Source organism: Aplidium turbinatum, chromosome 1, assembly GCF_918807975.1.
Source record: "Aplidium turbinatum chromosome 1, kaAplTurb1.1, whole genome shotgun sequence".
Lineage (NCBI taxonomy): Eukaryota > Metazoa > Chordata > Ascidiacea > Aplousobranchia > Polyclinidae > Aplidium > Aplidium turbinatum.
The window spans coordinates 57,651,137-57,772,911 of record NC_137472.1 but is presented as its reverse complement, the minus strand read 5'-3'; the positions used below and the strand labels follow the sequence as shown (position 1 = coordinate 57,772,911).

The following is a 121,775-nucleotide window of genomic DNA, read 5'->3' as shown; positions in this document are numbered from 1 at the left end:
GAAGTACGTCTCGAAACACCATCCTCACTTCACCGTCAGTCGCAAACGTACTCGAACTATAAAAGTACGAACACTGCAAAGGCATTAGATTAGTGGGAGTTGATCTAAGAAATGGGGCTATTATGTTTGTACCTCAGTTGTAGGCTACACTGGTAATGTGAGTGACAAAGAAATATGTCAGAGGAGTGGATGTTTCACCTTTTGAAGCAGAAAATAGCTGCTAATGCACTGCACTTCAATGATGCTGTTATGGCCGAAAAAGGGTTTCTTATAGAAAAAGATTTAGCCTACATGGTATTGGTCTACATTTGAATATCTCTCCTTTCCTAGGTAGGCCTCAAATGAGTGAAGACGATGTGTTGAATACACGAAAGTATTGCACGCCATCGCATTTATGTAGAGAGTGGGCCATAAAAAAAATTCGTCAATTTTACATCTTCGACAGGAAAATACCAGTGACTATGCTTGGCATCACCAATGAAGTGTGGTTGGTTTGTTGCATATGTTATGCAGAATGAAAAGAAAATGTTGCAAGACAAAGTAGGCTACCACTAACGTGATCCATAATTCCCGGTCAAAATGCACACGCTCCACAATGGCCGTCCTAAATTGCCTTTCCTACTCTGTTAGCCAACATTATGATTAAAACGAACAAGAACTGAAGTGTACCGATAACCTACAACAATTCATAAACACAAAAAATTTACTTTCACCTGCCAGCGACCTCACGCTTGCTTGCAAAAACAAAAAACGCCTTCATAAACCGTAGAAAACAAGCGATTCTTAACCCTCAGACTCCGCGTAACTCAAACGTCACGCTCTGGTGATTTTGAATGTGCAAAAGGTCCATTGAGTGGTTGAAAAAGCCGCCTTCACCGCGGCGAAAGCCATCAATAAATTATGCAAGTTTTCAAACATGGCTGATTTTGTTTACTTATTATATTTTAATCATCATCATCAACATTATGTTTTGTTTTATTTCCGACCATGGTTTGGTTAGTTTTGATATTTGACTCTTCGTTCTGACAAGGCATCTTCATGGGAGTTCCCGTATTTGTAGAGGCGTTAAAGAACCTGAAGCAGGGCCGATTACAGAGACTGAAAGAGTGAACTTCTCGATTGTTGAAGTGTTGTTGCCGGGAAATTATATATCCACCAGGTGCCGCTGAATGGAGAGCAGTTCTGAAATGCATTAGCCTACTCCAGCGCACGTCCCGAGAGCCGAACCAGGGCAGCTTGACCATGAGTCGGGCGTTTCTGAGCTAACGGGTGGTCAAAGAGGACTTGATTCCTAGCAACTGCCTTGTTTGAAAAGTTTCCAAAAGTCTCAGTCTCGGACAACCAATTCAAAAAACAATATAGGCTACTTTGCCATAAGGCATAACATAGCTGGAGTCTGGAAAAATGTAAAGGCCACAAAACGCAAACATAAAAGCGTGCACGAGAGAAATGATTTGCTAAACACAAGGATTTTGGTAAGCTTATGCGGTTAAAACATCATTTGGTTGATTGATTTATTTAATCTTTATCCTCGGACTGGGAATTAAAGCTTCTTGCAGATCTTAATCCTAGCAATTTCGCACTCTTTTTTTTTTGTTTGTTTGTTTATCTTTATCCTGCATTGCGGGAAAGCGGACTTGAGCGCTATGCATCGGTGTACGCCTTCCGACATACACCTGACCCACGCTGCAGCCGACGGCAACGTCTGTTTCCGGTTGTCTACTCTACTTATGACTTAAATTTGGTACTACCCATTACTCGAAATCGATCACTAGGTAGAGGCAATTATCGTAAAGTTTCTTGCCCAGAGAAACAACAGCAAGTGCGGGTGGCTGGAGTCGAACATGCAGGCTCTCGACTGCGAGCCCAACGCGCTAACCACTCGGCCACGGCTGCCGACAGACAGAAGGCCTCGGAACGGTTTTTGACTGGATGAACAGGATTATGAAAAAGGGCACTTTTTTTGCTGAAAGACCAATTTTTTTAAGTTTTAACATTAGATAGCCTATAGCGATAGACCTATTGCTTATTCATCAGCTCATCATCGAGTAATGATAGGCTACAAGTGTCCGGTATACAAAAAACAATGGCACGGAAGGGCGTCATGCTATGTGATAATGATGTAGGCTAACCTATTGTGATAGCTTACAGAATTTTGTGTCGTGAATATTATTTTGAGCCTGAAATAAAAGATTATAATTAGGCTAAAAGCGAATAGGTGAAATTGTTATATCGTATTCGCCGCTTGATCTTAATGTTTCTTCGTTCCAGAAGCTCAACTTACCTCACTTCAGCTTCCAGTGTTAAGTGATGATATATGTAGTCATTAAATAGATAACAAAGTGTATTTTAATCTTTAATGGTCTAAATCAGTGTTTCTCAAACTATTTTGGCCCAACGCCCCCTTTACAAACTGGCGAAGTTTTACCGCCTCCCAACAAAACGATTAATTTCGAAAAGCTAATATATATTTGCGAGCATGAAAACAGTATGCTTGTAGTAGTGGTTACGTCATAATGGAATGGAACTCACCAGATTTTGTGATATACTGAAAAATTACTGAATTTAAATTTTAAATAGATAGCGTTTGTAAACAAAACGGTTGGTCAATCAAATACGACGATGGTGTAAGAGAAATTGTTGGCTATCGTGCGAGCATGTAGAGTAGATTATCCAGACAATGATGCGACGAAATCGTTACGCTGGTCGGTAGATGGCTTAAACCAGAATGCCCCTTAACATGGCCACCTGGAAATGCGGCCTGATTTATTACATTTTGCAGATTTTGATTACCGCTAATGCTAGTGTTTGACAGACATTTGTTAAATTGTTTTTACTTTTTGCTGTCTCTTAATGATATAAAAGCTCTTTGTTGCCTTAGGGAAGCAGAAGCAAATGAGCAAAAATAAGTTGAAAAACGCGCAATCAGACTGTTATTGAAACATTAACAGTCTGACTAAAATCTTCGAAATCAAATTGTCTCTGTTTTTCATGTGATGATGTTAAAACTTATTGTGTCATTCGGGGAAAACAGTAAAGAAGGAGAAAAAATATAAGTTAATTAAAAAAAAAACTTCATTTTAAAGCAGTCGTCCAAAGTTGGCAAAATCTGGAAATTTCTTCAAAATGTGACAAATCTGGCCGTATCTTTAGGCAGCCATGCCCCTAATAATCAAAACGCCCCCCCTTAAGCCGAGATAATCATACCGCCTCCCCTGTAAAATCAAAACGCCTCTCGGGGGCGGTACCGCCCCCGTTGAGAACCACTGGTCTAAATCTTTGGAAAAATAATTTGTCCATTGGTCTATTGAAATTTAAGTTTATTTGTAGTGTAGGCTAACCTGCAGCCTACTAGCAACATGCAAGGGAAAACCCGACCTGTGCATTACATTGGTAAAATCAAATGCTGCAGTGAAGATGGAAAAATTGAGGCCAACTTTGTAAGAAAAGTGCCTGGAAAGTCCGAGGAAAAGTTGTTTTTTGTCCTTAAAGCAGACGATGAGTGTGCTTTTCTTAAAGAGGATGTCGTTAAAGCTTCCTCACACGACCACTTGGAGAAACTTTCTGCCGTCAGCAGAAATTCCGGTTTCCATGCTCTCTTGATCAGTGGCATATGGAATAAGTTTAGATCTGACAGACAACGGAAATTGATTAATAGAATTCACATTTGGAGGTTTATTTAATCAGGGTTGTGTATTAATTCATCGTTTTATTTTCTGTTCTGCAGCTCAATTAACACGATCTGCTAGTACTACATTGATTCAACGTCTGTTGACATTTAATCAACGAAAAAGTGGCAGATTTGTCGGCTGGAAAGTGGGCAATTTCACAGTCGAACAGTCACAACAAAATAAATTTATCCTTTCACATGTTGTTCTTTCTTCCTGGTAGCAGCTATGTATAAACTGCTACCCAACCTGTCTTCTTTCTAATTTTCGACTCAAGTTCCACACGCGTTGAGTGAAGATTACATATTGCCAACAAGAGACTGGATCAATTGTGAAGTGGAATAGTCACTGCACACTCTAATACGTCCGTCCGATAGATTTATCACATCGTAAACGGCCGAACCACGTTTTTGCCAAGCAGCGAAAATACGAGTTAGTGAATGGAGAAACAATAATGAGATTGTCGCTCAAGCATGACAGTGCATCGCAATGATGACGTCACCATTGTGTCACAGTCCATGTTACAATTCGGGACAAATAGCTGGGCAATAATTTCGTGAACACATGTATTACATAACATTTTATATGTAGGCTACCATCGCTACAGCTTTTGTTATTGAACTTAAACGAGTGGCTCAACTTACCTCACACCCCGGCTCAACTTACCACGTGGGGTAGGTAAGTTGAACCAAAATGACGTAATATTTAAAACATGCTTTTTTTCAATATTCTTATGAGTTTTGAAAAAAAATTTTTTGTTAAATTAAGGCCAAAGCATCAACCATTATGCTGCCACTTTCACGTTTATTGTAAACCACGCGGTTTTCTTAGTAGAAGCGTTTAAGTAAAAAGTGGCTCAACTTACCTCATCCTCCCCTACAGCTATAAGCTTTATGTGTAGCAGTATGGAACCGGGATATCAATTTTCAGTGGCTGAGCGGACAAAAATCATTGAACATTACTTTTCGACAATATCTGTAATCTTGACCCAGAAACATTTTCGTCATGACTTTCCTGGAAGGAAAACACCGTCTCGGAATACTATCAAACGCTTGTTGGAGAAGTTCAGAGACACTGGCAGTGTGACTAACAACAATAAGAACCATAGTGGTCCACCTTCCACCGCAAGAACCCCCGAAAAAGTTCACGGTGTTCGAACTCGTGTGGAGAAGTCTCCACGGAAATTCACCAGAAGACTTTCTCAGGCAGTGGGGATTTCAAGATCTTCTGTCAATAGAATTATTCATGCTGACTTGCAACTTTTCCCATACAAAATTCAGCTTCTTCAGACTCAAAGTCAAGCCAACAAGGATGAACGATTTGAATTTGGTCAGAAAATCAGTGAACGGATTGAGAACAATCCCGGTCTTTTGGATGTGCTTCTCTTTAGCGACGAGGCCCACTTCCATTTGAGTGGCCATGTGAACAAACAAAATATGAGATTTTGGGCAGAAGCACAGCCTCATGCGCATGTGCAAGCACCCTTGAGTGTAACAAAAGTCACAGTTTGGTGTGCAATAGGACGTAATGGTATTTTTGGTCCCTACTTTTTTGAGGACGACGAGGGATGCCAGGTGACTGTTAACACTGAACGTTACATCAAATTGCTCAGACGACAATTCATTTCAACAGTAAGGAGGAGAAGGGGGACCGACTTGAATACAGCTGTATTCCAGCAAGACGGTGCCCCACCGCATTGTTCCAATCGTACCCTTGAGTATCTGCATCAGTACTTTCCTGGGGATCGATTGATTTCAAGGAGAACCAACAACCCCTAGCCGCCATATTCGCCTGATCTTAACCCTTCTGACTACTTCCTCTGGGGATATCTGAAGGATAGAGTCTATCAGGACAATCCTGATACCATTGACAGACTGAAGGAAAACATTAGAAGAGAAATTAGAAGAATTCCAAGGGACGTGTTAGGGAGAGTAGGCCTAATGGACAATTTCAATGTGAGAGTGGCAGCGATGATTCAGCAGCGAAGAGCATGGATCGAACATATTATCAAATATTGAAATAACTCAGAAACCTGTTCGTTTTTTCAAAAGTGCTTTTGAGGGCAAAAACTTATAGCTATGACCCATCTCCGGCTGAAAGGATTTTGAAAAATCTTCAGATTTGTAGAAATTACGAACAAACGAAATGTGTCACATTTTTGTGGACCACCTTGTAAATTTATAGGCTACTTAACATTGTTGCTGCGAACACTTTATTTTTGTATAAAACCTGTAAATAGTCCTTGTTATGATAGTCCCTTACGTAATTACAATATGTGTGTGTGTATTAGTTTGTTTTTGTGATGTTGTTGGGTTCAGTCGTGTTCTCATTGCTTTAAGAATTGGCGCTCCAGTTGTTTCAGGAACGAGGAGGCGACTGATTCTTAACTAATTCATCTACTTGTTTTAATGTATCAGGTTTGGTGGCCGTGCTTAACTATATTTATCAATGCATATACCGCAATATTAGATTCTTTTATGCACGTCTTAGACCATTATGGTTTTGCCACCTTTTCCTTTTGTTGGTTTTGTTACTGTATTTCTTTTTCACAATATCATTTATTTTGCATTCTGACAAAGAAAAATAAAATTGATTGAAATTGATTGATTGATTGATAAAGGGAAAATAAAAAAAAGAAAATGCTACAAACAAAAACAAATAAACAACGTATATTTAGGTTGCAGCTTTATATTAGCCCACATAGTTTTAGCTGATATTTTTAAGATTTGTAGGCCTATGTAGCCTACAGTTGCTATGAAGATCGGCCATGGTGCGTTATCAAGAGTGCTGATGGTCGTGAGGCGAATACGTCTTGATGCGTTTAGCTCATAGCAAAGAAGAGCAACGCAGGCAAAGAAAACCCCACAAAGAAATCTTACCACGGCCAACGCCATTTCAAGCGCAACGCACCAGGTCTTGCACGACTCACAAAATAGATACGGTAGGCTATAACTTGACTACACGAAAACAATGACAATAACAAATAAAACAAACTAGCAAAAACAACGTCATCATCTTCCGGAAATTCAATTATACCCAGGGAAGTTATGTCTTGAAGACACGTATGCTTGAAGATATCAAACGTGCTTTGATATAAAGTTGCGTCGATAAAGCGATAATTTTAGACCCCAGTCAGCTAAACTCGTCACCTCCACACTGATCAGCAGTCTATCTATCACCACTCACACTTTTGCTATGACAAAGATTATAACAAATTAATATTGATTAGAAAAGAAAAAAGAGTAAAATTTTTTGTAGCGGTCGCAAAATTCTATTGATTTTTGATAAAATTCATAGAAAAACATCAAATCAACATAGCCTATAGGCTAGATTACCGTACTAATTTTTGATGCTGTGTGTCAACATATAAGCAGGGCCGGATTAACCATTAGGCAGGGTTGGTAGTCGTTAGTCAAAAAGCAATGACTATTTCACTATTTGATAGTGCCCAAAAAAGCAATGACTTTCCGCTATCGATACTTAAAAAAAGCGCAATGAATAGCAATTACTAAAAATTGACTGGTCAAAAAAAGCCCAAAAACAAGAAACCTGCAAACTCAAAAAAAGGTACCAAAACTCGAAAAAAAACATTCCCAAACTTGTGGGAAAACCGCAAGGTTTGCAACACTGTTAACGGCTCTCACTGGCATGGTTTTTCTGAACCGCGTTGCCGAAAAATTTTCCTTAATTCTTTAAGGTTTGAAAACCGGAAGGGGACTAGGTCGGATAGTAATCCGAAAATCAAATCTCGTAAATTCGTTTTGACGACAAAGTAAGTGAACAACAAAAAATGATTCAGCAGTTCTCCTAAATATCGATTAGTGAAAAGCGAATAATGATTTCGTTGCTTGCATAAAAAAGCAGTGAATAACGCGCATTCGATATTTATTTTTAAAAGGAATGGGTATAAGCATTCGATATTCAGAAAGCAACGAACAACGCTATCGAATAGTGACAACTAGTCGTTACTTCCAACCCTGCCATTAGGCTAATAAGGCTATAGCCTTAGGCTCTGGAAAAACTCGGCCCTCAATTTCTTCTAAGGTTAAATTTTTGTAAGACTGATAGTGATACAGATCCAGCACCAGTAGCTACAGTTTTTGCTTAAAAACGAATGACCGAATTGAGTCAATACATATGAAGAGCCCATTTCCAAAACCACGTAGGCGCCACTTTTACCGAAATTGAGTTCAGAGCAAAAGTTTTTTTTTCGGAAAGTTGCGAGGCGCTTGAAATTCCAGTGTATTTTTTTTAATTCTTTTGTGCCAGAAAAGATTAAAAACTGTGTTTTTTTCGCAATCGACCATTGCTCTACTTGAGGTTATTAGGCTATATCGTTTAAGCTTTCAGACGTTGCAAAAGGCTTTAACTATAGGAAAGCATTCGATATTTTTCAACAAGTTCTTGTACGTTGCTTTGTGCAGACTAAAGTTACCTAGTAACCTAACCACACTATGGTACAAACGCAAAATTATGTAGAATCCTATGCAAAATATAGATTTATCAGTATCGTTTTAAATGGCATTGAAAAAAATTAGTGTCGGCTATTTTGTTTGAAAGTCTTTCCAGCAACAGGTGCACGCATTGACAAACTTAATTGTAAAAAATATGCAGCACCAACCATCTCACTGAAATTGACTTAAATCTTCTTCGTTTGAACCTTGTTCTTCGCCACTTCAAGGGTCGAGGGGCTCTGCCTTTTACCACCCTTGGGCAGTGGCGGCGACGCGGTCTAGATGTTTGGGCAGGTGTCGAGCAGCCATTGAATTGATTCGTCATCCAATTCACGCAGACCACGCACACCATTTGGCGCATGGTAGATGGCGCAGTTACAGATGGTGTGGTCTACGGTTTGTTCCTCCATGCCACACTCACAGATCGCGGATGGAGCCATCCCCCATTTGTGCATGTTGAAGCGAAATAGTCCGACGCCAGTACGCAGGCGGTTGAGCCGCACCCAGGCCTTCCTTGGCAAATGCATTCCGGTTGGATGGTGGCTGGTATCGGAGATGAAACTTTGGAGTCTTGAGGAGTTCTTCTTCCACTCCGAGCTCCATTGGTGATCCGCCCACGTAGCCGCACTGATGGATTGGTCTTCAGCACTTTTCATCAGGAGTTGTGCGGCACGTACAAATGGGTGTCTCGATTTCAGTCGCAAGGGTTTCTCGTTTACAGACTCGTAGAGACTTGAGTAGACTTAAATAAGTCGGCAGCAGTGGCCGAGGTCGGAAGCAGTGGCGAGTGGTTAGCGCGTTGAGCTCGCAGTCGAGAGCCTGCATGTTCGACTCCAGCCACCCGCACTTGCTGTTGTTTCTCTGGGCAAGAAACTTTACGATAATTGCCTCTATCCAGTGATCGATTTCGAGTATTAGTACCAAGTTTAAGTCATAAGTAAAGTAGACAACCGGAAACAGACATTGCAGTCGGCTGCAGCGTGGGTCAGGTGTATGTCGGAAGGCGTACACCGATGCATAGCGCTCAAGTCCGCTTTCCCGCAATGCAGGATAAAGATAAGAAAACAAAACAAGTCCATAAAATATTGCAATAAATTCAACCGGTGAAAGTGCGAAAACGTAGATTATTCTCATTATTTTTTCTCCTACGGTATTGTCTAGCTAAGGTTGATAGAAAATGGAAATAACAATCGGAGGAAATGTAATAAAAAGCATAATAACATCGCAAAAATCGTTTTTCGTTTCCGAAGTTTACGTTGGAACAGCAAAACTAAACATAACTAGATGTCGGCACTCGGCATGAATCAAACTTGGTTAAATTTTGCATTAAATATGCTTTTGTTGAATACTTTTAAAGGGGGTCGCGACGGTCGCGAGACTAGCATTGATTGCTCTGAGGAGGTCGCGGTGAGAAAAAGGTTGAAAACCCCTGATTTAAAGTGGCATTAGGTAGAGCATTACCATAGGTAGATTACCTACTATCCACTTCTTTCTTTCCAAAATATTTTCCATCTGCTTCAAATTTAACACAAAAATTGCGTTTGTTTCTAAAACCAATTACGCGCCATCACTAACCATTTTTCTGTTATGTTTATGTTATTTTGCAGTAAATAATTTGAATTTTTCATGTATTAATGACGAAAAATAAACTGATGATTGATTGAATGTATTCTTATTACTGTTTGTAGCTTGGTTTGCAAAATTAGGCCCTTCTCTAGTAGACAGCCTTAGGCCTACAGTAGGCTACCCTTTATCCGGCCTTGCATATAAGCTCATAATATGATTTCGTCGATATCAACAATCGTCATAAGTGCCTCGCGAGTTCAGCAAATTTTCTAAGTGCGTCGTTTCGAAACTTATGAAACAATTTATTCCATTATTGGAGAAGCAATATATCAATATTTCAAATAATAAAATTTTAAGGGTCCGCGACCACTTCGAAAGTACAAAAGGGATCCACCGAAACAAAAAGGTTGAGAATCATGCTGTATGCGAAACTACCTGGAATAACCTATCAATGCTTTGTCAGCCAGAGGATAAAGATTCAAAACCAAACCAACCAAACCACTCGCTAACCAACTGAGCTATGGGGGCGGACTACGTCAAGTGGTTATTCTTATAGAGGTTTGAAGCTTCTTTGTTCCAGAAGCCAATTGCTAACAAACTGGTATATTCTTGTAGCCTATAACTTTTCATCAACTCCGAAAAACCAGAACAGAAATTGAAAGACAATAGTGTCTTCTTCATTACTTGATTTTTTATCTTGGTAGCCTAATTTTGAAATGACCACTTTTTATCACAAAATAAATTAAACAATATCACACCAAATCAGAAGAATCGGTTTATTTAAAATTTTAAATACATGTAACATGTTATGTTAATAACATGTATTTAAATAAACCGGTTCTTCTGATTTGAAGTGATATTGTTTACTTTATTTAAAATGTTTTGTCACACCGTGCATCCCATTGGATCATCAGTTGAATTATAGGAAAATTTGATAAAAAGTTTAGGAACGAAGTTTTGCCCCGATAGCTCAATTGGTTAGCGCGTCACTTCTGGAACGAAGAAACTTCAAGATCAATAGCGGCGCTGGTTCGACTCTCGGGGTGTGCGCTTGAGCAACGCACGTTAAGGACTGCTCTCCATTCAGCGGCATCTAATGGATGGAATAATTCCCCGGCAACAAGACTTCAACAATTGGAAACTTGACTCTGTCAATCTCGGTGACCGGGCCTGCGTCAGTGGTTCAAAGCCTCTACAAGTATGCGAAACTGCCAGGATTAAGCTCTGCAAGAAGCTTTCCCAGTCCGAGGATAAAGATTCAAATTTGCGTTTGGTAGGTTTCACAAGAAGTCGCTCATGCGTAACGAGTGCTTACGACAGCGGAATCAAAATTCTAAATGAATGAACACAGAGAAGGTTTGGAGCTGCTCTGTTGAATCAATTTGTTTTCTTTTTTTTGTACAACAAAATTCATGAAGGTTGTAACTAGCAATACTTGTCTTCAATGTAATTTCGAATCTAGACTAGACTGTTTATACGTGGTTCTTTGTTTGAAACCTGTTTTGATTAATTTGATTTTTATTCTCGGTTTGGGAAATCTTCTTTATGCCCGGTCACCGAGATTGACCGAGTGAAGTTTTTCGATTGTTGCTTGTTGTTGTTTCCAGGGTAATATTCCATCCATTTGATGCCACTGAATAGAGAGCAGTCCTGAAATGCAACTAGGGCCGCTTGATCTTGAGTTAGGCATATAACCACTGAGCCAATGGAGCGGCTACTTATGTTCAGTTAAAGTTTGTCAATGGAGCTAATACTGCCATTAGCCACTATAACAGAATATGGTACTTTTTGTTTTATAGCATGACTGATTGACTAGCCTATAACAATTTATAGACCGACAGATGTACACTATCAACATTCAACAACTTCAAATAAACACAATTAAAACTTGTCATTTTTCACAATTATACTCATACACAGAACCATTGAGACTGAGGATAATCTGGGCTAGTAGACTACTAATGAGATCCTCAGGTCCCCCAAACCAAGATACTTCTAAGAAAAACACTCCTAACCAAAGAATATGTATGGTAGGCTAGTTGTTTTTTGAAGTTCATGGGCCCTTGGAAAAATTATGGCCCCCTAAAATCATCCTGGGTCTAAAGATACCCTGTGTTTGAGCTACTGATACAATAAAATATATATTTTTTAATTAATGATCTTTTAGCGATTAAAAAGCTTGTTTGCTTAGGCCTATCCAATCCAGCTGAAATTAATCAGATTTGTCTGAAGTTTAGAATTTGATACAGTTTTCATCTTTTGTCACTATTATCAGTGTAGACTGAAACTACACGCATTTTCTACAAATGATATTTTTTAGGTACCGTAACGGAGGGTACTGCTATTTTGCATTCATCAAATTCTGGCATTTGCATAACAGCTAATGTTTAGCATTTTATAATTTTAGATGGACTGAGAGAAATGAGTTTGGGTGAATACTTTCACTGATTGACAGTTGTTTCAAGCTTTACCATGTCAAAGGTTGCAGCTTTCTGTATAATTGTGGCAGTGGTAAAGCTTGTAGATGGATATGCACAGCTTGGTGAAACAATGAACTGCGCTGATGGAGATTGCTCAGGTATGGATGGCAATGATAAAACAGTTCAGATTATATACAGTTCAGTAGGCTAGCCCACAATAATTTCTTCAAAAGTAAATCTGAAGAATATATTCACAATCAGCAATGAAGAATTTTAAAATTAGTTAAGAATATATTAATAGAATATATTAACTTTAGGACCGCTACACTGGATTAGCAGTTGCAACCTTAAATGGTGTTCACAATCAGCAATGAAGAATTTTAAAATTAGTTAAGAACACCATTTAAGGTTGCAACTGCTAATCCAGTGTAGCGGTCCTAAAGTTATTGCAGTCCAGAAGTGACTAGGGTTGACAAATATTTCACTATTATTATTTTTTTTAAATAATGAAATTTATAATCCCTCAAAAAGTCAGCAACAAATTTAAGCATTGATTAGTTTTAACTGAAAAATTACACTGGTCTACATGATTTAGAAGTTTCAAATTTTGCAGAAATATTTAGGACTTCTTAAAAATTTATCTATTATCAGAGGTGGGCACCCGCTACTTTTAAAGTAGCGCGCTACCCGCTACCGCTACTTGGACCAAAATAGAGCACCCTACCGCTACCAATTTACAAAAGTAGCACGTTACCGCTACTTCTTCCGCTACTTTTGTCTAAAATGACACTAGGAAACGCTCTTCAAGTCCCTAGTGACGCAAAAATGACCTTGAAAACGAATGTTATCATTTGTTTACACTGTTATTTTAAAGTCGTTATAGAGAACACATTCTAAGGGAATTTATTGTTACGCATCTTTCAAAAACACGAGCATTTCAAAATGAGAGTCACTTAGTCCTGCCTGCTTTGGCTTAACCACATCTTTTCTAACAGAAAAAAATCTCTCCACCGCAGCACTGGAAGGAATGGGGGTGTTGTATTTAATGAACAGATGTTTTAACTCGGTATTCGAAAAGCTCAAGGACTTGCTCCTGTCCGTAAAAAAGGCGTCCACAATTGCTGTTTCCTTCTGCACCGACGTTTCACGGGATGTAGCCAACACACCAAAAAATTCATCCTCGGAATCGTGACTGGTGTTGGTGTCACTCTTCTCGGTATCAACCTGGCTTGATGACTCCCGTAACAGTCGAATTACATCTGTCTTGACTTTTTCTCGCAGTGCGTCAGCATCCTCCATGGAAACGTAGTGCAGAAATTGTAGCCACGACGTCTTGAAAGAGGGGTGAAGACATGATGCCATATCGCATTTCATGTCGTTGAAGCACTTGTTGAATCGTTTCTTCATCCCTTCAAGTACTTTTACTCTCAACTCCTCACAGGTCACAAGGTCACTGATCTCGGTCAACTTCTTTGGGCAAATTGTAATGGTTGGAAGCAAGACTCCGTAATACGCCTTGGACTCGCCCTGGAGAATGTCTAAAGCCTGGCAGATAGGCTTCATCACACGGAGATATTCGCCGAAGAAGTTGACGTCAGCTAGAAATAAATGAGCTGTTTAGAAATAAGATAAACTTTGTTGTAACTTCTAAGTTGTAGCCTAAGCAAAACGAATCACACAAAATTGCCCTGTAATGATTTCTTTTAACAAAAACCATGGTGTAAGAAAATTTTATCAGCAACAAATTTCTTAGCTAACCATTTGTCAACAGTTTTACTTTAACCAATACGATAAAAAACTTTATTTTTGGACATCTTAGCATAGGTGATGACTGATGAGGTATTGAGGTAATGCTCACTCACGCTCACTGCATGTAGTCTATATTCTATATAAACCATATACAACTTTACTTCGGCTATTATTAAAATGAACATTATCGATTTCATACCTTGATCGCAGGATCGCAGCTCCACACCAGAAAACAAGATTTCCAAAAGACCGAAACTTTGGAACCAAACCGATTAGTATGTAGGCTATATAATATAGCTGCTTGACCACTCCAGTGTTGCAAAAAAAACGAATATTTGTTCACTTTAAATTAAAAAGTAGCGGGTAGCGGGAGTGCGACTGAAAAAAAGTAGCGCATCTCCCGCTACCGCTACTTTGGAAAAAAAATAGCGCCGCTACTGCAGCCGCTACTCCAACTAAAAAGTAGCGCCGCTACCGCTACTTTTGCCAAAAAAGTAGCGGCGCTACAAAAATAGCGCGCTACTGCCCACCTCTGTCTATTATTGAGGTCAGTATTGAAGACTGCCATGATTCAAACATTCTAAGTGATGCCTTGTGTTAAACATTTTTTTATACACAACAATGATTTTTGTCACAAGGTTTTGTTTTAACTTTGTTGAAGGTGCTGCAACCATTAAATCTGGCAACCTTTGTTTGGTCACTTCTGGTCCGGCAGTAACTTCTGGACTGCTTATATGCTTTTTGAAAGTTACGGTAACTGCTGACAGTTAACCCAGATTAGGCCTATTAACAGTTTGCATCATTTCATGTTTAAAATTAACAGTTGTAGCCAAATTATTTTACTTATTCTTTATCTATTTCATATCAAAGTTATCTGTATTATGATGTTTATCTCTATTATACTGACTAGTGACTATGGAGTGTATAAATTTGTAAATAGCTAATATTTTTAAAACAAACATAATCCATACTTTTTTTTATAGATGTCACATATATATAATATATGTGAAAGTGCTTGGAGAAGTAGACAAATGCAGAATAACAAAGAGAAGGTAGCTTCTATTCAGGTTATAACTGATTTGAATGACATAGAAAAGGAAAGTTTAGTTATGATGATCAGCACGAGTGTTATTGCAATCCACATCCATGTTATATGAATATGAGTGTATCATCATTGTTAGCTGGATAGGTTCCAATCATGCAAAAAATTTTGATAATGTCTCTATGGTACTCTTTCAGCATTACTTATTTGTGCGACCGTCTCACAAATAAGTAATGCTGAAAGAGTACCATAGAGAGTAGAGACATTATCAAAATTTTGCATGATTGGAAGTTGGAACCTATACCAGTCAGGTAGTAACATCTTCTGTTTACCATAGCCAGCTAGCGACATAGGTCTAAATTAAATGACATAAAAAAAGCAATGCAAGACAACATGTAAAGGTTAATAAATATAATAATCAGTGATTTTTTATACTTGTTATCATACTAAATTACACCTTTCTTCTTGTTGGTGCATGCAACGGAGCGACATAGTTCAATTTACCATCATAAAAACTAGCAATCTTGTTACAGAAACTGTATCAGAGGGAAAAACGAAACTTACTTATCAGCCAAGTGATAGGAAGTTTCTTAACTTCAAGAAGGGGGACGTTGTGCTGGTGAAAGGAAAGAAGGCGGGGTTGAAAACTGATTTATGGGGAGGGCAGGTAATAATTATTTGCAACACAAATTTGCAGTAGGCCTAGCTAATTTTGTTTATTTAACTTTTGTTGTATATTATATATGCTATATTCATGTCTTCAAAAGTAATGCCTTGTAAGGCGCAATGACATGCTGACACAGTGTGGTTTTGTATTTTGAACGACTTAATTATTTAAAATTTGCAAATTAATTTTTGTTTGGAGCTTTTAGTTTGATTTTTTTTTTCTTTTAAAGACCAAATCGTATTTCTATGTTAATTCCTGATTCATAAGGTTAACACTTCTTCTATTCCTATTATATTTTCAAATAAATTTTGAAGAATTTTATTTGTATTGTCTTGACAATGAATAATTCTTATATATATGTATTTTTGCATTCAATCTTTTTCAAACTATGCTGTTCACCTTAATTTAAAATCTTAATCGCTCACCAACATCATAATATCATGCTAATCTTGAGCTTTTGTTTGAATTATTAACTTTTTCCTTTTTTTGAAACGATTTCTATGATTTTTCTGTGTTGTGGTTTGAGCATATTCTGGCACTCATGACAGAAGATGCTGTTTAGTTATTAAAATTTGGTCTTAGGTTTTAGGAAGTGAGCGTTTTGGATTCTTCCCAAGTGCGTTTATCAAAGAATATATGATATTACATCAAAAACCAGCAGTACTTGTAAACATAAAGGTGATGTAGATTTGTCACAGCTTCTTTTTATAGCTTGTTGGATGCAAACGTATTGCTTCATGCTGCAATACTTTGATTAAAACTTGTTAGCGGTCACTACCAAATACTAACAGTCATTTTCTTTTTGAGTTATTATTATCATTGTCATCAAAAACATCCTTGACTTTCAATGTCTGCAATTGCTTTACTGTTTTTGCAAGTTGTTCAGTATTGAGTTTATCTATCCAGTCTACATTTCATTCATCTATGTCTTGTTCTTTTTTGTCTTTACTTAATTAGAAGTTTATACAGTAATTTACCTTTTTTGTGTTTGTTACGTCACATACAAGTGGAAAATAAGTGTCATTGAATATCACGCTCAGTCACCTTCATTATCAATCGCATGCTGCAGACAAAAAGGCATATTTTTTTGCTTCGTTGACACTTCATGTGCTCTGTATTGTCAAATCATATTGTTTAAGAACTTTCAAGTTGAACTTGGAATGAAGTACAGCATTAAAAACTTATAGATCAGCACTGGGAAGTGTTATGTATGAATGAGAAGCTGCTTTACTGTTTATAGCCTACTCACTAAAATATGTTATATAGGCTAGTCACAGTGTAATTGTCACGTTACCTCGAGTTTGTTTGAGTAGTAAAGTATATGTATTGATCGATGTCCATCATTCACTCTTATTTTTCTCAGATTTCGCAAGTTTTTTGTACTTGCTTTCATGGAAATGTTTAAAGTTTTGTTTTTTGCATTTTATGTTTGCTTTTGTAAATTGAACCACCGTACTTGAAAAGGAGGTTAATGTTTGTTTATAAACAACCACTAACCATTGGGCATATGTTTGTGTTTTTCTGCTTTTTAGTTATCATAGCAATGCATATTCTATAGCAATGCTTGGTGTGATGTTTGCATTGAATTACCGTATTTATCCGTGTATAAGTCGCATTCGTGTATAAGTCGTACCCCAAAATTTGGCTCAAATATTGGTACAAAATTTTTTTTTAGCAAATTTTATTGAAAAGCAACAATCATCAATTCGCAAAAACAATTGTTTTGAAATAAAAAAAAGCTGTACTTTCATGTCGCCACGTGTTTGCTTGCCGAGACGTGCCTTTTTCTCATTGCAATCAAGCATGCCGCACACGCACATGCGAGATGTTCGCGTTAAAATTCACATGCATGCTGTGCAGTGAGCATGTTAATGCGATGCTTGCTATCCTCGAACGCAAAATAATAATGCTTAATAGCAGCGCTAACGCGCGATCTGTAGCATTCGTTTGTCAGAAGTTCAGAACCTTGTGTATAAGTCGCACCCTCGTGTATAAGTCGCACCCTAACCTTTTTGGGCAAGATTTGGTGTAAAATTTTGTGACTTATACACGGATAAATACGGTATACAACTTATATTATATGTACATATAATACAGTTTCATAGTTTCTGTATTTGTTCATGCATTTTGAATGCTTTGTTGTTGATTCTACCAAGTAACCTAACACGTGCTATGGATCAAGTCTCCATTTGAACCATATCTATGTATAGTTTTTACATATATATGTGGTATGCGTTTGCAGGATTCGGTGTGGTGAGAATTTTACATTAGATATTACGTTGAATCTAACATTTATACCAAAACAAAAACACAACAGCTTTAGATTTTTATGATCATGTTTTGTGATCCATTATACTTCTACGTATGTTTTGAAATGTCATCATTAACGGAGCATGTCTTTTAGGTGCAGACAATTAGGTGTCTGCCAAATAGGTGCGCACAATATGGCGTCAGGCTGTTTTTTTTTTCGCTAAGACTATTCGGTCATTTGTCCGAAATGACTTGAAAAAATTCGGTCAATTTTATTTATTTTGGTCATTTTTGGTCATATATAGTCAATTGACTATATATTTTTTCGGACATTTCGACCAAATTAACTATATTTTTTTCGGACATTTTGCTAAAAATCGGTCAATGACTGATAAATGACCGTAAAAAACCCCCCAGGCGTCAGGATGTTCAGGTGCGGTGCACTGTTGAGCCGGTCATTTAGGTACTATTCCTAATAAACTCTATTTCATTAGGTGCTTGATTATAATACTGCAAACAGCGGCTTATGCAAGATTTTCTCAAGGAAGGGGGCATTTGAAATGCTTTTCGAATTGAAACGAATTGAAAACGAATTAAAAAACACCCAGTTGCTAGCTATAACCAGCAAATTATATTGTGTAAAATTACAGGGAAAGCGGGGAGACCTGCCGCATAATCAAGCATTTCTGATAAATAATTATAATCATTTATCATTATAGTCATAAACTCAGACATGAGTTTAATTTGACACACCAAATAGCACCTAAGTGACCAGGCGCGCACCTAAATATCCTGGCACCACAGTGCCTGGATCTATTTGGCAGGCATCTAACTGCCTGCACCTAAATGACGTGGACCCATCATTAAGTTGATACTGTATCATATTACTTGTTACATGTATGTACCAAACCTCTGGTGAATATTCCAAATAGGCTACATGCATACAAAATGCTATGTAGTAGTGTATCTTTAAGTATCTTAGGCTTTTTTAATTTCGTTTTTCTATGTGATATTTTATCGTCTGAACAAGTTACTATTTCACTGGACATTAGATGTCTTGTTATAAGTCCAAAATTGAGTTCTTTTAACCAATTGTCCGTTTTAAGTGATAATCTTTTATATAATAAATACTAGACCCACTTTGTAACATCTGTTTCTATTTTAGGAATTTGTTGGCCAAGCTGATGGGGAAGAGGAATTGTCCACACTATCAACTCGAGACCAGGTGCCTGTCGTGTGACTTGTAGTTGTCTATGTTGCACAATTCACATGCATCCACACAGTCAAACACTTTTCTATGGACTGCAGCAAATTGTGCATATCAAACAAATAGGCATAGGCGCCGACTTTTCCAAAAACCTTGGGGGGCGAGAAAGGTTATGACGTCATAACCATAACGCTATTTTACTTAATTAAAATAGTATTTGATTAAGCTTACTGTCTTGTTTATATTGACACCGAGGTCGCACTCCGAATTTGTAGAATCGCTGCTTGAGACGATAAGTTTTACTTACGCAAACGCATACGCCCAGTCGTAAAAATTTTCATATTGTTAGCTCATAATTGAAGCAGTTGGAAAACAAGTCGATTCATTTCATTTTCGTGCGAGTGAATAACAACGATCAAGACAGTGAAGTTATCGAAATAAAACGCAAAAAAATCATGATCTCAAGCAGAGTGGAAACCCGCTATCAGTTTTATTAACCTCGTTTTGCTAATTACTTACCTTCAAAGCGTTAACAACGGTGAAGTGTTTTCTCTTCTGTTTATTATCGAAAGCCTTTATAGTCTTTTATCGAATACCGTATATACTCGAGTATAGGTCGAGATGTTCGCAAGTGATTTTCACCTCAAAAAGACAGGTTCAACTTACTCACGGGACAAGCCGTTGTCTCCAGCTCGGTAGTTTTCATAATGAACGCATTTGGCATTTTTACTGTGGCAAAATCATTGCCGACGTAGATTACAAAGTGTGAAATGGCGTCGGCCGCGAAGCAAAAGTTTTGAATACGTTTATTTGCAGTGATTCAAACTAATTTTCAAATTTAATGATTTCTTGTCAATTTTAAATTTTATACACTTGTTGATAGACCGAGAGCCTACGACAGAAGATTTCACCCCATAAGGTACAAAAGGTTTGAGCCCTTGAAGTTACTGGGGTCAACCATGTCACTCACAAAAAGTATGGAAGATTGACCGCACCGGGTGGATCTGGACCCTAGAGCCCCCTAAAAAGCCCAAAAAGGGGGTTAATTTCACCCCATAAGGTACATGGACCAAACTTGGTGAAAACGAAGTTCTATGTCAGGACATCACAAAAATATCAAATCTAACAATATTTTCGAGTGGAAAGGTGATGTAAGACTCCCCCCAAAGTGACCCCCCAGGGGGTTAATTTCACCCCATAAGGTACATGGACCAAAGTTGGTCAAAACGAAGTCTTATGTCAGGACATCACAAAAATATCAAATCTAACAATATTTTCGGGTGGAAAGGTGATGTAAGATGCCTTCAAAGTGACTTCCCTTAATGTGACCCCCTCGGAAGGTTTATTCCACCCCATAAGGTACATGGACCAAACTTGGTCAAAATGAAGTCTTATGTCAGGACATCACAAAAATATCAAATCTAACAATATTTTCGGGTGGAAAGGTGATGTAAGATGCCTTCAAAGTGACTTCCCTTAATGTGACCCCCTCGGAAGGTTTATTCCACCCCATAAGGTACATGGACCAAACTTGGTCAAAATGAAGTCTTATGTCAGGACATCACAAAAATATCAAATCTAACAATATTTTCGGGTGGAAAGGTGGTGTAAGATGACTTCAAAGTGACTTTCCTTAATGTGACCCCCTCGGAAGGTGTATTTCACCCCGTAAAGTACATGGACCAAACTTGGTCAAAACGAAGTCTTATGTCAGGACATCACAAAAATATCAAATCTAACAATATTTTCGGGTGGAAAGGTGATGTAAGATGTCATCAAAGTGACCCCCAGAGGGTTTATTTCACCATAGAGTACATGGACCAAACGTGGTCAAAACGAAGTCTTCTAGGGCACCACAAAATATCAAATCTAACAATACTCTCAGTTGGAAAGGTGATAAAAGACCTACCCAAAAGTGAATCTCCTCCTATAGTTTAATTTACTTCATCCCTTTCTCGAACCAACCTTGGTGTAACGAAAGTGCTATGCCAGGACAGTACGAATGGATTAAATTTAAAAATATTTTTATATAGGTTTTGATGAAATACATTCACAAGCTGTCCCATGATGCATGAAATGGAACTATAGCCTACTTTACAAAAAGTTTTTGTATAAATCATATTAAGTCAATCGAAAAAAGGCAACAGGACATGACAATACATGGCTTTGTAACACCAAAAACAGAAAGTACGTAAGAAGCATATAGGCTACAGTAGCCAGAAAATTGATCCAAGATCTTGATACCACCACTAAATGTGGACTTAATCGAACAACTGACTATCCAAATCAAAACGTTTCGAAATGAATCATTTGGAACGTTAATTTAGGCAGTAATGAACATTTTCCAGCTGCTACAATAAATAACCCAATAAACCCAATGTAGTAAATTTTTGTTTAATGCCATTTGCTTCATGTCTCCAATCAGTTATTGTAACTGTTCATTCATAAACAGAGATTGTTTGTGTAAATGTAAACGGTAACTCAATTGGTTAGCGCGTCACTTCTGGAACGAAGAAGCTTCAAGATCAATAGCGGCGCTGGTTCGACTCTCGGGGTGTGCGCTTGAGCAACGCACGTTAAGGGCTGCTCTCCATTCAGCGGCATCTAATGGATGGAATAATTCCCCGACAACAAGCCTTCAACAATCGGAAACTTCACTCTGTCAATCTCGGTGACCGGGCCTGCGCCAGTGATTCAAAGCCTCTACAAGTATGCGAAACTGCCAGGATTAAGCTCTGCAAGAAGCTTTCCCAGTCCGAGGATAAAGATTCAATCAATCAATCAATCACTGGTGTCGCTTTTACTTTCTTCGTCTTATTCTTCAGATTCATACAATTCTCCTGTTATATACAGAGAAATAAAGACTGTACGAAACAATTGCTATTATGCACTACAGATATGCGTAACATACAATAGTAATTTTATTATCTTTTACAGACGTCTATTTTTCTTCGAATAATGCAACATTGCAACTTACTATTAACTGGAAAAAGTTCAACATTTATTTGTTATTTAGTGCACCCAGGCATTTTTCTCAAGATTGCAGAAACTATTGGTTATAGGTTCCTAAAACGAAACTTTACAGCCAGTTATTGGCTAATGTTTACAGTAAGAAAGTAAACGACTGATAGACCAGGAGAAAGTTTTATATTTATAAAGGGTAACCCAAGCGACATCCAATGCTGTTTACCTTCTTCTTGACTTTCCTGGATGAGATCAGATTCCACGCAGAGACATCTAAAGATGCTTTATACCTTTACCTTCAAACCACACCACTTTATAAGAACCTCCTTCTTCTTTCCAGCCATACTCTAGCAGCAACGTTGCTGCTTGTTCACTTCTAGTTGAAGATAACCACCATCTTGTGATGAGATGTGTGCGCCTTGTCTTCTGGAGAAGTACTCGTAAACAAAGTGGTAGAGTACTACTATCTACAGTAGCTTCTGGTATGCATGATATCCTTTCATTTTCTTTTTTGGGTTTGTAGCCGTCTAAAAACATTTGTAAACGGACTTCGTTGACATAATTAATTTTCTTGTTTTTGTACATGTTACACACAAAGTTCTCTATGGCGATGATAGTGTCTTCACTAATTTCTTTGTCGTGTCCGAGTTGGCTAAAAGCTGCCTGCGCTTCGTGGTTTCCTTGGAGTAATTTCAGCGGCCGCACTTTCCCTTTCCTGCTAAATGACGAGGTGTAATCAGAATCTGTAAAGGCATGATATGCAGGTAAACACTTGCAAATCGTCACTCCAAGTGCGGTAGGCCTATGCAGCTGGTTGATGTTGATGTACCGCTGCGTGTTATTGCTTTGCAAGCCAGCTTCTATCCATATCTTTAATGAAGGATCAAAAGTTCCATAGCAACCTAAGCCAATTACAAGACAGTCAGTGTCAGACGTGCGGATAACCACATTGCTTGGGGCTGGTACATCGCAGACAGCTTGCTTTATCTCTGTATATAACAGGAGAATTGTATGAATCTGAAGAATAAGATGAAGAAAGTGAAAGCGACAGCAGTGACAATGAAGAATAAAGAAACGACCGTTTACATTTACACGAACAATCTCTGTTTATGAATGAACAGTTACGATAACTGATTGGAGACATGAAGCAAATGGCATTAAATAAAAATTTACTGCATTGGGTTTATTAGGTTATTTATTGTAGCAGCTGGAAAATGTTCATTACTGCCTAAATTAACGTTCCAAATGATTCATTTCGAAACGTTTTGATTTGGATAGTCAGCTGTTCGATTAAGTCCACATTTAGTGGTGGTATCAAGATCTTGGATCAATTTTCTGGCTACTGTAGCCTATATGCTTCTTGTGTACTTTCTGTTTTTGGTGTTACAAAGCCATGTATTGTCATGTCCTGTTGCCTTTTTTCGATTGACTTAATATGATTTATACAAAAACTTTTTGTAAAGTAGGCTATAGTTCCATTTCATGCATCATGGGACAGCTTGTGAATGTATTTCATCAAAACCTATATAAAAATATTTTTAAATTTAATCCATTCGTACTGTCCTGGCATAGCACTTTCGTTACACCAAGGTTGGTTCGAGAAAGGGATGAAGTAAATTAAACTATAGGAGGAGATTCACTTTTGGGTAGGTCTTTTATCACCTTTCCAACTGAGAGTATTGTTAGATTTGATATTTTGTGGTGCCCTAGAAGACTTCGTTTTGACCACGTTTGGTCCATGTACTTGTCACAATCAAGGTGCAATGCTTCGCGATGGCTTGCTTTGTATCTTCAACGAATGTGCTGTTTTCATTATGGAATTCTGGTGCGTTGTGTTATTGTCGGTTATGACCTGAAGTAACCTCTGATGACGAAATCTGTATTATGTAACGTGTTTTCTACAACCTTCGGCCCTACGTGACCTTCTATAAGCTTCTGTTGTTTACCTTTTAAATGCTACGTGACCGAACGATGGTTCTTTATGATGTAACCTTCTCGAAGTTATTGGACTGAACAGCCAACTATAAATAGTGGTGTAGTTTGTGTAATGTTTATTCTGAGATTCTGAGATTATTATTATGGTGATTGTTACAAGTTGATTATGAGAGTTGTGCTATGAGTTGTGAATTGGTATAGTTGATGCAGAAATTAGAGTTATTTGAGAAGCCGTTCGTTAAAGTTCTTCAAGAAGTCAGATTATCATTTCACTGTAGAATTATTCGACATTTAATTGACTGCTTTTCGGTTTGACCCATTAAACTACGTCATTGAACCTTTCCAAGTCTTTTTCCTGGTAAGAGATAGAAAGAAATCGTGACATTCTGGGGGCTCGTCCGGGATAAACCGAAAAGAAATAACCGAAAAACCGAAGAATACCGAAAGATTTATTGAAAGAATAATAAATTATAACAACAAGCTGTCAAGATGGCGGATACTGTCAAACATGAGATGATTGAAGACTTAGGGAGCATGGCTGAACGAATGGGGCTGACTGGTAATGAGAAGTCTCAGTTTGTGATGGAAGAGTATCACAAGATAATGGACCAAAAAGCTCAGCGAGAAGCTGACGAAAGAGAAGATAGAAGAGCTGCTCGTGAAATAAGGAAAGCAGAACTTGAAGCTGAAGAAAAACAAGCACAGCGTGAGGCTGAAGCTGCACAACTTGAAGCTGAGGAGAAGCGAGCACAACTTGAAGCTGAAGAAAAACGAGCACAGCGTGAAGCTGAAGCAGAAGAGAAGCGGGCACAGCGCGAAGCAGAAGCCGAAGAGAATCGGGCGCAACGCGAAGCAGAAGCTGAAGAAAGAAGAGCGCAATATGAATTGGAAAAGTTAAAACTTGAATTAGAAAGACAAAAGCTGGACATTGGTGAGCGATCTAATTCTACTAATGATAATGCTCGAGATGTTATTGTGGCGCAAGTTAGACGTCCAGATTTGCCATCATTTGTTGAAGAAAAAGATGAGTTGGATAGTTATCTGTTAAGATTTGAAAGATATGCTACAATAGCCAAATTGGAGAAGTCGACGTGGGCTACCCAGCTAAGCATGTTATTATCGGGACAAGCTCTTGATGTATATTCAAGACTTTCACAAGAAGAAGCCATGAATTACGACAGATTGAAGTTAGCTCTGTTAAAGCGATACAATTTTACCGAGCATGGATACCGTCAAAGATTCCGTGAGGCAAAGCCTGAAAAACACGAAAGCCCAGGTCAATTTATTGAACGTTTAAGAAACCTTTTGTTAAAGTGGTTTGAGCTTTCGGGGGCCGATCAATCATTGGACGGATTGGCAAACCTTATAGTTAAGGAACAATTCACAGATTCATGTTCAAAAGATCTGTCTGTTTATCTAATGGAGAGAAGTCCAAAGAATCTAGAAGAAATAGCCAGTGTGGCAGAACAGTACTTAGTTGCTCATGATGAGAAGTTGTCGACTGAAGAAACGTTGTCATGCGATAATGACGAGGAGCAAACAAATAATTCTAAAGGAGGTGCTGTTCCAAGAGAAGTACGTTGTTTTAATTGTAATGGCTTAGGTCATAAGTCTGTTAACTGCCGGAGAAAGACTAATAGAAATCATCAGGAATCGAGGAAGTGGTGCAATCGTTGCAATAGGCAAGGACACGAAGCGAAGGAATGCAAGGACAAGTCGTTTTCCTTACCTAATCAGTCTGGAAAAGATAAAGACACGGACGTTTATCGATGCGGTTGTGCGTTAATGATTCCTGAACCCACGCTTGACGAGGAGAAACCGAATGAAGATGGTTGCGAAAAAATAATACCTGAAGATCACCTGCCAGTAGTGGATGGAAAAGTTGGAGACAAAAAGGTAAAAGTTTTACGTGATTCTGGTTCTACTGGTATAATAGTGAGGAGAGATTTGGTTAAAGACAGTCAATTAACGGGAAAAACTGGTCATGTGACAAAAATAGATACCACTTCAATCCAAGGACCGTTAGCGATGATATCTATCGAAACTCCGTATTGTAGTGGGACTGTGAAAGCGTTATGTTTACAAAACTCTTTAGTTGATCTTATAATCGGAAATGTTTTTGAGAGAGATTCTGAAGTTACTTGTTATTCTTGTGGCAAGAATGGTCACTTTGCTCGAGATTGTTCTGCAGATAATCAGCAACGATCTCACGATGACGGATATTACGAGCGCGATGAACCGAGGAGAAGAGGCGGGCGACGACCATTTGGAGTTTGCTATAGATGCGGTAGACGCGGACACTTCGCCAGAGAATGCGTTGCTAACGGCGGACATTCAGAAAACAGACGTTGCCGTGACAACCATTGCTACCGATGTGGGGAGATTGGACACATAGCCAGGAGCTGCCCTTTTGACGAAAAGGCTTGCTATAATTGTCATAAAGAAGGTCATCTCGCCAAGGACTGTCCGGAGAGGAGATGTTTCCGATGTAGGAAGATGGGTCATCTCGCTCGCCGATGCACTGAAGATGTTGAGGACGTTGGAGACTTTCGCAGAAAACGTGACTATTGTTTTGAGAAAAGCTATCGTTGGTAGATCATGCAACGATAGACTTATGAGAACTGATTATTGAGTAATTAATTGTTTTATGGTGTGTTTTGTATTGATTGTGTTGTTATATTGTTGGCAACAATATTCTAAGGGGGGGCGTATGTCACAATCAAGGTGCAATGCTTCGCGATGGCTTGCTTTGTATCTTCAACGAATGTGCTGTTTTCATTATGGAATTCTGGTGCGTTGTGTTATTGTCGGTTATGACCTGAAGTAACCTCTGATGACGAAATCTGTATTATGTAACGTGTTTTCTACAACCTTCGGCCCTACGTGACCTTCTATAAGCTTCTGTTGTTTACCTTTTAAATGCTACGTGACCGAACGATGGTTCTTTATGATGTAACCTTCTCGAAGTTATTGGACTGAACAGCCAACTATAAATAGTGGTGTAGTTTGTGTAATGTTTATTCTGAGATTCTGAGATTATTATTATGGTGATTGTTACAAGTTGATTATGAGAGTTGTGCTATGAGTTGTGAATTGGTATAGTTGATGCAGAAATTAGAGTTATTTGAGAAGCCGTTCGTTAAAGTTCTTCAAGAAGTCAGATTATCATTTCACTGTAGAATTATTCGACATTTAATTGACTGCTTTTCGGTTTGACCCATTAAACTACGTCATTGAACCTTTCCAAGTCTTTTTCCTGGTAAGAGATAGAAAGAAATCGTGACAGTACTCTATGGTGAAATAAACCCTCTGGGGGTCACTTTGATGACATCTTACATCACCTTTCCACCCGAAAATATTGTTAGATTTGATATTTTTGTGATGTCCTGACATAAGACTTCGTTTTGACCAAGTTTGGTCCATGTACTTTATGGGGTGAAATACACCTTCCGAGGGGGTCACATTAAGGAAAGTCACTTTGAAGTCATCTTACACCACCTTTCCACCCGAAAATATTGTTAGATTTGATATTTTTGTGATGTCCTGACATAAGACTTCATTTTGACCAAGTTTGGTCCATGTACCTTATGGGGTGGAATAAACCTTCCGAGGGGGTCACATTAAGGGAAGTCACTTTGAAGGCATCTTACATCACCTTTCCACCCGAAAATATTGTTAGATTTGATATTTTTGTGATGTCCTGACATAAGACTTCGTTTTGACCAACTTTGGTCCATGTACCTTATGGGGTGAAATTAACCCCCTGGGGGGTCACTTTGGGGGGAGTCTTACATCACCTTTCCACTCGAAAATATTGTTAGATTTGATATTTTTGTGATGTCCTGACATAGAACTTCGTTTTCACCAAGTTTGGTCCATGTACCTTATGGGGTGAAATTAACCCCCTTTTTGGGCTTTTTAGGGGGCTCTAGGGTCCAGATCCACCCGGTGCGGTCAATCTTCCATACTTTTTGTGAGTGACATGGTTGACCCCAGTAACTTCAAGGGGTCAAACCTTTTGTACCTTATGGGGTGAAATCTTCTGTCGTAGGCTCCCAGACTATGAGCAATATGCAAAGCTCACGAGACAAAACAGCAGAAAGAGCTGTTTTAAGAGATCAATTTTTTTATTTTTGCGTGTAGGATATAATCGTTTTTATTACGTAACATTCCATGATTGTTGAAGTCGATGTCAAATCTTAGCGGCCGCATAAAACAATGATGTCAGGTTGGCTAGGTGATAATAGCGGTAAGAGACGTCGTTAATGCAGGCAATATCTGCGACCAAGACCATTAAACACCTTTTCTTTTATCGGTTTTCGATTTAATTCTCACACATTGTGAACAAAACAATGCGTTCTGTTCAATCATAATTGACCTCAAAACGGGAAGACCTCGTTGAAAATAGCGCGTCTAATTTAGCTGGTTTACTTAATATTGCTGTGAATGGTTACGTGACTATTCCAGCAGCGTAAGTTACTCTACACTCAACTTTGAAATTTCCTTACCTTCAACGATCATGGTATGTCAATGCCAATACTTAGAATGAACCATTGAATGGTAGTGTCGGGAATAAGGTGGTCAAACAACTTATACATGAGATCGATCTATCCACGAGTATAAACGGTAGTGCAGGAGTGTATAGATGAGTGTATATTGATGAGTGTATGAGATGTATATATTTTCACAATATATATATACATCAATACAGTGCTTATTGAAGCAAAACACTGAGTGACAGTTTTGAAAAATGCATTTTTTTAAGCTGTATTCACGTAATTGTTTATTGTGTCGTAGTTTCAACTCGATAAAGTTTGCTAAAATCGATTTAAAAATCTAACAAACGTTTGGATAACTCGTGAAATGAGAATAAACATTCAATCATTCGCTTTTTCGCTACCACGCGTTTTGACTTTGAAGCTGCTCCTCACGCGCGGAAGACAAGCAGTGTGCGACTGTGAGCGTGCGTGTCGTGCGCATCTCAGTAGCAATTCACGTTCCAGAGAAAGCCATGCGATCAGCTGCCGTTTTGTGGGCAAGAGCAACGTAGGCTAGGCTGTTTTTTGCTTTCGGCATTCTGTCCGTTCAAATGATCTAAATCTCTTTCGCGAAGTATTTTATCTTTGAAACACCACTTGTAATAGCTATTTTTGTTGCCCCTCAACTATAAATTTACGGGGGGCGCCGCCCCCCGGCCCCCCCGGAAGTCGGCGCGTATGCAAATAGGTCACAACACAGTGTTTCCACAATAATTTTACAATTTGCATTTTATTGCCACAGCATAGCAGTCACTTCATAGTTTTGCGACATGGATATTTATTTGATTTTATGTTTAGGCCTTAACTGTGTCTAAATGTGCATAGAAGTTATTTAGATTTTGCTAAAATATCAAGTTAACGTCACAATTAGTAGTTGTACAATTATTACTAGACAGGAGACACCTTTAACTTTTTCATTGGAACAGCTCTTAATTTAGTCTTGATCTTTAATTTATGATTTGATGTAAAAATTGCAGAAAATAATGATCCAGCGAAAAAAACTCGAGAAAAACAAGAAAGCTGCTGAAATGGAAAACAATGATGAACAAGAAAAGCCAGAAACGTTCAGCGATACAGAAACACAAACGGACAAAGAAGAAAGTTTAGATAATCAAGATCACCCTCAAGAGGAAGACGGAAGTGATCGAAATGTAGCAGATAAGGCAACTGCTGGGAGCAGTCAGGATTCGAATTCCGAAAGTAATGAAAAGAACTCCGATCAAGCCGCCGTTGTTTCTGATGATTCCTTGGAAGATAAAAATCAACAACCAGAACTGGAACCATCCAGGGACGTCAACCAACCTGATAACACTGACTCAAATACAACTGATGATTCCAAAAAAAATGAAATTGTGAAGTTAGAAACAACAGAAAAAGATCGTACTCCTTCCAAAAACCCATCTGATCAAAATGAAGAAACAGGAATTGACTCCAAAATTAGTTCTTCCCAGGAAAATGACATTGATAAAACTAAACCAAATCATGGAGAAAGGTCAAACATGGAAGCGCAACCTGTCGAAGATCTTAAATTTTCATCTGAAACAGACACTACTCTTGTATCGATCCTTGAAGCGATATCAGATGCTCAAGTAGTTCCAGACTCCAAAGATCACTTGAACAATATAGAAGCATCAGAGACTCAAATGGTATCAGCAGATCATCCTCATCCATATATTCAATCTAGAAGCACTGCTCACTCAAAACCTGAAACTTTAGTGACACAAGACGATCAATCAGAAAATCCAGCCACTGAAACTGTTTCAAATATCCAGTCACAGGAAGATTTAACATCCAATTCAGATCTTTCATCTCAACGTGTTTTGTCTGACACGCAATCACAATCGGAACCTCAATCTTCATCCAGCTCAAATATGCATTTGGATGCAGATTCACTATCTAACTCCGACCTCCCACTGAATCCAAATGCTCCAATTGACGTAGACATTGAGTTGAAAACGCAGCCTGATGCCAACACTGAACTTGAAACTGCTACTTTATCTAAACCTGAAGTCCAGTTTAAGTCTGACACACGTATTGAGTCGACTGATGTGTCCAACCCAGATTCTTCTTCAGAAACTAATGGAAATCCAATTTCAACTTCGGAATCAGATCTTCCACAGCAAGACACCTCTGTACATGAAAACCAACGTGAATCTGATAGTCATCAAATAAAAAATGCTTCAGCTGACCCTGATGCTTACTTACCTCCTGAAAATTTAACACTTCAGCAACCAGAAACTCTTACTACATCAGATTCGGTTCCAGGGCAAGAGTCGCAATCTAAATCTGACAACCAAAAAAAGCCAAATTTAGAGCCTCATTCAGAGCAAGGAACTTCTGCAGAGTCATCCAGTTCCCCAGAATTGGAAACTCACATAGAAATCCAGACTTCTTCAGATGCAGACATTCCTTTAGGGGCGGTTGGGTCTTCAGAGCCTGAAACTCTTCCAGTTAAAGACTCTTCGTCCATGTCAGACACCAAGCCAGATTCCAAAACGTCCACAGACCATGTTGCACAAAGTGATGCTGAGTCTGCGGATGAAACCACAATGACTGCTGCTTCTAAAGTAAGCAGTCCTTCCAGTAGTTCAGAAGAAGTTGATGATAGAGCAAGTGCAGTACTTACAAACAACACCGGCTCACCTGTTGTGAATGAAAGCGGTAAACCTGTTGAAAACGCTGACCCAAATGATGAAGCTTCTGACAACAAAGGTAGGCATAGTGAGACTTAAGTTTAATGAAATATACACAATTACACATCAGTGATGGCTTTGCATGCCTAGAGTGTGAATTTGCATGACACTTGCATGGCTTATGCGGAAAGAGCTGGTGAAATCAGTGATTTTGCACTGTTTTAAATAGCATTTTATTTATTGCACCTTAAATCATGGCTTGAAAAAATGGAGATTTTTCATGTATATATAGCAGGTACTAGTTGAGGCATATACATATTTTAGGTATCGGTACTGTAAATTTACAAAATAAACAAATAAAACGATTCCATGATTTGTATAAAACAGTTGCTCAGGTTATACTCTTGATGCAACTTCAATTTTAAAATTAAAAACAAAGTGGCCTTAGTACGATTTCAAAGCAGACTTCATGCTTTGTGACATATGTTTCCTGTTATAGCTAAGTCATTATAGGAAGCGTTTGTTTGTTGCAATGATCAGTGAAAAACGACTTTTACTTGTGATCCAAGCGATTTCGGTGCAAAGTGTAAGTTCTAGAACAATAACTTGTTCAATTCTTTCTCTACCTTGACTCTGTATTATTTGGTTTGTCATCACAAACAATGCTCTTACATGACTCCGACACTGGCGTGACAAGCTATGAATGAATTTGGTTTGTGAACTACATTCGGATTATTTTTCAAAGTAACAAGTCTTTTTTTCTCCTTTAGTAACTAGTATTTGTATATTTTTTGCTCATAGCATTAACTTGTAGGAAAGAGATCATTTTGTTTCCAAATTTTCGTTTTTTAGCACGTAAGTGACAAATTTTGTAACATGTGAATTACTCACATGGCATAAGGAGGAAAAGGCAGAAATTTTCTGAAATAAAACATACTACTTTCGGTGTACTGTATATAATCAACATTGTTGTTTTGAGAACTCAAAAAAGTTTGTTTGTTAATACAAAACTGTTGCATCGACACTACATAAATTACTATTTATTGATATATTAATTATATAGTTATTACACAGTTCAATCAGTGATAAAGTTTAGTCTATTCTGATAGAATACTTTTGAGAATGATGACCCTTTTGTTGTTCCTAATTCAGGTGACTTTGTTGGACGCGAGAGCAGCTTTTCATCAGAAGAGAAAAAACATTCTGATAGCGACAAAGAACTTGATACTCCGGATGAAAATGTGACTGCAGTTTCAACGGTGACAGAAGAGTCAAAAAAGATATCTGACTCTTCTGAATATGCTGTAAAAAAGAATCACGGTGATTTAATTGTTGAAGATCAGGATGCTCTTGATGAAGATAAAACAACAATTGGAAATGTGGAACCAAAAGGAGATAAAGTTAAATCTGAAAGTGAAGTAAAAGTATCTGATGGTGGCAATGAAAATATAGATTTGAGTGAAAATGCGGACACAGATGCTCATGGCGGAATACAAGAAAGCAACACAGATAGTCAAAAAATAATGAGTGTTGAAGAGAATTCAAATACTAAAGAAGCAGAACTTCACAATAATGCCGATTTAAAGCCGGTTGCAGAGGAAAAAGAAGAAAGTGACTCCACACAGGAGGAGCAAGCAGTTAAACTAATTGAAAAAGAGGAAATTGATGTTTCTGCACAGAAGCAGGACCAGAAGCAAGAAGAAGAGGAGGAGATTAAACTAATTGAAGACGAGGAAATTGATGGCTTCATTCCAGAGAAGAAGCAAGAGGTTGAACTAAAAGAAGAGGAAATTGATGTTTTTATACAGAAGCAAGAAGTTGAACAAGAGGAAGGAGAAATCAATGGCTCCATCCAGGAGAAGAAACAGGAGTCTGAACTAGAAGACGAAAATTTTGATGGCTCCATACAGGATAAGAAGCAAGATGTTAAACTAAAAGAAGAGGGAAATGATGTTTCTATACAGAAGCAAGAAGTTGAACAGGAGAAAGGAGAAGTCGATGACTCCATACCGGAGAAGAAGCAGGAGTTTGAACTAACAGAAGAAGAGAATCTTGATGGCTCCATACAGCAGCAGAATCAAGAAGTTGTGCATGATGGTGACGAAGATGAATCATCATGGATTCCAAGAAATAAAACTGAATTACTTTCTGATGTACAGCCTCTTCCATTAACTGATGAAGAAATGGAATCACTGAAGTTTCAAGAAGCAGAAAGTTCAAAAAATGATCAATTTAGTAACAAACCTCCTGATCCGAGTCATAGCAAAACTGAAGATAACAGGAATGTTGAACCCAGTGAAAAAATAGTTGAACCTGAATCGAAGCAGGTGTCTGACTCTGACGATATCTCGCTGCAAAGTTTGGAGAACAATAGTGAAGCCCAATTTAGTAATGAAACTCGTACTAGCGATTATACAACAGCAACTGGTGATGATGAAGCCAAAACCAGTGATAATGAACAAACGTTGAGTAATGATGCTCCAACTAATAAGGATGCTCAGTTTAATGATGAAGCAACTAGTGCGAGTGACGTTGAAGATACTTCAAATGATAATAGAATTTTTACCGATGTTGATGATGAAACTCAGTCTAGTAATAATGTAACTAATGATAGTGAAGCTCAATCTACTGATACTGAATCTCGAACTAATGATGATGAAGCTCAATACAATGAAGATGCTCAGCCTAAAGATATCATAACTAGTGATAATGAAGCTCTCACTAGTATTGATGAAACTCATAGTAGAGATGATGAAGCTCAGCCTGATAGCAAAGATACTCAAACTAATGATGAAGAGATTCAAACCAGTGATGATGAAGCTCAACCTGATAGCAAAGATACTCAAACTAATGATGAAGAGATTCAAACCAGTGATGATGAATCTCAACTTGATGGCAAAGATACTCACACTAACGATGAAGAAGTTCAAACTAGTGATGATGAAGCTCTCACCAGTATTGATGAAATTCATAGTAGAGATGATGAAGCTCGGTCTACCAAAGAACAAACTCAAACTGATGATGAAGAAGTTCAAACTAGTGATGATGAAGCTCAAAATGATGGCAAAGACACTCAAACAAATGATGAAGAAATTCATGCTAGTGATGATGAAGCTCAAAATAATGGCAAAGACGCTCAAACTGATAATGAAGAAATTCAAACTAGTGAATATGAAGCTCAGTCTACCGAGGAAGAAATTCAAACTAGTGATGATGAAGCTCAAAATGATGGCAAAGACACTCAAACTGATGATGAAGAAGTTCAAACTAGTGAATATGAAGCTCAGTCTACCGAGGAAGAAATTCAAATTAATGATGCAGAGATTCAAACTAGAGATGATGAAGCTCAAAATGATGGCAAAGACACTCAAACAAATGATGAAGAAGTTCAAACTAGTGATGATGAACCTCAAAATAATGGCAAAGACACTCAAACTGATGATGAAGAAGTTCAAACTAGAGATGATGAAGCTCAACTTACCGAGGAAGAAATTCAAATTAATGATGAAAAAGTTCAAACTACTGATGATGAAGCTCAGACTGAAGGCGAAGAAACTCAAGGTAGTGATCACAAAACTCAACTTAATAGTGACGAAACTAGGACTAATGAGGACACAACTGTGGACGAAACTGAGACAAATAATGACGAAACTAAGACTAATGAGGACGAAACTGGGACAAATGATGACGAAACTAGGACTAATGAAAACGAAACTGGGACAACTGTGGACGAAACTAGGACAACTATGGACGAAACTAGGACTAATGAATACGAAACTAGAACTGGTGATGATGAAAGTTCATATAGTGATGGAGAAAATCGAACTAACGATGCAAAAGCTCAATCGAGAGACAATAGAACATCTACCAGTGATAATGAAGTTCAAACTGGTGATCACAATGATTCCTTTACTGATGAATCTCAGTTTTCTGATGAAAGTCAATCTACTCTTGAAATTCAATCTTCTGAATTCAATGAATCAAGAAGTATAAACGACAAAGATGATTTAACAATCAGTGGTAAGGATTCAGAAATGTTACAATCTAATCCAAATCGTCTGAATGTTATTCCGGAAGAAAGCACACATAATCAAAAACATGAGCAGAGAAAAGATGAAGAATTAAAGGAAGCAGAGTTTAAAGAAATAGAATCAGATCCTGTTTTGGTTGAAGAGAGCAATGGGGCCAGTGCAGACAGTTTTCTTACACCCAACGTTCAGTTGATTGTTGGTGATATTGAAAATGATGGCGACGATGAAGGCAATGATGATACAAGCTTCAGTAAAGATGCAGAAAATGAGATAATTGATCAAGAAAATGTTACAGAAAACTCTGAAGAAAATAGTCAAAGTCTCACTGCAAAAACAGAAAAAGTTGTTGAGGAAGCAAATGGTTCTCAAGGTGAAGCTAGACTCCCCAAAATCGACAATACAGAACATGATGGTAGAGACACTGGATCGCCACGAAATCAAATGAAAAATGATGATGGTAGGGTTGTTGAATCAAACGACGAGGCAAGTCCTGCAAAACCTGGCAGATACAATGATGCTCCTGAAGATGATGAAGATTTTGATGCGGAAGAAGATGAAGAGGATAGCAAAGAAAGAGAAAAAGCCAGACAGAGAGTGGAAGAGCTCGAAGCGGAAATTCTGGAAACTATTGAAGATGATGCTGCAACTGCTGGCAAGTTACATGGAAATATTCTGGATCTTAAGGACAAGTTAACTTCCATTGTTAATGAAATGAAACTTTTAAAACTTCAAATTGATAAGCCTTCTTCTAAGGAAATGCATCATGAGGCAAAAGAACTGAAACAGCAACTTCTAACAGTTGAAGAATTTTTAAATGCTTTGAACCTTAAGAAAACTGGAGCTGCAGTGCAAAGAGAGAAAGAAGATGATTTTTACAGTTACATTGAGAAACTTGAATCTAAATTTGAAGATGTGGAAGGTAACGCTTTCCAACTTCGCAAGGCTCGAGGTGAAATTATGAGTTTGTCATTAAGGATAGAGAAACTCGGAAGAACATTGCAAAGTGAGAAATCACAAGCAGAAAATTTAATTGAAACACTGCTTGCAGAAGTAGAAGAAAGAAAAAGAAAAGATGATGTAATTTTACTTGCGACTGAGCGAGAAGCCGGTATAATGCAGACTAAATTGAAAGATTTGGAAGATGTAGTTCAAAAGCGTAAAAACATAATCTTGGAAGAACTGAAAATTGAAGCTCTTAACATAAAAGTTCGTCTCAATGACTTGGAAAAAGAAGTGACAGAGAAGAAGCAAACTGAAGCATCTATAAACATTTTGCCTGTTCAGGAAGACTTAAAACTGCAAGAAAGGATTTTGTCTTTAGAATCTGAAGTGCAAAGACGTAAAAATCATGAAAAAGCAATGTATTCGTTTCAGTACGAGGCGGCTACTCTGAAAGAAAAGGTTTTGGCATTAGACAACGAAATAAAAAATATTGTTGACAAGCAAGATGCCGCAATGCATGATCGTTTTTCCACACTAGAAAGTGAGTTGAAGGAACGGAAAACAAATGAAAGTGATGCACTTTACAAGACTCAAACCGAGACTGGGAAAGTTCTCCAACGACTTTCTGCTTTAGAAGAAAGGTTAAAAGATAGTGAGGATTCTTCTAAGGATATTGCTGAACTAAGACAGCTCAAAACTGAAATCCAGTATTTTGAAGCAGAACTCGCAAACAGATTTTCCTCTAGTCGTGCCTCAATAAATAAGGAAGAAGAGCTACAACAAAGAATCATCCTCTTAGAGGAAGAACTGCAAAAAATTACCTCTCGAGAAGAAGAATCTGTAACAGATGCTCAAAGGACACAGGCTGTCATAGATCGTGTCAAAGCTCTTGAGGCTCGACTCAATGCTGGAGAACAAGCGAAAACAACCAAATTGAATAAAGATGATATTCTTCTTGCTTTTAAAGAAGCGACATTGGAAGAAGTAGAAAATGGTGATGATACTCTGAAAGAACTGTGGAACATAATGTTATCAAAACAAAAATGTAACTTGAATGAAGACTTAAAATCTGAGAAAGGAAGTCAAGATAGCATCTCCACGGAAAGAATTCCGGATGCTCCAGATTCAGGTGAGGCTTTTCCGCAAGACCAGCAACACATCTTTTTTATGATGTAGATTTAAGGTTTATGAATTAGAAATATAAGAATCGAAAGCACTTGGCTGAAATGAAGTTTGAGACAAACCACAAACATGCAACGTGCACTGCAATCTGCCTGGGTCTGCTACTATTCGGTGAGTCCGATTCGGTGAGTTCGATTCGGTGAGTTCCTAACCCCTAACCCTAAAACGGCAATGATAATTAGGCTACGGTACCCGATAATTAAAAAAAAAAATTGAAAAAATCACCGAATAGGGATCGGACTCACCGAAATGGGCCATTCCGACTCTGCCTTGTGCAGCACAAACACTACACTTCTCAACACTTGTTTTTTAGAACTTTAATGTGTTGTTTTAGTTTTTTGCTCACTTTACTTTGCTCTCACTTTAAAATGGTAACATATTATTTATTTAAACCTCGTTTGGCTTTCTTTTTGGAGCATTATTCCTGAAACGATTGTGTTGTCAGAATGCGCGATCCCGAGTGAGAGAAGAATCCAGTGCGGGATGAGCCATGCTCCAGAGGCTCTGTGTCTGGCTCATCAATGCTGTTGGTCCTTTGACTCTAACCCGATCATTCCAAATTGTTACTACAGTGGTAATTGATTCTGATTTCATTAATTTTTCTTTTTTTGCAAATCGTCGCCAGATTGGTGAAGGCTTTGTTCAATAATTACTTTATGTTTTTGCGCAAGCATTGTGAAATTTGTTTTTGCTGCTTTTAATTTTTTCAGTGGTTGACGGTGGTGATTTATTTCATTTTGAATTATGATTGTTACAATGTTAAAAGAGCAAAGCAATGGGCTATTTAATTTTCATCAAGTATTGTGATGCGCACTCGTTATATAATAATTTTTTTTCAATTTTTTTTACAGTGTTCGAATAAATGCTTTTGATTTTCTATACGATACTACAAGTTTCACTCACTGCATTGTCTTCATGGTTTTAAGAATAGAGCACTTTTTAATATTCTACTTATGACATTATACCCCCAATCTGCAAAATTCACGGTGTTCCAATTTTTGTGCTGGTGTGGGTTTTTTTTTTAGCTTACATTGAATTTGTTTTTGAGGTTTTTTTGAACGAAATTTATGAAAGTTTATTCTTTTACCAGATAGATATTCATTTATGTTGAAGCGTAGGTAACCTCAAACAGTAGTTCTTTGTGCTCTGGATACGTAGTGAGGGGGACGGTGGTGAGGTGTTAAAAGTGACGCGGGATTTTCTTATTCCGTCAATCTTTTTGTACTAACTTGGTGTGAAACGATTTGATTTGCACTGAATCCTCTGTCATGTGATTGAAAGGTCTCATAACATTTTCTGTTGATACAAAATATTTGGCTGTCTGGCTCGTGTTTAATATGATCATTCTGAATGATGTTTTTCCCGCTCTGTGTGAGGTTCGTAACAGCGGCTTTTATTTTGATTTAATACGAACTATCTAAAACTAAATATGGCTTGAATTTTTTTTTTTTTCGAATCAGAAAAGAAATGTGCCTGATCGAGGAATTCACCCATGATTTAATATTTACTTTGATAGCAGTTTTTGAAGTGTTTATTTACTTCTACTCTTAGCTACTCAACTGCACACCAGCAGGGAGACTATGATGGAAAACCTCTCATCTGGTAATAAAAATGCGGATGCTGATGATGCCAAGCCCTCCACTGTTCTCCCGAATAAGGATGCGTACGAAGAGCTTCACGAAGGAAAGATAGTCAATTGGGACGAGTCGTTTGAGAAGAAAGAGAAAAAGTCCTCATGGGATGAGGAGTTAGGAGACAAATTGGGTAAATTACTTTGGTTTGCATACATATAGCGTACATTGCAAAGAATATTTTCTAATATAAACATACCAGCAGGCTTACAGCAACCACCGAAATTGCTGATATTTGTATAGCTTCGTTATTCCCATAGTAGATTTGCTTATTGATCAACAATTTTGGATATTGAATAAAGTTTGCATTACTTAGTTTGCCGTTTTGATTAGACAAGAACAAAGATGCGGCCCCGAAGACCGTTTCCGTCCCTATTCTCATTGAAGTACTCTTGCGATTTTTTATATTAACTTCAATATAAGAAAATCTGATTTTTATTTTACTCAATGTACAGCTGTCGAAGATAGCGAAGCCAACGAAACGCTCATGAGGAGAGAAGAGGAACAGGTTGAAAATGAAATGGAAACCCTCTCAACTGAACCAATCCCTGTTGTCGAAACCACCGAAGTCCCATCCATGGTAGAGCCGATACCTCTTACCGAAGCCTCTCACGATGAAATGCCAGAACCAACCATTGAAAGTTTGGTTGCGTCAAAGGAAGGCCAACCTATCTTGCCAGGCAAGTGGTGAAGAAACACGAATCTATATGGCTTATTTTTGCCAATTATGCTGTAGCAGTTTGCCTGTGTGACGGGCATTACGACGTGACTTAGAACTGATGAGTTTCTGCACTTTGAAAACTGATTAGTTTGTGCGACGTTCAAACATTATATGGGGCCATTTTGTAATATTTTCGCCCACTCTGTAACGAAATATAATTGATTGTGGGAATATTTGTGCTAGGACTAAAAAAGCTTCATGAAAACTTAGTCCTGCAGTTTGAAATACTTGTAGAGGCTTTGAACCACGCACGCTGGCCAGAAGTTCCGTTTGTTAAAGTGATCTTGTTATTGAATTCTTCCATCCACTAAGTACGCAGTCCTGAAATGCGTTGCTCAAGCGCACACCCCGAGAGCCGAACCAGCGTCGCCCAATCTTGTCGTTTCTTGCTTCACAATCTTAACTAACTGAGCTATAAGTTGGAGTTGTTCCACAGCCTCTTGCTACCGCATTATGTTATTAATAATATTATTACAAGGATCTTCCTTGATTTATTGCCTGTATGGTTTTCGGATACTGCCTTTTCTACAACAATAACTTACAACAATAATTTCAATGCCAGATTGTTTCTTTTAGATACAAGCCATGAAGAACCACTTCATGAAGACGTTAATCGCGCAACAGCGATCGATGATGCGACAAAAAAGCCGTCTTACGCAGACGACTCACCCTGGGTACCTTGTATATTTTTTGTAGTGACGTATGAGAAGAGATGCGTCCTTGCCACTCAAAGATACTTTAGTAACTGTGGTTTAATATCAATACCTACTCTTACCAAAGTTGTTGCTCAAACAACAGAAAAAAGGTTACTTTGTAATGGTTTGTTGCAATGAAATAATTCATCATGTGGAAGAAAAAATTTTTGAGGTCGGAAACTTAGTCATGTTTCTACCTTGCATATTTTATTTAAACATGGTTGAATTGCTGTATAGTCTCTTTCTCTACACGAGACCCTGTTAAAAAGTGTTGTATTTACTACAGATGGATGACGACGCAACTAACAGTTCATTGTTATCTTTCGCTGTGCTAGTCTGCCAGCTTCCTAACGACATCAAGCATGTGCTCGTGCCGTTAGGGCGTTGGGTAAGTACATCAAGTAATTGACAAATCAAAAGCCTGCCATATGTGTTGGCTTCGTACAGCTATGTCAGTGATTCCCAAACTTTTTCTATTTTAGCCGTTTCATACAGTGTTTGCGTACCACCTACGCTACAACCAGAAAGTCTCAAAAATATAGTTTACAATAAAAGGCAAGAAAGTTTAACGAATTTCAGCACAGCACTTAAAGAAGAAAATATTTTAATATTAGACTAAATATAATTACAGTAAGCTGTTGAACTGTCGGATTAGTAGAAGACCAATAAATAGGGTGCACTACTACTGCTACTATCAGTAGCAACATTGAAAACTGAAAATTTTTGTCCATCAAGTAATTGACAGATCCAAAGTCTGCCATATGTGTTGGCTTCGCACTGCTATGCGGTGCATGAAAACGGTAGGCTAAGCACAGAAGGAAATTTATTTTTATAACGTTTTGATGAAGATCTCTTGAGCAAAATAAATATCATAAAACAGAGTTAAACTTGATTTCAATCTGTTGATCACCATTTAACGCTGAAGTGGTGTCATCAGTTGGGAAGCCTAAAGGAACCACTGCCATCGCATGTTGCTGCAGTATTAAATTGAGATAGACGAAATATCTTACTCGCGCTGCTTATTAGGCTCATGGGGTCTTTAAATGTTTTGTTCATTTGTGCCAAATAAATCAATTTGTTGTGATTCTTAAAGTACTCCTAGTCACTTCACTGACGTACAACTCCCTTTACACAATACAGATAGGCTATAAGAGTTGAGTGTTGGCTGTGACTTCTGACTGTTAGCGGGATAAGAAATCGTCTTTTTTCAACTGGTATTGTCTCATAATCAGTTTGTTATGTCACAAATTTTTCGATATTTTGCAAAGGAACTGGTAGAACCAATGCATTAAACATCAGATTTTTCTCCCATCCTTAGCCCATATGTATAGTTTGACAGAATTCTTGCAATTTCACAAAAGTCAAGATAATATAAAGTGACCATTTGGAAGTCATGAAGTCTGTCCGCCATTATTAGTGAACTTTGCACATGCTAGATATTAGCCAAAAGCTTCATGACTTGTGTTTCATAAAGTGAAAACAAAAAGATCGGCAACCTTTCAAAAAGGTAATTCCACATAATAAAATTATTCCGCAAAATTTCAAATCAGTTCGTATCCTTTGTGGATCATTCTCTTGTTTCATGGGCCAAACTGGCAGATGTCTGTTGATGCAACTCCCTCTTCTGAAGATTTATTTTTAATAGTTTAAATATTTTTTCGCGCGGCAAACGCGTGTAGTAAAGTCAATCTTGAACACAGAATGCCAAACAATGTGTAACAGGTCCAATCTGTCTTGCACCAATCTGAGTTTACAGATTATTACCTTGAAAAACATTTCTGAGGGTTAGGCTACGACCCACTTGACAATAATCTTTTGTTGTTGCTCATTCTTCGTTTGTACTTGCAGTTGTCTACACTTAAACCGAGGTTACTTTATCTATTGATAGATTGTAGGCTAACCAAAGCAGGGATTTATAAAAGGCTTCGTGATATGCAACTACTTGTCAATCGAAAGATGATTTGACGTTGCTCAAATTTGATTTAGGCCTAAAATAAATTTTGTTTATTTATCTTACAATGAGATGTGTAAATTTACTCACAAATGTTTTAATACCATTATAATTTGACTACAACGCTTTAATGACATTGCATTACATGTTGAATGAAGTTTTATAAATGTTTAGCTACATTTTAAAATAAACTCTTTATTTCAAATAATAAAATATTTGCCCCTTCCCAGTAGGTAGGCTGTTTTGCCCCCTAAAATTTTCTTTCCACCTACGTCACTGGTTGAATTGCCAAACTTCTTGTAGCCTTCGCCAAGAAGCTAAATGTCATATTACACCTTTCGAAAACGGTATGAGTTTCTTAAAAGTTTTTTTCTTTATATTTTGCCTGGTGACACTCAATTGCAATTGTTATAGCAAGGCAAATTTTCAACACCTTCTCTACAGTCACTCCCAAACAAATGGACCAGTCAGACCTCAACGCCTATCATCAAGGCGCCCATTCCATCGATATGCTACACAACTTGTGGATAAGAACTTCAGCTGCATGGAAACATGGACCCAAGAATGGAACGAGCTGCCACATATCCCTCCCCAGTTTTCAGTTATGCCAGCACTCTCCATCCCTCCTGGAGCAGACCTCTCAAGAAAGGCATGGGTCACATTGAACAGGATCAGATGTGACGTTGGCTGTACTGGAGCTAATTTGTTTAGGTGGGGGTTGCATAATTCGCCGATATGTGTCTGCGGAGCGGTAGAACAAACAATGCAACACATACTCCACGAATGTCCCATCTTACGACCCCCAAGTGGAATCACTGGTATTCGACAACTGGACCCAACTACCGTATCTTGGCTGCACGAGGAGGCATTGCCAATCTAAGCTACTGCAAGTCAAACGAGAGAAGAAGCAAGGCAAATCGATCGCAGCTAGCGTTTGCATTGGATGTTTGCAACCTAGTCTATGCAGCAGAAATAATGTTTCGTACTGCTTTAAAGATGTTTTTGTCTCTTGAGTGCTTCAGTGTTATTGATCATGAGCCTGGTAAACTTTTGCTCATTTTTTTTCATGCCGTAGCATAGGCTAAGCCTACAGTATAATAGAAAAAAACAGCAGTCTAAGGTCCGAGCTTTTTTGTAAGAAAAATGGAGTGTTTTATTTTCCTTTCAACAGTAGTCGACATTTTAATCTTAACAACCTATCGATTCAATCTGGGGATCTGAGTGTTCACAAATAAAGAAAACATGAAAGTTATTGCAGCATTAAAAAATTTAATTTTGACAATTCTTGGAAGCAGTGCGTAGCCTATCAACAAATCGGTCATTCCTCTGCTTGATCATGAAAAGTTTACTATGTGATCACATTCACTGATTTACTAGGCTTTCACATCAGGACGCTTCATGTTAATAATAGCATGCAATGTGTTCTCGATTTATTGGAAAGTGTTGAGCACATTTAACGACCAACGTTTGTTTCTAGCAGTAGCCAAGTCGCAACGTTCATTATTGGAAGTACAAAGATAATATGGGTACAGAGCGACCAGGTGCAATGCGTTTTTAGGCTTATTCTCGATTCAAGAAATTTAAGTTTGTCAAATGTTACAAGTCATGATAGTGTGACTCATTCTGAGCGATCCACTGTACTGTAAATAGAAAAAAGTATCTCAGCCGCTGAAACTTTGGTGTGGCATAACAAAAAGCTATTTTGTCTTAGACGAGAAAGAAGACAAGAAAAAGACGGAGAAATAATTTATTGCCTTTCAAACGCGTGTGTGAAATCCAAGTAGGCAATGCAGAAAGTTTAGTAGCACCGAACAACGTTACACAATTTCGTTATCTGAAGGTTGCTTGACATTAAGCTCTTTCATCACGTGTGAATTCGTTAACAGCTATTAACTTCATTTAGGACTAACTGTGGCAATGTAAAATTTTGTTTTGTGCAAGAAAGTGGCTTTAAACAGCTTTTTGTGCACTCACCAAAGTTCAGGCAAAGTTTGGAACTTTATTTTGGAAATGCCCGTTAAAATCTGGCAACACTGCGCATAGGTAAATTTCATAAAGGTGAATTGTATTTGCAGCAGGGTTTTGTTTGTTTTGTAATTTTATACCTGGACGTAGTGGTATTAAATACAGTGGACAGACGGCACCTCAGTTGTCAGAGATCAGATTCAGTTTGTTTAAAACAATGAAATCAAGGATGCAAAAAAATTAAAATATTAAGAATTTGAGTTAGAGATGTAGGCTATACTTGCAGACCAAGTACAACAGTGCCACAGCGCATGCTGCTGATGGCAATGTATAACCAATGCTTTGATGGGACAGAAACAGAGATGTGTGAAGAATTTTATTGTTGCAAGTTTAAATCTTTGCAGATTATTAATTAGACTATATGGAATTCCAACTTTAATAGAAAAACAAAAGCTAGATAATACTAAAGGCCATACTGTATTATAGAAATAGAAAGTTGGCTGAATGGTAATTCTAGAAAAAACTTGTTGAGTAAGGGCTGGCCTTCCAGGCAAAAGTGACGGATTGACCTTTCGTCTGGTTAAGTTAGATTAACTGATGCCTACCTACAAAAGTAAAGTCTAAAATACTACTTTGTTTAAAACCAATTTTTTACAAGTTCAGTCTATTTTTAAGAAAAGTATGAGTGAAGATTGTAACTTTGCACATTGTGTTAGTGTAAATTAGGAATTTAATAAATTAGAAGTATGATGTGTCATTTCAAGGGTTGAAGGTCATCTGGAAAAATAACTATTTTAATATGTTTACATTTTTTTTAAAGTTTATTGTGTAATAGATGCCTTTTAATACAGCACAGCCTACTCAACATATGTAGGCTAGATGTGATACGTACATCAACATGTCACAGGTCAGAAAAAGACATTTTGCTGTATGCAATAACAAAAAAATATCATTTTAATAAAAGCTTGGTCCGCCTCGTTAGCTCAATTGGTTAGCATGTCACTTCTGAAACGAAAAAGCCTCAAGATCAAGCGGCGCTGGTTCAACTCTCGGAGTCTGCGCTTGAGCAACGCAAGTTAAGGACTGCTCTCCATTCAGTGGCATCTAATGGATGGAATAATTCCCCGGCAAGAAGACTTCAACAATCGGAAACTTCACTCTGTCAATCTCGGTGACCGGGCCCGCGTCAGTAATTCAAAGCCTCTACAAGTATTCGAAACTGCCAGGATTAAGCTCTGCAAGAAGCTTTCCCAGTCCGAGGATAAAGATTCAGTCAATTAATCAATTAGTAAAACTAAATAACTGCAAGTTGTCATAGTTTTAAAAATGTTCCTTTTACAATAGAGACAGGCTGAAAAAAGCAGAATTCAACATTTCATATTCAAAATGCAGTGAATTCATTTGACTTTGTTCATTGCGTTAACAAAATGCTTACAAAAATTTTAACAACTTGTTTGAAAAAATAATTATGTCCGTTAATCAATTTTAGTGATTGGTACAAAAATTGCTTTCTTCGCTATCATAAATACAAGGTTTAGACTTAGTGTTAAAAGGTAGCTTAAATGTCAAATTATTACATGTGGTAGATGCAAACACAAAAGTAGCACAGAAAGTACTGTATTTTCATCACAAAAAATGACCAAATCTTTTAAACTTATTTCGAACAAATCACCAAAGAGTCTCAGCAAAAAACAGGACTCAGATTCATCGACAATTTCTATTCAACGAAAAAGAGAGAAGCTTTACAGCAACATTATAATAAGCTTTGAACCCGAGTCGTTGAAGGTGTGCACCACTTCAAGGTCCGTCACACTACTCACTGCGCCAAAAACCACAGTAATTAACAGCGATTAAACCAATAAGAATTGCTGGCACAACGTTTCGAGTGTGCTTCAGAAAACAAAGTAACGGTAAATCAGGAAGACTGACAATTTATGCTCATAACATTCAATATAAACACTATATTAAGAATAGTATTCAAACAACTTGCTGGCTTTCTATGGTTACCTGTGGCATCTGGTTTTGCAACCACTGCAGTGTCTTACAAATGTAGGTTTTTTCACTTTGACATTTAGTTTACCAATTAATTTCTCAGAATGCAAGTAACTCACTTGCCTCAAAGAATTTATTAAAATATATTTTGTAATTGTAGTTATAAGATGTTATAGCAATTATTAATTTTAGAAAGATCTGCTATTGTTTTTTGTTTACTATGAACTTTGCTGCTTCCGTTCGCTTCAATCATAATGTCGTCAGTGCAAAACTTAACAATTACCTTAAAAGAAACTTGTGATATTATGAATGAAAAACTTAAATTAGTAAGTATATTTTATGACAGTTTAATCACTCAACATTTTATTCACAAGCAACCAGGTAACAAAGTTTGAAAGAGAGTATACTACAGCAGTACAGCTGCAATGCAATGTTTTTATTCAATTATATATGAGTCTTGCTGGAACAGTATGCCTTTCATACTTTCCTGCATTTATGAGGTTGTTTAATACAGTACAATGTAGGATCATGTTGTACTGGATCGTCTATTCTTTGGAATAGGTTTTCAAATAATTCAATACGACAATGAGATTGTGCTTACAGTTTGAAGTTAAAACTCTGAATTTCTTTTTAGATTAACCATAGGCTTGAAACAAGGCTGTATAGCTAGCCGAAAACGTTTGCTTATTGTTTTTTTTTATTTTTATAATGTTAAATTTAGTGTTGTTGCATAGTTACGTCGGTATTGTTTAAAAAAGTAACCCTTCTACCCAAATTTTATTAACCCTAATTAGTGGCCAATTTTCTATTTTACAGTGGATTTCATTACTGCCAGAAGAATATCATGAAGATGTTTATGGTGTGTCATGGTCTATAATACTCCTGACCTCTGTACTTGGCATTTTCCTTATTTGGATAATTATTTGGTGGAGTAACGTTACAAAGCGCATACAAAAAGAACGTGGACTTGCCATGCATGCAGAAGAACTCCATGCTCAATTGGAAGTATTATTGGCTGAGAAATTAGAAACAGAAAACCTTTTAACTGCTTCTAAAAACAAGGTACATACACAACAGATAAACTTCAGCTTTGTTGTAAAAGGATTTAATGGTTAGATGATGTCTTATACAATTTTATCATCAACAATACAGATTTTTCGTTTCTACCACTAGTTGCAACGTTCGTTAATCTGATAAAATTGAAAGTTAAAGCAAGAATAAACAGGATGGTTTATTGCTCTACTGACGTTTAGCGCACCATGACAATGCGCATTGCGCGTCATCAGAGCGAATAACATATCCTACAAAATAAAATTTCACAAGGTTTGTTTTTCAGTAGTCAACTATGGTAACTGAGCAGTTACTTCAGCATCTGCACCATCAGTACCACGCTACCACAGACTACCACCACTCCTCTCTACTAACAAATTAAAATTATAATATTTTTGCATTCAATCATTCAGTATTTTGTCTGGTAGGTGAGTAACATGCACAGCAGATATGATGAAATGCAGGCATTGCAAGCAAATGCTCAAGAAGAAATCAATCAACTAAAAGTAAGTAGTTAAAATAGTAATTAAAGTCGAGCCAATTCTTAGTTTAGCTTATTTCTTGCCATTAATGTGTTAATGGTATTAAAAACGTCATTGTCCTGAAATTTAAAAATTATAGTAATAGACGCAGTTGGAGGCTATTGTGCTGTAATACAATATTATCGAAGTGTCATATATTCTAATGCAGCACATTTGTTTAATGTGTATTATCCCTACTTTTTATTGATTTAATTGACTGGTTAAGAAAATTCTTTCACTTAACGTGGCTTTGCATTATTGTGTGTTGCTGATGCTTAATAATAGCTTTCTACCTGGTCTACTACAGAGTTACTTGTAAAGTTCGATTTTGCATTCTTCATTAAAACATATGTTTGAATGTTTTGTAAAGTAGGCTGGTTGCTTGAACAGTTGAACACGTTTTCCTGTCAAATAAATGCCACTTGGCGTTTTGCATTGCAGATTGAATTGGAAATATTGCTTTGTGGAAACAATGAGAAGACAGAGCTGTACAACCAACTGAGTGTGAAGATGAATGATTTAGAAAAAGATAGAGCTGATATTATAAAAGCAGTGAGTGGTATCACACAAACTCCTTGAATTCTAGATTATTCGCTTTGCTTGCATGAATTTCTTCAATGTTCAGAGTGAATTCTTAAGTTTCTTATGGTGAGCAGCGGGTGTACTGTAGACATTATGGCAGTACCTGATTCAATGCATGTATCAAACATGTTTTGTTAGAAGTAGATTTATAAAAACACCATCTTTCTGCTTCAGTCAAAGAAGAAAGAAAACTGCTTGGAAGAAGAAAAAAGAACCTTTCTTGAATGCGAAAGGTCGTTGGCGCAGGTCAAAATGGAACTAACGGAAAGTAGCGAACAACAACAAAGTCTTGAAGAAAGTGTAAAACAATTGCAGGTTTGATTTAGTTTTGAATTTTTATCCTCGGATTGACAAAGCTTTGATAGGTTATTCCTGGTATTTTTACATACTTGTGGAGGCTTTTGGCGCAGGGCGGGTTACCGATATTGACAGTGAAGTTTCCAATTTTGAAGTGCTTGTGTCTGTGAATTATTCCATCCACTAGTTGCCGCTAAATGGAGAGCAGTATTGAAATGCGTTGCTAAAGCGCACACCCCGAAAACCGAATCAACGCCGCGAGATCTTGAGTCCGGCGCTTCCCCACTAAGCTAACGGGACTGTATGGCATTGCATAAGAATACCATAACTTTGTAATGTGTTTAATTCTCACGTTTATAAAAGACCACTGAACATTGATCTAGTATACTCATGTTTGTGAACTACCTGCTAAGATTGAAGTAAGAATTGTTTAACTTCTTTTAGACTATGTGCAGTTTATCACAAGTGGCCCCTCTGTTGATGAAACTTTTGCTTCAGATTACCGTTAGTTTAAGATGTAGTCCGGACGAACAGAATATAATGATGTTGTAATAACATTTCTCAATTCCTGGAGCAGAAATTCTTGAATGAGAAAGAACAAACCGTAGAGGAACATAACGAGACGCTCAGAGGATGGGAAAAACAAGGAGAAGCCATGAAAGCACAAATAAACACACTGGAGGAGAAGTTATCAAATATCACAGAAGAAAAATCTGCCACCATGCAAGAAGCGGATGTGTTGAAAGATTGCCTCCTTCAATTCCGGGTGAGCTGATGTTTATTTATGCTTTGCCAGAGTGCACGACCCATGAGGTCAGTGCTGAATTTGGCGAGTGTATGGTAATACTGTTTGTTGCAAGAAGAATTTCGTCCGTTACATTGAACTTGCCGCCGGAAGCGAATTGAATTATCTTTTCGATGGAGTTGTCAAAATGTCAAGGCTGTGTTCGTAACATCCAATTCCAAAGTAATCACAGAGTAGGTTTCCTAACACCCATGGCAACGTGTTGACTGTTGTATATCTTGTAACATTTCGACACACAACCTGCTGGAGTTTGTGGTTTACTTAGTAAATGTTTTTTTGTACAGGGGGTGCAAGAAGCCTTGACTGAAGATGGAGATGAGGAATTGGATACTGACGAACTAGTGGACAAACAGGTTGGTCAAAATTTGCTTCAGTTTGTGGGATACCATGTTAACATTAGTTTGTTTTGTTGTTCATCATTATGTTTGTGTCAACAGAAAGAGAAGTTGAAGAGCTTGATTGACGTGGCCAGGATACAAACTAAAGTGAAACAAGTTGAAACGGAGAAAAGTCGAGTTGTTTTTCAACTTGAAACTGAAAAGAAGTCAAGAGAAAGAACTGAAGGTACGTCGGTGTTGCTCAATGATTAGGTTTTTGTATCTCTAAATGCGATAGAAATTTTAACAATTTGTGAAATTACATTAATTGACAGGCTCATGATTTCGTAAAATGATTAAGCCGATTTATTAGTTACTTGGCTTCTACTTTATTTTTTGAACCACGACGTGTTCTTATGTCGGCTGCGTGGCCGAGTGGTGAGAACGTCTGCGCAACGTTCGAAAGGACGTTGGTTCGACACCGCTCCAGAACACGCGGCTGTGTTTTGGCAAAGACACTCCATGGCTTTCCAAAATAAGGGAAGCAGCTGACTCGATGGCTTCATGTCCTTTGCTGCTTCCAGCTGTTTGTTGTGTCACATTTGCAATCGCAATGTGCTATATGCTGGCACAATAGGCGCCAAATATTTATTATTATGGCAATCAGCTCAGTAGGCAGAGAACGCACAGTAATAATAGTCATTCATATATCACATAGTAACAATAATAATAACAATCATGTTTTACCTTGCGCCCATTGCGATAACATGCAGTAGGCCTACACTGCGATCACAAATACAATACAACAAGAAGCAGCGAAGTGACATATTAGTCTTCGAGTCAGCTGCTCCCCTTATTTTGGCATACCTGTTCGTCGTTTGGTGTAGTGGCACGTAGTCAACCGGGTCTGCTACTATTCGGTGAGTCCGATTCGGTGAGTTCCTAATCTCTAACCCCTAACCCCAAACTCCTAACCCTAAAACGGCAATGATAATTAGGCTACGGTATCCAATAATTTAAAAAAAAATTGAAAAAATCCCCCGTTAAGGGATCGGACTCACCGAAACGGGCCATTCCGTAGTCAACCACCCTCTCAGTTGCTGTTGAAATTCCCGGTATATATGGCTGGGTGCTTCAGGTTTGAGAGGGGGGTGTCGGCCAGTTCGTGTTTGGTTGTTTGTAAATGTTGGCGATGGAAGCGTTGTTTAGTTGGTCGTTGTCATCTCAGTGTGGTTTGGAGATGTAGTAGCGTAGTCTAGCTTGGCCACGTTCATAGGATCTTTTGCATGGATTGAGATGCCATTAACTGTCTTTGCCGAGATACAGCCGTGTGCTCTGGAACGGTGTCGAACGTCGCGCAGACGTTCTCATCACGGCCACGCAGCCGACAACTTTAACAGCATCTTTACCTATTCAAACAGAATATTTCATAAATTGTGATTACTTTGTTGGTTTTTCCTCAGCCCAAGTTGGTGAATTAGAAGCCGAGTGTGAAAACATTCGAGCGATGCAGCAGAAGACGACAAGGGAACTTCAAGTGCAACAAGCTAAGCTAAATGTAATGCAGGAATTCTATGCCAAACGGGAGGTGGAGATGCAAGGGTAGGGACATTACTCCGAATATTTCGTGTGGCTACCACTCTGTTCTGGATAAATGCACAGGAGTAATGTTTTATCATTTGTGGGATAAATTATTTTCTGTGGCTTACACATTCCCAAACACAGAAATTTTCAAAACAAATACCTCCTGCTTTTGTATGGCAATTTTTTAAGTAAGTAGTCGTTGTTTTTTTAACGTTGTTAAGGAATTGTAATTGCTCTCACCTGTGTTATTTGTTTTTCCCAGTTAGAAGTAACTTTTGCTTTTGATCCTGCTGAATCACTTGTTGATTACGTTCTTGGATATTTATAACATTGATCTGCACGTGTTGTCTGGTTTGTCAACATTGTATTTTGCCGTTTAGAAAACTTGGTAAAGAACAAACAGTTCGTGAGATTAATGAATCAAAGCTGGCACAAGAAGGCGATAGAACCAGTCAGTTGCTGGACCAACTCGAAATGTACAAGAAGATGAATGAAGACGCAAAGCGGGAATTCGATCAGAGCGAAAAACAAAGAAAGAACGAGATCAATCGTTACGAGAAGAAGGCCCATGACAGCTGGGTAAGTTGATTTTTTGTTTATCACGTTTTCAATGAAAGTCGCTTTATCTGCGTTTAAGTTCAAAGTGTGGAAACTAAAGGAACTTATACCTCGTGCAGTATCCAGGCTTACGTCTGGCGGTTGAAGATTCAAGTTGCGTGGACGGAGGACAAAGGACAATAAAGCTAATCTTCGTGTTTACCATTGAATGTTCTTCCAAAGACACAGCAGCATGCTCTTCAACGGTGTCGAAAGCCGGCGCTCTGTCGAGTGCCTAGTAAAGTGATAAAACGCAGATGCCATCTTACTGAAAGAAACATTTTTTAAAAGATCTTCTAGCATTTCGTACATCCAAACTAGGGTCAAGTTTTTAAGTAGGATTTAAAAGAGTGGTTAAGTGTTTAGATTTCGCTGGAGGAAGTTTAGTATTTTTCGATCTTCTTGCTTTATCCCACTGCAAGTGGGGTCGCCGCTGCAGATTGCAGTACTCCACACCACTCTGTCAACAGTATCTTCTTCCTTCACTCCCACAATTTTCATAGTCGATAAACTGTAAATTGCTTAAATATTGCAAATATTCGTTATAGCTTGCCAGTAGAGAAGCTGAGCGGAAGTTGGAAGAAGCTGACAGAGAGATGCACCAGCTCAAAATGGAGTGAGTTGATTGGTCATCTTACCTTTTAAGTAGTTGCTATTGGCTTTACTGTGTTGCTCCTTGTTACCAGTTCACTTCAGATTTTCCGCCATCCCAACCAGCAAAAATCGCCGCTTTTTACATCGTCTTAACGTCGCCAGATGTTGAAACCATGTAAAAAAGGCTGTGATAACTCGAATCAAATGGGAACATGCTCGTCTGCAATGGAGGACTGTAAAATCGGGCCCCTTTTTGCTTATTGGGTATTTCACTTTCATCATTTACACCCAAATTATGGCGAATACTTTTGTTTGCAATGGTTAAGTTACACTGCTGGACTATGTGGCCATGCCCTGTTGAGTTTGTTGTCATGCAATGTGTATGACGTCACACCGTGCTATTCACTTTCTCATTGTTTTAATAAAATGCATATTGTAGCTATAACCAGTTACCACTCATGGTTGCCATTTCCATTCTGATCTATCACCTACTTCGTTACGATATAATACGAATACCATCAGCAAGTATATTCATCATTTTACTCATCAGACTATCAGCCTTGGAACAACGACTCCGAGATGCGGAGACAAGGGAGCCTTTCCTGTTTAGACCACGACCTCTACCTCCAGGAGGAATGTTTCCAGGTTCGAGAAGTGGTGAAATCGCTCCGTTTATGACGTTTTCAATGATAGTCGCTTTACTTGCGTCCAACTTCAACGTGTAGAACGTCCAACTTCAACATGCAACTTCAACACTCAACAACGTCCAACTTCAACATGCTTCAACGTGTAGAAGTCAGAGGAAGTCATCATTCGTGTTGTGTTACTCTAGAATCGAAGGAATTGACTAAAGCTCATCACTAAGACTTGTGTTTGTATCAGTTGATACCAAGAAACTTTATCTTGATACTGAAGCAACCTCTTCATAAGCTTAATCCTGGCAGTTTTACATATATATGTAGATTATAGAAGTATCAAATAACTAAACCGAGAGTATAAAGCGAAGTTTCCACTGTAAAAACGTTGTTGCTTTTGAATAATTCTATCCTCTCGGTGGGTGTTTTGATCTTGCAGTTTCATTGGGGCGCAATGTCGGGCGCTCAATCGATTTCGCAGAAGGGAGGACGAACATACTTTTTACAATTATTTGGTTCTTTTGTTTCTTTAACATATCACTGTACTTATGACAGGACCAAATACAGAGAGTCCGATTCCGATGCGTAATGGTCCACCATTCCGAGACATGTCTCCTCCTCCAGGAAGACATTCTGGAAGACGCAGTCCATCTGGAAGCATGGATGATCATGTCCGACCTCCAAGTCGTTCTTTATCGGACCGCAGGCCTCCTTCACAAGGTCCTCCAATTGAATCATTGGAATTTGGTGATGGTCCCCCAAGAGATCTTGGCATACGAAGAGGTACTCCACGGCGAGGACCCCCATCTATGCATGAAGAACCTGTGAGAGGTGGCCTTGTCCCAAGAAGTGGAGTTTCTCCTTCTGAAAGAGATGCGCCTTTTTCACCGAGAAGAGATGAACCCCCTCTCTTCATGAGGGGTGGACCTCCTCCTTCAATTCGAGATAGACCTCCCCTCCCAATGACGGGTGGACCCCCAATCCGAGATATGCCCCCTTTTCCATTAAGAGATTGGCCTCATGCAATGAGAGAAGGCCCTCCAGTGCGGGATGGGCCTCCAATGAGAGATGGACCTCCTCGTGATGGTTTTCCACCAATAAGAGGCCGTCCTCCATTCATACATAATGGCTCACCTATGCCACTTAGAGACGACTTACCGGTGATGCCTGGGCCTCCACTGAGGAGAAGTGGGCCATCACCAATGATGCACGACTTACCTCCCCACCGCGATGGAATCCCTCCACACATGCAAGGTGAGTGCAGATGGAATTATACTTTGATAAAGTTAGGAGGCAGAAGGTATCAAGACTTCATATTAAGTTTATGACATGAAGAAAGATGTGACTTTTCTATGCAATGAACAAGTGTCGGTTACAAAGCAATTAGATTGAATAACATTATTCCAACTATAACACAATGAAGAAACACAAGCGTTTTCGACTCAGAAGACCAGTGTTGCCCGTCGTTGATGGCTGTTATAGTTTCAATGATGTTGTTTAATCCAATTACTGTGTTGTTGATCTTCAAAAGCCTGAAACGTTTTTTAAGCCTCATCCATCTTAACACCTTAATGTAACCAGGAATTGAGTGACCTAAAGTTAGAGTGGCCCAAGTCGAAAATCTTCATTTTGAGTAAATCGACTTTAAAGTTTGGCACTTTTTTTACTATGAAGGTGAAGTTGAATCTATCCAATGAAGTATAGGGAATAATTGTAGTCAAAACACTGTAAACCTGGTGCTTATTTAAATACGTCCATTTCTGGAGCACCACGACCCTCCGTTTAAACCGCTACCAACAATCCCTGGCATGTGTGACAACAGAAGCACTTTTATCTCAACTGGAGTCCAGTTATTAACTTCCCTCCTCATTATTCTCCACAGCACCCGACCAAGGTCCACTGACGTCATCCCCGTACATGGAGCATCCTGTGGTGAGTACAGACCTCAGGGTTTGTTGCTCTTCATGTTTGTGGCTTTCATTAAACTATTGGTGGTTTGGAAACAATTAAATAATCATCATAGGATAGTTGTTTAATAAGTTTTAACAAGACAGTTTCTTGGCTTCTTAGTGGTTCTAAAGGTTTGCTTATTAAGGGCCCGAACTAAAGGAAATATCTGTTCTCCGGCGATAGTATCAAGGATTCAAGGTGCACCAAATTTGCTTTACCTTCAGCGAGGCCTTCAGCGTACATAATGGCTTGTACGTTATTGCAGGATCTAAAAACTGTCATTGTCCCAGGGCGATAGTGACCCTATCTAATTCTAAATCTTTCAAGCCTTAAAGCAGCTGGCGGCCATGGCCGCTTAGTAGTGCTTGAATGACCATCGTGCTACCTCCTCAGTAGGCCAAGTTTGGCAGCCAATTATTTAATTTCGCAATAGAATGATCGTGGATTAACTGGCGAAAATATGTAGTATCAAAGAGTGACGCAGAATTAGCTCAGCGCGAAAAAAATACGAGTTTTAAAGCCTGGCTGATTTTTTTAGGTTAGGATTGTGGTTGTTGCTGACTGCTGAGTTTATACTGTAATCTTGTCTTTTCGAAGCTGTATTAAGTTTCTGTTTTATGTTTTTAGCAATCTCACCCCATTCGTCCCCCACCCATGTCCCTCCACGGAAACCTCCCCAATCAGGCCGTCAAGGAGTACGATCTTCATCCCGTCAGAGGGGGTGGACTTCCTTGACACATAATTCCCGCTCATTAGAGTCAAGTTATCATCTAGTGTTTGTAGGCAGATCACCCGCAAGGTCATGGTTGGTTGGTTGGCAAAGACGTCATCGACAGTTTATCGGTGGAGATGTGTTAGATGGTCAGTTTAGTAAATTTGGTTATTCTTAATCTTTTTCAAGCTGTGGTAATTGCTTTTAAACAGTTCAAATTATATAAAGCTGTACAACTAATTCAATTTACTGTGCAGTTCTCATGAATCAGCATAAAACTACAGTATAATCTGAATGCGTTTTGTAATTTGGGAAAAAAAATTGTCAAAAAAACTGTAAAATATAAAAATGTGATCTAAAACGTATCGAAGTATGTGTCAAATTTGCAAGAAATAATCCTTTGCAGCAAATATGGATTTTCATTTGCTGGTGAACTACTTTGTAGTGACTTCCACCCCGTCCCAGTCTTAAACTTAACGCAGACAATTCGTGCAAATATGTCTGATTGAACTTCGAACAAATGCCCGCTGTGCAATGATAGGATAGATGACCCATTGTGTGTTGGAGTTTACACACAATAAATGCATTGTTTGTCTGTCTGAACGATTGTTAGACAATAACACTTGCGTGTAAACCTACTGCAGTGGCACTCTGTTGTGATGAATGAAATTCTAACAAATGCTTCTATTTTGAAGTTGAATATCTTCGCAAAACCTTCCTGCAACGAAGGAAGTTCTTTGTGTAGAATAACATTTGTCACAGCTGAGTTCTGCTGTAGCATCATGGCGATTTAGTTAGTTGGTGTGGTGCAAAGACCAAATTCTTTTTTAAATCGAGCTGTGAAAGTGCTTTGTATTTACAAACGTTATAGACAGAGTGTTCCAATTAATTCCTGTCAGACCTCAACGCGTACATCTCTTGACACCGCAGCGAGGTTTGTCAGTGATTTGATACTTTTGTGCTATTGAGTCGAATACAAGTCGGTTGCTTCAAGACCAACACTGTCGCATTGAAAGGTGAATGGAAATTCGCAGTTGAAGAGGTCCGCCCAGTTGGTTAGGCGCCCTATTTTCGCAAAGTAACCGCAAAAACAAACAACACGGGTTCGGCTCTCGGAGGTGTGAGCTTGAGTAATGCATTTTAAAGACTGCTCCCCCATTCAGCGGCGTCTGGTGGTGAGATTAATATACAAACGATAACACTTCAACAATCGGAAACTTCACTATGCCAATCCCAGTAACCATGGCTACGTCAGAGATTCCAAGCCTCTGCAGGTATACGAAACTGCGGGAATTTTTTTTAAGAGGCTTTATGAGTCCTATAATAAAGATTTAAACCAATAACAGCACTGCCAGAAGCAATCATCGTTTCATTGAAATCTGGGAGTGACTACATCATTTTAATCTACCTTTGTCAATAATCCCAAGATGCGAGAAGTTCAAAGTAAAGGTTTGATAACTCTTGAAAGGCGATCTTCGTGAGATGTAAAGACAGCTATACATTTTTTTTAAATGCAACATTGCAACAGTTATGCTGGTGTTAAAATAGAGTGTGGTATAGCCTCTTAAGGGTAAGTAGGGGACAATTTCCCTCCACTTTTTAGTAACTTTTTACCTCACGTTAAGTAGTAACAGTCGCTGTAATTTTTGCAAAAGTTTGGTAGCCTACTCTATTTTTTAGACTTTTTAAAATCTCGCAGTGTTAAGTATGGTCTATTCAGCATTATTTCTTCGCAATTAAATATTTTTGAAATGATAGACGTGATTCATCATCATCCAAATTGGGTTTGTCCTCTAGTGTGAGTGTCCGATTCTTTGCAGCGATTGCCTTCATCTCTATTCTCCCTCTCATTCTGTCCATCGCATCTTCTTTCAGTCTGACTTTTCTGCCTCATTTTTTATCTGTTCTTTTTGGACGTTTTCTCTTTCCATCTACCTTCAAAGTCAATGCCTTTCCAAGAAAACGTCCTTCTTCGTTCATACATGCCCATACCATATTACGCCATTTGCCCATGCAAGTTGTTCTATAGACTTCTTCGTATCTAGGTAGCTTCATTCAGTTTTTTTCTCCCTCCTCGTTTTTACTTCACACATTGTTCTCACCATTAGTCCAGATGCTGAGCTTAAAAAATGGTCAAACCCGAAAAAAATAATATTAAGCTGAAACTTTGTCAGGTGGTTCTATTGATCGTCGTCGTCGTTCGTATGAAGCAGAAAGTTTGTGATCAGCCGAATGGAAGGACTTGGAGCCAACTTTTCGTCAGATCGTCAATTGTGCGGAGGCCTGTTATTCCATTGGGAGGGGAATAGATGGGACACCCAAAGATGATGTGGTTAGCTGTTCTATTGATGACGTAAAGTCACCAAAAAAAGCCCCTTGGGTATAGTGAGTTTTAGCCATTTTTCCATAATGACCGCAGCTCCCATATGACAAAAATTCGACATCGCCTAAAATTGATGTTTTATACCTCATTAGAAAGATAAGTTTATGCTGAATCACTTTCACAAGGAAAAGTGCCCACTTTTGATATGATTCATTGAACTGTCATAGTGTCATAAGCTCAGATTTGACTACATTGCCCTTTCCGTACTTTTCAGAATAAGTTCACTCCTCTTCACATCCATGTCTCGCTGCCGTACAATATTACAAGCCGCACACAACTCTAATAGACTTGCCCTTTTATTTTTAACGAAAATGTTTTATTACATTTCCCCATATTCCCTCAACTTTGCCCAACCCAGCCTCGCCGTTCTTGTCACAGCTGCTTCTCATTAACCGCTTCCATTTATTTGGTCACCCAAGTAACAGAAATTTGTCATTGCTGCAATTCCATGAGAGAAACTCTCTTCGCAATCCTCAACTACATCTTAATCTTTTTCTTTGTCACATTTCCCACAAAAAAGCACTTTGCCAGTCTTGCTGTAGCTCTCCTCGTAGCCTATTTACACATCTTATACGCGCCCACTTACTTGCCATGTATTGTACACTCATTGCATCGAATTTCTCATCACCCTTCTTCCACATAGCCTACTACACTTTGATCGACTTCACTCTTCACAACTATACCTTCTGCTCCACTCACCATCACTTTCGTTTTTTCTTGGTTCACCTTCATACCGTTTTTATCATATGCTTTTTTCCATTTCCCAAACTTTTCTCACAATCCCTCCTTGCTATCACTGGTAAAGACCAGGTCAACCGCAAACAAATTTTTGCTCAATAACCCCTCTCTTACCCCTTCAGTCACAACATCAACCACAATCGCAAATATCAGAGGTGACAACACTAATCCTTGGTGGACCCAGACAGAAGCTCGAGATTCATATTCATGAAGATTCAAGTCGAAAAAGTAGGAAATTATCTCGTGTAGGTCAGCAATATCGAATCAAATAATTTTTGAACAAGATGAAAGTGTAGAGGCACCACAAAAATGTAGTAATTCAGGAAACTGATGTAAGAAATAAACCTTACAGCATTAGCCTACTGAAGAAAGTGATGGTGTGTCGGCACCAGCCAGGGTTTGGCAAAGGAGGCAACTTGAAAAAGTTTTTAGTAGAATTATTGTGGGTGTAACGCTAACTGTAGTTACGCCGCTAAACAGTTACGATTCTAGAACTTTTTTCAGGTACTGCCCTCTGAGATATGGCATTAATTTTGAAAAACCATTTTTCAACTTATGCGTTCAATTACCTGAATATGTTTGTGATTATGAATGTTTTACCAAAATATAAGTTTATAAATAGGTTAGGCCACATAAAATCTAGAAGTATTACAGATACAAAATTTCTATCAAAGCCTAAATTGCGGGCCAGTACGATAGATGGTTGTAGGCTAAGCATTAGCGTTAAGGGTCCAGGAGGTACTTTTGGACGCGAGATACTTTTAGGGGCCCGTAACTATTTCAAGGGGCCCTGGAACTTCAAGAAACCATTGTGAATTATTTGGAAATAACACGTTTTTCTTAGGAGTGTCTTAATTTGAGGCCCGAAAAATCTCATTGGCACAGAGGCAGAGCCCAAATTATCCTCCAACTGCCCATTCTGAACCAGAAAGTGTGGCACTGTTGCTTCCGTAGTCAATTGCTAGGTTCTCAGTAGAGTCGTCAGACATGGAAACAAGGCCGAAAAGGCATCTTTTGTTACCTTGGAAGAACCTGTGCGGATAATCACGATCAAAGAGACCAAGGTTGAACGTTAGAATATCATTTATTCGCAAAAAATCTCAAAATACTGCGTAAAATATACAAGTGCTAATTGGCATAGGATGTGGACGACAAAGATAGGTCGCATTTGCATTGGATTCGCAAGTCGCTGATCCGAAGCAAACCAACCAGCTCAAGCGTCGTATTGCGTAGATGGGGTGGTACAAGCTACTCGGACGTGATGGTTAAGGCTAAATGGAGATAAAGAGGCTTTGATGTGAGTAAGGACACTTTTCTTCGTCGGTAATCAATTGGCTTCTTATATCTGCAACAAACACATCAGACCTAACTTTACAGCGTGCAACAACATAACAGATGATGCCTCACAATGGAGGTGAGCATCTGATACTTTGAACCGAGCGGCTATCGCCATGGTATACCAAAAGAGCGGCACTCCTAATACTTCTACGAGCTACTGTTGTCTTCAACTGACAGTGGAAAGCTCTATTCAATTAACTTGTGAAGTCAAAATGACCTTGAAAACAAATGATGTCCCCTTTCAGTACGACATTCGTTTACACTGCCATTTCAACGTCATTATGGAAAAACAAGTTCTAGGTGAAATTTTATTCTTACGCTCCAGCGTTTCCACAAAAATCTCTAAAAACGATTTATTTTTTCCACTTTAAATTGGACAGTAGCGGGTGCCGGAAGTACGACTGAAGCAAACGCAGCGCCTTTCCGCTACCGTTACATTGGGAGGTAGCGTCGCTACTGCAAGCGCTACTCTAACAAAAATGTAACGTCGTTAACTCTACCGATTCCAAAAAAGTAGCGTGTTACTGCTCACCTTTGCTTAACAATAATAATATATGTTCACTGTTTTAACGTCCACCTCAGATATACATTGCTTTACAAAGCAGACAATGTCAGAGCAACAGCATAGAAGCAAAGCCAAACAAAGCTACACTTTTCCTCGAGCATTCGACAAAGCATGACGTTAGCAAACATTCTAGAAAAATGACATTTAAAAAGGCGAAACATATTGTGGACTCACAATTCAATAACACAAGGTCCCGACTTGAGTTCATCGACTTCCATAAATGCGTAACACTTGGTGGCGTTCATCCTCCTCTTTGGCTTGTAGTGAACCATTTCAAAAAAGACAGCTGTGTCTGAAAATACGGTGTTGCCATTAAAATTATGTGAAATCATTTATTTGGCCAGTGTTCGTTCTTTGTGACAGCGCTGGTAGGACGTTCGAAAGGGTTCTGGCCACCACATGCCCGGCGTTCGCAGCTTTTTCTTCAGCAAGACACTTAAAGGCATACCTGAAGGTGAACATCGGCTGCCCTGTCTTCTCATCCACCAAATCTTCACCGACTGAGCATTAGCCTGGACACGACAAAAACCATTCGCCCTGTTGTGATGTCGTAATCACGCAAATTAACGTATCAAATGTTGGTATGTCCCTTTTCTATTGAAGAATCACCCACTTTTGTCCATCTCTTCCAAAGGTATCTGTAGTTCCACATTGATATTGAAGAAGAGGTAGGTATCATCCCTAGAAGTGGGGTTCGGGGTGTTCTGGGTCCTGCATTGATCGATCCCAGTTTTGTCTGCAATTACATTGTTTTCATCAAGGCCGCATTTGAAACTGTAATACCAGTCCCAGAGTGCGATGTATCACCATACCAATAAGATTTTTAGAGAAAATAAGGAACTATAGATGAACTTCAAACTTGCATAAAAAGGGTCTTTACCCCAAACACTTGTATTTTTGTATTGAATTTAAACGTAAGTAAACAATGAATCAATGTAAAGAAATACAGGTTTCGCTAGCTGGGTTTTCATCTGGAATGGAAACGCCATAAACAAGTCATGATGTAGACAAAGTAGGACTAGAGAAAGACGCGATGGACAAAATGAGATAAAGGGAAGGGGCAAAGAAAAACGCTGTTAAGAAAACATCGGTAACCCAAACTAGTGGACTCCAAAACAAAATTGGGTGATGATGATGGGATGGTTTGGCAAAGGTGAGAGTGAACCTTTTCAATGGTGAAACTTAGCACTCTTGTTAAAGAGCTAAATCACCAACCTACTGTAGTAGCTTACATTAGTTCAACGTCCAATAAAGCAAACTCAACGCAAGTTTGATCACAATCACTGAAAGCTAATTATCGCATACCAGAAACACAGCTGGGCGCTCAAATTTCACGAGCACGCGTGACATGTGAGCAATCAAAAGGTATCAATTTCACATTCTTGTATTTCCTCACATCATGTCAATATACGCCGAAAGTCGAGAAAGTCTAATCATTGTCATGCAGTATACGCAATTTTTATACTCTACTACACATCAAGTTATTTACTTTGCTCTCAGGTTAGTTTACACAGCCACCACTTATACGAGCAGAATCTCACTGAGGGTATACACGAACATAAGGAGGCAGTTATCGCGTAGCAGATGGTGTTCAACTATCGCCGTAAGGTGATACTACGATGGGTGATAATATCCCTGAAGGACAGATTTGTCAAAAACGAGGCATTTAATATTATGAAATTCCATCAACGAATGAGAGCGACACATTTCGAATTTGAACGAACCATTCCAATTCAAAACTACGCAGTTAGTTAAAAAAATGTGGCGCTGGAGTGGGCGTGTCTGTCACGCTATAGACAGTGCACTGCTATTTTTAACATTTAATTCACAAGATGAAGCAACTCTCAGGCTATTATGAAAGACTTGTGCGCCAAATGTTGCTTTTTACATCGTTTCAATATCTAGCGACGCTGAAACAATGCAAAAATAAAACGTATACTAGCTGGAAAAGCTACAGTTAAACAAATATAACCCAGAAGCTAAAAATAGCGACTTTAACTCACTGGGTTCATATTAGGACCCTAATAACAGTCACACTACCAGCATCCTTACCTTTGCACGAGACGATAAAGAAGGGATCGATGTAGCTGTTGGCATCTTTCAGGCCAATCTTCACAACATTGACAGTGACTAGGCTGATCCCTGGACGCATGGGCAGTTTCGGTAATAGCGAATTAACTGAAATACCCAAAGCTTAATTTTTGTATGAAACGATTAAACAACTTCGCTTAATGTTGGACCGATGTAAAACTTGAGCAAAGTTTCTCTTCAGCAAATCATGGAGAAAGGTACATTATTTCATTAAATATATAATCATTCTATTGAATACTCGGCAGCAGTGGCCGAGTGGTTAGGGCGTTGGGTTCGCAGTCGAGCGCCTGCATGTTCGACTCCAGCCACGCGTACCTGCTGTTGTTTCTCTGGGCAAGAAACTTCACGATAATTGCCTCTACCCAGTGATCGATTTCGAGTAATGGGTAGTACCAAATTTAAGTCATAACTAGAGTAGATAACCGGAAACAGACATTGCCGTCGGCTGCAGCGTGGGTCAGGTGTATGTCGGAAGGCGTACACCGATGCATAGCGCTCAAGTCCGCTTTCCCGCAATGCAGGATAAAGATAAACAAACAAACAAACAAACAATACTTCTTGTACCACATCGCCGTTTGACGCCAGTGCAAGAGAGTCGTCAAGAAGGTGTACGTGCAGAATACAAGCACAACAGAAACAACCGACTTCTTCCGTTTACAACTGGACAAGTTAACAACCAGAGCATTTTCGAAGTTGCAATTGCATTAACTTATTACATTTCATCTCCTCTTGTCCTTATCATCATCGTTCTTGCCTCAACACCAGTCATCCCTCTCCAGGAAACATACCTCTGTTGTTGAAAGAGACGTCGCCTATGGCTTCATCCTCATCACCTTGAGTAGGTCCAGGAGAAGGAGTCGTAATGGCGTGTCTCTTCCTGGAAAATAATTCCTTGTAGACTTAATTCCACAGCCATAGGACAGAAAAGAAGAGGAAATTGTTGAAATAAAATACCGTGTAAAAACTAACTTCTCAATTAAATATCAGCAACAACGACTATGAAACAAGGTACATTTTCTCAATTCCTCTGTATGACACTTCTTTGCAAGTTTCTCTGCAAATCTGCAGTACAATATAATTTTTTGCATTTTTCTGTTGTCTACAAATCAAATAAAAGCAATAAGAAACCAACTAAGAAATACAATTAACTTTCACTTGAAACAAGTTGAAAGTAAAAGGAAATCCAAAACAAATTGGACAGCGATATATGTAAGCGGACATCATTGCACAATTCATACACTGAAGAGAGTAGTCTTGTCCAATACGTGCATACTCCAGAAGGGTTTTAAACTTCACATTAACAATAACTTGTGCAATGCAAATGGAGTATGGACTGGTATCTGGTGTTTTGATAAGAATTACATGCAATATGGACATTGAAAAAACTTTATTACAAATAATAGAAGTTATATTATAAAACGTATAGATATATATTGAATAAAGTAGGATCAGCTGTTTAAACAAAAAACAGAAAAAATAATTACTAAACAATTAGACATGGACAGCAGGAGTGTGTTTCCAGGGATCAAAAGAAGCTTTGAAAGTTTTTTGTTTTTCCTAAAATAGTTTTTAGAACTGTTTCCTTGAGCACTTTCTAGCATAAAATTACACATTTAGAGTATCAGCATTTCTAGGAAAGTCATATGTTTCATAAAGAGTCCCAGTTTGCAGGATGACACTGTCTCCATTAATCGTGAGAAAGCGTAAAAAATAATACTCTCACTCTCAGTCTGTGCAAACACAAAAAAAAATTGCTAATAACCATGCAAGTCTTTGCTTATGCAATACAAACCAAAGCAGGAATTATTCAAAGCATGCATACATAATTCCTTTGCAAGTGAATAGCCTAACCAAAATAAAACAGACAGGAATCATGCTTATTGCTTAAGTTGAAGTTTCCAAATCATAGTCCACTGGTTTCAGTGCTTGCTTACATTTTATTGATCACACAAAACAGAAATGCATTGAAAAGATGTTTGAAGATGACAACAAAATAGAAAAAAAAATCGTTCCACATAGTCATAACCACCACCAAGCTTGAGCATGATAAACCGACCTTAAAATTTAGCATCCTCCACTGATCACATATACAAAAGATCTCTAAAATCATGTTTACCAATATGAAAACTACTTGCAGTAGGTATAAAAATAAATACCTTTGCACTAAAAAGCTTCTTCTCAATGGTTAACACGGGTAGTTTTATCTGCCAGATACTGACGTTGATCACTTGTAGTTAACTGTAAGTACTTGGACAGCGTTAATCGGATTAATAAGGGATTCGCGTCAAGTCGTCCAGTGGTGAGATGTTCTTGCGACAAGTCGGTCGTGGTCAGTTGTCCAGCGACAGGTAGAGGTAGGCAGGGATAGGATGTCCTGTTCTCCACGCTGAAAGTTAAACCTAACCCTAGAGCTCTTTTCTCATAAGTGGATTCCCACTCTTGGTTACCGGCTCCACCAATCATCCTTTTCACATTCCTTGCAATCTTCTTCTCATGATGAGACCATCATGTGATTTCATCATACCAGAGTGGTTGCTTATTGATGGTATTCATGGAATTTCAAGAAAGTGTCGAGAGTTGTTATGTGGTAGAAGATTTCCGTTGAAAATGAGAGGAAAAATTTATACTACTGTAGTTGTGTGAGATCTGCAATGCTGTACGGAAGTGAGACATAGTGCTTACGAGAAAACGAATTGGCGATTTTAAGAAGAACTGAGAGAGCGATAGTGAGAGCAATATGTGGTGTGAAGCTGATGGACAAAAGGAATACTGAAGAACTTATGAGCTTGCTTGGGTTGAATGAAAATGTTGATAAGTTGGTGAAAGCAAATGGAGTAAGGTGATCTTCTTCTTCTTCAACAGATTGATCATGTTTCATCAGCTGTGATATCCCTTATGAACTGCCTCCATTTTGTTCTGTCTTTTGTTTTTATATGGGCATGTTTTGAGAAGGGATGAAGATGATGTTTTGAGAAGAGCGCTGGAGTTGCGAGTGGAGGGTCGTAGAAAACAAGGAAGATCCAAGAAAACGCGGAAAAGGCAAGTTGAGGAAGAAAGCAGCAAGGTGGGCTTAACAAGAGAGGACGCGTTAAGACAGATCGATGTGGAGGCAGGGTGTGAACACAATTGCGGCATTTGGAGGTGAATCCGGCCACCCTTGGTAACGGGGACATCACCGGATTAAAACTGGACTACTACTACTTCCAGTTTTCACCATGCCACCTGTGATTTCACTTACCTCACTCTATCAATTTGAGTGGAGAGATCTACAGGAACTTGTTGTAATCTTGTGCCAGACAAACTTTCCAAAGCTAAACACAATGTAATAATTTTTATTTCAGAAATAAAAAAAATTATACATGTACCTTAGTGTTGGGCGATATTGAAAAAAAACAAAACGATACGATATTTGAAAAAATACTCGATATTTCGATACTTTTCGATATTTTTGTTCTAATTAAGAAAAGAGTTTCTCAGTCTTCGAAATTAGTGCCGGCATTTGCCGACGCAGATGCATGAATTAAAAATTAAAAATGCCGAGGCCAAACGAGCGCTTGTAAAGGTTAGGGTTAGTTAGACCATAGAGGTTAGACATTCCTCCCAGTCGTTATGGCACAGCCATAGATTTGCTCCTTAGTCAACACCCTGATGGAGCTCTGAGGCGTGTGGATGGGTATCAAAGCCCGAAAGCCGCAATACGTGGACGCTTCATTGCGAACGGCGAAGACAGTGTAGATTTACAGCCAAGCGATGAGCCTCTTGTTGTTTCTGATTCCAGTGCTGACGCGACAACCTCATCCTCCGATGCCGCATCTGATGATTCCGATTCTGACAGCTAGTTCTTTATCAAACAAACTTTGTGTTGCTCGCAGTATCCCAATTGCGCCGAAATGATGTTAGTGCATACGTAAATCGAGGCAATCTTCTCGCCGGGAGCTATTAATTTGTTACTGGTGCTTGGTTGAGCAATTAACGTTATTTTATGATAATTCAACGTCGCTAGATGTCGAATTAATGTAAAACAAACGTAAATTTTTTATTGGGTTTTGTTACGCAATATAACCCGCCGGGAAAATTAAACCGTTTGTGTTGACTTGAACGTTGAATCAACCCAAAATTAACCTACTTTTCCTTTCCGTGAGTTGTTCAACGTGAATTACCGCAACAGCGTGCGTATCGCGTTGTTCGCTTCATCGCTACTTTTGGTATTATTACATCACAACAAATCAAACAGTGCGGTCGTGATAGACTACTCAAGTATATTTTTTGCTTCTCGTTTTACATGTTTTGGTACAATTTTTTTCGTAATAAACGTTCACAGCAATTGCCGAGGCAATTTCAACTTTTGCCGTTTGGCCTGGCAACGTTTTTGTAGGGGTTTGCAGTTACGAGTTAGGGCTGTAATAGTTAAAATATCGAACGATATTGAAATAAATATCGATATTGAAAAGATATCGTATCGTATCGAAAATTCGATATATCGCCCAACACTAATGTACCTGTCTTCGAGATGATCTACTACAAGCAACTACAACAATTCATAGACGGATAAGTTTTCATTGAGCTTAAACCGCAGTGAACATTTCATAACAATAAAACCAAAACTTAAATAAATTCAAAACATTTACATGCTTAAGAATGAAACTCATAACTGGTTTGAAATTCAAAGCTTTCATTTGTTAAACAACTTGATAAAAAAAAACTGTATGAAAATCAGATACAGTTTTACCTGAATTATCACATAGAATCAGAGCCCTTTGTTGTATCATTAAACAATAAACATGGACAAAAGTTTAAAAAGAAGTATAATAATAATCCTTCAGCAATGATGATTTCAATAATCCTTTGCAAGCCATTTTAGTAAGTTGGCGGGGCTTTAAATCGATCTCATTCATATCCCATTGCATGAGCTATCAAGTGCTTTGAAGTTCTTAGTTAACTGCTAAGTGGCCGTTTAAATATATTTACTGAAGATTGAAAAATTACAAAATGAAGGGAACAAAATTTACACAATTTAAACAGCCTTCTAAACATATGTTCGGCAAAAATTTTGATAACTATGCTGTTTTCATCTTCAGTACTATCAAATGAAAGCATTCCCTGGTGCCGCTAAGGTTCAAATAAAATAGTAGCTAATGTCACAAGTGCTAATCAACAAACTATGCGGAAAAATTACATATTAACCTCCTTACCAGGATCAAGGCGCCTGACATCTTTTAACGATAGTTCATCATTGCCGCTCGCTGAGTGCAACATCTTTGCTCTACACTCCAAACAAGCAGCAATTTTCAATATTGTTTTCTGCAATGAACAAGGTAGGTTATTGAATAGAATGGTAAAAAATAAAAAAAAAGATAAAAAACTTTCACTTGAATCTTCATTAAACCAGTAAACATGTGACATTGTTGACACACTGTGATATTGGTTCAGTTTAGTTTGTTTTTATTTCAGACCATCACAACGAAACACAACATAGGGTATGGCAAACATAGCAGATGTTTAGAAAATGATAATTAAGCGACGAAATGCAAACGTTATACCGGTAACATGTTTGAAACCGAAACAGAATGATCAGTTCAAAATTTAGTTGTAATATCTTGGTAAAACAGTAGACAAGTTAATTGACCCAGTGCTTGGAACTCGTACCATATTATACAATGCATAACCAGGTATTCTTATCAACTCCATGTATTCAATTCATGATATAACACAAATTAAAGTTGTCATCAAGCTTCAATTTACAGAAATATTATACTGTGCTAAGAAGAAAAATTCAGTCACCTTTTGTCCCTCTTCCCACACACAAGAATTCAACCCGGCTCGCATCTGCTTTGCCAATCTAAACCAAAGGTTAATGTCAGCTGAAACTAACAACTTTTTACTAACACTTGTACATACTCATTGCAAAAAATAAGTGTTTATTATTGTCAACTTTGTGCCAGTTTTTGTTACATATATTATATATATATAGACAGTATTGATAGACATCAGATATTTTTACAAAAAACACTGGCCCCAAATAATAACCCCTACAGCAAATTAGTTGTTGTTTACATTGATCTAATGTTTACAGACATTGAATCAATGTAGAAAATGAATGATTTGCTGCCTGGAAATCCAGCCATGAAATAACTTTGCTATTTCTCAGATTTCTAGTTCTTGGAATGTTCATTGTTTATTCTTAACTAACCAGCGCTAGTATTTTTAACATATCAAAATACAACTATGTTGAAACAACTTGAAAGTATACCATATAAAATTACAACAAGCACACAAAAAATTGGGTGCATTTACAACCCTTCTGTTAAACAAAATCTGCAAGGAAGGCTCATATGCAGCAAGAAAATAACTTACATAACCATTAACCATATCAGCAACAGTACGAGTGGCATAAAACTTACTTAAGCAATGAAAAAAAAACTGTTAACCCTATCACTTCATCAATTTATTGTTTGGTGGTCACTTACTTTGTATACTGTTCAGTAGCTTCAACCAGCTGACCCCAGGAATCAAAATCAGTTGCCTTTTTGAATAATCCATGCCATTTTGTAGTCAACTTCTCTGTTTCTGCCATCATTCTATCAAATATATTATATTTATGGCAATCAAGGTGAGTTATATAACAAGTACAGGCAATAGTTACCACATATAGTAATAATACTGGACACTGGTAGCTTCTAAGGTTATGGTCACTGTGTGTCATTTAATCATGTTGTATCAAGCTCAAAGATATCTATTTGTAAAACATAATATCACACAAAGATCAACCTATGTAAACCAAAATATATATATACACCTAATACAAGTTCACAGCAAAAGATTGAGAATCTTAGAAACTTTTCATACAAGAGGCAGTAAGAAGAATATCACCTGTGCACCATACACATAATTATAATCTTGGTACCAATAAAAGGAAAAAAAGTTGTAAAACTAAAAATACATATCCGTTGATAGCAAAAATGTAGTGCATATGTTCAGTTTTTTTTATCTAAAACGAGCTAATAAATAACCAGCCTACACTAAAACAACAGCAGCAAAAAAGCATTGTAATCAAATGAGACATTTCAAATTTGTATTAAGTTTGCCAAACAAGTGATTCCAAGCTGTGTCAAACTGAAGTTTTATAGAATCTAGCATGGAGACACTATCGATTAGCAATGTAAAGCGACATGATAAAGACAAATAACAAGGCTGTTAAGAGCAAAGTTTTTTTTGTTGCAAATTATGAAAAAAAAGTAACGTTACGCTTAAGTGACTAAAGGACCCACAGCCTCAAAGGCTTCGGTTTGGCTTCTTTATATGGTAACCATAACCACTGCGTAAATAGTACTGACAGTGCTTTTTTGATTTAACCCCATATTTAAATAAGGTTTTAGAAGTTAGTTGCATAACCTATCCAACCGACTTAAAACAAGATTAATGCAATTGGTAACAATAGCCAGCAGGGTCCAGCCTATATTTTAAAAAGTCTTTATGACCCCACTAGTCAATATAAACCATTAAATCTCAACAAATTAACCAATAAGGTGATGTCAAAATGCAAAAAAAAAGACATACCCAAATAGAAACAAAGTCGAAGACTCGTTGCTGGTACCAGTTCTATCACAACCAAACAACACCACGCAGGCAACCGACTGACTGACTTAAAATAAAAAAATCTCCACTATGCTATGGGCTGGCTTGGAAAACCAAAGCAACTCCAAATCCGGTGAAGCATGAAAATAGCTTCAATGAATGAAATAAATTTTAATCAATAAATTTCATTCATTCATTTACATGCTGATCTTACAAATACAAATATAAAAATTTACAAGACAAAATAAAAATTTATTTTCTCCCTGTTCTTTCCTCATCCTTGTTAACACTTTGTCCAAATCTCTTGTGACGGTTTTTGTTTCAAACTGCAAATGGCACAAAAAAAATCGTAGACCAAAGTGTCCTGCTGAATGTGTACGTTACATATCTTTCTTGAATTGATTTCATAGCCATGTCTAAAAAATAAAAGTAGAAATCCACCTCAAATTTTTGTATTGGGTTTGGTTTAGCGCCTTATAATTCCGCGCCGTTAGCTCAGTGCTTACGCGCCTGCAGCAAGATTACGCGGCGCTACTTCGACTCTGTGTCTGCGCTAGAGCAAAGCATTTCAGGGCTGCTCTCCATTCAGCGGCATCCAGTAAATGGAATAATTTCCCGGAAACAACACTTCAACAATCGGAAAACTTCACTCTGTCAATCGCGGTAACCGGCCCTGCATCAAGAGCCTCTACAAGTATACGAAACTACCAAGAATAACCTATCAAGGCTTTATCAATCCGAGGATAAAGATTGAAAACTAACCAACCATATTTATTGTCGCACACTTTCTTTCGTCGAGTTGCCGTTTATAAGTTCAAAAAGTCGACTAGGTTTTTTTAGTGGACTCGCAGGACGTGATTGTGCACACGACATTTGTGACTGACAAACGTCCAACAAATATGACGAAAGCTATTACCCGCAAAACAAAAGTGTTGAACATTTATTATTTTTAACGTTGGCAACTTGCATAAAAAACTTGTGAGATTTGCCATGTTGCCATTTGCTGTAACCTGTAAATACAGAGCTCAAGCAAGTGATTTAAGAAAACTGAACCAGCATGAACTTGAAGCACCTTTAGACTTCGCGTGAACCAGCGTAGCCGAAAATTAAAAAGGTGGTAGGTACATCAGGCTGTTTTTGCAGAGTTGTCAGTGTCAATCAGTTAAGTGATTCCACTGTCAAGGAGCATTGCAAAAAACCTATCAAACGCTTTGTCAATCCAAGGATAAAGATTCAAAACCAACCAATTGTCAGTCTGGGAAACTTTGGCAGGAACCACGTAAATAAAGTTTTATTTTTTTGGGGGTTGTAGACTTGTTATCTCTGTAACTGTAAGTCTTATTTGCTTGGTAGGAAGTGAGCAATATGATACCGATAACCTTTCGTTGTCTGTACATATGATGTGGTACGGTAACATGTAGCAAAGTTAAATAGTGCATCAATTAACAGTGTTAATTTTTTTTTTGCATATTTTTATATCGTATCTCAGTGCTTTTGATAAAGTCAAACCAACAACCTGCAAAGCATTGCACTGCTTGGCATTTTTTATCCAGTAGACCAAACACCAACCAGTGATGTTTTCGGATGCAACCTAGTTCGTACCCTGAACAGTTCGGACCCTCAGTTCGTACCCTAAAAAGATCGAAAGAAAAAATTAAAAAAGCGGAAGTCGCTGATCGCAGCTTCCGCAAACATTTAAAAATTTTCCCCTGAAAAGATTGAGAGAAAGATAGCACAAAGCCGAAGTCGCTGATCGCAGTTTCCGCTAACCTTAACCATAGGCTAATCTATGCTCTAACCCTAACCCTCGCTGATCGCAGTTTCCGCAAACATTTTCCGTAGATTCCGCTAACCTTTACCCTAACTCTAACCATAGATTAATCTATGCTCTAACCCTAACCCTCGCTGATCGCAGTTTCCGCAAACATTTTTCAGCAGTTTTGCTAACCGCAGTTTCGGCTAACCCTAACTCTAATCATCGAGTAATCTATGCTCTGCTCTAACACTCGCTGATCGCAGTTTCCGCAAATATTTTTCCGCAGTTTCGCGGTTTCCGCTAACCCTAACCCTCGAGTTTGTTTGCGGAAACTCTGAGTCCGATCAGCGACTTCAGCTTTGTGCTATTAAACTGCGATCAGCGACTTCGGCTTTTTTTAATTTTTTCTCTCGATCTTTTCAGGGTACGAACTGAGGGTCCGAACTGTTCAGGGTACGAACTAGGTTGCACCCGATGTTTTCCATTATTTATATATTATATATATAAGTTGCGGTAGCTTCTAATAACATTTCTGTTTACTGAAGGTTGTCAGTTTTGATAAATAAGCTAGCCTACAAACGTTGCAGTATTTTTTTGTGGTGAGCATGTTTTTTCAATCTAAGTTGTTGAAATTTGGAGCTGCTGTTGCTTGTGGTGGAATAACTTTTGCTTTGAGTAAGGATGATTTGCGTCACGAAGTTGCTTCTCTAAATCCTTTCAAATCAGTGTTTGCTGCAACGACTGAATCTAAATATTCTACTTGGGATACAAACTGGGATAAAAGAGCTCATGAGAAACCAAAAGCAAGCCGTCATTTTATTCTGATTCGTCATGGCCAGTATAATCTCAATGGGAAAACTGATGCTGATAAGAAACTAACAAAGCTAGGACATGAACAGGCCATTTGCACTGGACAAAGATTGAAGGCACTGGGCTTGGATAAAAAAATAACTCATATTGTAGAATCCACCATGGCAAGAGCTACAGAAACATGTCGACTAATATATAAACAGCTTGATAATGATTCCATCCCTCTGAAAAGTTCAGATTTGTTGCGTGAAGGAGCTCCAATTGAGCCGGAGCCTCCGGTGATTCACTGGGCCCCTGAACCACGAGCATTTTTTGTTGATGGTGCTCGAATTGAAACAGCATTTCGTGAGTTCATCCATAGAGCAGATGTTGAACAGGAAAACGATTCAGTTGAGGTCATTGTTTGCCATGCCAATGTTATTCGGTATTTTATTTGTCGTGCTTTGCAATTTCCACCTGAAGCATGGCTGCGTATGAGTTTGCGCCATGCAAGCATGACACTGTTAACAGTGAGGCCGAATGGTCGAGTGTCTGTTAAAGCAGTTGGTGATTCTGGACATTTACCGGCCGACAAACTTACATTTGAATAGTCATTTAATTTTCACACTGTATTCAGACTCATGTGATTTATTATACAGATTTGAAGTAATTTTTTGCTAGAACGTTGTTGTAATTTGTTAGTACGAACGTTGTTTTGAAGCGTAAAAGTTGTAATTCTTGCTTCACAAATTTTCTGTATTTGAGATACGCTATTTTAGTACAAAAATCCTTATTCATCTACTATCACACCAGGCTGCATTTCACTTATTTTCTCTTGTTAGATTAGTTTAAACATTATGTTGGAAGATATTTTAGCTTAGCAATCATGACCAAATGCAAGCCTCGAAACATTTTTTTCCGGCGGCCAAACGTGTCCGACTGAAGCATGCTGTTTGGCAGACAATCACAAGCACATGGCGGCCATCAGAAAAAAATTTATACCAATTTTTTGCACCATCTGGCACCTCTGCTCTAACTGGGTTTCACTCCTTTCTGTTCTGATTCATCGGATCAATAAAGTGTATTGTGATGTTACTTGCATCCTGCTTATTGTCAGACATCAGCTGCTTGGTCAATCAATAATGTTAACAATTCAAGCATAGACAGTGTGAATTGTGATTTATCGGCCCTATCGGGTGCTTTGACTGCTTTCTAATCTTTTGTGATTATAAGTGGCAAAGTACTTCATTCACAGGGCCGCTTGCATAAGATTTTCTCAGAATTTCATGACGGACAAATGCGGCTGGCGAAAGGGCGAGACCCGGTGGACAAAATGTCAGTTTTTGTAAGTTTATCGTGGCCATGATGGCCGCCTTCAGTTTCAAGGCCTGAAATGCGATATGTACACTTGCTAACTTTACCCTTATCATTTATTTTGGATACAATATTGTTTTGATATGTTTATTCATACTGTTTATTCCTTTTAGTGACAATTTGAATAATTTGTCAGCTCAATTGTCTCCAAACTTATGCTTCAAGCAAAAATTGGGACGTCTGACACCACATCAAACCAACTATATTTTTATATTTGCAAACACACGCTTTTTGCACACACCTTTTTGTGATAATGAAGCTATTTTGGCATGCAACAATTATATATCCACCAATGGGCACCGAGCTTAACTTTTGGAAGCTTTCTGCAAGGATCCAGACATTTGAATGCAGTTATCTACTGAAGTGTTTGCATGAGCAAAATATTGTAGAGCTTCTAAAAAAATGTTTAATTGCTTTCTAAAAGTATGTAATTTATTTTATATTGGCTACAAACAAAGTCTTCAAAGAGAATTTCACAACGTTAAGGTGCAGATATGTAGGGATATGCCAGGTAGTCACCCTCAGTCCTCATCTGTTCTGCACCAACATGTCTGTGCCTAAAAGTTGTGCTTTGAAAAATGTGAAATTGTTATTTTCTACTGAATATGTTTAGCATTTGATGAATCACATTAAAAGTTTTTAGAGGAAATATACAGTGAATATAAGTTCAAGTGGTCTTGTGTGATGTACTGTGTTATATCAGATAATATGATTTGTTTTTATTTGACTCGCAACAATTTTGTATGGATAACATTCTGTATTCATTTTTTAGAACCATTGAGGTAATTTATTGTGTAGTAAAACAGCTATGGACATTCGCCCAAACCACACCATTTATGTGAACAATCTAAATGAAAAGATCAAGAAAGAAGGTTAGTAATTGTTGTTCACAAAAACTACAGCTACGCAACAGTTGTTTCAACCACTTCACAGAAGATTGTGTTTATTGTAATTACATAAATCTTAATAACTACGTATTGCACTTGACTGCCTTTTCTGCTTTGAAAAAATACAATTAGTTTACAATTAGCTCTGTTTGACAAATTTCAAAGTTAAGAAATTGCAAGTTTAACACTAAATAGCTATGCTCTAGTAATGCATTTGTTGGATACCTCTCTATTCAACAGTATGCTACATGACAAATGAAAACATTCCCTAATCACAATTTAACCCATCTACATTTTTTTTACAGTCTAACTATGAGGATGAAGATTCTCACAATCAAATAAATCAATTATCACACCACAAATAGTGTTTTATTTGCAGTGTATTAATTAGCCTGTTGCATTTCATTAAACTTTTTCAAAAGTTTCAATTTGGAAAGTACTCTAACAATATATTCTTTTTGCAGAGCTGAAGAAGTCACTTTATGCTATATTTTCACAATTTGGCCAAATCCTGGACATTGTTGCATTAAAGACAATGAAAATGAGAGGACAAGCTTTCGTTGTATTTAAAGACATCAATAGTGCCACCAATGCTCTGCGCTCCATGCAAGGGTTTCCTTTCTACGACAAACCCATGGTAACGCATCTGTTCAAATTTTATTCATATCTCTTAACAGTTTGTCTTCTGGTGAAGTGACCGAGAGTGGAGTACCGTAGCATGTCAATAAGCCACAGTAGTTGTTTCCTGCTAGACATTTTTTTTCTCCCTCCAATTATGGGCAAAACACTGAGACAGTTACTTTGCTTACTGGTATTCACATTGACCATTGAGTAATTGCTGAATCAGAATTGAAAACACTACTACGACAAATTTATTTAATAAATTATGTATTGTATTTGTCTTGTTGTATAGCAACATGTTCATAGGATGCTTCGGTCGCTTTTATAGATATATGTAATAAACAAATGAACTCCACTGTATTACTTAAAAATTGTATTCAGCGCTTGTCATATTCTAAGAAGGATTCTGACGTTATTGCCAAAATGAAAGGAACGTATTCAGAACGTGCGAAGGAAAAGAAGAAGAAAAAGAAAGAACCTAAAAAGGTATATTCAAATCCTATCTTGATAGCTGTCCTTTTTTTGAAGGTACCAACTTCTGTTAACGTTTTTCTTGGAGACTTTACACCAATGGAAAGCATGGCTATTGGCTACGTCTTTAATAATTTTCCTCTTAAGTTAAAGTGTTCACAGATTTACAAGTTTGCATCTGTGTTTGAAGTTTTTGTAAAATCACTGTTTCAAACAATTGCCTGTCAACTAAATAATAAATCACTTACATTTGTCTTTCAGGGGAAAGTGTCTTTGCCAGCACAAGAATCAGCACCAGGCGATGGTGAGTCATGATCAGATTCATTTGGTCAGTGAGTATTAACTTCCTCACTTTTCCATCCGTTGAATGTCATAACCGTAACCAAGAAAGCCATGTTGCTGTAATGCTGTAGCTTGCAGATTGCGTGCTTTCTTAGAATCAGTGGCCCTTAAGATTCAGTTTTGGTCCAGCAGTCAATGGTACAAAGTACAACCCCATATATACGCAGGTCTTGTCTAAATGCTAACCCTTAATGATGGCTAAAAGATAATAAGATTTTAACTTTAAACTTTACGTCTCTTTCAAATGATACGACTCGGACTAGCGTCTAGCAACGTATGTTAGCGACTCTGACTGCTACCAAGTGTAGAAAGTCAGTCATGTGTGTAATGTGTATGCTTCCGTTCACCATGCCAAACAATTTCATTACAGTGACGTCAGGTATGGAGGTAGATATCGGTAACGAGAACCCTCCTAACCACATCCTCTTCATCAATAACCTTCCTCCTGAGACATCTGAGGCTATGCTTAACATGCTCTTTGGCAGGTATTTACATCGTTACAAAGCAAGAGCTTGTATCAGAAAAAATGCAATATCCTATATCTTCTCGTTTCCACGCTAATCCTCATCTGTTAAAGATTTTGTCGTTACAAAGTAGGATCCTTTGTTAGAATACGTTGGTGTCGGATTCACGTTAATCTTCGGCTTTTAAAGATTTAAGTTAAATGGACAGGAAGCCAATCTCCATGTCCAACTTCAAACGTGTCATTAAGTGTCTTGCCAAAGACAAAGTCACATGCTCTTGAGCGGTGTCGAACCGCCGACCGTTCAGTTCAATATGTTTTTGTTTCTAAACACCACAGAAATAACAATATGCCAAACATAGCAAAAGTCTAGAAAAAGGCAGAAGCGACCAAACGCAGACGTTATAAGGTACTTGATACCTAAACAGGACAATCAGTTTAGAATATGGCATGATCGCAACATCTTAGTACACGCCACTCGCTAGCACACCCGATATCTTGTCATTGACACGATTGAAGGCAACATGGGCATGCTTGAATGCAACAGTTCAAGTTAAACTCGTGCGATAGACATGCACTGATTACTGTCGTCAATGTAAATAGCGATTTTTGTGGCTGACATCGCGATTTTCGTTTAGACAGTAAACGCACTCGATTTCAATTTAAAAACCAAGTTAGTGGTTCTTAAACGAGCGCTTGTAGGAGGAAAGTTACGTTTCACTTGTCCGCCCCGTTAGCTCATTGGTTACCTGCCCGGCTTAAGATCACGTGGCGCTGGTTCGACTCTCGGGTGTGCGCTACCTATCAAGGCTTTGTTAGCCCGAGGATCAGCTGCCCCATATTTTTGAAAAATACTAACATCGCATTTCTTCTATTGCCTAAACTGTTAGACTGGGTGAGAAAATCGTTGTGTGAAAATGCTATAAAGTTTCGTGAACATTTAGGTATGCCACATGGCCCTAATGTTATTGAGCGGTAACTCTTGTGCAATTTAACCTCTTTTAACTCAAAAAGTCACGTTCTAGTTCACAACTCTGAATTTAACGCCACTATACTATGCGTGTATGGAACAATATTTTATACTAATTGACATTTAAAATATCATAATGATTGGGTTTCGTCCTGTATAGCAGGGTAGGATGCAAAATCATGCAATGCACAAACATTCACGGTCTTGGGTAGCCAAATTAGGCTCAAGTAAGATTAGTCCATATTTTAATGTATAATTTAGATTAAACCTGTAAATAAGCTCAAATGAGCTACGACATCGAATCATCTAAGGCTAAGCCAAGGCAACATTGCAAATTCAAAGATCAGAAAAAAATGCATACAGATACAGTAAACACACAAAACAGATTAAATAAGCAATGCAGTAAACACTGTCAGTGCACCAGCATTAATTGATGGAATGTCCAATCAGCCATACATCATCAATCTACTACTTTTCGTTTTCTGAGGTTAGGGGTTATCTTTCTATCATTCTCAACTACTTGTATGACACTTTGATAGTGCCCTTCATTTTTGGCTGCCTGACAAAAGTCAGAACTAAGCTTCACCCCTCTTTCCGCAGAGTCATTGATGACATTTATGGACATAGCGTTGTACAATGACTGTTGGTAGGAGTCTAGATCTGACCATTGTTTTACACTTACACCAAGAAACATAGGATCTAGTTCAAGAAGTCGAAAAATGAACCAAGAATCCTGTTTAACTAAATCAGACAGTTTAGTATCTTTGGAAACGCTTGTTGGGAATACAGGTTTCCCATGTCCTGTTCCAAATCGTCCAGTAGGTAATTTATCAGTATCCAGAGGTTTGTTTGCTAACATAACATCACAGATAGCTTTTTTCTCTAAGCCAGTAACATTAGAGCTGAACAACGACAGTGGTATCATTTCTGGAACCAAATACCAATAATGCCGTGAAAATGCTTGGAGAGCAATTTGAGAAATACTCTTATTCACATTAGCATAGCGCGACAAAACATGAATGAATGTCAGGTCATTATAAGGAGCATCAAAAGCAGACGGACAAGATAACCACCATTTACAATAGACAAGTACAAGAAAATTTGTCATTTCTCTTAATTTTGGAATTTGCTGTTTTGTAGTTATGGTACCGGCAGGTAGGTTGGCAATCTGTTGTTCCAGTAAGCTTAGTTTAAGAATATATATAATCTTGGCCATCCAACGTGCCTTATGTAAAGCACCCGGCCTCATGAAATTGACTGGTTGATTTGGATCAAGGTAGCCCAGGCACAAATGAATAAATTCTTTATAGTCATCACGTTTAAACTTCTCCTGCGCTCTGCATAACCTGAGAACATCTTCTTTCAGCTGTAATACTAATACTTTCGCTTCTTCATCAAAATTAGATATGTCCAGTCTAGCTAGTTTTTCAGCCGAGCAATGTGGAATCATTCCCCAGTTTTTGCGTAGTCTTACAAACAACATCACATCAGGGGATTTTGATGTCTCTATTTTTAGCTCATTGAAAACATGAGTGATCACCACTTCACCTATGTGGTGCCTGCATCCAGACCATAAAAGGGGTCGATCCAACTGCTGCTGCAGGCTAATACATGCCGCCGATACATGTCCAGTGTTACTTGATGTGGTATCAAACACTAAATTTACAATGCACTTCAAACAGTCCCATTCTTCAATCAAATCAGCTGAAAGTTTTGCAACTATTTCACCCGTTTTACGGTCTGTACCAGGTTCATAACTAGGGATGCCCAGAATTTTCATTTCTTTTGTAGTGCCGGCTGCTATAACTACTCGCTCCTCTTTCTCATTTATATCAGTTAATTTGCATTGCAGCTTCGAATCCCAATGGAGGGATAACAGTTTTGGTGCATTCCATTTTTCTTTCACAGAACCTGCTATTTCTTTTCCCACCTTTCGTCTGGTGCGATCCGTTGAAGAATATGATGTCACTACCTTCGATGTGTCACCTCCAACTTCTTCTATAAAAGCTTCTGTGAATACAGCCTGCTGAGCTGGGGTCATTTTTATGCGTGTCGCAAGAGATACTAGCTTTTGGGACTGTAAAATATCATGAGGTATAAATGCCTGTGTACCTGTTACCTTTGTACGTTTGTGGCTTCGGCTAGACTTTGCTTGATCTGACGAGGTACATGTATCTTCACTTTCGCTATCGTCTAAGACTGCTGTGCTGGTGTTTGCTCTCATATCAGAAAGTGATTTTTCATGACGTCGAGTCTCAGCCTCCTTGCGTTCCTGGCAGCGCTGAACCAAATAAGCTTGTTTCACACGACCCAAAAGTGGCTACTCTATCAGTTTGCATGGATTTTAGGAACTTTATATCATCTTCATTTTTCATCAGTTTTTCAACATCTGTAGGCCAGAGTCGAAAAGTCTTTGACAAACTCAAATTACTGGCTTCTAATTTCTTCATGACTAAAGGAGTGTGTCTTCTGTTAGTTGGAATGTCACGAAGTTTCTTATTGCCGTCTAAAAGTTTGATGATTTTGTTACAGGCATAAAGTTCGGTGACCATTGGAATGTTGGCTTTACAATAAAATGGAATGATTTTTGATAGAACAATTTTAGAAGCCTGAAATTTAGTTCGATTGGTTTTGGCTCCATCTTCAATGTGATACAGCATGCAACGTAATACTTGCATAGACGGTGGCAGTTTGCTCCCTGTAATTTCTGCATCATTAACAGACAGTCCGTTACCTACACCAAAAATGTTTGAACATTGTCGAGTTTTTGGTGTTTGGGTGGGTGATTTCACACCTGTTCCACTTGTCTTCAACAGAGTTGTTGGTGAAATTGACTGATCCAAAGACATATATACTATATTTACTTCAATCACTGTTAGTTAAAAATTCACCTGATATCACAAGAAAAGTAATTTTAAGCAACAGAAATGGCTGAAAAATGGAGGATTCACAAAGCGAAAATTAAATGCACTGGATATCTAACTGAAAACTAGGATGTTGAATACCAAACCTAACTGGTATCTACCATACCTGAACATATCCTATTCTGCACTAATAACAACGAAAATCAGCGATATTACGGTACCTTATTACAGTTTATCTGAGCACCTAGCAATTTAATTGCACACATGTTGCTGGATCAGGGTTGCCAGATTTAAATTTGATGGCTGATGCTCTGCCAAACAGTGTCCAAAAATCTGCCAAAATCGTCTTTAATCTACCAAACTAATTATGCTTAGTTTACCCCTAAGATAAACTGAAATGAAACCCTCTAAAATAAATTAAAATACTTTCCATTTTTAGATGTCATAGTTACTTTGTTAAAAGCAAACAATTACAACCGAAACATAATCACCATTTATTTCACAAACAACAAGATAGAACCACAATTTTGTCACAAATTCAATGGAATTCAACTAATCTTATGAGTTTTATAAATCTGCCAAACTTAATAATTCTGCCAACTCAAAATTTTGATGCCAAACAGCTTAAAATTCTGCTAAATTTCTCAAGTTTTGCAATAAAATCTGCTAAGTGGCAACCCTGTAGGGCCTGTACTGGATCAACATTTATGTTCTGTGTGGCATACCTAAACGTTGAAAGAATTAAATAATATTTTACCACACATTCTAATTCATATAGCCTAACAATTTAAACAATAGAAGAAATAAAAATTGCATGGTCGGGGCTCCTGATGCACCCTACCGAGGATAAGGATTCAAAACCAACCACTTGAGTAATTATAAAAATAAATGTGACTACCACAACAGTTACATCCGTTTCATAACTTCTTGTGATCTTTGTAAACTTTTCCAATCAACTCGTTACCTGTGATTGCATTTTCCAGGTTTCCCGGCTACAAGGAAGTGAGGTTAGTTCCTGAACGCCACGATATTGCCTTTGTTGAGTTCGAATCCGAAAAAGAATCAACAGATGCCAAAAGCTCGCTCCAAGGATTCAAAATATCTCCTACTCACTCTTTAAGGATCAATTTCGCTAAGAAGTAGCATCGGATGTTGTCAGCCACTTAAAAACTCTTGTTTCCTTCATGGAAGCTTCTACACTACAAAGGGCACGAACTTGTCATTGAGCGGGGGCATTTTCACAATGATCGTGTTTACTGTTTAGGGTTTGATCTAGAACGTTAAATAGTGAACCATTCCAGCCACTTTGCTTTGGAATTTCCTTCGAAAATCTTTTGCAGTTCTCGTATCTAGCTGCTTGAACCACAACTTTTTTCATGTGTTACAACTTTGAAGATGCGCATTATTTGTAGTCATTTTTTAATGCCAATAACTCTCCTTATGACTTAACGTTTGAATAGATTGTCACCACAATGAAGTGACCCTAGCCCTGCTGTGCAGTGTGCAGCAGTCCAATCATAACATGTTTTCATTCACATATACTAGAACTGTAGGCTATAATGCGTCGGGAAACTGATTTCTTTATCAAAATTATTTGCAATAAAATTTTTAAAAATACTTCTTTGCAAAACGACTGTGTATCTGGCCGCAGACGTTTAGACTTGATTTTTTTTTGTGTTAGTGGTGCCAGTGTAAAGCTCTCTTCGCAACGAAGCTTTGTCATTTTCTATCAAGACAACAAAACAAATGCAAGTTGTTAGAACTACATGTAGAATTGATTGTTTTGTCATGGACTTCTTAATAGTATCTTAAAGTATCCTACTCTTAAGAAGTCCATGGTGTTTTCTAAGCGAACATAGCTCACGAGAAGGTGGAGTGACGTCATGGTTGTGAGGGTATTTTATTCTCGGACTCAGATAGCTTAATCCTGGCTGTTTCGCAAACTTATTAAGATTTTGAACCAGTGACGCAGGGTTGGTTGCCAAAGTTGACAGGGTAAAGTTTCCGATTGTTAGGCTATATGAATTCTGCGCGTGACTTCTGGAACGAAGAAGCTTCAAGATCAAGCGGCGCTGGTTCAACTCTCGGAGTCTGCGCTTGAGCAACGCAAGTTAAGGACTGCTCTCCATTCAGCGGCATCTAATGGGTGGAATAGTTCCCCGGCAACAAGACTTCAACAATCGGAAACTTCACTCTGTCAATCTCGGTGACCGGGCCTGCGTCAGTGATTCAAAGCCTCTACAAGTAGCCTATGCGAAACTGCCAGGATTAAGCTCTGCAAGAAGCATCCTCTCATCTCTGCAAGAAGCATTCTCTCCATCATCATTTTGCATCGGATTAGAGACAAAATTGACAGCTTCACTGGACCCTTCCAAAGCGGTTTCAAACGTGGCAGAAGCTGTGCTGACATTGTCTGGGCACAACCATGGATCACTGAATTAGAAGGATTGGAGTCTTTAAATGCGGCTTTTCATGAGTGGTGCAACTTTTGCGTTCGTAACCTCGGCTAACCACTGGTGTTTAAAATCGTTCAAGATTTTAAAATTGTTACAATATTCAAACCCTGAAATTCAGAGTTGTTTTACGTCGGTCATTAGGTGACGTCATAAAGGATGCATTGCAACTGTGACGTCACAATATATATAGTCAACGATGCACGCAATTTCAAAAAAGTGCAAAAATTGTAATAATACCAGATTTTTATTTCACATTTGATCTACAGTATAATAACAGATGCACTGCAGTAGACAGCTGGAACCACATAAAAGAGTGTCACCATGACAGAAAATGTTTATTTTCCTTTCATTGTCAGCCTGTTAATTAAATGCATCATATTTCATAAGCATATGGATACGCCAGAAGCAACATTTTGCTGTTTTGTTTTTATTTGCTGTTTCGAAAAAAATAGACTAAATGAAAGTAAACAATGAGCGTCCCATCACATGTGAAACGAGTCACCGAAACAAAGCAACAGTTAAATTTTTGGCATACAGCGAATGAAAACAACAGTGAATTTTTTCAGGATTGGCTGGATTTGCAATAACTGGTTCACCATGCTAATCTTCTTTGTATCGTTCCAATTTTAGTATATGTACTGCTGAAGCAAGTAGGCCTACTGCAAAATGTTGTTAATCAACAAATTCTTACCACGCTGATAAGCACCGCAAGTGACAGTTGTCTATAATAAACGAAAGACGGTTTTATATAGACTCTCACAAAAAGGATAAAAAGCCAACTCATTGCTTTTTCAGAGGTAAGACTGTTCATGAATTACGATAGAATTACGATTTTTCGGTGATTTCCACAAGCGTTTGTTTTATGGTGCCTGGTTTCTTTTTCCCTGTTATTGGAGCCTATTTTTCGCTGATATGTTTGCAGGTCACTATTGTTGGGCACCTGTATTGCGATGTGTCAAACACTTCCTTGTTTACTGAAATTGTGAATTGCAAGATATCTTTTGTGAAGCAAAGTGACAACACCACTCTTGCTTGGCGATGAAAATTCTGATGAACCGCTCGCCTCGCTATAAGTGTGCAAAACAAGTGGCCTCGTTTATTAGGCATTGTTAAAAAAGTCAAAAGTGTTGTAAAAGGAGCTTGGCCTGGCAGTAGCTTTGTTCAATTAATTTTGTTGCTGCGGTATTCTAACATAAATATGAACAACATGTAACGCTGGATACTGGGTACGAAATGCGTTCCTTTCTAGGATAAGAGTCAACCTACCTAACATTTTATTAGTACGGCCCGCCACAGCTCTCCTTAGTGCCAAAGTGGCCCGCATGCAAAAAAGGTTGGTGACCCCTGGGCTATATGATTCATTCGAGACCTTAATAGCTAAAAAGAATATATCCTCATCGAAATGCTATTGTGCAAGATGCTGTGAAAATATTAACTTTATTAAGAGTCGCGCACTCAATACTCGTATGTTTGCAAGTTTATCTGGTGAAATGTAATGAGAGTTCAGTTTTAATCCCTTTTAGGGCATTGTGAAGTAAGATGGCTCTCAAAAACAAAACTTTAAACATGCTATTAACGTTGAAAAATGAAGTCGTGAAAATCAAACTTGGTCCATCATTTCTGCAATGACATCTGACGTTCAAAATTATGCTATTTTCGAGATTTGCTTGAAAAATGAAAAGAACTTAATTTATCCATCTAAGGAAAAAACACCAATGTTTTTACATTGAAATCAAGAAATCAAAAACTTGAAGCGTTCGTTAAAAATTTAAACATCTAGAAAGAAGAAGTTGAAAATGTTTCATTTGAATTTTTTCATCTGCTGTAGAGTTTTAGACTAACAGTGCTGTGGAACCAAATGTTTAAACCTGTGGTTATCGACCACTTGTCAAATCTGTTGAAACAGTTTTAAAAGTATTTTCTTCCAGAATTAAACAATGCCAAATTAGATTGGATCTAAAACCTAATTGCAATACAAAAACAAAATACCGAGCACCTCTCTTCCAAATCTCAGGAATAACATGCTGATCTATTTTATGACTCTACGTTGCGGCTTGAATTTTCTGGAAAAAGTTTTACACTTTTTGGCTGGTTAAAGCGGAATATCTATAGGCCTAATTATCTCACTCAGCAGTGACTGCACTCCTGCCATTTGTGTTCAAGGTGAATGAAAAAGGTAAAATCCGGCGTCACAGGGGCAGTAACGGGTCTGGAAATGAAAATTAGGGTAGGGGACACCAGAGTTTTAACGTCGCACAAATTTTAAGCGAAATAAATGGGCCCAATGAAAATGCTGTGATAAATAAACTGTCTGGAAGGCATTCCCCACAGAAACATTTGGCAAATTTTATCTTGCTTTGATCAATTTTTGCTTAGGCTGTGCTCCGATATTCTCTCTTTTCGCTTGAAAGGCGCACTTTGTAGCCTATTTGATCAAATTCATCCAACTAAAAAGTAGATTTCTGTGGAGATACGAGTTACAAAACTTCGTTAAAAATTCAAGCTAAGTTTTCCATATTTTTTTCTGTGACCACAGAAGGGTATCAATATCTTATTTTGGAGTAAGCTACCTTATACCCTGTGGAGTGGCTAGTGCCTCCCTCATTGAGTCGTGACTTAAAAAATTAACTCCCACTGTGAAACTTTAGGCTATGTTGTAATTTGCTATGCTAACCGAACTGACGCCGAAAAGCTAAACTGCCTTTTCTAGCAGTTGTATAATTTTGAACTTTAGTTCATTTGTATTTTTAGAGAGAAAAAAAATGTCCAAACATAAATAACATATAGTTCAAAACAACAAGAATGCCATCAAAAAACAAAAGTTGTCCAAAGTCAGCTGCTACCCAAAAAGCCTATTGTTGATTGAAAGCCTTCGCTGAAGGCTTTGATATAGGCTACGCCATGGATAATACACGTTGGAACTTGTAGTAGCCTACTGATGACGACCACGCCAACGATGTTGATATCATAAAGTTCTGCTTGCTTTATTGTTTTGCTTTGCCTGCAACGTTTCCACCTTCTGCAAATACGGTGATTGTCTTTGAAATGGTTTGCTTAATTGCAATGCTAAACCTGTAATTATTTAATTTTATCATTTCTTATCAGCCGCTTCAAGTTAAGTTATTCCAGTGATCCACTTTCATGTGCCAATTAGGCTACTCCAAAATAAATGGTGTCAATTCAAAACCCGGCTTGATATCTTCTTGTGGCAAATGGATTGGCCAAACACATGCAGAGTTAATTGAGAAACAAGTTCTTAACAAATTCCTAAAAAGAGTAATTTAGAAATAATTTTTACCAGTAAATAATTTCTCAGCTAGAAACGTATCCTCACAGACACAACACTGCAGGTAATCCGTTGTATCTCGTATTTAGACGTAATTTTGTTCTACTTTAAGCGAAAAGGTAATGTTACACCTTGCAAGTTAATCACTCCCCTGGTGTGCTCCACATATCGCTGAGAGGAGACCTGATTTTTTTGTTTTTAATCTGAAAAGAATGGTGCGAAAACTAACACAAAGACTGATAGACGAAATGGAAATGCTATATAAGTCTAAGCAGAAACTTAAAAAGTCTTCAGATAAATTAACAGACGCAAAAGTACAGTTTTCGCATCTATAATATGGATAAATCAAAAACGTCAAGAAATCGTGTGCGACTCCCTCCGATGGTATGTAAAGTACAAAGTTGGAAGTTGGACTCTATTCGTGAAGTAAGTTTTCATAGAACAGTTTATGAATTTGTATTTTTTGTTGCATATTTCAATTTTTTCTCCAATGATAAGTTGTTCAACGAGCTTTACTTTCATAAAACGAGTTGGAATTAACATCACGAAATTATTTGCGTAACAACCACAACACAATCTTTCTTTATGCGTTCAAGTAGAGGCGGAACAAATGCGCTAATTTTTGTATCATTATTGAGCGTTTATCATCGAAACAAAGTCACTTGCAATTATTTAATATAAAATTTGAAATCCCCAAAGATGATTGTGTTTTAAAATAAGACATTTTTAATTCGCTTTTATTTTTCGAAAAGTTTCTTTACGGCAAGTCTAAAACTTATAGAAGAGATTACAGTGTCACGATGTGCAGCGGTATGAATTAAATATTTGTTCATTAGTTATCAGAAATTGTTTTAGTATGTTTCATGTGCAATAATTGCAGAGCAAGCTTTTATTACTGTAAGAGCGGTCAATGCAAGCGTGTTAACGGATGAATTTAGTGTACTGTAAAAACGAAAAAGTTTGGTTTAAGTTTTGTTTGGCTCATAATATGGTCACGTTTTGACCATCTTGTTAGTTTTTATTTCTTACATTAATACGAATACACTACATCAAGCACAAAAGCACCAATATTTATGTATAAGTTGGTCTGGACTCACATCGTCAATGCTTCTAACGCTTTTGTGTAACTAAGCTAAAGCTGTTTGCGCCAAGTTATTACAAATAGTGTCTAAAATGAAACTATTTTTTTTTATTGTTGAATTTATTATTGAAATAAGTAGCATATTTTATTTTCTTTGTAAGGCTTTAACTTCATTTCGAAACAAAAACTCAATTCGGTTTTGCTGTGATTCTGAAACGAGCACAGAATATAGGCTACGAATTTCCAATTATTCAGGCTTATGAGTGTTGTGGTTAGAACACACTTATTTCGAGATGATTCGTTTTGACACCTTTCGCAACTTCACTGTCTTCATCTGGCTCTCAGCTTTTCAGTTGCAACACAGCTGCAGAGAGTCTTGTCTGACGCTTTTTAAATTGTCCCACAACAAAGGTTTAATTAAGACACAATTAGTTGCAATCTGTAATTGTAGAAATAGACAAGAAGCTCGAACCAAATCAAAAAGCCATTTAGTAGTCTATTAGTTATTTCTTTATCAGAAAACATTTTGACGAACAATGTTAATTTAAAAGTGAATTTATTGGAAGTTTTTATTTTTTATTTTAAAGTGAAATATTTTATTATTTTAAAGTGAAATTTATTTCGTATAAACTTATATCTAAGAAAAATTAGCTGATAATTTTAATTTTTAAACTCTACAACAACAAAAAACGGCTGATATTTTATTGATTGCTCTTTTCTTTAGTTTTTTTTTAGTTTAGTTGATATAGTTAGTTTAGAATAGATAGAAGACTATGTAGATCGCCCTTTGGAGGAAGTTTCTTAGTACTCGCATAAATGACTTTGTAGCTACCAAGCCACCATTTAGTTGGCATTTCCTTATGTTTCATCCGCCCCGATAGCTCAGTTGGTTAATAGCGTCTGCGGCTTCACAAACAAAGAAAGACCAAGGATCAAGCAACGAAGATGAAGAGGCGCTAATTCGATTCTCTGTCTGTGCGCTTGCGCAATTAAGAAAAGCGCTTCTCCACCTTGAGCTTTTTTTGCAACAATAGGCTACTTCTTGTTCCAAGCAAAAGGGCGTTTTGAATAGAAGAGGCCGTGATGGGAGCATATCATAAACCATGGATGCATAAACCTGATGTTGTTGATTCTGTTGATGATTTTTCATTGGTGTAAGTTTTTAACAAGGCTTTTGGGTTTGCAGTATGCAAGAACACAGAATATATTAGAAGACTACTTTTCTAACAACCACTCAATCGACAATCGTTGGGTAAGACATGTTTTGACTTTTGTTAAAGGGTTGTAACAACGAAACGCAATGCTCATTTTCTGAATAGGCATCTGTATTTTGTACACAGTATTAACATTCAATCAGTCGGTGCAGCACTCTTTTTTCAGTCACAACGCTGGTGCTTTTCCGAAAGGACGTTGTTATATGTACGGCATGAGTGTTGCCAAATTCTGCATTAATTTGGGAAAACCCGTTGAAATAGAAAAAAAAACTTGCAAAAATTTTGAATTCTTGGGCAGGAAATAAAAAGCTATATTTCTTGATCACAACCAGTAGGCCTACCGTAAATATAGCCACTTCGTGCCGAAACGTGTGACTGTTTGGATACAGCAATTAACAATTAATGTTGTTGCAATGGTTTCAAAAATTTAACGTCAAAAAAGGTTACGAGAAAAGATTCTGAATACGAAACATGAGATACGCTTAACGCAATAATGAGAAAGCAATGACATATACGCTAGATGAGTGACTTACGTGTGCGAATACTGTAGCCTCCAAGAAAAAGGCAGTGTGCAAGTTTTTTGAAAAGTTATCGTAACTTTCTATCTTGTACTTCCAGACAATTCCTCTTGCTCAATCCAGTTTTGCTCGGTCAATGGTTGAATGTCATGTACGGGACAAATTAGTTGGAACTGATGTGGTGAGTTGTTGATGAAAATATAACACTCTAGGATAGGGCTTCTCAAACTGTGAGTCGCGAACTAAAACAGGGTCGCAAATCGTAATTTTATAGTTGACGAACAAATTGAAAGTGGGACTACAGTGGGTTATAGTTCACATTGTTAACTGCCCACCAATGGACCACATAAAAAGTTGTTTTCTGAAATGAGGTGGCACAGGAAGAAAGTTTGAAAAGCCCTGCTCGAGGAAGTGGCCATGTTTACGACACCTTTTGCCGTGGTGTGCAAATAAAGAGCATTGATTTGTGGTAGTGGTGCCAGATAAAAATATCTTGTCCCACGTTTGGATAAATTTTGAATTGTGGAAAAATTTCTAGGTTAGGTAAACTTGCTTTCTGCCCATAATTCTAAATTTCCCAAATCAAAATTTTTTAACCAACGGCTTTGAAGTTTTCTGAAATTAGGGTGGAGTTCTAGCAACACTCATGACCAAGTGCTCCAATGCTTTAATTTTCTTACATTGCTAATTTCTGGCCGAACAAAGTAGCGTTAGAATAATTTGCTTTTAAATAAATGAAACGATAATTGCTACACAGCACAGTGGCACTCGAAAAGAAATAAAAATCCGTAATGAAAACAAGCTCAATGCTGATTTATGAGGAGCTGTTTTGTTTACATTACGCAGACAATCAACCCAAAAAAAGACAACTCATATCTTGATCCAGATAGCATAATGCCATGGACTGTTGTGAATCCTACTATGGTAAATATTAAATAGTATCTTTCATTAATTGAGGCATATTTTGGATGTATTAAAAAACTTTTCAAACGTGAGTCCATGGTTGGTCGTTGTTTATTCATGTTCTGATTATTTCAGATCACCGACCCAGGTTGGTTGGTTTGGTTTGATTCTTTATCCTCAGACTGCCAAAGCCTTGATAAGTTATTCTTGGTAGTTTCACATACTTGTAGAGGCTCTTGACGCAGGGCCGGTTACTGAGATTGACAAAGTGAAATTTCCGATTGTTGAAGTGTTGTTGCCGGGGAATTATGTCATCCATTAGGTGCCGCTGAATGGAGAGCAGTGCTTAGAATGCGTTGCTCAAGCGCACACCCCGAGAGTCGAACTTGTGCGCGGCTTGATCTTGAAGCTTCTTCGATTCAGAAATCACGCGCTAACCAACTGAGCTATAGGGGCGAGAGCTTGTGTTTTGAGATTGATAGTTGAAGTTAAAGACTGTTTGAAACCATTTTTTTAGATGGTTAATAAAATGGTGGAAACTAGTAATGATAGTTCATCGAAAGAACAAGAACATTAAACCTAATCGAAACGACATTTGTGCAAACCTAAAGTTCAACAAAAGCTGTTAAGTGCATATGTCGTTTTCACCCAAGCTTTTTGGTGGTGTTAAGCGTGAGGGTGGTGGCTTATAGACATTGATGATGTGATAGCCTGATATGTCTATGCATAACCACTCTATCTCCGACTGGGCACTGGACTGGTCTATTGGCGTCCAGCTCAGTTGCTCATGGACAAACGTGGCGAGGCCGTGTTTCCTGCTGATGGTTGCGCCTGCGAGTGTGAAGTTGGGTAATACCAACTTATCCACAGATGTGCAGTGGGTCTCCTGGAGGAGAATAACGAGGGCCTGATGTTTTGTGGCCAGATACTCGATGATGCTGAGCTTGCTGGCCGTGATGCCCTCGGTGTTCAGCTGCAGTACGGTGGGTCGTCGGTACTTTTCGACAGAGGAGCTGCCGCGCCCTGACAAGGGCGTTTCCCTATCCACCCTGGGCTGAACCTGGGCCTGGTTTGCTCGAGTGTGACAAGCTTCGTTTCGCATATCTTTCCTCAAAGATATGGTACTGACGGGAGGGACCACGAGAAGGTGCTTGTTCTTCCCCCCCTCATACGCCATCATCATCACCCAAGCTTGTCCTAAATAACGTTTCATGCATGCAGGTTTGTCCCATCAGTGGTGGGAACATGGGTCTTGTTTTCGTTAAACCAGCGGCCAAAAAACAAAAAAGTAAGTTTCATTAGGGGCTTTATGGACTCAATAGTTTCAAGTTTAAACTCACAAATTAACTACAAACTCTGTGACCAAATCCTACCGATTTTCCGATTTTCAAACCAAAAACAATTAAAATTTAATGGAAAGGAGCCATCCACTTGGTAATCAGCACAATGCGGAGTAAGGTAAAGTTGAGGTACTTGACAGTTGAGGTACTTGTAGTTGAGGCGCCACTAATGGCACACCCTCGATCGCTGGCGGAACATGTCTAACGTTATCAATTCTTGCTAACATTTGCTTCTGAGAAAATATTATTTTACCTACTTTTTCAGAACGGTCATTACATTTTGTAAATATTCTTTCAGACGACAACTTACAGCGTGATAAAAAGTTGCAAGTTTTAAAAACTAACCAAGAAAAGCGAAAAAATCAAACAGGTAAGTCTATCTGAATAAAATACTGAAGAAGCCATCTTTACGGTGGCGAAAGTTTTATCAATGAATTATACAAGTTTCCGAGCACATGACTAATTTTGTTTACATATTAGGGATAAGTTTCTGCTTGGTGCTACAAAAAACACTTGTTATAGGTAATCATACGGATGTGAGGCATGTGTGAGACCATTCCCGCGATGGGAATGGTCAAAGTGTGATCTGTGGTTTCTTGATTTTCAGATTAGCTAAAAAGCAAAAATGTTAACAAATTGGATATTTTAATATTGTAATTTTCTTTCATTAGCCTACTATTTCTATAATAGCCTGTGGGCCTACTTCTGATGATGCAAGTAGACTAATTAGTAGACTACAGTTCTTGTATAGTAGGCTATATAGGCCTACTCTTCCCAAAATTCTTGAATTACTGCAGTGAATTCAAATTGCTTGGTGGTGTCAGTGATATTTGATTTTCAAGTTTAAAGAAGGAGACTCGAATCGTTTAGTTTTAGTTTGCAGACTTGTGCTAATCTATGGGCTACCAACATCGTTATACCGGCAATGGGTCTCCTTGTTGAATTGTTGATGCTTTAACCTTTATTGTAACTGAAACGTTTTGATGAAGGTGGAGTCGCAAAACCAAACCGTTCACTTCAGAACGCTACATCAAAGATAACAAGTCAAAAAGAAGTAATGTAGACAAAAGTAAGTTTTTATTTATCAGTATTGATAACTCAGTAGCATTCATTGCCTACTGTTCAAGTTGGAAGCTTTGGTTTTGAATTTTTATTCTCAGACTGACTACGCCTCTGATGGGTTACTCCTGGCAGTTTCACATACTTGTAGAGACTTTAAACTACAGACACCAGGCGTCTTTCATCCTTGTGATGCCATACCCTTATAAGATCTCACAAAATTTCTATTCGATTGAAAATCACAAGCTTTCAAGTGTATAGACCGAACGTTATGACGGATGGTGGGAGTAGTAAGAATTAAATAAAATAAAAGCGAAAATTGAAAGCACGCATGTTAAAAATTATAAACTTAGCTTTTTTTGGTATAATTCAGCGGCGAAAATAAACAGGAGGCCACTGCCGTGAGATTTAGTGAGTTTACTTTAAATGTTGACTTTCTCACTTTGTCTCCGTGTTTGCCTATGATCCTGCTGCGTCTCATGGCTCGTTGCACTGAACAATCATCAAACAGTTGTATAATATTAATTTCTCTTCAATTTTTAGCATTTTATTGTATTTTAACTTTTTTGAAAACAAAAATTTAATTTTTCAAATAGCAGATGCGGCCTACATTCGATCGTTCAAGCTGGTACAACTCCTGATGAGGAATTTTGCTTACTATGGTGCTCAAGTGGCCATTTCCTGCATCAACAATCAAAAGAAACGCAGTTTAAAAATTCAGTGTACGTACGAGGAAGCACTATGCGGACAATTAGAAGGCTAAACCTCTTCGGCAACATTTGTGTATTGTGTTCAGCATGTTTTCGTGATGTTCTAAAGAAACTAGGCAGGGTTATATTGAAGTCAACAAATGGCCTATTGCACTTTCGAGAAGGTTTACATGCACGTGATGTCATAAACTTGCATATCTTTTGTTTCTTTTCCAACTTGTGTTTAGTTTGTATATTTACAGTATGTACGTGCGTTAAGACATGAGTTTTGTTAACGATTCATGGTTATATTAATTTGTTTGCGTATTTTTCTTTGTTTATTTTCTACATTCCGACAACAAAACTAGATTGATTGAAATCCTAATTGACAAACGTTAACAAAATTGTTAAAAACCATTCTTCATGAAAACATGCATTCCGCATTGTAACATTGACCCATTAAATTTTTGATGTGTTCAGTGGCGTACGCAGGGGGGGGGCATTGGGCCATGCCCCCCCCCCCCCCCCCCCTTAAAATGTTTTGGTAGTTAACGACGTAGATTAAGGCATTTAATATGTTTTGCATTGCTCTGTCAAAGCAATTACTGTAACAATGTTGTTTTATAGACTAAGCCAATACGAACTACATGGCCCAATCCACCTACCCCACCCCAGGTATGCCAATGTAGCATAGTGTTCTGTAAGCCTATTATAGTGATTAGTGAAAGAGAAATGGATAAAGTCTAAACTAAAACCATACTGGGATATCATGAAGACGTCTGAGATATCAATGGCCAGTGGCATAGCCAAAGGGGGGGGGGGGGGGGTTGGGCCTTGGGGGTTACAACCCCACTTTGGCACGCGTGTGACGTCACGATATTGAGAATGATGCTTTCAGTTTCTTTATGCTTGGGAATGATGGTTTCAGTCTAAAAAAACTTGCCTAATTTTAAACAAAACTGAATTAAAAGAGCGAGTTTTGCCAATACTAAACATTCAAACATCTCAGCCAGGAATTAACAACAAGAAAACATAGAGACTTAGCTTTATTTCCGAAAAATGCCGAAGAAAACATGATCTTATCCTTTTGCTATGCCACCTGACAGCACCATTTTACAGGAATATTCATACCCACATTTTTGTTAAAAATGCTCTCAGAATGCACCAAATTCAAAGTAATTTTTCAAAATTTTTTGGGGGAGGCCCCCTAGACCCCCCGCCGCTGGGTGTCGTCTTAAGCGAAAACGCCGTCGGGCTTCGCCCGCCGGTCGTCAAAACCCTCCCTTTCAAAATTCCTGGCTACGCTACTCTCAATGCCCCCCCCCCCCCTTGAGAAAATCCTGCGTACGCCACTGGATGTGTTTATACTGGCCAATGAAATTTTACCGCTTTTTATTGTTTGTGCTGCAAGAAAATCAACCAATGAATCAATCAACCAGCAACCCATAATTGATTACGTAATATCTTGGATAACGTAATTTCAACTACCGGAGCTGTCACTGTCAGTCCAAGAAAAGCAAAGCTACTAATAGGCTACCCGATAGCTCAGTTGCTTAGCGCATGACTTCGTGAACGAACAAGCTTCAAGATCAAGGGGCGCTGGTTGGACTTTCGGGGTGTGCGCTTGACTCCTTGAGCAACGCATTGTAAGGCCTGCTCTCCATTCAATGGCACCGAATGAATGAAATAATTTTCCAGAAATACCACTTCAACAGTGGCGTAGCTAGGGGGAGAGGCACTTTCAGACTACGATTTTTGATTTTGATTATAATCTGATTAAAAAACCCGTTTTATTTTCACATGCTTTTTCTTGAAGGGGCGGCAAAATCTGAATCCGCCCTGGGCGGCACATTCCCTAGCTACGCCACTGCATTTCAACAATCGGAAACTTCACTCTGTCAATCTCGGTAACCATAGCCCTGCGTCAAAAGCCTTTACAAGTACGTAAAACTACCAGGAATAATCTATCAAGGCTTTGTCAGTCCGAGGATAAAGATTCAAACCAACACCACCCTACCGGAGTAATGAATTGTACCAAAACGTCGATTGCACAGTTGTGGCTATTTGCAATCAGTTTGCTGTAATCACAACCTGTTAAATTGGTTGATACTGCATTGTTGCACCACACCACAAACAAGCCGACGCTTGCGCTGATAATAATCAGACAACGTGATGTCATTAAACTTTGGCTAAGCAGTCTACCATTTTCAATGCAGTAGCCTACATTTTTTCGATATTAAAATGAACATGAACTGATTCTTTATGTCGTTTCGTTTTATTTCATTCTTGAGCTATGGTTGTTAATAAATTCTTGATGAATAGCAGTTTAAAGGTTGTGTTTAAGAAAAATTATAAAAACATCACTTGGAAACTCTGAAACTCCAAAAATTATTTTGGACAATTGTTTCTAAAGAGTAGACGCACAATGAAAAGTTAGTCAAAACGTAAAAATCTTTAATTATTTACATAAAATATTTGCCCCATTTTTAAACTATTCTTACGTTTTCTTTGTGTGCCCGACACGCGATTAATGTCGGCTACGTAGCCGAGTGGTGAGAACCCTGGAACGGCAATCGAAAGGGCGCCGGTTCGACACCGCTCAAGAGCATGTGTCTGTGGCAGGACACTTGAAGGCATGCCTGAAGGTGGACACGAAGATTGGCTTCCTTGCTTTCCCGTTCACTTAATCTGAATCTTCAACCACCGGGTGTAAGCCTGGATACGACAAACAAAACAAACACGCGATTAACACCACTGGATAGGAAATTTAACGCTGAACACGAATCAAAAAAAAAATTCCAAAAAATATTTCGGAAGAGTATTTTCATGGACATTTTGTGATGCTAACTTTTGTTTACAGATCTCATGACAGTCATAATTTTCCATATTGTGTCTTACTATTGCTTTTGCTGGAATTGCTTTGCTGATGACAAGTGTAGGCTTTTGTTTGAATTGCTGTGCTCTTCACCGTTCATTTTTCCATAGAAAAAGTATAGCCTAACATTTGCTTAAATGTAATAACGAGTAATGTTTTTACCAGCGTCCGACTGTTGTTCCTGTCATCGTATTATTTACACTAGCGCGTTTTTTACGGATCATTTTATTTGGCGGATCGCGCAGGATTATTCTTCAAAAATGACAGTGGTCATAGCAAAGCAATAACTAAAACGTGTAGGCTGTTTTAAGCTCAATAATGAAATGAAACTTAGTGTAGGCCTAGTAGCATACTTTGTAACCCATGCATGTTTATCTCTCTAACATTAAACATCTTCAATACATACTGACGTAAACATACAACAAGCAAAACTAATGATAAGAATTTAACATCAACTTTAAGCAGGGTTGCCAGACTGAAATTTGAAAAAAGGCCAAACTCACCAAAAAAAGGCCAACTTGAGGCCAAATAGGTAGAAAAAAGCATGGCGTCAGCGCTAATTTCTACCGCTATTTTAACCAGGGTCTCACAAAACGGAAGTAGGCTATTGCAACCAAGTTTAGGCGAACAATGGCTATAAATAAAGAAGAGGTTTTATGTTTTGAGACTGTATTGTAATTAGCTGCTTTAGCTTAGGCCTATTAGTTATTTACTTGTAGAAACACAAGCATTTCAAAACGTTTGTCTGACAATTTGCTGCGTTTAGCACGCATAATGTCCTTTCCAAGTGAAAACATGCGTTCCACAGCAGCGCTGAATGGTATTGGTGTGTTGTAGCCTATTTAAAAAACAAGTCTTGAAAACGTTTACTCGGAAAGGGATCACTGTTCCAAGCATGCTGTGATGGTTTAGCATATATAAATCTTTTAACGAGGTCCACTGCACCAACATCGCTGTTTTCAAGGGTATAGAGCTCTTGAAATAATGTATCTTCAACTTCCGCGATGACATGCATTGATTTTTCACTTTCTCTCTCTGATCCCTGGTTCTCGATACGGTACTGCTCACGATATGAGTGATCATTGGTCACCATTTGGCGAACTTCTTCCGCTTGTATTCCAGGTAGCCATTCCAATCAACGCAAAAGCGGGTAATTCGGATGAGTTGCGATGGCCAGAATAGGCTAGGCTACATCGTGAAACTCTGATTGTGAAACGAGATTTTCCATGAAAACAAAAAATGACGCATAGCGCTTGACGCTTAAAATCGGCAAAATAGTTGACGGCGCTATCACTTTCGTCAACTAAATAATAAACTGACGGCGCTAGCCGTCAACGTAGCCTACAACACTGGTTAGATTATGGCGCAATCAGGATGGTAGTGAAACACCATAAGCAGTCTTCAGTCAGCCACCACCCCATAACAGTAAATCTAACTACACATTCATTCATACACCACATTCATTTCGGGTTTGGAAATATTGCCCGGAGCTCATATAAAAATTTTGTATCTTTGTGCACAAAATTAAAAAGCAATTTGGGTAGAGAGGTAACTTTTTTAAACGATAAACAGACATAACTCAGCAACAGCACTACATTTAACATTATAAAAAGAAAAAACAATACACGAACGTTGAACTATTGCTGAGTTATGTCTGTTTAAAATAAAAAAAAAATTTAAAAATTTAGGCTTCGGATTCTGTTGCTTTAAAAAAACAAAATCCAGATCTGATCAGGTAAAAAGATAGTAAGATCCGGTTCTGTTCCTGTACACCTCTGGCAGGAATTTTTTCGCAATGGTGATCAGAAATAAAAACAAACTGATTTAAATGCTAGAAATTTACGTTTTGTTGCAAGCAGCTTGTCCTCTTTGGTCAAAGGTCAAAGCAGTAGGTTTTTGATGCGATTGAAACATTTCAACAATCGAAAACTTCTCTACCAATCTCTGTATAAACGGCCCTGTGTCAAGAGCCTCTACAAGTATGCAAAACTACCAGGTATAACCTATCAAGGCTTAGTCAGTTTGAGGATAAAGATACAAAACCAACCAACTGCTGTCCATTCAGTGACATCTGATGGAATAATTCCCCGGCAGCAAAACTTCAACAATTGGAAACTTCACTTTGTCAATCTCGGTGAATGGGCCTGCGTCAGTGGTTCAAAGCCTCTAGAAGTATATGAAACTGCCAGGATTAAGGTTTTAAAGAAGCTTTCCACTCCCAGGATAAATATTCCATAATCATCAATCAATTGATTGACAAAAAAAAAATGTGAAACTGGAAACACGAATATTTTACTGGCGCGAAAAATTGTTGCATTCTCTTCTCTTCAAGAGATGAAGAGAAAAATATTTTGCTGGTTGTTGCTGTATTCTTTTACAGTATTGCTTTTGTATTCTTTTGATAGGGTTTTCAGACCCACATAAGATCTTTTTAATGGCACCACAACTTTTAAATTCAAATTAGCAGAATACAAGCTTTCAATTATTTCAAATAATTATGTTTTTAACAAATAGTCTGAATGGTTTAGCCTACATATTGAAATAGCCGCCAAGGGCAAACAATTTGAGATATTGATCTAAAACTTAGAATTCCTTTGGTAGCCCAAGAAATAGGCTAATATAACAACTTTTCAGCAAAATTTAAGAGGTGTCATATACAAATGGGTGATTGAATGTTTATGAGTTGGTAAGGAATGACCAAATAGTACCTAAATGACCAGGCCCCACAGTATGCCAAATATGCTGTAGGCACAGTGTGTGCACCTATTTAGCAGGCACCTATCAGCATACCGTACCTCCAGAAATGGAAGCTACAGCTCAGCAAGTCAAAGACAGTGTCGGCGGCCTTCCACCTTAACAACCGGGAAGCACAGCGTGAGATAAACATCAAGATTGATGGGGAACGCCTGCCCTACTGTGCCGAACCTACATACCTGGCATAACCCTGGACAGGTCACTCACGTACCGCCGGCACTTGAAGTCACTGCGCAAAAAACTATCTACACGCGTCGCATTTTTGAGGCGATTGGCGGGTTCCGGCTGGGGAGCTGGTGCTAAAACTCTTCGTACAGCTACCCTAGCCCTTGTTCATTCCACCGCTGAGTACCAGTACTGCGCGCCGGTCTGGTGTCGTAGTTCTCACACCCACCAGATTGATACCGCCATCAACGATGCACTGCGTACTGTGACTGGATGCCTGCGTCCTGTGACTGGATGCCTGCGTCCCACTCCAACGGACTGCCTACCCATCCTAGCAGACATCCAACCCGCTGAGCTATGCCGTAAAGGAGCCATGATTTCTCTCGCTCGCCGCGCTTTGGACCCCGACCATCTCCTCCATGCAACATTTAAGAGACCACCACCTATAAAGCAGCGGCTGAAATCAAGACGCCCCTTTGTGCCTGCCGCACAACAACTCCTTAAGAACGCAGAAGAACTTGGTTTAACTGCGCACACTGGACGAACCACATGTGGAACACGGAGTGGCAAAATCACACCTCTACGCTCCGTGACTTCATACCCGACGCCGATCCCCGTCCACCAGGGATGTCCCTCGCAAGGCTTGCGTGGGTCAGGCTAAACCGCCTGCGAACTGGCGTCGGCCGCTTTCGTTCGGACATGCACAAGTGGGGCCTGGCTCCTTCATCAGAATGCGAGTGTGGTGCCACGGAACAGACCGCAGACCATGTCATCCACCACTGCCTAACCCACCGGCCTCCTCACGGTGCGCATGGTCTGAGGGTCCTGGACGGCGAGACTGCTGAGTGGCTGAAGATTTCCTGCCCTCCAATCTAGCCTGGAAAGATCGCTCATACGCCATCATCATCAGCAGGCACCTAACTGTCTGCACCTAAGACGTAGATCCTGCTGTGATGTATCAGAATAAAGCTTAAGACCTACAAGATCTTGTTCATTTCATATGCATGATCACCAGGTCTATGATATAAGTTTTGTTGTTATAACTCAATTACATTTTTTGTTTTAAAGAGATCTTATTGCTAAAAAGGTGATTATTTTCCAAGTCATAAATCTTTTCCTTGCATTGAACCTGAAATAAAAACTGCACTGTTTTTATTAAGTATAATATAGTCAACATCATTTGTAATCATATCTGTTGGCGAAATAAATTAAATTGATGGGTGATCGAGAATCTGACAATTTACCATGGGTAGAAAAATATCGACCCAAAAAGCTTGAAGACCTTATATCTCATGAAGATATTTTGAAAACCATTCAGCGTTTCATGAATGAAGACAGATTGCCTCATTTACTATTTTACGGACCCCCTGGAACTGGAAAAACCTCCACCATTTTAGCATGTGCTCGTCAGTTGTATACTCCAAAACAATTTAATTCTATGGTGCTTGAACTAAATGCTTCAGATGATCGTGGAATTGGTGTTGTTCGGAATCAAGTAAGTAATCCAATAGTTTTGTCACAAAATAAATAAATAACCTTTTGCATTCCAAACCTGCACTGGTATTGAATAGAAGCACGTGTATTCGTGTAACTTTAAAAATTGTAAGTTTATTTTTGTTAAGTGTTGTTTGCATCTATGCTTGGAGTGACGCAGTTATTTACATTAAATGGTATTGTGTTTTTTGTTTGTGTTGCTTGCAAAGAACCTTCCTGGTTGTAGTGTGGTGAAAGAGATTCTGCCAACGATTTGTTCCTGGCTCAGTTTATTTAAAAAAGAAATAGAAGAAAAAGAAAATGGAGTAGTCTTCTGCCTGCTATTGTGTCGGAACAAATGATGGACATGTTTCAAGGGTTTACAACTCCCCCTAGGAAATTTTTGATAGCATGTTCTGAAATTCATGCTCTACTGTAATATTGTTATCAAAAGTAACATTTCGCCTGTTTCAGGCACCGTATATGAGTGAATAAATAACATTTTAGTTTTAAACTGTTTGGTAATACGATGTGTTTGTGAGGTAATTTGTTTATGTTATGTTGTAGATTCTCAGCTTTGCCAGCACTCGAACCATATTCAACAGTGGTTTTAAACTTATTATTCTTGATGAAGCGGATGCAATGACGAAGGATGCTCAAAATGCTCTTCGTCGAGTGATGGAAAAGTTCACAGAAAACACAAGATTTTGTCTCATTTGTAATTATCTTACAAAGGTGCCTTGAGCTCAACAATCTCATGCAATGTGGAATTTTGAAAAGTTTTATTCTATGATTCTTGTACAACAATTGATTTGATATTTTTCTTGCTACAACTCATATGTGGTATAAATTGTTTCATTTCCAAGTTAATTTCATATGAATGTATACACTTTTTTATGATTGTTTTAAAAACTGTGGCACTATAGTATATCGTTTTTTTTTACTATTTAGATCATCCCTGCCATCCAGTCGCGGTGCACTCGATTTCGGTTTGGGCCATTATCTACTGAACAAATGAAACCACGACTTGAATATGTAATTGAAAAAGAAAATCTAACTGTGTCTAACGATGGTATGGAAGCCTTGGTGACCTTGGCTCATGGTGACATGAGGAAAGCATTGAACATCCTCCAAAGCACCTCAATGGCTCATTCGGAAGTCAATGAAGATAATGTGTACACCTGCACTGGTTAGTTGTAATTGTTTTAATAGTCTGTTTTGCAAATCGTTTGTGTTTTGTATATTTTTGTTCACTCGCCAACAGAGCAAAATGCACCGAACTCTCTGACTGTGTAGTTAACTATAAAATTCAAGTCATGATCAGAATGCTTTAACTCCAGGCATGACGTTTCTATTAGCAGGATAAAAAAATCTTCATAAACCGTACCTTCATTTACTGATAAAGATGTTTTCACTTGATGCAGTATCACATTAGTCAATTCCTAATTTTTAGTTAATCAATGTTTATAGATTTTACATCATTAAAGGCCACTTGTTCGGTCATTTCTATGTGTTTGTTAACACTAAAGTCTGTATGCGTTCGTTTGTTGGTAAAGATGTTTTACTAGATGTTTGCATTAGTGCAGCTTGTTGTATTTTATTTTGTAGTAAAACAATACTGTTTACTGTACTGATTTTTACAATATTGTAAAGGTGACATTGCTAATTTGATACCGTGTTCGTTTACTTGAGCATGGACCAGAAATGGAAGTATTTGAGCAAATTGACTTGAATAATCCGCTCGTTTCTTTTTTCAGGTCACCCTAAGCGAAAAGACATAGAAGACATATTAGAGTGGACTTTAAATAAAGACTTTTCAGCAGCTCTCAGACTTGTGATGCAGCTGAAGACCAAAAAAGGAATGGCTTTGCAAGACATTTTAGAAGAAATTCATGAGTATGTTCACAAAATAGACTTCCCCACTGATATTCGTATATACTTGCTCGACAAAATGGCCGAAATAGAAAACCGATTAGCTTCAGGCACGAACGAACAACTTCAAACCAGTTCTCTCGTGTCAGCATTTCAACATGCCAAAAACATGGTAGCTGATAAAGCGTAGTCCTAGTTGTTGTGCTGAAGTGGGGTTTTGCTGATGTCAAGGAATACAGTGTTTTTCACTCGAATCGATGCGTGAAAGTGATGGGATTTCAGCCTATTTCTTATACGAAATCACTTGTGGTTAGAACTTGGGTGTATTCTACCCAGGTAGTCAGTCCTTTTATGCATTAAAGAACGTTGTAAAAATGACCTGAACTTCCGACTAGGTTTATGTAAATGTTGCAGCCATCTGATACTTCGCTGTATTAAATGTTGTACACCAATCCAAAATGACTAAAACTCGTTAAAGTTTCTACATTACCTTCTACTTGTCAGCTGGATTTGTTATCTCCTCTTTGCACCTACCAGAATATAGGTTCAACAATTTGCCCAAAAGTTTTATGTTCGATTCTGTGCAATGTCTTGACCAAGACATTGCATTGGTTACTCACCTTGTGCTCAAAGCTGAGTGGCACTCACTGAGTGTTCTAGGTGTAGAGTTATTTGGATATCGAATGACATTATATTTTGATGCTTTTTATGTTTATACTAGCCTTTTTTTATGACGTCAAATACGTGATGTCGTTTGCTATTAACATGAACACGTTATAAAGGATTGGTATCTTACCAAGGAATCGAATGATATTTAAAAAAGCCCTTTTCATTTCTTCACTTTTCGACAGATGAAACGCTTCTATACAGTAGCGTTGATAGGGGGTCTAGGGTAGGGTGCACCATTTGCCCCAACTTTTTACTAGAAAGCCTAACTTTTTTTTACTTGTGAGGTTAGCTTAAAAAATAACTATTCCAAAATTTTGTGTTGATCGGGCAAGGTTTGACCCCCCCAGCCGGCCATTATTTAAGGCCACCTACAACATTTTTTGGCGATTTTCACCACTAGAGGGCGATGTGTATAATACACAACTAAAAATTTAGTTTCAACAGATGCCTCTCTTCTTACTAAATCATTTAAAAAAAAATTGGTTAAAATTGGACAAGCGGATGCAGAAATATAGGCAACTTTATATATTCTTATGCTTAAGAGCACCTCTAGTGGTGATAATACATTATCAAATATCTAGCTTATTTCTTATCCAAATCAAATGAAACTGGTGTCTAACCCCCCATTTTCGAGGGTGGAGAATTCATTTTTGATGCTTATTTTACAAGTTAATCACTATAATGGCACCTAGTGGATGGATTAATTCCCTGGCAACAACACTTCAACAATCGGAAACTTCACTCTGTCAATATCAGTAACCGACCTTGCGTCAAAAGCCTCTACAAATATGCAAAACTACCAGAAATAACCTATCAAGGCTTTATCAGTCCGAGGATAAAGATTCAAAACCAACCAACCAAGGGCACTGAACTATTTTTTCTGATAAATCTTTAATTGTAAACAATAATGAATGACCTAAAACTTCTTAATTCACAGGAAACATAATAAATTGTCTAAAATATCCATATTAAAACTAAACTAACTAGTTAATTATTTTGGCTTCAAAATGAATGCTTCCGGTTTGAGGCAATATATTCTTCAGACAATTCCAACAGATGAGGATAAAGAAATATTGGGCAGCCGACTGCCTACACAGCATCAGATTCTTTTATGCTACCTGGCTCACCGTCAATGCCCTACTACAAAGTCAAAAAGATGTGCTGCAAACAACACTGTTGAAGCAGCACTTCCATTTTATAACAAGGCTGGTATACCAACCCTGCACAAACAAAAAATGGCAGAAGCTGTTGAAAAGCTATTCACTGAATTTGAAAACCTCATAAAAATTGAACATGTGGCAAGAACATCTGGAAAACAAAAGGAAAGAATAGAAAATTTCAAAACAAGAATCCAAACAAAAACAATGAAGCTTTGGCCTAGAAATGTCTTTAATTTAATAAAAAATGAAGAAAACAAAACATTTTTGCAGTCTATGATAACAGACAGGAAAGCTTCTATTGCAGGCAGAGACAAAAATTCCATGAAACGCGAAAAAATGAAACAGAGAAGAAAAGAACAAGAAATAAAGAGGTTGAAGAGAAATGAAAAAGCAACATGTTCCTCATCTGGTTTGCACAATGACAGTGCTTCAACGGAAAGTAGCACTGATGAAGATGAACTATCAAATGCTGAAACAATCAGGAAACACAGGAGAACTGTGAAGACTGGAATAGTAGTGTAAATTCCTCCAGACATTTTGAAAACACCTAATGTTGTGCAAGCATTAGTTCGCAACAAAATTTCATCATCTGCCATTTCTGCTGTAATGCGTGAAATTGTCATGGCAACAGATGGAGATCCAAAAAAACTTTCTTTAAGTTATTCTAGTACAGAATAGAATCCATTCAAACAATATCTGAAAAAATCGTAGAAGACTGGACACCTCCACCAGTTGCCAACATTCATTGGGATGGAAAGCTAATGGATTCAGTAGACGGAACATCTAAGGTAGAAAGATTGCCCATTCTTTTGTCTGGGGTTGGAGGTACAAAATTGTTGGGTGTACCAGCTATTCCGCACAAGTCTTCCACATCAGCAGGTAGCCTAATTTCAAAAGCTTCTGTTGAGGTTATGAAAATCTGGAACTGCCAAAGTAGTGTATCTGGAATGGTGTTTGACACCACAATCTCTAACACTGGAGCTCAAACTGCTGCATGTGTTTCTTTGCAAAAGGCTCTTTCAAAGCCTCTGCTCTGGTTTGCATGTCGTCACCACATGGGTGAAGTTGTGTTGACTCATGTTTGGGACAATCTAAAAATTGAAGCATCGCGGAGTCCAGAAATTTGTGTTTTTCAAAGATTTAAGCAGTATTTTGCTTCAATTCCAACAGCAGAAAAAAACTTTGACATTTTTGATCCTCCAGAACAACTGTTTGAACAAAAAGAAAAAATTATTGAATTGTGTACCAGTTACCCAAAGAAACCATGCAGCAGAGGTGACTACAAAGAATTGGCTACTTTAACTCTACTCTACCTTGGTGATGCCAATACAAAAGATAGCTTTCAGGCATTCAACAGACCAGGTGCCTTGCACAAAGCGTGATGGATGGCAAAGTTACTTTACACCATCAAAATGGACTTGCTAGGTACCAAAATATGTGATGGATTGGAAGGTAAGTTTTGATAAATTCTGAGTAATTTACAAAAAAGTATGCACAATACACATAGACCTACATCACAAATAAAGATTGATTGAAATAACTTGTTATGAATAATCATGTATCAATTGTATATTGAAGGTTGTATTGTACATATGTAATTTTGTTGTACTGTACTGTATTTTTGATAAAAAAATATTATACATAACATATGAATAATCCTTTATTCACTATTCAGGTAAAATTTTCGGAAGAGGGCAGTTGTTGAAGATTCGCCGCTTTGTGAAGTTTGTTTTTTTTTGTTACATCCCATGGTGGCTCACTACTCCAGTACCATCGACTGCTCCGAAAAATGACCAATTATTACTTCATTCATTTTTGGATTACCAGGCAGTAGATGATATTATAGCTAATGAAGCATTAAGAAGCTTTGGTAGGCACATGTGGTATTTGACAGAGGAGGTTGTTCCAATGGCCTTCTTCAGCAACAATGTAAGAAATTTCACAAAAAGTATCATGGCAAAAAAATTGATTTCAATCAAAGACACTGGTGAATGCAATAAAAGGTTTGGATCTGGATTTGGCAAGCCACGGTTTCCTAAACTTCCCACAAACACTTCAAGAGATCTCGACTTTTACATTGGGGAAGACTCGTGGACATTTTTTAAAATTCTAAAAATTGATCCAACATTTCTAAATGAATCTGTTGAAAGCTGGGAAAACAATTCAACCTTTAAAAGTGCTAAAGTGGTTGTAGAAAATATCAGAGTGGTTAATGACGCAGCAGAGCGTGGCGTAAAATTAGCTTATGACTTTCACAGCACTGCTCGAAATGAGAAACGATTTCAGAACATTTTGCAAGTAGTAGAGAACTCCAGAAAATCTATTCCGAACCAAAGGAATCGAACACTCGCTTCATCATCATGGTATCTTACCATTTAATGGGTACTGTTGTGAACATATAACTGCTTTAATCTTTCGTTATGTGGAGATTTGCTGACATGAAAATATAAACTGCTTGTTATTGATAATTTTTTGCCTCGTGCATTGTGATAATACCATTAAACCTGAAAGTTTGGTTAATGAGATTATGCCTAAGCAATCCAAATATATTTGCTATTTAAATAAACCAGTAAATTTCACGTTGAGGCTGGTTGGTTTTCAATTTCTTGGATTTTTGAAATTAAAATGTGCCTAATTTGCTACGTCACATATCTTGCAATAAAGAGCATATGTGAATCAATAAATCGTGCTTTGGCTTGCAAACATGCAGGCTCATGTTCTCATAAAGGTTATATATTCTTATTCTAAAAAAGAGTAATATGTATTCACTTCTATTTTAATGATACTTTGTCTCACTTGAAGTGTCAATGATATAGGCAAATTCTTGTGTAGGCTATATTTATTAGGCTAGTTTATTGCAATAAGCCATTGCTTTAGTTCTCCATTAAACATCTCATAACAATGATGTTTTTGTCATTTAGTACCAAATCTGTTAAAAACAAGCATCAAAAATGAATTCTCCACCCTCAAAAATGGGGGGTTAGACACCAGTTTCATTTGATTTGGATAACAAATAAGCTAGTTATTTGATAAAGTATTATCACCACTAGAGGCGCTCTTAAGCATAAGAATATATAAAATTCCCTATATTTCTGCATCCTCTCATCCAATTTTGACCAATTTTTTTTTTAATGAAGTGGTAAGAAGAGAGGCATCTGTTGAAACTAAACTGTTAGTTGATTATTATGCACAGCGCGCTCTAGTGGCAAAAATCACCAAAAAGTGTTGTAGGTGGCCTTAAATAATGGCCGGCTGGGTGGGTCAAACTTTATCCAAACGACACAAAATTTTGAAATAGTCTTTTACTAAGGTAACCTCACAAGTAAAAAAAAGTTAGGATGAAATGACAGAAGTTTTAAAAATTTTGGGGCAAATGGTGCACCCTAGTCTAGGGTGTGCTTTGGACCCAGGGGAGGGATAATTTTAGAGGCCCGAAAAGTTGAAAGCACCGAGTATTCTTTGGGTATGATGCGTTTTTTTGAAAAGTATTTTGATTGGGGGGTTTGAGGAATTCATCGGTGCCGGTCCCAAATTCTCTCAACGGCCCTGCTTCTATACTATAGGTTGGAAACGGAATATGGAATTGCGTCGCTGCCAAAACTTCCAAATAGCGCAGCGTGGAAGCTACACCGTTATTATGGTTAGCGAATCGCAACTGCTCGCTGTACTAGTGAGTGCTCAGCCTTGTGCTGATAGCCGGGAAGAACGCCCCTTTCTTCGCAATAGCGCAGCCTGCTTAGACTATACCGCATTATTCTTATGACTTATTTTGAACTCCATTTTCAGCTTTCGAAGCAATGGCAGCGAAAGATTATTTTGTCCAAATGGAGGTAATGGTTGAAAATACCTTCAGTTTGATTGATTTTTTGAGTTATTTTCTCGGCTGTGGAGTCGGAAGGATTTTGGAGTGTCCGGAGTCGAACTCGTTAAAAAAGAGACCGATTCTGACTCGATACAAATAAATAATAACATTTTTGTTTTGTTTACAACCTTTTTTCCAAATGTTGTTTCTTCTCTGTATTACGCTTTAAATTCTTACCAGACAATAGAAGTGTTTGTTCTTGTCATATTTTGTGAAAGTGGCCGTTTCAATTTCGATCACAACTTAGGGAACGTTCAAATATTACGTAACGCTTTTTTTCCGAATTTTTGACCCCCCCTCCCCCATGTAACGCCAACGTAACGCTTTTTTCAATCCCCCTTCCCCCATGTAGCGTTTTTTCACTACGAATTCAGCACAAAAAACTACCATTCCGTACTCGAAAGCGTTACGTAACGTTTTGCTTGAACCCCCTCCCCCCCGATGTGACGCTAACGTAACGCTTTGCATAAACCCCCCCCTCCCCTTCGAAGGCGTTACGTAATATTTGAACGTTCCCTTATGTGAAATATTTTCTTTAATGGAAAGGAGCAAAGTTTAAAAAGATCTAGCTCCCCATCAATGATTTTCGCTCGACTCCGCAGCGCTGGTTATTATCCTCTCGCATTGTGATAAATGCTTTGCTCGGATTGAGAATACGTTTATGAAAACTTAATCTTGGCAGTTGTGCGTGTTTGCAGATGTTTTGAACCACTGACACAGGCCGGTCACCGAGATTTAAATAGCGAAAGTTTCTTCTGTTGAAATTATTTGCCAGTAAATTTACCATCCACCAGGTGCCGATAACATACTGTCATTGAAGTGTTTGTGTAAGCCCACACCCCGAGGGTTGTATCCAGCACCGTTGAGAGGATAACTTGGGTCCAGTGAGATTCTCGGGCATATAAATTATTAGACATTACTAAGAAATACGCGCTATATCCAAAGAATATGCGATGGTTTCTTCAAGCTTACGGGCCTCTTGGAAATGTTCCGAGCACTTAAAATTATCCCTGGTTTAAAAAGTATCCTGTCAAGGCTACTGAGTACTGATTGTATCATTCAATAACGTCATTGTCACGTTTTGAAAGTAGCTTTGTCCACCTCGTTAGCTCAGAGGTTACGCGCTCGACTCGAGATCACGCGGCGCTGGTTCGGTTATCCGGGTGTGCGCTCAGGGCGAATTTAGCTGATGGGGGGCCCGGGGCAGTTTTAGATCGGGGGGGCCCCCGTGCAAAAAAAGTTTTCGCGCCTACGGCGCGAAAAACTACGTCTACAGTACCATTAATCCAGCATTTTGCAGAAACTTTAAAGACTGAAAGGAAAAATAACAAAAAATCACATTTTTTCCACGTAAGGGGGCCCTTCAAAAGTCGGGGGCCCGGAGCACCTGCCCCCCCCCCTAAATCCGGGCCTGAGTGCGCTTGAGCAACACATCTCTGCGTCAAAAGCTTCTGCAAGTATGCGAAACTACCAGGAACCTATCGAGGCTTTGTCCAGTCCGAGGATAAAGATTCCTGACCAACGCGCCCGACTCAACATCAAGCGATGCAGGTTCGGCTCTCGAGGTATGCGCTTAGGGAACGTTCAAATATTACGTAACTCTATCGAGGGGGAGGGGGGTTTATGCAAAGCGTTACGTTAGCGTCACATCGGGGGGGGGGGGGGGGGTTCAAACAAAACGTTACGTAACGCTTTCGAGTACGGAATGGTAGTTTTTTGTGCATAATTCGTAGTGAAAAAGCGTTACATGGGGGAGGGGGGATGCAAAACCGTTACGGTGGCGTTACATGGGGGAGGGGTCAACAATTTGGGAAAAAGGCGTTACATAATATTTGAACATTCCCTTAAGCAGCACATTTCAGGACTGCTCAGTGGCATCTAGCGGTTGAAATAATTATAGACGACAACACACTGCCAATCTCAGTAACCGGCCCTGCGTCAGTGGTTCAAGCCTCTCTTCGAGTATGCGAAACTGTCAGAAGTAAGTGTAATGCTTCAGTTAAAGCAGCCTACCGTGTTATAATCGAGGCTTGTCCATGAAGTGTAAAGATTCAAAGCGTATTCACATGTAGGCTATTAAAGGGTGGTGTGATGCAGCAAACCACTTGCCATAACTTAGTTTTGCCAAATGCTGTTTTAGAATTGCGTGAGCGTTTTTTTTTACAGTTCCTTGCAGCAGCCAATTTGATATTACTGAAACCGACTTTGCGTCAGTTCTGAATAATAATTTGAAAAAGCTGGTTATTGATTAGAATTGGTTTTGAGGTCAGTAGGCCAATGTATAAAGGGCCTTCAGCAGTAAGCCTAAGTGGTGGCTGCAATAAATCTCGAGATATTTTAGTCTTGGAGAATAAGTTCTAACTTAAGTCAAATAGCCTGTCAGTCTATGGTTTAGGAAACTCACCTCTAACCAGTGGCGTACGCAAAGGGGGAGGGTTCGGGGATTAACCCTCCCCCATTGAGCTTGATATTTGAAGTTTGTGTATTGTTTCATGGCTTTATTAAAATGCATCATTCTCTATTTTTCTTAGTTTTTATGAAATCAAGTTTTGTAAACACCTATTTGTGGTGTGATACCGGTACAGCAATTACAGAATAGCCAAGAAACTATCTACGACAAAACAAAAAAGTAAAAAATTGAGTAGCTGGCATCAAAATTTCTAAATGTTTCGCTTGCGTTTGTTTATAAGTTTAGTGCAGCTGCTTGAAGCTAAGTTGTAGGCTATTGTAGACCCAGGCTCACCTCCAGCTTGAATAACCGCTCTGTTTTTCGCTAATGGCTAACCTATTTTTAGTAGGCGTCAGTTTCCACCGTTTGATTGGACATTTCTTAGGTCCGAGCATGAGCAACTTTAATGTTACCAGTACGTTGAAACGTTTTTAAAACAATACTTTGTTTCATTTTGACGGAAAATTCTTTTATCTTGTTTGATTTTAAGATTTCAGCAATTTGGTTTCGTTATGCGCTAAAAAGAAATATGAAATGTCATTGAATGAGAATCGTAGGCTGCAAGGTAGAAAGGGTCAAGATAAAAATGTATGGGATTGCGTAAAAAGTACGGTAGTGTTTATTTTAAGATAAACTGACTGCTTTCACTCAAAGGTGTTTCAAACAAGACACGACCTATTTCAAAATCTGTTTTGTTTGATAAGTAGATAATAATTAATCGCAGTGTATGTAGAGATTTTTTATCATCTTTAACCAAATTTTCTGTCCCAAAGTAAAAACAAAGCACTGCAACGAGTACGGTATTTTAATTCCTTTATGCTACAAAATGCAATCTTAACCTAAAACTCAAACGAAAAACGACTTCGTACTCCACAAGAAACACCGGTCAAAATCTGAATTGACAGTGAATTGCATTCACAATTTCATTCCATATTTGCATTAACCAACAAATTTTTAACAAAAAAAAAAACGTACGCTAATGTTCTCAAGCTTTCTCGACCATCTTGTAACCCTAATCCTCAGCACAATGACAAGTGTACGTTTAGTGATCTGTTATAGCCCCACTTTCGTTTCAGCCTTGAACTGAATGTTGGTTACGATTAGAATAGTGTTGACGCTGAGGCTAGCGCCGTCAGTTTATTTGTTAGTTGACGGAAGTGATAGCGCCGTCAACTATTTTGCCGATTTTAAACGTCAAGCGCTAAGCGTCATTTTTTGTTTTCATGAAAATCTCGTTTCACAGTGAAAGTTTCACAATGTATTCTGGCCAGCACGACTCATCCGAATTAGCCGCCTTCGAGTTGGTGGAAATGGCTCCCTGGAACACAAGCGGAAGAAGTTCGTCAAACGGTGATCACTCATACCGTGAACAGTATCGAGAACGAGGGAACAGAGAGAGAAAGCGAAAAATCAACCAATGTCATTGCGGAGGTTGAAGAAACTTTATTTCAAAAGCTCTATGCCCCTGAAAAGAGCGATTTTGGTGCAGTGGACCTCGTTAAAACAAGATTTAGGTTATATATGCTGAGCCATCACATTCACAGCACGCTTGGAACAGTGATAGGCTACCTTACCGAGTAAACGTTTTCAAGACATTTTTTTAAAATACAACACACCAATACCATTCAGCGCTGCTGTGGAACGAATGTTTTTGCTTGGAAAGGACATTATGCGTCCCAAACGCAGCAGATTGTCAGACAAACGTTTTGAAATGCTTGTGTTTATACAAAGAAATAACTCATAGCCTAAGCTAAAGCAACAATACAGTCTCAAAACATAAAACCTGATCTTTATTTATAGCTATAGTTAGCCTACACTTGGTTGAGATACTTCCGTTTTGTGAGACCCTGGCTAAAATAGCGCTAGAAATTAGCGCTGACGCTGACGCCGTCAATTTCTTCTAGAGCTGACGCAGTACTTTACGCCGCAAATTTTTTAGGCAATTAGCGCTGACGCCGTCAATTTATTTCATTGACGCGTACAACACTGGAATAGCCTCATCAATTTTTTTCAAATTTCGCTCCCTTCCTAACAAAATTGAATTTCTAACTTACAGACAAGATAATGCCTGCAGGCCGTGGGCATTGAATGCAGGGATTTATTTTACTAGTTTGGGACTGAAAGTCACTTGAAGGATTGTGCTGTCGTTCAAAAAAATATGATAACGTTTCGGCCATGAGTAGGCTGACATAAATGTCGTGAAAAAACCTCGGTTCTATCACTGAAAAGAAATTTCTATCCGAGTTACAAAACTTTATTTAAAAATATTGTTGTTTCAAACAATTGCAGTTGCAAGAATAATTCTTTGTCGATAGTCCTGCTGTGCAGCAAATTTACACCGCAGCGCGCAGTCCATCTGCAGATGCAATTAATGCGCAAATGAATGATTTTCACTGAAATCATTCAGCGTTGTGATTCAAATGTGGTTTTACGTTGATTCAACTTACAGAAATACCTTGTCTCTATATATGGAAGTAGGAAAAGTTTTTTTTTCCTCTTCAATCTTGTCGAACAAGACCCAGCACAACCAGAAGTTCTCGTCATTACTTATTGCCAGCTGGCTCAACAGCAGGTCCTTCTAGCAAAGCCATATAATTTTGCGTTCATTCTACATCTTATGATTGAAAATGAAGAGACTTTTCAAGCAAAACATTTGGAAAAAGAAAAACGTTTTAGCAGTAAACTTGTCACTATCTTTATAGTTGCCTATTAGCAGGTCTAGAAGCGACGCATTCCAAACTTCTGAGCTTGAGAGAAGCAGTTTTGATGGCCATGTGCTAGATAGGCTGCTAAGATTCAATTCGAGCCTGACAGAAGTAGCGCTTTGCAGCAAGAGTGCAAGACTCTCTTCAATTCAGCAGGGACATAGACTTAAAAATGGGTGACTTGTCGGTGTGAAGTAATAATCAATAAGTTTAAGCGTTAATCCTAATTTTGCAATATTGTGAACTTGTCAGTTGCGTTGCCTATGTGTTGTCAAAGTGAAATGTTGGATGTTCTGGTTGTGCACAACATCTGTTTGTATTAAAAAGATTACGTCAGTAAAAGACTTAGTTGGCTATCACAACGTTACTTTATTTAAACAAGGGCGGTTTAAAATGAAAATATTTCGAAATATTAATAATAGTTTCGCTTCAAACTAAAAATTGTTGTCTCTCATTCGTTTTGTTGTGAATACAATATGAAATGACTTTCTAATTATTCTGACTTATAAGTGTAGCGAAATCCTCTTTTCTTATTTCGACAGAAAAAAATTATTTTAATTTTGTTTTATTGAGAACAACCCAGATCAGAGGTTCTCAAACTGGGGTACGCGAAAGAAATTTCGAGGGTACGCAAGTAAGTTCGTTTTACTGACACAATGATGATATTTTGCAATAGTGATTCATCAATGAATTCGTTGCTAACTTATGTATGATAAGCGAGAGAAAAGTTTAAGCTAACATCACCATGCTTAGCAAATCATTAAGATTACTGAGTTGTACAGAATCACTTGCGTAATCAGGTAGGAACGTATTTTTTTCCTGGACAACCTTGATTATCTTCTATTCTTTTTGAGGTTGTTCTCAAATCTCTCCCAAACGACTTTCACGATGAATTTTTAAACTTCTGAATGGTTTAACAGCCAAAGGTTTGAAGTTTCTTCCGTGCAAGCGTTTTGGTCTTCCATGGCAAAGTCACATCAAGCAGTGTCAAAAAAGATGTCGAGCATCTTTTGCTCTTCCCATCCGCTTACACTTGTGAGCAAGGCGTCTCAAGCATGTATGATGAAATACTAATTTCGTTTTATACTTTCAGTCGAACATAATTTATACGTTTGCTTTTTTAAAACACTTCCCAGAATAAATTTACTCGTGGAGAAACACCAACCTTATCCATCGCATGAAGTGTGTGAAATGATGGTTGTAAGTGTAAACAGATAATAATTTGTTATGCTTTTTTATTTGTAGTTGGATAGCCTACACATTATGCTGCATAACTTTTAGAGGTACGCCATACATGTAGTTAAATCGAAATGGTAGGCTACGCAGTTAAAAAAGTTTGAGAACAACTGACCTATAGTAGATCAAGAGCAGATTTGTTTAAAGCAAAGTTTTATGCTTTGAACGGCGATTCGAAATAAAAGAAGTTTTATCTAAACAAAAATTACGTTTCAAAATATGTTTGTTTGGAATTCTACCAAACCCAGTGCAAAGAATTAGTCGGTCCGAGCAAACTGATGGCTTAAAAACGCCTTAAAATTCCCAGACAGCAAAATCCATGATTTTTACATTGATTCAACGTCTAATCACAAACCTTAACTAGCCCTAATCTCAAATCTTTTCTATGCAAGTCATATAATGAAACTGAGAACAACGTTAAATCTAGACTACAAATTGCACTTTTACTCGGATAGAAAACCACATTGAAACGTAAAATCTGCATCAAGAAGCAGCCATAGACACTGGCACTTTATAAAACTTAGTAAGAAATTGAAATGTGTTTTAAAAAGAACACTTGAAAGTACTTTTGCACTCCAAGTCTTATCTGGTGCCACAGGAAAGCATATATATCTTTGTTGAAACAACAAAAGGGCATAAGCAGCAAATCAAGTCAAGAGGACAACAGAGTTTGTTAAATCGACTATTGTATTTTGATGGAGTCTTAAATTGTCAAATTAAACCTTTTTGGAATTTATTTCATGTTTCGTTGATCAAATATATTGATTCTTGCTTATTTCTGAGATTGCACTCAGTGCTATCTTTGAGTGAGATGGTTGTGTTTGTTGTTGATGAGGATGGTTTTGTTCAGCAAACATTAATTTATTTTGTTTTGCCTAAAAAAGGCATTTGTTCATTTAAGATCAGTAGCGTTGGCATAGTCATAGAGGTCCAAGAAGAACCAACAAACAAAATCAACACATCATTGTGTTTTATTAAAATTCTCCTTTTATCTGGGGCTACTCGCTGAATCTGGCCACTGGTGGGAATGACCGAATTGAAAGCGATTATGCGAAGTATTGCCCCAGTCAGCAAAACAGCAACTTTTTTATTTTGATCAGCGTCTGTGATGCTATATTGCCGAGCAACTTTGTTCAGAGAACAGAGTAAACTTCAGCACGCCGGGTAAATGATTGTTGCCTTCTTGCAGATATTTTTAGAAAATGTCAAGCATTGCATTGCATGTGAATGAGTCGCATGAGTGAGCAAAGAATGCGGTTTGAAATGTCTGAATATATGCAATTTTTGTTGAGGATGACAACAACTTTCTCACCTTCTTGCAACAGCAAAAATTTACCTACCCGTATTCACTGCTGGCTTCTGATAACAATTCGTTTTATCGAAGTTAAAGAAAAAGCATCTTTATTCAGAAGCTTCATAACTTTTTGTTAATTAGGTTAGTTATATGGCAAGGAGTGAAAAGATTTTTTGAAGGTGATATTTCATCCACTCCAGATGAAAAATAAAATATTGAAGACGTTATGTTGACTGTTGATTTCACAGGTAATATTGTAATATTGGCTTGTTTAATGAAAGGCTTGTAAAGCATTGAAAGACATCTCTATCGACCCTTCAAGCCGCCATAAAGCAAGATAACAAAGCAGGAAAATCAATAATACAGTTTCGAGCAATTGCTAAGCATGCAATTGATGTAACTTATCTCCTGACGAGAACAGGTCTTGCGTTACGTCCCTTTCCACACTACTACTTCGATTATGACAGAAAAGGCTTCAAGTAAAATATTTCGGTTTTGGAGTTTTTGGAATTTCTTCAGTCTAATGCAAGCAAGATCTCTAAAACCAGGTTGGTATTCTTTGAAATATATATTCGCTTTACTTTATCTGGTTATTCAGCTAGATGCAGTTTTTAGACGTGTGAGCTCATCATCATGATAACGATCTGGCAACGAAATAATGCAACAAATTCATATTTGTTGTTTTATTGTTTTACCATTTTTGGTTTTAATTTAACAACTAATATTTTGCAATCGTATTTCATTTTCAAGTAATGTATGTGAAAGGATGCGAACGTAACAACAAAAATCTTACATTACATTGACAATGACATTTTACATTGACAATTTACAGCTGCTTTATTCTGCAAAGCTCTAAGTAACACAAAATAGTATTTATGCTTAGATTTTTCATGAAAAGTCTTCTTCTTTATGCATTTGTTTGTTTGTGTTCTGTGTAGTGTGTTATACTCGGGCATTTAATTAGCTTACCTTGGCATTGAACAACTCATTTACATGAACATCCTTTAAACTTTTAATTATTTGTTACAATACCTATTTTTCTTTGTGGGCTCTAACAATTAGCAAAATGTTGCAAAAATGTCTCCGAACACCAACTGATGGCGTTAGCAGATTCACTTGCATATGTTGCGTTAAGTGCTAATGCATCTTGCTGTCGGTTGGTGCTGTTTTAAACATTTTGCCAATATCCAGCTGCTTCTTATTGATACTGGTTACATCATTATATGAACTGCTCTGTAGGGCTTGAAAATATAATCATTTTTAAGTAGGCTAGTCAAACTCAGTTTACTATTTCTTTTCAGTTTTAGCGTTTTTACGACCTGATAACACGCAAGAATAAATTTCCGAAACAAAAACCTAATTCTAGAATCCAGCCACACAGACAGTCAATCCCAGGCGGTAAAATAATTTTTATGAATGTCAAAGCATTGTTTTTGGGGGCAATGAAACTGTGATGGCAACTTCCTACGAGCCACCTTGTAGCTACGTTGTTGGTTCAAATCGTAAGTGGATTTCAATACGGTAAAGTAAAGTCCAGTTTTGTGGTTTTACTACTGATTTGGGCCAAGAAAAGCGCATACTCTAAGTGTACCTGCTGGAAGGGTTCACAAACAGGTCACTATTAATTTCTTACCAAGTGCTCAAAGCAGACTTCCCCTCTACAGAAGAATATCAACAACAGCCTAACAATCAATTTAATTTTTGGGCTATTGCGATAACATACAGTGAACCACAGATGTAAAAAGACATACAATCATCCAGTCAACTGCTCCCATAATTCCAGCATGTCATTGATCGTCTTTTCGAGACATGGCCGCATGGTCTGTAACGGCTTCGAACCGACGTCCTTTCGATTGCCGCACAGAGGTACTCACTACTCAGCCACGCAGTCGGTATAAATTTAAAAATAATTTCTAACCAAACTTTTTATAAAATCAAAAATTCTGCCGTTTTAAAGCGATCATCAAATGCAATATTGCAATCGACCTGTAAGTTTGTCTTCGTTATACTACTTGGTGTTAGCTATTCGAAAGTAGCTTTTTTTTAGATCTCTGAACTTTATTATTGTATTTGTTCAAGTAGTCATCAAGCGCGTTGAATTATTAATTCACTTTCATTTAATTTAAATATTTTATGTTATTCAAAAAAGTAACAATTGACGCAAGTTATTTGCTTATATGGTTGATTCGTTGCAGTTGAATGTTAATTTTGCTGCATTTTTCATTCTGACAAGACAGTTTTATGCCTGATCTCAATAACCAGTGTAACTATAAAAGACATAATTTTAGCATAAATACGTAATTATATATCAATATGTTTTAAAAATAATCTTTTTCATTTATTTATTTGTAAGGTAAAAGCTAATCTAAATTTTTCAAACTCCTGTGGGCTACGTTAGAATAAAAAACGAAATCCTGATATTTCATTTTGCAACTAAACGGTCGTGCCAAGAAGGTTGATATATCTGTCAAAAAGATCGATGCAAGCTCCATATTTTGATGCCAAACTCATGACTGACGTCATCATCTTTACAGGGCCAGGGAGGTTGCCGCCCTGTCCAAAAAGTGACGCCGACCGAGAACAAGTAAACTCGTGGCTAGGAATTTAAACATCCTGATCATTTGCAACTTTGGTTTTTTGAAATGTTTATGATTGAAAAAAAGAAGTGCCCAGACAGCAAATCAAGCGTTTTTTACATTGATTTAATGTTTGCAGAAACACGGTTAATTTGTTGTCTGGGTAATTGTTTATTATCTGGAGACGTTGAATCAATGTAAAAAGACTGATTTGCTGGCTGGGTAATACTTGAGTGCTGTAATTACCGCTTTTGTTATGATGCGACCCTATAACTTTATGCCTAATAATCTCATTAATACGGAATATACCAATCAAGCTGATTTTATGACGCAAATTAAATTATACAGCATGCTAATGAATATTTAATGGACTTTTGTTTTGTAATAACTAAAGCCGCGATTAAAACACGCGGATGCATTTTCTAGTTGGCTATTATGATCGAGTTGACCGATGTTATCCATTTTTCCATCTTTATTATGACCTTTATTCAGACAACAACACAAACCCGTGTTATCCATAACATTTTTGTACCTGTACTTCAAACTTTAATATCTGTAGTGATTTATGGAATCATTGTCAATGCTTGTGTGGTAATGATAGTTCTAAGATCGGTTTTCTTGTATTTGCTTTATGTAAATGTTCAATTGCGGGTATATGTGACTAAATGTTTCAAAAACCTAGATTCAAGATCCAAACATTTGTTATACTTGTAAACTTTAGCGTTTTTTTACTTGTGGGGAGTTCTATACTTATTATAAAAGGAAAGTTGTGTTTTTTAGAAGACTAAACTACCTTCATCCACCGGGCATGAATCTACATGCGACACAAAATTGAAACCACTGCATTTGGTGGCTTCACTTACGGCAAATTTAAATGTGCCTCACAAAACCCAAAAGGATAACACAGTTTCTCCAGTAGCAGTATTGTACATGTCTCTGGTAGGTTTAGTTAGGCTAGTTTTTGTCAAGAATAAGTCCAGCAAGCTCTTTGACCCGATCATTGTCCAGTAAGAGCCACAGGCAATGATAGATACCTTTTCATGGCTACTCCCAAGTGCAAATACCAACACCTGTAGATGGTTATGGCTCCTAACAACCTTCTCTAACCGAATAGTGCATAAGAAATACACGTTTTCAATTTTATGATTAATTTTACTTTTGGTAGATTTTGTGAAATAGTCGTTTTTTAAGTGTTGGATAGCCTATGACCCGACTTGAAATCAAAACCAGACTAACAAAAACAGGGGTAAGACAATAGCTATCCCTCCTCAAGGTATATTAATTTTATTTATTGCACTTCCCAAATTTGTAATCGCTCACAGTTAGCTGTACTGTTTTATTAACGGATTCTGTGTTTTAAATTAATGTTGATAATTATTATTTGTTCGTCTAGAAAACTAGAGTAACCAACAATTAATTTAACACATTTCTATTTTTGTTACGACCTTGTAAATGCTTTCTAGTTGTTTTTTAATCATTTTAGCATTTTAAGGCTTTACTTTAGCGGCGTCAAGAAGATTGCACTAAACTTGTTAGCGGCATTTGCAAATGACTTGCGCAGGGAATTGCGCTCGATAGTGACCGTTTAATCTTGACACGAACGCCTCGCTGATCGATTAAAGAAACAAACAAAAACACGAATCGATATTTGCTCTGTCGTCTTCAAGTGCATCCCGAGCAATCACAAACGTTCCATTTTACAAGATGTCGTTAAATGGCATTGTCACTGCTGGCCGCATAACTTGGTTGTGATATCGTTTCTCTGACCTTAGTTCTACGCCTACGAGGAGCAGGAAGCTGTATCTGGAAAAAAAAAACACTCAATGAACTGCTTGAAGGAAGCACGAAGATTATCTTCTTTGTCTGTTTTATTTTATCAAAATCATTAGACTCGGCTTGTACTTCGTGACAACGAAAAACACTTGCTGCTTTGTTTTTAAGGGTGCGACAATTGTGAAACAAAATACACACAAAAGATAAAGCTTTTCTTGGCACAAACTTGTGCCAAACATACAATTTTTCAAGTGGACCCATTTGATGGTGTTACCCCTTTTGGCACAAACCGACCGTTGGCACCATTCAATACCGCTTTTTAGACAATCTTAACTTGTCTTATGACAACATATGCGTTGCAACCCTGCAAGATTTTCAATTATAATCGGTTGTCATCGAACAGTTGCTTTCTTAAAACTTATTTCAGCTTTAAAACGTAGCACGAATTTCAAGATTTGTCATAGTACTTCGCCATTTACAAGGTGTTTGTATGTTTAGCTTGAATTCACGTCTAAAGCATAAGTGACCATCATGTTGCCTAGTGGGCTACGAGACGGAAAAATATACGGAGTGGCGAAAGTGCATAATTTGATTTTGTATTGTGATGCAGTGATTCAAACGCATGCTACTTACGTCACTTCACACATTTGCGTCATACAAAAATGCAAATGTCATTTTTGCACGTTTAGGAAATTTTGGGTTTTTTGTTTATAGAACGTCTTTAAATAATCAAACAACGAAAAAACCAGGTATTATTTCTGATAAGTTGTACTCCCAAGAGATGGGAAGTATTGATTAAATAAAACTCACAACCACGTTTACGTGTTGTAGTTTGAGGAGTGAAGACCCACAGAACCTGTTGAAAAAGTTTTGTATTTTGACTTTATGGTTTTGTTCTGAGCTAGGTTACCGATGGTATGTATCCCTGGCACTGCGACTGGTAGACCTGGGTTCGATTCCAGGTCGGGCTATAACAAATCTTTTCAAATTCTGATCGTAATTTTTTTGCACTGCAGAATTCAGTTATGATAAATCCAGAAAATTAAGTGCCCAAACGCTAGTTATGTTACAAGTTTACTTTGTTGTACAAAATCAAGTAGCACTATCACATTTAGAACATTTATTTTAAATACACAAAAAATTACAAATGTTTTAAATATTTTATTTCCATTACAAAAGTGTTAAAATGAAAAAAATATTTTTTGAGACACCGTAAGTACAGTGTATTTCGCAGTTGTTGCAGGTCTACAGTAGAATTAGACGTATTTCATAATCGGCTGCATGCATAGCCC

At 38.0% G+C, this 121,775-nt stretch overlaps 5 protein-coding genes across 5 annotated transcripts; 4 read left to right on the top strand and 1 right to left on the bottom strand.

Annotated features, from left to right (window-relative positions):
- The first annotated feature begins 12,106 nt into the window (after positions 1-12,106).
- Positions 12,107-56,842, top strand: LOC145783761 (uncharacterized). The gene is made up of 24 exons (XM_082595606.1): positions 12,107-12,266; positions 15,433-15,566; positions 18,982-19,041; positions 29,438-31,172; positions 32,246-37,195; positions 37,694-37,822; positions 38,800-39,012; positions 39,335-39,559; positions 40,177-40,274; positions 40,582-40,683; positions 47,020-47,265; positions 47,682-47,759; positions 48,216-48,326; positions 48,531-48,671; positions 49,231-49,419; positions 49,743-49,811; positions 49,896-50,022; positions 51,239-51,377; positions 51,740-51,938; positions 52,505-52,572; positions 53,101-53,195; positions 53,741-54,439; positions 55,068-55,117; positions 55,763-56,842. Exons 1-24 carry the CDS (start codon positions 12,161-12,163, stop codon positions 55,868-55,870), a joined length of 10,071 nt encoding a protein of 3,356 aa, XP_082451732.1. The 5' UTR covers positions 12,107-12,160; the 3' UTR covers positions 55,871-56,842.
- Positions 56,843-60,039: 3,197 nt separating this feature from the next.
- On the bottom strand, positions 60,040-70,944 carry LOC145775305 (axin interactor, dorsalization-associated protein-like). The gene is made up of 10 exons (XM_082586576.1): positions 70,520-70,944; positions 69,430-69,540; positions 68,744-68,801; positions 68,155-68,263; positions 66,201-66,273; positions 63,751-63,839; positions 62,924-63,049; positions 61,485-61,607; positions 61,046-61,163; positions 60,040-60,313 (listed from the first exon to the last, which is right to left on the bottom strand). Exons 2-10 carry the CDS (start codon positions 69,537-69,539, stop codon positions 60,217-60,219), a joined length of 903 nt encoding a protein of 300 aa, XP_082442702.1. The 5' UTR covers position 69,540; positions 70,520-70,944; the 3' UTR covers positions 60,040-60,216.
- A 1,903-nt stretch (positions 70,945-72,847) lies between these two features.
- LOC145783728 (serine/threonine-protein phosphatase PGAM5, mitochondrial-like) lies at positions 72,848-75,226 on the top strand. Its single transcript, XM_082595604.1, has one exon. The coding sequence runs from the start codon at positions 72,899-72,901 to the stop codon at positions 73,691-73,693; it is 795 nt and encodes a 264-aa protein (XP_082451730.1). The 5' UTR covers positions 72,848-72,898; the 3' UTR covers positions 73,694-75,226.
- LOC145783744 (U1 small nuclear ribonucleoprotein A-like) lies at positions 75,208-82,693 on the top strand. The gene is made up of 6 exons (XM_082595605.1): positions 75,208-75,328; positions 75,808-75,980; positions 76,346-76,450; positions 76,697-76,739; positions 77,148-77,262; positions 82,058-82,693. The coding sequence occupies exons 1-6, from the start codon at positions 75,265-75,267 to the stop codon at positions 82,215-82,217; spliced, it is 660 nt and encodes a 219-aa protein (XP_082451731.1). The 5' UTR covers positions 75,208-75,264; the 3' UTR covers positions 82,218-82,693.
- A 17,796-nt stretch (positions 82,694-100,489) lies between these two features.
- LOC145773738 (replication factor C subunit 5-like) lies at positions 100,490-103,530 on the top strand. The gene is made up of 4 exons (XM_082584876.1): positions 100,490-100,909; positions 101,455-101,622; positions 101,839-102,076; positions 102,645-103,530. The coding sequence occupies exons 1-4, from the start codon at positions 100,631-100,633 to the stop codon at positions 102,947-102,949; spliced, it is 990 nt and encodes a 329-aa protein (XP_082441002.1). The 5' UTR covers positions 100,490-100,630; the 3' UTR covers positions 102,950-103,530.
- The last annotated feature ends 18,245 nt before the right edge of the window (positions 103,531-121,775 follow it).

Coding starts and splice junctions, on each gene's coding strand:
- LOC145783761 (XM_082595606.1), top strand. CDS start 12,161: ATGTCAAAGGTTGCAGCTTTCTGTATAATTGTGGCAGTGGTAAAGCTT. Junction 40,684..47,019: donor TCGTGCCGTTAGGGCGTTGG/GTAAGTACATCA, acceptor TCTATTTTACAG/TGGATTTCATTACTGCCAGA. Junction 49,812..49,895: donor ACGAACTAGTGGACAAACAG/GTTGGTCAAAAT, acceptor TTGTGTCAACAG/AAAGAGAAGTTGAAGAGCTT.
- LOC145775305 (XM_082586576.1), bottom strand. CDS start 69,539: ATGATGGCAGAAACAGAGAAGTTGACTACAAAATGGCATGGATTATTC. Junction 68,264..68,743: donor TGTGGGAAGAGGGACAAAAG/GTGACTGAATTT, acceptor TGTTCATTGCAG/AAAACAATATTGAAAATTGC. Junction 60,314..61,045: donor GGACCTTGTGTTATTGAATT/GTGAGTCCACAA, acceptor TGTTTGTTGCAG/ATATAAGAAGCCAATTGATT.
- LOC145783728 (XM_082595604.1), top strand. CDS start 72,899: ATGTTTTTTCAATCTAAGTTGTTGAAATTTGGAGCTGCTGTTGCTTGT.
- LOC145783744 (XM_082595605.1), top strand. CDS start 75,265: ATGGACATTCGCCCAAACCACACCATTTATGTGAACAATCTAAATGAA. Junction 75,981..76,345: donor CTTTCTACGACAAACCCATG/GTAACGCATCTG, acceptor AATTGTATTCAG/CGCTTGTCATATTCTAAGAA. Junction 76,740..77,147: donor AGAATCAGCACCAGGCGATG/GTGAGTCATGAT, acceptor ATTTCATTACAG/TGACGTCAGGTATGGAGGTA.
- LOC145773738 (XM_082584876.1), top strand. CDS start 100,631: ATGGGTGATCGAGAATCTGACAATTTACCATGGGTAGAAAAATATCGA. Junction 101,623..101,838: donor TTTGTAATTATCTTACAAAG/GTGCCTTGAGCT, acceptor TTTACTATTTAG/ATCATCCCTGCCATCCAGTC. Junction 102,077..102,644: donor TAATGTGTACACCTGCACTG/GTTAGTTGTAAT, acceptor TTCTTTTTTCAG/GTCACCCTAAGCGAAAAGAC.